Below are 144,179 nucleotides of genomic sequence, written 5' to 3' on the forward strand. Positions count from 1 at the left end.
TTTAATCTTTAGGTGTTTTTAATTCTGACTTGTTTCTTTACGTGAAGGGAATAAGATTGGGACGGAGATTTGAGCTAGGCATGTAGTCACGGAGACAGAAAACCTTCACTGAGTTAAGATTTTTAAAGAGCCACTATAGTCACCAAAACAATGTTAGCTTAACATAGTTTTTGTGTATAGATCATGCCTCTGCAGTCTCACTGCTCAATTATCTGCCATTTAGGAGTTAAAACACTTTTGTGTCTGTTTATCCAGCTCTAGTCACACCTCCCCTGGCAGTGGTTCACACAGCCTGCATGGAAAAAATGCTTACATTTTAGTCAGATGTTAACTTACTTTAGACTTTTTTTGCATATCCTGCTCTGTAAATTGAACTTTAATCACAAGAGACTCCTGCAAAGTCTAACAGATTATTAACAGTGCAGGAGATAATAAAATCTAAATTAAATAGACTGTGCAATAAAGGAAGTTTAAACATCCGGTCTTTCTTTACAGGAAGTGCTTATGAAGCCTAATAAGTCACATGCAGGGAGGTGTGATTAGGGCTGCATAAGAAAAGTAATTTAACTCATAAATGACAGAGAGCTGAGCAATGAGACTGCATAGGCATGACCTATACACCAAAATTGCTTTATAAGCTAAAGTTGTTTTGGTGACTATAATGTCCCCATGAATTTGGGTATTATGGAAGAACGAGGAATACAATTTATCTGAAAATCACTCAGAACACTCTTCCTCCACTTTCTCACAAAATCGACAATACCTCCTTATTGAACAAAACCAAAAAAATAAAAATAAACTTGATAGCATTGTGTGCTACGAACTTTGTAAGCCTTAAAGGAAAACTAAAGAATTAGGAATACAAATGTCTGTATAGAGCCCTGGTAGCCATTTAGGTCCTCGACCTTCACCTGTAGGAAGTAATAAAGGAAGTTCATTTACCTTTTCTCCCTCGCAAAACGGTCTCTGCGCTGCTGTCCCCACTCCTTGGCTGAGATCATCTAAATCAGTGATCTTGGACAATACAATGATTTACCACAAGAGACTGGTGTGCATGTATGACAAAACACAGCGCTCTACCAATCAGATGGTCGCTATGAGACCATCTGATTGAAATAGCAGTGTTTTACCGTGCTTTTTCATTGGAAGTGCCTCTAGGCGATTTATACTGCAGGATTAAAATGGGGGGGAATACATGACACTCGGACAATGAGATGAAGTGGTCTTGGTGTCTACAGTGTCCTTTTTTGTGTGGTGACAATTTCTACACAACCATTGGATTTCATCATACACAAATTAAAGAATGCAACATACATCTTCGGGGGGGGGGGGGGGAAATCTATTGCTCCACTAGAGGTTTATGGACTGGGTTGGTTGACTTGGGTTGGAGGTAGTTTGCCGAGCTATCACACACTACAGGCAATCCCATGTAAGGATACCAAATTAGGGAGCGATCTACTAAACAGCCGAAACTGCAAAATTAAGAAAACGCCCTTTTTATGAATTTGGCTGTTTCAGTTGCTTAGTAGATAAGTCCATAATTTGCTATCCTGGATCAGAAATAATTTGTTTCAATTTGTTCCAAAATTGTTAATTTTTGAAAATTAATTTTCGTTTGTGACGAATTCGGAAACCGGAAGGTCCCAAATTTGCCGAATGTGTAAGAACTTGATACATAATGATTTGCTATCTGTTTCTTTGAAAGAATCATGGGAGTTGTAGTTCAGCAACATCTGGGGGGCCGCAGGTTGGACAGCCCTGACCTAGACTAAAGTGTGTTCTCGCATCATGAAATCATGAGTAAATGTCAATCAGCTCAAAAATTCACTCAAGGATGGTTTTCGTCCTAAATCGAGCATTGGTATTAGTGATGCTTCTGGGCCACCCCCACAGAGCAAAGGTAAGCCAAGAGATTTGCTGAAAAGCGATATTAACCGGTATGTGTATATATAAATATATATTACAAAAAATAATAAATTTTAATTAATAATAATACACACAGAGTCAGAACAGTATACATTCACTTTAAACATTTATATTTCATTATTAATTACAGTTGATTTACCATTTAAGTGGTCAAACATTTACATTCTCCTGACTCTTTGAAGATTCTACCTAATGTTTTTCTAGATGAGAGAAATCTGGATTGAGAGCTCTACTGACACCTGCTGGTTAAGTGGTATTAAAACCTCAAATAAACTACCTTAACAAAGTTTCATAATCTTTTATTTCCATAAATAAATGGTTTATGTGTACATAGATGTAACTGGAAAATCTCAGGTTTTGATCCAGAGTTTCAGGATAATTACTGCAATAAACAAGTTAATGAGAAGATCTCAGTATTACTGAGTGAATGGGCAGAATGTTAGGGTGAATGGGCAGGTAATTAATATTTAAGGGTGAATGGGCAGATTCTCAACAGCTCCCGGTGGAATGTTCACATTGCCAATATATGAATAAATATTTCAGTGTTTTGTTTTTTGGGCAGATTCTCAGTATCTATCAGTGAATGGGCAGATTCTAAGCATTGTATTTTTTTTTAGGCAGATTCTGTGTCTCAGTGTCAAAAGGCAGATTTGCAGTTATATTGGCAGATTTTCCATTTCTGAAGGGGGAATGGGCCAGTTATCTGTTTGAATCACTCCTAACTTTGGGGATATTAAATATTGGTGGACTGGAGGTGATGAATCCATAGTGTAAATGTTATACTAAGGTAAAAAAATACCCCAGAACAAATTGGGAAAAAAATAAGCTTCAAAGTCTCCTACAATGCACTGTTTATTGGGTCTACCCGCAGCTCCACATATCTCATAAACGAGAAATTCCAATCGAATTGCTTTGTAAAGTGATAGCAGCCCTAGTTGTAGTAAAGTTATAGCACTATATGGTGTAAGTTTGCATTTAAACTGTTTATTAAATAGGGCTATGTTCTGCTATCCAAAATGGATTGCCATATTTTTTTAAATGCAGGTCACAGAGTAAATATACAGCCGCAAGCAGGTTCAGTGGAAAGATCAAAGATCTCCCAGCGCAAAAACCCAGTGCGGGCTTCTATGGCGGGATCGGAGTTTAGAAGACTCTAGTCTGCACATCTGCTGGGTGCACATCAGACTGAGAGTGTTCCTCCCGTGAGCCCTGGCCTTTCCGAGCCTTTCCGAGGGAAAGCTACGATAGTACACAGTGCTGGAAGAAGAGCATATATTTAGTCTCAGTGTCATGTACAGTGTGACTCCTGAAAGCTATGTGTTATATCAGTTTCCTATTCAGTCTGCACACAGCAGAGGTGCAGTCTAGAGTCCCTCACCACCAGACTGCCAAGGATTATCATAACACCCATACCTGGCTAAAGCGGAGAAGCAGGGAGGTGGGAACAAACTGAAATTAAATACAAAGTTGTTTTCCTAGCACTATAGTGACCTATACTTCCCCCCTGCCTCACACCCCACCTCCCACCTCCATGGCTTGTTCAGACTCCGCCTCCGCTTCTTCTCTGCCGACGTTAGGCGGCGGGTGAACCTAATGCGAGGCTAGGACTTCCCCCATAAGAAAGCATTGTATAATGCCTTCTTTTGGGGTTTTCTTATAGGGTTTTGGTTGACAACGGATCCGTTGCGTGACGACTTCCAGTGACAGGCGATAAAGTCACCTAACCAACCAGAAGTCGCTCTAGTGGGTGGAGTTGACCAAGGTAATTATTGCTGTTTATCAAAAATTGCAATAATTTCAATTGCAGAGTTAAGGGTCCTGGGACACTGCACCCAGACCATGTCAATGAGCTGAAGTGGTCTAGATGCCTATAGTGTCCCTTTAAAGAAAAATAATACTAATTTAAATAAATTAACTTTTCCTCTCTGCCCATCTAAATGCACACAACTTCTTATACACACACTATAGCCACAAACTCACTACATCCCCTGTACACACACACAACATTCTGTATATAACCTATCTGTGGGAACATTTGGCCTTACTTCATTAAACATCCTATCGACCAACTGCCTTACAAAAACTACTAAACATTTAAAGCACATTTCTGCATCCAGTATGATTGCATGACTCCCCTAAATGATCTTCAAAATCATATTAAGGCCTGACCAATCCCTGAATAACTAAAGGATCGCTTAATGTAAAAAAGTGGGTTAACAAACATTCTTGGGCAACATTCTAAGACGAGAGATCACACTGTGCAGCACTGAAACAGGAAGCACCTTGCGTGGCCATCTGAGTGACTGCAGGTGTTCCTAGACTGTAATGTAAACAATGCCTTTTCTCTGTAAAGGCAGTGTTTACATTAAAAAGCCTGCAGGGACAGACTAAAGACACCAGAACAACTAAAATAAGCTGTAGTTGTCCTGGTGACTATAGTGTCCCTTTAAGTTTGGTTAAGCTTTTTTCACTCTATCGGCTGAAGTCATAACATTTGGTTCTAGTGTGTGTGTAAGTATAGAAAAAACATCTTCTTCCATAAACCCCACATTCTCTGAGCAAAGGGAACAAGGGGAGGTTACAATTCTCTCAGTGTGATAGGGAGGGTCCAGCTGGCTGTGTACTGTCATCCAGGGACGTGTTAACCATGAGATTGGCTAAACACTGACTACTGAACGTACTGTAAGGATGAAGATGTCTGGACGGGCAGTGGAGCTATTTGTCACCGTGTGGGTTATACTTTCTCCTGTATGGGCTGTGGTAAGTACTGAGCTCTGATAAAGTGGCAGTACTCCAATAAATATTGAATATGTATTAGTATTTTAACAATGTGGAGGTTAGTAAAGGCATAGGTAATAGAAAAGACTTTGGCGGTTGGCATAATGGTATTTTTGATCTGTAGAGGAGGTAGTAGCTGTGATAGAATTGTGTGGTCGGTGCAATAATCTGCAATAGTTCTGTGTTTGAAGACTACAGTGTAGGCTGGGGTAGTTCTGTACAGCTCAGTACAGGTATAAGGGCAGAATGCGGGCTGGGGTAATTCTTTGTGACTCAGGCTGGGGTAGTTCCTTGCAGCTCAGTACATGTATAAGGGCAGAATGCAGGCTGGGGTAATTATGTGCGACTCAGGCTGGGGTAGTTTTGTATGGCTCAGTACAGGTATAAGAGCAGAATACAGGTTGGGGTAGTTCCATGCGGCTCATTACAGGTATAAAGGCAGAATGCGGGCTTGGGTAATTCTGTACGACTCAGGCTGGGGTAGTTTTGTATGGCTCAGTACAGGTATAAGAGCAGAATACAGGTTGGGGTAGTTCCATGCGGCTCAGTAGAGGTATAAGGGCAGAATTCAGGCTGGGGTAGTTCCGTGTGGCTCAGTAGAGGTATAAGGGCAGAATGCAAGCTGGGGTAGTTCCGTGCGGCTCAGTACAGGTATAAGGGCAGAATGCAAGCTGGGGTAGTTCCGTGTGGCTCAGTACAGATATAAGGGCAGAATGTAGGCTGGGGTAGTTCCGTGCGGCTCAGTACAGGTGTAAGGGCAGAATGCAAGCTGGGGTAGTTCCGTGTGGCTCAGTACAGGTATAAGGGCAGAATGCAGTCTGGGGTATACTTGAATAACCACAGTGAAGTGATAAATATTTACCCGATAGGCGCTGATTGCAAACTGTGACATTTATCTGTACAGTAAATATAGTAACCTCTTCAAAAAGATTTTTGATGTTTCCATCTGTCGATGATCTTTCCACTGTATTGACTATTTGTCAGGAGAAATGGGGTAAAGTTCTTAACTATGTCAAAACTGCACATTGTAAGAGTTAGAGAGTTATTCACTAGAGTGGGGATTTTCTCAGGAAATTAAAGTAAATTCAAAATATATATATATTTAATTCTTTATTTAAAGGTTGACAACCAGATAGACACATAGATGAGTAAAGTATGTCATACGTGCATACAACAAGAGGTTGTGGCGTATCACATTTACAGTTCAGAAGCATAATCAAGAGTGTGTTAGATTAACAAAATGAATTTAAAATTTGAGACCAAACTTGAAACATAGCTGAGTTGGAGCATTCTTCCAATTTGGCGTATTTTGGATGAAAAGCGGAAATTCACTTTGAATTCCTGACAATTCGTGCTTGGGATATTATCCCACACACAGCCTGTGAATCCATGATTTCTCACAATGTATTCCCCTCCCTAGTGTTTACCCATACGTTTGCTCACACAAGTCCTGTATTGTTTCTCCTGTCTTATTTTTTTTTAGACTCTGTCTCTCTTACAGGCGTTTGCACAACTTAACCCATTTTCTGCCACTAGCATTTAAAAGTTATGCCTGTGGATATCATGCATTCGTTGTTCCAAAATGACCTGGAGGAAGGAAGGGGTGGTTCTAGCAGAATGGTGTCAGAAGTGGCATCCACTTGTTGAACACAATTTGTCTGTAGCAGATTGAAAGGAACTCAGAGTTTGGCTGAGAAATGGATATAAAATTATGAGAAATGAGTGCCGTAGTGGCTGCTAGACGCCGTACCGTGGCGTAAGTCCAAGTTTTCTCAGCATAGTCCCTAACTAGCATATAATATATGTATATATATATCACCAAATTATGTGTTTGTTTTTTTTTTACTTTTTTTCCATCTACAAATGATGTAGCCTATTCCACTGATGGCTACTCTTACCACCCCAGGTGTTTTAGAATTACAATTTCACACAAGGCTTACTAAGCATCACAGGGAATGTAGTTTAGAACTATTTTGAAAGATAGATCCAAACTTGATAGCCACGAGCATATATATATAGACTTGAAAATGATGCATCATAAGCCAACTTAAATTTTTAAATTTTTGGTAATTTCATTAAACCAAAAAATATATACCGTATTTGTTACAGAAATCTTCTAATTCTTTCATTAAATTTGGCAAAATGACATCTGCAATTTAAAGAAGTGATAGAATGTGAATAAATATATATAATCTCATTAAAAACAACACAATGGTTTAATTACTCATTTATAATTATATATGTATAAAATGGTAATATTCATATTACTACTTTAGGCAAACATTACTGTAATCTGGGAGAGAATGCTCACAAATTATACCACTCTTTGTTTCGAAATCGTAGGTCGACTCTGATGATGTCATTACCCTGGATGAACAAATATATATGGTGACACAAGCACAGCGTAACTGCCAGATGGGCATCAAAGCTCAGATATTTGGAAAACAACATGACCTTCTGAATGGTTAGTACTGTCCCATTACTGTTCCATAGGAAGGACTTCCCTCGACATCATGTCTTCTGTGATCTACAACTGAAGCTTTCATTATTGCTGATCATGATAATGATATTTCTAAGAGATTGAATCTTGGATGAATCTTGCCGTTTTTGGGTACATTCAGAGGATGAATAGAAAAATGATACATGTTCCTAGTAACATGATATTCCAAGCACGGATGCCAACCCTTAACAAGTCCACCTTCGTGGAGAGAAGGGAGAAGATATGGTTGGATCTTTCGATATGGATATGGTTGGGGTAGTAATCAGAAGTTAAAAGGATAGACAAAGATGTCTATTTAAACCTTCTCTCCCCAATAAACAATAATCTGGGTTGTATATATGGAAACTTTAGAAGACATGGATATTGCAGCTCTACTTAAAGAGTTACACTAAGCAACAAAACAACTTTAGCTTAATGAAGTGGTTTTGGTGTAAAGATCATGTCCCTGCTGATTTTATCTACCATTTAGGAGTTGCGTGGCTTTGTTTATGCAGTCCTATCCACACCTTGCCTGGCTGTGACTCCTACAGCTTCCATGAAAATGGTCTGGTTTTCAATCAGATCTTTCTGCACAGTGTGTTTACTTAAGAAGTTATTGTCTCCTGCTCTTTTTTTTTTTTAAATTCTTTATTTTTGTGTGCATGAGTTTAACATAGATTTTCTCCAATGCCACAACAGCGTTGGCAAGAAATATTAATAAAACAAGACATTTCTGTTACATGGCATTTGAATATACAGCACAATTTTTTGTAAGTAATAGCAGGCATAACAGTGTACATAAAACAAGAAGAGAAGAATTATGCTATACAGGCTAGATCAAACGTTATATAAAGGCAGTTCATGCTGTTTATGTATGGCTGGGTGGCTGCTTTAACCGCTAGGGACAGTGGATCACCCTGCAGGCCCTTATAACCACGCTTGGGTATGGCTGATGAGGGTGGCTGAGCGTGATTAGGTGGATCTCGTTGGTGCTCTACCCGTGCTGAGTATGTTTGGGCCAGTGGGGTACATATACCAAAGTCCGCTTATGTCTCTGCTTGGCCATTATCCCATATGAGCTTACCGTGGTCCTGCTGGTAGCCGGCTGTCGGTGTGCTTCACGGCTCTGTCCGGGCTGGCTGGGATGTGTGCTGTGTCAGTCCAGAATAGGTATGTGATACCTTGCTTGGGATACCGGTTCCCCTTCTCTTCAGGAGGGGAGGTTCTCACCCGAAGCACTCCGTCTGCCATTACTGTCTGCTTGCTGCTTGCCTGTTAGGGCACTTATATCTTGTGTCAGGAGGCCTTATGGTTGACAGTGTACATAGGGGTAAACCGTCCCCTCTCTTTATCTCCAGCGCACATGGCATCCGCCATTTTGGTTGATGTGCCCGGTCCGCCGATCAAGGTGTTGTCACTGGGCTTTAGTTGTTTTATAGTAGTCTGGGCCACAGGGTGAGGACCGGGATGACCCCCACCGGTCCAGAGGGGGGGGGAACAGGGCCAGCTGCACGCCGATCTGGGCCTCCGGCTGGGCACTATCAGGCGGGATAGCGGAGCAGCGGCCGTCTGCCCCACTCACCGCCGGGGAAGGCCCCAACTGTGGCAGCGAACCTTTTCCCCTCCAGGGGACTTAACTTGGAGAGCCAGCCTCTCCCTGGATCCAGTGCCTCCTTGCACAGAGGTCCAGTGCTGCCGGGTTTCTTCCTGGGTCGGGGATTGTAGGTTACAGGCTTAAATCTTATTAGTTTGCAGGAGCTCAGCTTTGCTGCGGCCGGCCGGCCAGCTCGGCGGTCCGGCCCCGCCCCGTCTCCTGCTCTTTTAATTGAACTTTATTCATACACAGGAGCCTTCTGCAGGCTATTAACAGAGCAGGAGATAAAACTTTCTAAATTAAACACGCTGTGCAATAAAAGAAGCTTAAAGGGACACTATAGGCATGAAGACCACGTTTTCTTATTGAAGTGGTCTGGGTGCACTGTCTGGCACTGTCCCTGTCCTCTTAACCCTGCAAACTAAAACATTGCACTAGAGGTGCTTCCTGCTGTTTCACGGAGTTAACACCATAAAACGATGCTGGACGTCCCCGTGCTTTGCATGATAATGCCCAGCATCCTCTAAATACTCATAGTAAAGTATTGAGTCAATGCTTTCCTATGGAGTGGGTCTAATGTGTGCTTTACTTGCCATTCATGCGCCTCAAGGTCCCCCTTGCGATAACGTCGGAGAAGACAGAGCCAGCGCAGAGGGACCTCGGCACTGGAATAAGGTATGCTAAAAAAGTGTTTTTTTAACCCTTTCATTGCTCCGGTGGGGTATGTGGGGCAGAGGGACATTATAATATTAGGAATGCAGCTCTGTATTCCCAACACTATTGTGCTCCTTTAAGGAAGAAAAAAAAAATATATATATATATATATATATATTTATTTTTATAGGTAGGGGCATGATCTATACACAAAAACTAATTCATTTAGCTAAAGCTGCTGTTTTGTTTAGCTTTGTTTTTTGTAATTAGAGTGTCTCTTTAAGCCATGTTACTGTAGCGGGGAAAAGTGTTCAAATTTCTAACTCCTAAATCTTTCACACTATATCACATGTGACCAACTGATTGATTGAAGTTGAAAATTCTCAACGGAAAGTCTTATTTGCTAAAGATAAACAGTTGCTCTTCATCTCAAAGAAACCCTTTCAGTTTTGTCTCTATATGTAGAGTCAATGATAAACTTTAGTCTTCTGCTGAACACATTCAGAATTGCTGTAGGGTGCTAGATTAAAAATCGTAGGCCATACTTGCCTGAAAACCAAACAAATCACAAGATGATCTACTTGATAATAGACTTTCGAAATAAATAAACCTTCTTCTTCATTATGTGAAGTGTCTACCAGTCTGTAACATTGTTTCTTTTAGGATTGGGATGTCCTCCGGAGTGGGACGGCCTAATATGTTGGCCTCGAGGGGCCCCAAATCAACTGGTTTCTGTCCCTTGTCCAAAGCATATCTATGATTTCAATCACCAAGGTAACTCCCTGAATATTTCCTCTGTTTTAGGTCTGGTAACTTCTCAGTGTTGGTCCATATCGTTCCTGCTTTTAGTATCTGCTGAAGAGTCCCACCTAGTTCCAACAGATCCTCCTTTGATTGTGTAAGGAAACCATGACCATTGTTGAGGGTATCTGGTACCCTACTCACCACTTATCCAATACTGTCAGCATGTTTTACCTAGAGGTTCTGTGGACTGCATTGGTGAATGAGTGGAATTTTGAACCACAGCTGTCGAGTCACCTTGTGTATTCATGATTTTTCATAGTTACATCTACAGCTCCAGCCCTGTTCCAGACATGCACCTCGAGGAAGACACGCCCCCAACCGTGGCATACTGCTCTCTCTTCTGGCGTTGTCCCTGCTGACCCTAAACATGCCACTGTAGTACCTATCCTGAAAAAAACATCTCTTGACCTGTCCTCCCCCTCTAACTATCGTCCTATATCCCTGCTCCCTATTTCCCAAAACCTCTGGAAAGACTTGTCTTTGCCTGTGTGTCTCACCTCCTCAATTCCAACTCTCTCCTTGACCCTCTTCAATCTAGCTTCCGCCCTCTCCACTCTACTCAGACTGACTAACGACCTAATCGAAGCTAAATCCACAGGCCACTACTCTGTACTAATTCTTCTTGACCTCTCTGCTGCCTTTGACACCGTTGATCATGCTCTCCTTCTTCAAACTCTTCAATCACTCGGTCTCGGTGACTCTGCCCTGACGTGGTTTCCCTCTTACCTCTCCCAACTCAACATTCAGCGTCTCATTTCTAATAACACCTCCTCCCCTCGTCCTGTCTCAGTTGGAGTCCCCAAAGGCCTTCTTTTTTCTCTTTATACTGCCTCTCTTGGTAAACTTATTACCTCTTTTGGATTCCACTACCACCTGTACTCTGATGACACCCAGATATATCTCTACTCCCCGAACCTCTCCCCTGCTGTCCTGCAACGTGTCACTGCTTGCCTATCTTCCATCTCTGACTGGATGTCCTCCTGTTTTCTAAAACTCAGTCTCTCTAAAACTGAGCTCCTTGTCTTTCCTCCTCCTAATACTGGTCCTCCTCTTTCGCTCTCCCTTCAAGTTAGTGGTATCCACTTAAGTCCATCCTTGCAAGCGCGCTGTCTTGGCGTCATACTTGACTCTGGCTTCACCTTTGAGCCTCACATCCAGTATGTTGCCAAACCCTGAAGATTCCATCTTAAGAACATAGCCCGCATCCGCCCCTTTCTTACACAAGATGCTACCAAGGAGCTTGTCCATGCTCTAGTAATTTCCCGCATGGATTACTGTAACCCTCTCCTAATTGGTCTTCCCAAAAGCCGTATTGCCCCGCTACAGTCTGTAATGAATGCTGCCGTCAGACTGATTTTCCTCTCTAGTCGGTCCTCTCACACCTCACCCCTCTGTCAGTCCTTACGTTGGCTTCCTGTATCCTATAGGAGTCAATTCAAAGTGCTAACCCATACCTATAAAGCACTGAACAATTCTAGCCCCTCTTATATCTCATCACAGATCCATAGGTATGCCCCTTCTCGGTCTCTCCGCTCTGCCCGTGACCTTATCCTGTCCACTGCTCGCACCCGTACGGCCAACCCACGCTTGCAGGACTTCTCGCGGGCGGCTCCCTTCCTATGGAATAGACTACCTACCGCCATCAGACACTACCCTAGTCTTAAATCATTTAAGAAATGCCTTAAAACCCATCTCTTTAGGAATGCTTATGGCCTCCCAGACTAACCTCTACCTCACATACCTGTCTCTTGCATTTTCCTAAATGGCAGCACTCTACTCTCTCCTCCAGCTCTGCTTCACTCCCATCTTATTTGACTGCTATTCCCTGTCCTAATGTGTTTTACACCCCACCTCCTGTAGACTGTAAGCTCGTTTGAGCAGGGTCCTGTTCAACCTATCGTTCCTGTAAGTTTTCTTGTAATCGTCCTATTTATAGTTAAATCCCCCTTCTCATAATATTGTAAAGCGCTAAGGAATCTGTTGGTGCTATATAAATGTCAAGAATAATAATAATACATTGCTGAAAAGAGACTTGTGTCCATAAAGTTCAGCTCAAAGTTCTCCTATTTGATTTTTGCTGTTGATCCAAAAGAAGGTTTTTTTGTATTTACCCAATGGCTGTTTAATTTTGTAACTATAAACATTTAATTTAGAGGTTTCTACCTTATCTTAGATAAGGTCATTAGTGACATGCAGATCTTGCTTGGACTACAGGTAGCATATGCCTTCATATTAAGTAAAATGTATATATTTTTTAAATTGTCTAAATCAAGGTTACATGGAGCATCTTAGATGTTGGATTGCAATCTTTAAAATCGCAAGCTTGCTGACAGGGGCGGATCCAGAGCTAAGCTTGATCTCGGGAGGGATGCCCCGTTACTCCCCTCCCCCTGGATTTGTCACTGCTTGCTGAGTACTGCAGCAGTTTTGGTTCAGAAACATTTGGAGAGTCAAAGTCAAGCACTCCCGGCTTAAAGTTTTTTGCTGGGATTTCCTTAAAAATTTATTATTGTGCATTGACTGGGAGTGCTAGAGCAAATATGGCCATTTTCTCCATATTAAGGAATTTAGGAGATTCCTTAAATATCTAGAATGTGAGTGTAAGCCATGACTTATTATCATTTCAGGCCTTGCCTATCGGAGATGTGGGGAATCAGGAACCTGGATTCAGGTGCCAGAACTTAATCGAGCATGGGCCAACTATAGTGAGTGCTTGATGTTCACCAGTCCAGGGAAAAAGCTCCAAGACAAGGTAGTGAAACATTATTGGTTTTCTTAAAATTCTGTTAAATGGACAATCACCTGGTTCTTTGGTTCTTCATGTGGTCAATAAGTTTGTTTTATCCTACTTTTGTATAGCACAAAGAATATTCTACAGAGTGCAAGCTCATGGGATCAGACACTTCTCTATCATCAATCTAAAGCTCCCCTGTGTCCAGCTAAAAACAACTAGTGCTAAAACTGGTTATCGTAGAACAAATTAGGCTATACTAAATATTTCTGGTGATGCCATCTACAAATTGTTCTATCAAGCACCATCTTGTCTTCGCTGCAAACTCTCCAATGGTTCTATATTGTACACATATACACATTAATTCATATCTACTCATTGTTTGATATTGGGTCACCATGTCCAAATTTTGTGCTCATGACTTTATAGCAACGGTTATTTGAAAGATGATCATTTCCGTTTTTGTATCTATTGCTCTTAATAAATCACCATTATTAATTTGTTGTCCCCATGGCTATACTAACTTAGATTTTGTTTCTGCAGAACGTCTTCGACCGTCTCCGCGTGATCTACACTGTGGGATACTCCGCCTCCCTGGCCGCGTTAATGTTGGCGCTCATCATTCTCTGCTACTTCAAGTGAGACAATAAATCATGTTTAATTACGTTTACTGAAGGGGATATGTTATGTAGCTACCAACAAGGCTTTTTCATGGGATAGACTTTTAAAATCATAGTATAGCAAGCTGCCAGAACCCTTTTCCCTTGGTATAAGACAATCAGACGTAAATATTGAGAATTCAAAGAATGGACATGGAGAATTCAAACATCTTTTGCCAAAATAGTTTCATTGGAAAAATTCGGCAGCTCTGTTACCAATGTTTTATATTGTCACTTTGTCACTTCCAGAGGATATCATATCCCTAAAATAACAGTATACTTTAATAAACCTCTTCTCTTCTCTTCTCTTAAGTAAATCGCCTGCATATAAAGTTTATAGGAGCACTATAGTGTTAGGAATTCAGGCATTTATTCCTAACACTTTAGTGTCCCATTCACTGTTTAAGTGATCAGCCCCCCCTGTGTGTATTAAAAAGGTAAGATTTTCTTATCATTACTCCCCCTGTGTCCCAGTCTCTGTTCTACAGCCCCGCCTACCTGGCTGAGATCATCCGTCCTGATGATCTCAGCCAGTCCAGTGCTTCCCCACAGAGAAACTTTGGGAGTCTAGTGTGCATGCGTGACCACTCTATGCACTGCACCAGTCAGCATCTCCTCATAGAGAGGCATTGGTTCAATGCTTCTCTATGTTGGACTTTCAGCGTCTCCATGCAGAGTGTCTAGATACAAAATGTAGGTCCTTTTAATGATTTTATCGTCCATGTGTAGTTCCACTCCTTGATATTCTTTATTTATGTCAACTGATGCTCAACACATTTCAGGATTATTCATTGGGTGTGAATTGTGGCCTAAATTTAAAATTTCACTTTTAATTTCTTATCAACTCAAACTTAAGTGAATAAACCTGGAAATCTTACTCTCGATATAATTTTACTAGTCCATGTTTGCCCTGAATCTTTGATTTGGTTTCTTGCCGCAGACGTCTCCACTGCACCCGAAATTACATCCACATCCACCTTTTCACCTCTTTCGTTTGCCGGGCGGGAAGCATCTTCTTGAAAGATGCCGTTCTGTATTCCGGTGACGACAAAGTAATATCGGAGAACGCAAAGGATGGAACGGAGCTTACAAAGGCCACAGAGATGCAGTGGGTGAGTCAGTAAATGGCACTCCATATGCAGTTCACTACATTTCCCAAGATGCTTAGCTTCTTAGCTTAGATGCATCTCTCCCCATGTCTCCCGGCACAGGTTGGCTGCAAAGTGACGGTTACACTGTTCCTATATTTCTTGGCCACAAATCATTACTGGATTCTAGTGGAAGGTCTCTATCTGCACAGCCTTATGTTCATGGCCTTCCTGTCCGACCGCAGCTACTTCTGGGCTCTGACCATCATCGGATGGGGTAAGTGAGTCACTCATTGTCACATATTGCCGTGATGTCTTCTTCTGTGTGCCCACCAGGGGGCGTTCTGTGTTGAGTGGGTTTTGGGAGCCGAAGCCCCAGATCTGTTTAGCTGATCGAGGGGCAGCAGAATGCTAGTGTATCTTTTTTCTTGTTACATCAGACAGCTGATTATTAAAATAGCCACCTGATATAACAAAAATAAAAACCCAAAACAAAACTAGTATTAGTGCTAGCTTACTCAAATGTATTAATGGAGAGAAGACGATGCCCCCTAGGTGACATTCAGAAGGGGGATGCTTGGCACAGGGGCTTCACTGTACTGCTTCTCCATCAATTAAAGGAACATGATAGCGTTAGGGATACAAATCTGTATTCACACTTCCACGGAGGAAATATAAATGCACATATAACCCTGTAATCACAGAGAGGACCATACACAGAGTGAAAACTTTAATCAAGATTCAAAGAATTGGGTACTAAATAGATTTGAAAGCTTGCACAAACCTAGAAAACCCTCGACGACGGACAGTATGCATAAAAATATAAGAGTTATTGGCACCTTTGATCGTCATTGGGATCCAGCTAAACAAATTCTTAAGAGAATTGACTGTGAGAAGTGATGACAAAGCCATCTTGCCCTTCCCTTTCCCTCAATGACTTTCAAAAGACTGAAGAATCTTAAAGATTTTTTGGTTCACAGCCATCTGGAACCCACATGGTCACCTTCCATTTGGCTGCAAAGTTTAAAGGGAACATGCACTGTAAAGCCTGTAATTCTATTTATCCGTCTAAATCGACAATTAGCACTCAAACGAAAGGAACCTATATAACTGATAGCTTTGTAAACTGCAGCTCAACCAATATTGTGTATCTAATCACGTGCCAATGTGAAGTGCAATATATAGGGAAAACATCCCAACAGTGACAAATCTTGCAACATATTAATTCTATCTCTAACCCTAACGTTTCCACATGTCTCGAGACATGCAACTTACTTGCTTAGTGGGAATAGTGGCAGGTGCCCTTGAAGGAGTTACCTGTTCTCATGTATAGTTGAAATGTTCTTAACATTTACAGACCTTGTTCCGTATGTAACAAAAAAATGAAGTTTAAAAAAAAAAAAAAAAAAAAGCAAATTTAGTTTATTATTTATATTTGATCGTGTATTGCTAGCTATCTGGATAGTTACAAAAGGTAAGATCTTCATGGATTAACTCTGAGGGAGCCGTAAGTGGCAGAGACCTAACAGTGGGTCCAGTTAAAACTTATGGGTCTGTGTACCTTGTATGTGTTACGCGCCTCGGCCTCTACATGGTTGTCTCCCTCTCTGATTATCAGGGCAACATCGTAATATAATAGATATTCAAATATAAACATATACTGGCATAAAAGAGTGTTAGGAGTAATCAGGTTATACCTGCTAACTGGGGCAGTGTTGCTGAATGGCGCTGTTGTGCGGGCTCGGTGCGCTGGACCAAGGGAGGACTCTTAGTGAGCCTATAGATAGGGTTCATGTGATATAGCGTGGTCAGCGCCAGTTAAGTGACATGATACTCGCGGCTAGTGTTCTGCAGTTTAAGTGATGGGCGGGTACCGTTCTCAACTGGGATAGCGCGTCCGTCTGAGCCATGGTGTGATTGTCGGCTTGAGCCCAGCTATGGGCAGCGGGCGCGAAATAGTGTGCCTTGGTATGGTATTTGGGGGGGTACGGGGCATCTCGAAGTGTGTTGCTATGTGTTCTTACCCCCCCCCCCCTCGCATCTGCATGACCAACTTCATATAAAATGCTAGGTATACATATATGATTAACTAAACAAAAAAAAAAAAAAAAAAAGAATAAATTGTATCTGATATTATGGTCTCTCAGTGTTCTGGTGACCGGTTGGAAACGGCGCCGTTCTGCCAGTATTGCAAATGGTAGGTCTTCAAATATTTTAATCTGGCAGTTGTCCACGGTCACTGAGGCTTGGCTTCTGGATCGGGTGAGAATGGCCGTCTTGACCGCGATGTGTCTTGTCACCACTATTGTATCTCGTGGTGCGTCAGCTGGGGCGGTGGGAGCTTTCCGAACTCTGAATGCTGTTATCAGTGGGGGCGCTTTGTTGTCCCCCCGCACGCCCAGAGCCTTGGCAACCTTATCAGTGAAGTCCATTAGGGCCTCTGGGTTCACAGTCTCTGGTTGTAGCGGAGAGCCGATCTTGCACAGCTATTCTCCACTAGAGATTCCAGTGAGGCTCAGGAACAAGGTGATGTTAAGTCCACAGGCAAGGTTTCCAGCAGGTAAAGTAATACAGCAGTATCCCCATCGCAATCCCAATAACTGGACGACACACAGTTTCAGGAGTAGTCTGACAAGCTTTATTCCACAGTTCCTTATAAAGCCCTCTCCCATGCAAGGGAGGAGGTTCTATCACTTAAGACATTATCCAATCTCTAAGTAGTAACCTCCCACAGATCTCCTCCCCTCCTCTAGCATCATAATCCCCTTATTGTGTACACAGTTTTCCCCGAGTTTTGGATGTACCCTAAATACTTGGGGTACATCCACAAATCCAACATCCCCAGATAGCTCTATTCTGGGGGACCAACATACTTAAAAATTAGCCCATTCGGATGAATGGTTCGTGAGATATGGGGTTCCAAAGATTTGACCGACCGCAAGGGTAAAGTATCCGAAAACAGTTCCATGCATTTTGGCCCTGCGGTCGGTCACAAACAAGGGAATGAAAACAGGCGAATTGCCTGTGTTATAGAGCCTGGAGAGGGTTTGAATGAATTCCCTTGTTTATGGGGCTCTTTCTACCGAACGGCGGGTCATTCGGTAGTTTCCATACGAATTTCTGGAAGTATGGAGGTCTCAGCGGTGTTTGCCTAGTCAAGTGTCCGATTTTAGTTCCAGACACTCGACGGCAAAACACCGCTGTTCGGTAGTTTAAGATGGCCGCCGCCACGTGTTTGTTTCCCGAATGGCGGCCACCCAGAGGACAAAGACCACACTGCACTGATTGCCAATTACCTGTTTGCAACATTGTTGCAAACGGTAATTGGAGGCACACTCATTCCTGGGTGGTCTGGTTGTTCGGTAGTTTCATTCCCTTGTTTTATTTGAATGATTCTACCGAACAACTAGAGGAATACAATTCTTTACATACATTTAACTGTCATTATACCCGGATACCATGCTTTCTATACATGTACATACACATTAAACCAGCCATATGACCAAATACACTTATTCTCATACATGTCGTGGGACAGCCCGGTACCAATCCGCTACACTGGTATCCCTTGCATCCGCACATTTCTCTTGCAGTGCCGGGCCTCGAGAGCGGTGACTGTCCTGGTCAGGCTCCGGACCTGTTGGGCCATAGTTTCCAGCTGTGCTTGGGTCCCAAGTTGCCGGCTGTCCCTGTCTCCTTCTCTGGTTTCCACTTCGTCTATACGGCGACTTAGTGCGCTGACCTCTGCCTGCACTCCAGTTAGGTCTGTTTTCCACACCGCTCGGAGGTCCAGTAACAGCCTCTTAATGTCCCCTTTAGTGGCTGGGGATGTGTCGGCGTCCGAGTCCGCTATGCGCCTGTGAGGCCGCGGATCCGTCTTCCCCATCGGAGCCCTCTCGTGGTCTGCTGGGGGCCATCTTGGATTGGGCCTGAGGCCTCGGTCCGTCGAAGGATCTTCGGATGTCAGGTTGGTAAAGGCTTTCCGAGTAGGCTGATTTTCGGTTTTTGCACCCCATCTTGATTGTGGAGGTATTAGGCACAATTTGGCTCCTGTTTTTGGCCGTTTTCGTGGCTTTTTGTCAGTAAATATAGTCTATGGAGCAGGAGCTCTGCATACACGCATCTGGTCGGTTGCTCCGCTGGCCACGCCCCCCCTGATTGCTCTCTTTTAAAACTTTGCTCCACTTCTCGGTTATGATTACATAAATAAAGTTTTTAAACTTTGACTCCTAAAGGCTTAAATAAGGAGTTCAATTTTACTCGATATATATATATTAAAAACCACATTATCCATTCTAATAGTATTTTTTCAGTCAATCTCTAAGTTACTATTTCCAGGTCTTTGTTAAGACCTTATTGACAACGATTAATATATTGTTGGGTTTTTTTGTGAACACTTAATTGTTGACGTAATTCACGTCTTATTAATACTATTTTAATCACTTAAATTTAAACTAATTCAACAGAGGAATTCGGGTTGAGTTTTTTAAAGGACCACTATAGGCACCCAGACCACTTCAGCTCAGTGAAGTGGTCTGGGTGCCAGGTCCCCCTAGTTGTAACCCTTCAGAGATACTGATATGTTTACTGTTGGGTTAATCCAGCCTCTAGTGGCTGTCTCCGTGACCAACAGCACCTCCTAGTATAGTATTAGTCTGTTTATGTTAAAAGTACTGCTGTCCTTAAATTTGCATTAAATCACTTGATTCACAGAATTCAGATTCTATGAACTAAGAACTGTTCAGAGGTAAATTTTCAATCGTAATGAAACTCTGTATGGAGTCACCATTTTGATAATCTGCCTTTTCTTGGTGATCGGCAGATTATATTTTAAGCAAATATTATGTGTAAAGAGATTAAAAATATTGGTTGGATTATGTGCAAATAGTACTTTATTCCTACATTTAATTAAATTATTTGATTTACAGAATGACAGTTTAAGTGAATTTATCATTAGAACTTTGGAAGAATTGCTTGTGGCAATTTTCGAATCGAAAGAGGTTCTTAAAGAAATCACCGGTTAGGTGAGCTGCCTTTTTTGAGAGATCGGCAGTATGTAGTTTAAACTAATTTAGGTCAACCTATTAATAGGAGGAGTGACATTTCGTCAAAATGACCTATCCAATAACTCCACCTGTTAAATGACGTGGGACTTCTTTATTGGTATCCTTGAAACTCGATACCGATTGAACGGTTTACTTTATTTTTTTTTTTATAAATTCTTTATTTTTCTTGTGCATATTCAAGAACATACATTTAGTCTTGCAGCGCCCCAACAGCATCTGCAGGCTTATCATGAACATTAACTTATTCTGTCATATGGTTGGCTAGCATAGCTTTAAAATGTTGTAACATGAGAAACAGACAACTAGAAACTGTTCTATAACGTATAGATTATGCATTAAGGAATTCCATTTATGAATTGCAAGATAAGGACCATTAGTTACATGCTTAATTTACACGCATCTTAGAGTAAAGTGTTAGACATTTGCTAGTAGGGATCCGACTAATTCTCACCGAGCCGGTTAATCTATGAGTTTCGCTGGATTGCTTATACATGTATAGTGGCGATATAGTACGTCTCAATTCTATAGCTAGTCTCCGTATAGTGCATAGGGGAATCGCGTGTAGTAGTGTTGGTGTAATGATATTGACTTGGTATATTTACATCTTATCAGCAAGTACATAAAATAAAATAAAGTTAGTCAATGGGCTAAGCCTCCCGCCTTTGGGGCTAAGAATATTAGTGCACATTTTCGTATGTAGGACTAGGCAGTAGTAATGATGTGATCGCCCATGCCAGTGGTGGCTGTGGGTGCCATGGCTAGGGTGGTTTTAGAGGGTTGCACTGGCGGTGGCATAAGGCTGGTACCCTGCGGCTGTGCGTTTTGTAGAACGCTAGATACGTGGGTGAGGACCAGAAGTGTGAGAGCCGTCTGCTTGGGGATTGCTTATGTGTCAGAGGATATGTGCCGTGTTAGGGCTGGGCTCTTAAGACTATGGAGAAGGTCTATGTGAGATAGAAAAGATTGGGTCAAGGGGAGCATGCGCTCCATCGATTGCTATGCCTCTTGACCCTGAGGCATTGGGGGGGGGGGGGGGGGGCATGGGCAGTGTGCAGTTGCACTGCCTTAAAGGCACAGGGCAGTGCGTGCCATGTCTAAGAATAAACAAAAAAAGACAGGTGAGACATAACTTGGTGTAGTGGGCAGAACATACAATCATTAAACATTAACATAATAATATAGCAAGATTTGGAGGTCTCTGAGTTAGTCAGTCCAGGGTTCACGTCGCGGGTCCTGGGTGCGGAGAGTCCGCCCTTGTGGCATTGTTAGAGAGTCCCAGTGTGGACAGCAAGGCCGGTCCTTCTTCCACGTTGGTAATTTTGTAGTGTTGTTCGTCTTTGGTCACCCATAGCGCTCTGGGGGTCGCCCATCTGTAAACTAGACCCGCTGCTTGCAGGGTGGTGGTCACGGGCTGCATGCTCTTGCGCCAAGATAATGTGTCTCTGCTTAAGTCCTGGAAGAATGTAATTTGGTGTGTTTCAAAGTCATAGGGCGCTTTCCCTTTCATGGCTGTTATCAGGGCTATTTTGTCCGTCAAGGTTTGGCATCGTAGAATTATATCTCGTGGGGCTGACTTAGGTGCCCTTAGGGGTTTAGCTATGCGGTATACGCCGTCAAACGTAAAGTGTTTTGACAGCCTGTTGGGGATGAGCGAGGCCACTAGGCGCCTTACGAAGTGGGGTAGTTCCTCCAATGGCACCTTTTCTGACACCCCCCTGATCTTGACGTTCTTTCTTCTACCCCTGTCGTCTAAGATGCTGACTTGCCTGGAGACGTTATCCTGTATTGTCTGCATCTGGGTAACTGTGTCTTTAAGTGAGTTTAGTGCCTGGCTCAGGTCTGTCACCTCTTGTGCTGTGGCCTGTGTTCGGGCTGATACTGCCTGTACCTCTGCTGCTAACCCTTTCAGGTCTGCTTGCCACATTAATTGTAGGTTACCTTGTAGTCCTGCCAGCATGGACTGGATGTCATTTTTAGTCGCTGGGGCTAGTCCATCAGCTGCCTGTGCTTTTATGTTGCCTGTGTCTGCCCCTGCAGTGCTGTGTTCTGAGCCTTCTTCCTCAGATCTTACAGGTGAGGCTGCTGTGATCGCGCGGGCCTGTGCGGGTGGAGGGTGTTGCAGCATGCTGTCTATGCTCCGGTTAGGCGTGGAGGTACTTGCTGCCGGTTTGTTGGACCTCCGACCCATCTCTTCAGTTGTGTGGGAGTCTGCCTCTATTAGTTGTGGGCTCTGTCCGAGCCACGCTGTCAGCTCCCGGGTGAGGTACTGGTCGCGTGTGCGGTAGGCCCCTTGGCTCTTAACGCGGCGTTTCGTGCCCGGCTGCTGAAAGAACGGCATCTGCGTGTTCAGCAGGGTGTTAGGAAGCTGTTCCGGGCGGTTGTTTTAGGCGATGGGCTGCGGGTGTGCCGGTTTTTCCCCGTTTTTTGCGCCGGCCGTGTGGAGCTTTTGCAAATGGCGACTGCCTCGCTGTGCCGCTAGCTCCGCCCCCCACGGTTTACTTTATTTAAACACCTCTGTCATACTGATCGGTTCCATACTGATCGGTTATATATGCATTTATATTCCACGTAGGAAAGCATTGAATACATTCTTCCCTATGGGGCTTCCTTGTCACTTGACCAAGTTTTACTTTGTCTGGTCAATAGAAGCCACTAAAGGTGGACTTAACCCTGCAATGTAAATATTGCGATTTCTATAAAAAAAGAGGACAGGGACACTGCACCAAAACCACTTCACTGAGATCAAGTGGTCTGGCTGCCATGCCCATGTCATGTAAAACATTGCAAGGTTAAGCACACCTATTCCAGACAGCCGCCAGGGGCGTTTTTGCTGCACGTAACCGAGTAAAACTTGGCGAAGTGATTTTGCAGCTCATAGGAAAGCACTGAATTCTGTGCTTTCCTATGACAAATCCGTGCATGCGCATCATCCTTTCTGAGCATCATTGGACTGAACCAGCGATGGAGAAAGTGTCACAGGAGGCAGAGAGGTGAGCATCACCAGGGGCGCTGGATAAATGTAAGTTAAAAAAGCTATTTCAAAAATACTTTTACAGCAAATGGGGGGTGGATGATGCAAGCCCTAATTAGGGACAGAGACGCTCTAGCGTTAGTAATACAGGTATGTTTTCCTAATGCTGTAGTGCTCCTTTAAGCAGTGTGGCTAGATAGAATTACATTGAATACCCGGTAATGCAGCATATTCTTGTTTCCGGCTATATTTTTATTTGACATATTGGCTCGCATAATTGGCAGGGTTTGTGTAGTGAGGTGGGCATATGGCTTCTATGGTGGAGTTTCTGGTTAGGAGTCGTTTTGCTTTGGGCTCAAGCTCCAGGTGATTCCGAAAGCTAAGAACGCCCCCTGGTGTTTACTTAAACATATTTATTTCCAATAAGGTACAAAAACGTATTGAATACATAACATTTGGACCAAGCTTAGCGATCCTCCCACTAGACCAATAAGAATTCACCAAACGATGTAGGACACCTTGGTCTCTGGGAAAGCTGGACACAGAAGCACATTCTGTGACCATTACTGTTATGCCAATTCATATAGCCTTCCATTGCTGATCATACCCACAGGTTCTGACCACAATGTCATACAACGTTAGTTTTTCCAAAAGTCTGTATTGTTTATGTGTTTGGCATGATATATCTGCTGTGAATGTAATTATTCCTACTTTTCACACACAGGTCTGCCAGCTGTGTTCGTATCTGTGTGGGCAAGTGTGAGAGTGTCTCTGGCAGATACGCAGTATGTACAACACTCTATAATATACCTTTATAATGTAGCTGACAAATCATTTTGGGATCTGTATTAAAGGAACACTGTACGCTCCATAACGGCTTAATCTCATTGAAGTGGTTATAGTGTCTGGAGTCCCCTGGTGCCATTGTTCCATTTAGCATAAATACATTTTTAATGCTAAACAAGAGTGCACAGCAGCACATCCCCTCTGCGCTGCTTGGGTTAATGGGAAAGTATTCGCCTGAGCAGTAATGGGCGGCTGTTATTGGCTGAGAGCATCAGCTGACCACAGGCCACCTATCAAAGCATCAATGCTGGTATGAATACAAGGAAGTGTAAACTCTGACTTAGCCACACCTCCAGTATGGGTGGAGCTAGAGGTAGCCAAAGACCCTCATTCCGTGTTAACTTGCTCGAAAATGGTTTAACACAATTGTACGTACACTGCCAGGGTACTCCAGACATTATAACCAATTAATTGTGATGAAAGGGTTATAGTACCTATAGAAAAAATTAATTGACTAAATGTAATTACAGGGGATGCAGAACAGAGCTGTCCCCTAGCAACTCCCCGCACTAACTATACTTATACCAGGGTTTAACATTTTACCAAATATTTTTTTCTTCACATTCAGGTGCTGGGATCTTAGTGCGGGCCACATGAAATTAATTTATCAGATGCCCATCCTGGCCGCCAATCTGGTATGTGAACACGTGACATTTCACAATGTGAGTGTGCATATGTCATAGGCGTGTGAGCAAAATTGGAAAAATAAATTCACTAACCCATCACAGTGTAAATATACTAATGGTTAAATGAAGTTGTAGCGAATTACTCTAGATGTATGAGTTAATTCAAGTTGAAGCGTAACGGCGCACACTGGTATTTAAAGAGCGTATCTAAATCTGAAAATTAAACTTTGGGTTGGTTAATTGCAACAAACACACTGCACGTTCTGTCCAGAGTGTCTTCTTTAAATCTACCTAAAACTTTTTAACTTTGGTTTTTATTTTCTATTTTGCCCTGTTAAAGGAACACTTAAAGCGCTGTAGTGGTTATGGTGCGAGGAGTGCGCTCGCACTCCCCACTGTTTGCAGGCTGCAGAACTTAGCTCATTTCTTCATACAAGAGGAGAGGCGGCGAGTGGTGCCCAGCAGACTGTATGATACAGTGGTTATGGTGCTTGTAGTGCGTCCTTAATATACTCATGTGATAAAATTCTCACTTCTCCACATTTTCCAGTTTTGCGAAGATTTTTCTGACCAGTAACATTTTGCTCTTGAAGGTGAATTTTTTCCTGTTTCTGAACATTGTCAGAGTTTTGGCCTCCAAGCTATGGAAAACAAACACTGGGAAATTAGATCCGTGCCAGCAATATGGGTAAGTCACTGGCGTGCAGAGACCACCGCAGGCCAAAGTTGATTCGATATAGTGTTAGTGGTAAACACAGCAGTCTAATGTCATTGCATGCAGGTACACTGGAACTACTTCGACCCAATTAATATAATCCTTTACCACTGACATTAACAGAGGAGAGCAAAATGTGAATACATCTCTCCACCGTTCCAAAATAATATTATGTTACCAGCCTACTATGGAAATCCAGACTTGGACTTGTCCCTTTTTAATATCTGTCCCTGCCTGTAATACTACTGTATTTACCATCGCCCAATTAAATGCCAAAATGGGTTACTTGTTGTAGGTTAAATACTGGCTCCGTAATATAGAGAGGCGTACTAAAATTGGAGCGAACAGAAGAAATAGATTTAATGGTGACTGCTCCACTTTTAGTTCTTTGTCCTGGAATTCAATAAATAGGGGTATTCAATAAAGTGAGAATTGCTGGGACTCGAGTTATTTTTCAATATAAGAATTGGCCTCCAGTGGTGACTTATCCATAGCGGCACTTGGGGCCCAGATAATTGTGAATTAAAGAATAGTCAGTGGTAAAAGTGTAGGACTAGACATTTCTAGGGACCACTTCTAGCTTTCTATAAGCTTTTTACTTGATCTTTAAAAGATGCAAATTTGCATTTTCACATATCTGGTAGCCAGCCACTCGAGGTGGAGTTAACCCTGCAAAGTAATTATTGCAGTGTCTCAATAAGGGGACAGGGGAACTGCACGCAGACCACTTCAATGAGATTAAAGGACCACTATAGACACCCAGACCACTTCAGCTCAATGAGATTAAATGGTCTGGGTGCCTATCGTGTCCCTTTAAGTCAAGTGTCTTATTTTCACTTTGTAAAGGTTCATGGAGTTGAAAACGCAGTGGTGGTGTTCATTAGGTCAGGAGTGCAGAACTTGCAGTTAAATAGGTCAAGAGATGGAGTTTATGGAGGAGGAGGGGTTACAGTTCACAAAGGCTAGCTTATAGTCTTGTAATGTTGTATGTTGTTGCCATAGGAACCCCCTGCCCATATCTGCAAATTTTGCCACCAACAAAAGTAACCTTTTTCACACTCGTTTATATATACCAGTGTTGTTGATATTCCAAGTTTTTTTTTTTTATAGGAAGCTCCTGAAGTCCACACTGGTCCTTATGCCTCTTTTCGGGGTGCATTACGTGCTGTTCATGGCCATGCCTTATACGGAGGTTCAGGGGCTCCTTTGGCAGATACAAATGCATTACGAGATGTTCTTCAACTCCTCCCAGGTATACAACAGCAACAGAACCACAGACGCAATGGATGATTGTGCACACCCCAATTCTATCTTATTGTACGGTTTCATACGATAGCTTGGCTCATTGCTGCTGTAGTGGGCTTATGTTATTTACAATCTAATCACAGGGCAGATTATTTATTATATTCATATTTTATAGTGAAAGCAACACGCTTAGTATCTGCTCCTAAATAGATCACCAAAGTGAAAGGGCTGTCAGACACGTCCTCCTTTGCTTGTTATACCAATGTTCTAAACTGGGTGCTAAATTGTATCTCTGACCCTTTGTCGTATGGATGAGGATTCCTGTGATTCTCAGACCAGGGAGGGAATTTCTTTTGCTTTTTCAAACATATCGTTTCCTTTATTCTTCATTATGAAACCACCTACTGCTCAACACATCTGAGGATATGTTATATCTTTGTGAATAGTACGGGCAGAAAATAATTATATTTCAAGACAGTTACATACAAAAAGGGGATGGAGAGTGTACAGCAATAGAGAGCCACCGTAGCTGTATCCAGTACTTAAGGATTCTTTAATCCTGCACTATAGATTAATCCCTTAAGGACACATGACATGTGTGACATGTCATGATTCCCTTTTATTCCAGAAGTTTGGTCCTTAAGGGGTTAAAGTAGTCTGTCTATATGTGCCCCGTTTCAAAGTATTGGGGGGTGTATATGTGTTCCTAGTTTAGAGAACACAATTACCATTGAACCTAAAATAAAAGGCTGTAATACATGGACAGTGTACATCGTTAGGAGTCCTAATTATTTTAAGAAATGTCACCCAGGAGATAATGGAAACATAGCTCTAAACCTGAACATTTCTATTTCCCCAGGGATTCTTTGTGGCGATAATCTACTGCTTCTGCAATGGGGAGGTGAGTGATAAAACGTAGGATAAACTCAAAGCTGCTATTTTCATGTCCAATACACACACCTCCCTCTGCGGAGCTACAAGCTCAGTAATAGTATTGCATAATAGTCCTGGCTACTTGCTGCCACTTCACATGTCTAACCCCCCTTCTTCAGCACAGGATGGTATGTATTCAATATAACACTAAACTGCAGTGAGTTGAAAGTTGAAAAATTCTATAGTAGTCTATCTCTACTCTCCAGCACAGAATATGACTGCTGTAAGAATTGTACCAGCCGGGGAGGCTGCCGAGTATTTCTGCCAGTTCACATTTGTTACTTTGGTATGTTAGTACAGACATATGTAACTGTGCTAGGTCTCCTGCTACTGCATTACTGCCATTTAACATCTTTTTCACACCTCTGTGCTAATTATGTAGCTATAGCTATCTAGCAGCACATAGCTATTACCCTGCGATCTAACAGATCATGGCACTGCTGCCTAACACCTATTGTCCAATCTATCAAAAGAACATCTTAGAAACCCTTCAAGCTGCCTCACAGTTGTTGTCAGCTCTCTACAGCACATTCAGCTAAAAAAAAAAAACCTGCCTAAAGAGCATACATTTTGTTATCCGGCTCTCCTTGTAGGTACAGGCTGAAGTTCGCAAGTTCTGGTTTCGTAGGAGCTTGTCCGTGGACCTCAAACAGAAATCCCGTGTCACCAGTACAGGGGGCAGTTGTCACTATGGCGCCGTTTTATCTCACACCACAAACAGCGTTTGTCTGAGCATGGCGGCCAGAGGAAGACAGCTGTCAGCGCCAATCCATTCTACATCCTACCTTCCGGCCTACATCACTAGCAGTCCTCCTACTGACAGCACTCCACAGCATGCAGGCATTAGTAGGGAAGGGCTTGAAACCCACACACCAACATGAGGCGCAACGTGCCAGGCTTAAACACTGCGTAAAGGACAGATGGATGGTATAAGAAGACAAACGTTAATGTCAGAACTCTGGAATTCAATGGAGCAGAGCACTTAAGAGGGAGATCTTAAATACAGGACAAAAAGCATTTCTGAAATGGAAAGAAAAAAAACCAAAAACATTCTGTTGCATATTCTCTATAGATTCTGAACTTAAAATGTCTTTTTTCAGACCCCTAAAGTACTGTAGCTTATCGAAGTACTTTAAGTGTAAAGAATGTGTCTGCTTTTTGATTTTGCATAAAGTGCTGATTGCAATAGAATTTGGCACTTTTATAAACGAACCTTGTTACACCCCCTGACGGTTTGGTTAGCTCAGTGGTGCTAAACTCAAGAGGCAGCAATTGCAAAGACTTCTCATTGAACTGCATTGGAAAGTCTGTGATTGGACAGCCACAAAAGGTCTGGGCGGGGTTAAAAGGGGAGGGATTGCAAAGGTTTCATATAAGAGAACTGCAGCTTTTCGCAAGCTGTTTTAATTATAACCCCAATTAAAAAGTGCATAAATAAATCCATGTTTTTACTGGGGGTATAGCTACAAAACTGTTATTTTATTTTATATTTAGGTAGTGGAATGTTACATTAAAGTTCCATTTTTAGAACCAGATAGCAGGTATTCCTTTTTACTAAGCAAACTAACCTGCGCATCACATCCTCCCTGTTTACTATTTTTAATCTTTATGATGCAAGTCAGGACTTAATGATTAAACCAGGAGACTTAGCTGGGAGGCGGATGTTTTGCTTGACGGTTCAGTAAAGTCTGCTACTGTAAAGTGTAAGTAGTTTCATGAAGAGAAAATAAATGCCTTGGCTTTCAAAAACACTGCCACTATCGCCGGGGCTACACTCCGATACCGTCTTCAGACCAGACAATGTAAATCACACCACCGAAGTGTGTGACCCCCTAACCTTGGCTACCAGCCGAATAACCCCAGACGTTTTGTGTTTGATCTGGATAACTCTCTCTCGTTAACAGAGTGATGTTAAGCGTTTTGTCTTATGTAAATAAAAATACAAGCAAACCCTGTTCAATAATGCATGCAAACTTTAACCCCTTAAGGACCAAACTTCTGGAATAAAAGGGAATCATGACATGTCAGGTGTCCTTAACCCCTTAAGGACACATGACATGTGTGACATGTCATGATTCCCTTTTATTCCAGAAGTTTGGTCCTTAAGGGGTTAAAGGAACACAACACCCACTACAGTGCATTTAAGAACGATTTGATTCCTTACTTGGGGTCCACAAGACACAGTTGCTCTCTTCTCTTTACTACAGCTCAAAGAGAGCGAGGAGGCCCCTGCTTAGGTTTTGTTAGCTCGCCTGAGCCAAGCCAGCAGTGCAGGGTCAGCTGATCACTTTCAGCCAATGAGCAAAGCCCTGCAGAGGCAAACCCCAGGTAAAAAGCTAAGCCGTTCTAAAAGTGGTTTAATTATGTACATTGTGGGGGAAACAAGGGCACTATAATCACTACAGAACCTTGGAGTGGGCCTTTAATTTAAGAATGAGATGGGTAAATGTGCCTGCAAAATTTAAGAGACAAGCAAATGTCAAAAGGACAAAGCAAATATGGAAATAGGCGTGAGAGTGGATGAGGGAGGAGAAAATCAGGTAACACACAGCAACAACCCTAGAGTGTGCGGCTACGAAAATCTAGAATTCTCTCTCCCTTTTGTAGATCTGGATAAGGGCTGTTATGGGGGAATGAAACAGTAGCAGAACTCAGCCTTGGTTTGAAACATTTCGATCCCTGCTTGGAATTACGCTTTTGACATTTTATAAGGCCTTTGTTGGCAAAACAAAGAAAGTAAATCCATACACACTGTGCAAGAAGTTTTAAACTGGTAACACGACAAGAGACAACATCAAAACATGTTTCTTTAATGAGAAGCTCTGTCTATGAAATGAACAAGTTCTCACATGAGGGAGGGGAGGGGGGATAAAACTTGCTATGTACAGAAACATTTTCTAACACGCACATACACACAATATGGAGAGAATGTCCAGGGAACAGCTGAAACTGAATAGCCCACATTGCAGGTTTCCAAGTGACTGCAGCATAAAACACTTAATGCAAAGCAATGAATGGATGTATTTTGCTGTACATGTAGAAGCACACAGATCTACTTGACCCCCACCCTCAAATCTGCGCAAGATAAGGACCAGTCCAGAGTGAAATTATGTTCTCTCAAATTAAAAACAGAAGTGTCAGGGATGGTGTCACCTCCAACAGTAAATACAAAAAAAAAAAAAAAAAGCAAACAAAATTAATCAAACAGAATTGAGTAAATTATGGCAAACCCACGATAAGATGTCCGGGCTAACTTAACTGTCCCATCGACTCTTCTTGCGCTTGGGAGGTTCTGGTATTGCAAAGCTTTCACTCTTTCCCTCTCTTTTCGATTCTCCGTCATCTCTGGGACTGTCTCTCCGTCCTTCATCTCTGGGACTCTCTCTACGTCCTTCATCTCTGGGACTCTCTCTACGTCCTTCATCTCTGGGACTCTCTCTACGTCCTTCATCTCTGGGACTCTCTCTACGTCCTTCATCTCTGGGACTCTCTCTACGTCCTTCATCTCTGGGACTCTCTCTACGTCCTTCATCTCTGGGACTCTCTCTACGTCCTTCATCTCTGGGACTCTCTCTACGTCCTTCATCTCTGAGACTCTCTCTACGTCCTTCTCCACTGTCTCTTCTGCCACTTCCACCTTCCCTAGAGCTGTCCCTCCTACCATCTCCACTTTCCCGAGAGCCTTCTCTTTTCCCCTCTCCTCCATTATAGCTCTCCCCATGCCGCCCACTGCTGGAGTGCCTATGTCCACCATGCCTATGTGCCTCCCGGTCTCCATGCCGACCTCTACTATCACTAGACCTCTCCCGTTCACTTCCTTCGCGACTTCCACTTGCCCCTTCGCCGGCACTATACCCACTTGTTGCAAGTAAGTTTGAGCTTCCTATGGAGGGGTAAGACATCGGGATGCTACTGAGGGTTCCACTGCTCGTAAATCCTGGCATGGTCCTGGGGGTGGGCGGTGGAGATGCTTCAGCGGGAGGTGCTAGAGGCTGTGGGTGCACATTCGGTATAGAGCTTAAGCTACCCGCACTGGTCCATGCTCCAGAATTAATTGTAGAAGTCCCAGTTTTCTGAGTGCTCAAACTGGCTGCTACAAAATGATTCTTGTACTGTGACTACAAAGGAGTAAAACAAAAAAATATATATATATTATTAAAATTGGGTCATAGTGCATATACTGCAGGGTCTGACCTCCTGTACAATTTTATAACAATTATACACCACTGCCCTCCCAAAAACTTGCATACAAGGGAAATGTGTTTTGTATTGCAGGGTAATGTCCTATACAGTAGAGATGCTTGGCATAACTGTGCTTGTTCACAGACAGACATTGTATTCAGGTGGCTTTCTAAAAAACACTAAAACCCTGAACTTTTATTATTTACACACATATATATGTAAAGAATTGCTTTTTGCTTTAAGCATGTCTAAAAAAGGGGCATTCTATAATCTGTAAAACTTATATGTCCATTATTTCCATAAAATTATACGTTTACATGGTTTCTGTTTTGGCTATCCAACAAACTTGTTTTATCTCTAGTATGTGCCAACTCTATCCCACGTTTGAAGTAAATGTTAGGCCAATAGTTTCTAAATGAAAAGAACTCAATAGTGAACGGGTTGGTGCAGTGAATGGCTTTTTGCAACTTTCTTAGTAAATTATGTTTTTTTTTTTTATCAACTTGTGTTTATGAAACCAACTTGCTTTTTAATGTTTGATGTTCATAGCAAATTGTCAGCTAACAATGCAACAGTTCCTGTATATTTTTTATTACCCATTCTTTCTTAATACCACAATAAATAAATAAGAACTTTTTTCCTGAGTATATCTCCCTATTTGCTAGTGTGGAGAGAGCAAAATAGGGAGCAGACATGTCATCTTGCCTCTCAAAAAACAAAAACAGACGAGTGACAATATATTATCCCTAAAGTCAGGACCCAAAATTGGGGTCACCCTGCAATTTCAGTGGTTCCCCAACATACAGGGTCTTTATAGAGCCACATACTAACAGGAACCCCCCCTGTAAATCTTGCCTTGACCTAATGCTTAAGCACTCTGAAGGTCTAATAATCAACCCCTTACCTGAAACGCTGCCTTCATAGCAGACAGTCGATCACCCATTGCTCCCCCAGTAGGTTTAAATGCTTCATAGTTACTCATCACATTTCCTCCAGTAGCACGTTCCTAAGACAGAAGATATAGACGGTAGAAATTCCAGGGTTTAGCCATCATGGGTACATATCAAAGATCCACTCTCCCAAATACAGAACCTAAAAGATCAGTTCTAGGAGTAAAAGTATCATAAATTCCTCACCGAAGTCTCTGCACCTAGACCAGGTCTCTCTCGATAACCCAAGCCACCTCCACCAATGTTCAATTTCTTCCCCTTTCCAGCTTTGAAGCGAGATTTACGGAACCAGGAATTCTAGAGAAATGAAGAAGTAATACCATTAAGTGCTATCTGCAAAATACAAAGACCCCATAAAGTGTTCTCAGCGTATCTCTAATGGCCAGCCAACCTCTAACTAGGCGACCCTAGCCTTTTACCAATAGGACTAAAAGTCCTCCATTTCCCTAAAGTCACTATTACTCCCCAGTGTCACTATTAGCACTCTCACTATAGGATTACTATTGAAAGGTTGTAATACGCGGATAATGCATATATTGAGCCGTATTTAAAGTTTGTGTCTGGTGTCAGGGAGAGGGGACCGGCTCTCCCTGCAGATATCTTACACAAGCCTCTGATAATTAATGCCTGGAGTGCTGGCAAGGTAGACGGTCTCAGCACACTCCTGAGACAGATAAAGTAGGAGGGAGGGTGCGGAACAACACGCGATACTGAAAGCCTGAAGCTATCGACTCCCGGACAGTGCAGCACATTCTGCACTCGCATGGATTTCATTTAAACTCGCAAACTGCGAGGAGAGGATGCAAGTGGATATTTTGAGCCCTGAAATAGCGGTTGTGGTGCTTAGTGTGTTCCTTTAAGATAAGAATATTTCCTTTTTGGATGAGGAGAGCCCATGACTTTGGACATATTGGATAAATTCCCTCCCAGCCTTAAGAGGAAGAAATTCCCGAAATACAACACTTCCGTACACCTATACCTCTCAATCCCCTGCTTCAGTTCTGTTTCTGACCCTCATAGAGGACTCAAAGCGCAGACAGAAACAAGACTGCTTTTTCATAAGCCTGAAGTTAAGGATGTGTTTCCCATTTATAATTGTAAAGTTGCGGAATATGTTGGAGCTATGTAAATGATGATGATAATAATAGGGACTCTATGGGCACCAAAAACACTTCATCCCATTGAAGTGGTCTGAGTGTAGTGTCCCTTTAAGCCTACAATATAAAACATTGCAAGGTTAAGACAGCCACTCAAGGCACTTCCACGATTCACTTGAAATTTTACTCCGTGAAACGTGCACACGCTTAACACGAGGACATCCAGTGTCTTGAAAATCCCCATAGAAAAGCATTAAGGCGGCACACATTGGAGGAGGAGGAGACTGAGACAGGACTTTGTTTTTAACCATTGCATGACTGGAGAGGGGGGGTGGGTCATGAATGTCCCGTGGTGTTAATCCCATTCTGTATGGTTGGACGTGAGCTCCAGGTTTATCCTCGCTGAGCACACTCAGAGGAACCTCGGGTAACTGCTAAATTAAGTGTCAGGGTGCACCTTTGGCCAGGCCACCCTTGTATCCCGAAATCACCATATGCTCTTAATGAGTGACCCCACTTATTCTTCCAATTTCTCCAGTCTGTAATAGAAAAAATTTGTAATCGTCAAACCATAACTACTCTTAAAATGTATACCTGCATGGCCAAATCCATCAGCTCCTTGGACACATACTGGTTAGCGCCTTCGAGGTTCCTCACTAAGTCACCAGCAAAATTGCTGTCCTTTGGAGTTAAAAGTGTGTAGGCAACACCTTTCTCACCCGCTCTTCCTGTACGACCAATACGGTGAGTGTGCGTGTCAATATCCCGTGCCACGTCATAGTTGACCACAGTCTTGATAGATGGAATGTCCAGACCACGGGCTGTTGGAGGAGGGAGAGGGATTATAACCACACACTTGATGTGAGCAGGTGTGGTCAGATCTAGTGCAAATCTACCAAGAGTGGAGAGTGGAAAATGACGTCATTAGGTAATAAAATTAAAAGTTCTGTAAATCACGATGATGCACCAGAAATAGAGCTCTGATAACCATCGCCAGTAAGATAGCTTTATGGATTAAGCTCCAGGACCTACAAACAGCAAAAGAGATTCCTAATTGGAGAATGATTAAATGTATGCTGTATGCACCATAACCATTTCATCTCACTGAATTGGTTTCAGTGCTTGAATTCCTCTGACACGGTCACACCATTTTCAAGCACTGTAGCACTGAATGAGGGGCCCTGGCCATCCACAACTTGGCCCTCACTTTAGATAGGACTATGGCAGAGATAACACACTTCCTTCTAACCAATTCATAAAAACAATGGGATGTGTGATAGGCTTAAAGCGGTCACATTAAACGCTCAGCCAATCAGAGCCACCCACTGCTGCGCTGGCTAATGATCCTTCAATCAGCAAAGAGGGGATGGGCTGCAAGGGACTCTAGTTTACCATTAAAACATTAAAAACTGTTTTAACTCGGAACAGAAAGACCGTGCCAGGGAATTCCAGACACAATAAGCACTTCAATTAGATGAAGCAGTTACAGTGCCTACAGTATCCTTTAACCCCTTAAGGACGAAACTTCTGGAATAAAAGGGAATCACGACATGTCACATATGTCATGTGTCCTTAAGGGGTTAAAGTTGGGCAACAACAATCTACAGACGCCAGGATGTAACTGAAATTTAATGAGTAATAAATATACATTTCTTGATAAATAATTTGAAATAATTATGTTTTCTTTCGCATATCTACAAGCATGATAGATCCCTTTCTTTATTCAAAGAGAGCATTTTGCATATTTACAATGTTGGAGTGTACCTACCTGCTACGTCAGTAGCTACCAGTATAGGGATGTTTTTTTTCTTGTAGTCCGTGATAACTTTGTTCCTCTCGCTCTGGTCCATATCTCCATGAAGAAGGCCAAGTTGGTGGTCCTCCACTTTTAAATTAGCAGCAAGTTCCTCTGCATTGGCTTTTTTTGTGACAAAGAGAAGGACACTTCCAGTAGAGGTGAACTCAACCAGCCTACGTGTAAGCCAAGCCCACTTATCGGGTCCTGCTGGCAATATCTCCACCACTTGAGTGATGTCTTCATTGGCCTGAATATTCGTGTGAAAGAGAAGTCAAGAGTAAGTGTGGATAGTGGAAAATGGCCCAAAGAGATCAAGCTTGCTTGGTAAGAACATTAAGTTTCCCAAAGAACAGTTTTAGAGCCGGTTACCTCCCCAATATCTCCTTGAACGACACGGATCGGATCTATCAGAATATCTCTGGCCAGCTTCTCAATCTTCTTGCGGAAGGTGGCACTGAATAGGAGAGCTGTACAGGAGAAACAATAGCTAAGAATCTTAACAAGTGAAGTTTGGTTAGATCGCCCGAATTTTGGGAAGAAATAAAAGGTTGATCATGAAATTAAGTCTGTTCAAAGCTTCAACTTACTCTGTCGATCAGGCCGTACATGGCTTGCTACAGATCGAACCTGGTATTCTGCAGAAGAGAAAAAAAAAGTGTGAGATTTGTATGCGAAATGTGATAAAACACAATGTTACAAGCTCCAGTAAGTAGATTAATTCTGATTGAACCCAGCTTAATGTGGTGACATTGCCGTTAACCCTTTCCTGAACACTTTAGGTTTAGTAGAGTGGACGAACCTCTCATGTCATATCTTGGTAAAGTATATTAATAAAATATTAATAAGTGCATAGAATTATTACCACACTTAAAATGGACATTAAATGTGCAGTCATTGAACGGTGTAAGACCATCTTATTTAAGATGGAGCTTAAACTGGCAAATATTGCCCTCACCAAAGCTGGTAGCCAAGGGTCACCTTCTTGGGGACAGTTTTATTAATGACCAAGGGAACTTTGTGGCAGCCTTCACGGCTCTGGATTAGGCCCAGTGCTCTATGTGGTGGGCGTTCCACAACCATGTCTCTCCTAGGGCCGGGAGACCTGGAGCAGTGTGGCCAGCCGCAGTTTTACAGACTTGAGACGTTCAGGCCAACTACATTTGTTATCTAAAATATTGCCAATGAAGCACGACTGTTTACATTTGAGAACGGGGTAATGCACAAGACATTCAATAATTGCATTGAGGTTTCTGCTCTAGTGTAGGAACAATTCTTTACAAAGATTCAGGAAGGTGACCGTTTCCCACCCAACATCTGCCCAATGAAAGCAATTTACCAAAGCCCATGTCAAACATGCGATCAGCTTCATCAAACACCAGGTACGTGACCCGCTGGAGATTTGTTGCCTTCTTCTTCACATGGTCAATAAGACGGCCCTGCAGGAGCAGAAAGATGATCAAATAAAAACAGACCAATGCCCATTTACATGCTGCTTAGCCACCCCTTACTCAATGCCCATTTACATGCTGCTTAGCCACCCCTTACTCAATGCCTATTTACATGCTGCTTAGCCACCCCTTACTCAATGCCCATTTACATGCTGCTTGGCCACCCCTTACTCAATGCCCATTTACATGCTGCTTAGCCACCCCTTACTCAATGCCCATTTACATGCTGCTTAGCCACCCCTTACTCAATGCCCATTTACATGCTGCTTAGCCACCCCTTACTCAATGCCTATTTACATGCTGCTTGGCCACCCCTTACTCAATGCCCATTAGACAGCAGATTGAAGTTTGGATGTGTTTATACTCACCGGTGTGCAGACTACAATCTCCGTTCCTTCCTGCAGAGCCTTTGCCTGCTCCCACATGCTGCCACCGCCATACACCGCAACAGAGCGCAGGTTATATGCCTTCCCAAACCGTTTGCATTCGTTGTGGATCTAAAACACATTATGTAGGCCAAAACAAGTTACACAGAGCAGATAGAAGCCAACTGGCTCATCTAACAAATAAACAAACATTCTCAATCGGAAAACAAAGGCTTCATGGTCTCGTTTTCCTACTCATGGCAGCGATGTGACTACACTAAGCAACATTCAACTCCTTTACAAAATTAGTCTAAATCACCTCTGCTGGAAAACAATTCAATGAGTTCATTAATATTTTATAAATGTCAAACTGTGGCCGATCCGCACGAAGACAAAGGAAAAAAAATAATAATAATAATAATATGCATGCAATGAATTTCACTCGTGCTTAAACCGTGCACACACTTTTTTTTTTATGCAGAAATGCAATGAGAGGCCCAGGATGGTCTGACATCGCAGCCAGTTCCTGTTTTAAGTATCCGTGCAGGAGACCAAGACCCTTTGGAGAGCATTTAATGCTTCGAGAATGCCATGTATTCTGTGATCAATATATGTACACGGCAGAGATATAGTAATGAACTCTGTGCCAATTACCTATTTCTATACACATACATGCACTAAACCATTCTTGTCCAAAAATACTCCCATTAATTACAGACATTTGCAGCACTTTACAAGGGAAAGTCATCTCTGGTTGGATTTTGCACATTGTTTTTGAACAAGTTTAATAAGATAAGCATGCAGTTATACCTGTTGACACAGCTCACGTGTGGGACATACAATGACGGCAATCGGTCCATCACCAGGCTGCAGTTCCTTTTGGTCCATAATGTGTACCAGCATCGGCCAGATATACGCTGCTGTTTTACCACTTCCAGTTTTTGCAATGCCAATCATGTCACGTCCACTCAATGCCACTGGAATTCCCTATAAAATGTGGGGGGAAAAAAACAACAAGGCGATGCAAAATATAGCAAAAAAAAAAGACAAAAAAAAAAAGGTAAAAAAAAAAGCCTTACTCACCTGACACTGGATGGGGGTTGGTTGAGTGTACTCTGACTTCCGAATTTGATGCATCAATTGTTCATCAAATCCAAAGTGAGCAAAGCTGCTGCCAGTACGTGGTGGAGCTGCCCCAGAGACCTGTAGAGAGTTTATATTACAATGAGGCACACAGGTACTTTGCATTTTCTGATGACATTCCTCTGTAAACAAGACAATTTAGCTTGTAAAGTTGATCACCCAAATCACCCCTCCCCTGGCAACAGGTCAGACCCTTTATTTACCCTCAGATTCAGTTTGTGGCGCAGTTCCACGATCTGCTGTGGAGTCTGGGAGGTGATTTCCTCGTGTTCCTCATAAAAGTTCTTCTCAAAAGGAGGATACTCGATCTGTGCAAGAAACAGAAGATTCAGCACATAACAGAATAAAACCTACACGGGCACAGTAGATGCCCCTTAGAGTTGCACTTTATAACTTGCTCTCACCAAGGTGTGGTCAATTGGAGGCAGAGGGTCAATAACACGCTTGGTTGTAGGAGCAATGGGATTGCCATCACTATCGTATTCAAGATTGTCTTCCTCCTCTTCTGGGATAAGTCCAGCTGTCGGATTCTCGGCCATGTATCTGAAATAGGCTTCCTGCGGAGGAACACATGAAGGATTGTGATGGGACACGCGATGCAGTACAAGCAGTAAAACCCAGTGTTATACAAACCACACACCAAATTAAGTTTCTAGCCTAACAACATTTCAAAGCATGAATAATGAAAGGGTTAAATGATAATGAAGCCCTTTGATTTCAAGCACAACCGCAATAAAATTCAAAATGCATACCAAGTAATCTTATGGTGGGTGTTTAGGATCCCCTTTCACCTGTTATTTAAACCCAAAGGGTGCTGCTTAACAATGAAAAATAACATGAAAGGAAAAAAATTAATAAAACGTAATATTCACTCACCCTCCTCTATCCAAACACTTTTCAGAGAACACACAGCAGAAACAGGGGGTGCTAGTGCTCCCCCATCTCTTTTAATCCATTCACTAAAAACTCAAACACATATACTGCATCCTCCTTCTGACCATAAAGCCCACAGCATGGAACCTCCTCCAGTGCCCATGGCAGCAACCAGGAAGGTGGCTAGTTCTCAACCAATTAGCATTCTCTCATAGAGCTCTATCTGAGAATTTAGGAGAGGGCACATTTTATATTACAGATGGGTGCAAGCTCTGTCATTTCTCAAATAAATAGAACAAGAAAGGCTTGAGAATTCACAAACACCAAGAGGCTTCTCATTCAGTTGAAAAAAGATGAATAAGAAGTGATCGTGAAAGTGAATGAAACCAAAATCTTTCGAATTATCTGCAATAGATTGTGTTTTTTTACGTCGTTGCCCACCCTCCCCCTCCTTAATTTTATGGGTGCATGAGGAAAAAAAAAAAAAAAAATGAATGGAGGAGAAAACCAAAAAAAGTGCCTTTCTGTTTCTCTCATTAGTACGATGTACTGATTCAGGTTTAAAAAATATGAATTTCCAACATTTCTTATCGAAAACACTTATCTTCGTACACCTGGTGTACTCGGTCATTTGGTACCAAAGAACATGAAATTATTTTGGATTCTTGCAATTTGTCTTCCAGTTTCCTTCTATATGTATGCGAAGCAGCAACAAGGTATGTACCAAAATTAAGAAAAATTAAAGTAATAGGCTCCCACTAGGTGGCGCCTTGTACAGGTCTTATACCAAAATGGTGAGCTAATCACCAGCCTGCACAGACTACAGAGTGGGGCTTTAGAAACAGTGTGGTCCATGTGTGACTCATAGGAAAATACTCTGTTTAAGGATAAAGACAGAAACAAAACCTACCTGATCATCTTCTTCCTCAATGTCGTCTCGAATACCCCTGCAAGAAAAAGAGGAGAAAAAAAAAACTTCCCTGCACGCAGTTCGGAAACCCAACCATTTCATGTGATAACGACAGCCTGTTTTTTGTGCCAGAGTGTCAAGCTATAGACATTTTAAAACCAGTCTTCTGCACTCCCTCCACATACCCGGTGCTTAGCTGGACCTGAGGTTGTCTGTGCCTCGGTCAATATTAGAAAAAAACAAGATGGGCAGTATGCCAGTGTCTATAGCTCGATAAAGACCTCAGTGGAGGTGAAATGTTTCAGTATTCTCCAATAAACCTGCCTGATTTACACACCTTGAGAGCCTGGACCATCTTGTTTTGTTTAAGCTATAGACATTGGCATGCTGCCCAAGTGGTAGCTTTTGGAGTCTTTGAGTAATCTACACAAATGATACGCAATAACTATTTAATGGAAAACATGGCACCGTAAGTACAGCAAGGTCAGCAGAGCATCGCTGATGAAAACTTCATTTCCCAGATAAGCCAACAGATTCTGTTTCCAACAAAAAAAAAAAAGGATTTTGGGTAGAGACATGCATATACACTGGAAGACTCTTACCCAAAATTCTTAGATGTAATAAAATCACAGCAAACAGTAGGAGTGGAAAAACAGATCTGCAAACTTGACTGGCATGTGAGAATCTGTTAATATATGCAAAACTTGAAAATGCATCTTAAAAAGGAAAACTTTTTAAATTTTATTTATTTTTTTAGTTAGATGTCCTTTACTCATTAAGATTACTGGCCGACTCTTAAATTAAACTTATATTTATTCCAGCACAAAGACAGACTCCCCATTGCAGCCAGATCCTCCCACTGTGAGGTTACTATGTCTGATTACTTTTGTCTCATAAAAAATTATTTAAAAAAAAAAAAAAAAAAAAAAATGGAACGCACACTTAAAGATGAAGTGATTCTGGTGCTTAGACATGGACATCTGGATTGTTACATGGGCATGCATTACACGCTCTCAGAGCTTGTATGTTACACAAAGGAGAGACCATGTGATAAATCATGTGTTTAATACATACACAGCACTTGTTACATATAGGTATACAGGCCAGTCCTACAAGTGTGATGTGGAAACTATGGCACATTTGGCTGAGTGACGAGACATATAGCTGGCATGCCAAGGTTTAACCATCTCTCTACTGGGAACAGCAGATAATTGATAAATAACAGAACTGACAAAGATGAAGACAGATCTGTAACAATGATCCATTGCTTTAGGGACACCCTAGTTCCCTAAGGCATTCCAGCTTCAGGAAGTGTTTTAGGGGTTAAATGCTGTTTTAAGACAAATTGTCCACTTTTAAAAATCTCTATAGAATCACCATTTGGCTGTCAAGGTGACAGTCAGGAATGCGTCCAGCTTCACTTCCTGCCTACAGTTCAAATAGAAGGTGCTCATAGAAAATCAATGACAGCCTGCGCCATATGTCCCAATGCCATGAGAAGCATCTAATTGGATACAAGTCATCAGTACTAATGACGTCATAGAAAGATAAACAGGGCTGCAGTGAGGAGACTTTCCCGGTGCTGGAATATAGTATTTTTTAACTCTTAAATTCATGGTAGTGGAGACAGTAATCTAGACACGTTAAGGAGCACATTCAATAAAAAAAAATCAATTGTACAAATGTGTTCATTTAACCCTTCTTACACACAGCATGGGAACCAGTAATTCTGGCTGCGCAAGCGGAATTCTCTTCCACACAGACGTACCTGGCATTCTTCTTCTCTTTGTCTCGCTCCTCGAGTCGTCTCATATCTCTGGCTGCCTGATCCTAAACAAAAAAAAAAACAATATTAGGCCTTTTTGGATTGTCTGAGGTGTCTTTACTTCCGAGATCATTGATAGCAGGGAAGCATCTTACCTCCACTTCAGCCATAAAGGCCTCGAGTGGATCTTCTTCGCTGTCCGATTCGCCCTTGGAGTGAAGCTGCTGCCTGGTGGGGGAATTCTCAGCAGGGATGTATGGCAGGTCAACATTACTGGAGTCTTCCTCCTCATCATCAAAGTACCTGTATGGAGAATGGACAGGACTCAGGATGGGGAACTGAACAAGCTCCATACAGACCATTAACAAAATGAATAGTTTACCACCACATTGGGGTACGAGCCAAGGTTCTCTGCAACCAGTGAAGTGCGTCACGAAGCTTGTGTCAAGAATAGGAGATCTAATTTTAAATGTCAAGAGTGTCCAACCTTGGCCCACCTTCTACAAATAAAACCACACACTCTGCCACTATACTTACTGCTAAAAAAACTAAGGAAAGCATATGTAGGAAAATACTGAATAAAGTTTTAAAATTTATTTCCAAGTGAATGGCACAATTATTTTTTTAGGACAGACTTAAATCTAAACTGTGCACCAGCAACACAACGTGAGATAGTTAAAAGTGTCTTAAAGGTCCATTAGCACACTAACATTTCCAAGTGCCTTAGTAATGCACATACTACCGACACCGTACCGACAGCTGGGATAAAAAACAACAACAACAAACAAACCTGCTAGCACAATGTATAGTTCAAATATTAGGTACAAACTAATAAGCAGAAGTTGTTTGGGGCATGACCGGTATCCTTTAAATTGACACCGAGTAGCATAAACAGTAAAGTTTGCTGTAGTAGTTATTGTGCCCAGGGCTGCCAGTGTTAAGAATTACAAAACAAAAAAATGTTACTAAACAAAAAACTGTTTTAACAGTCGAGTGCCCTTGCGGTGCCCATAAAGCCCTGTTGTACAGTGATTTAATGTATAGGTTCTGCACTGCCTCGGAAAATCTTGACTGTGTCAATCGCTTCTTGGTCTACTCAGAGTTTACTGCAGAAGCTGCAAACGTATGACAACTGCAGGAACTTCTCCAATAATATATATCGAAAAAAAAAAGAATAGGAAAGTGTCAGCTCCAATTTGGAGAATCCATCTAGAAAGTTCTCAGGTCTGATGATCCAGACTGCACAGTAAGAAATTCTTACGCATTCTCCTCGTCGAAGTTAGCCCGCTTGGAACCAATCTTGTAGAAAGATGGCATCTGGGAGCTTCCACCAGCTCCAAAGCCAGAGGACGTTGCCCGAACGAAAGCGCTGTGGGACGTCTGAGGTAACTTTGGCTCCTCCTTTTTACCGGTAGCGATGGCAAAACCACCGAAGCCGAAGCCCCGCTTCCCTCCTCCCGGTCCACCTTTATTCCAGTTCATGGTTGCACTAATGAGAGAAAAACAAACAGTTGTTAGTGAGAAAGAATTTAAAGTAAACATTCACACTGGAGTAAAGAAAAGGCAGTGTTAACATTGCCCCTGGGGACACCTCCAAGTGGCCACTGGAGGTGCTTCCTGGCTCAGTGCTGCACAGTAAGCAGCTCTGCCGTTCAGAGCCTCCATGCTCTGCATGGGGACGCTGAATTTTCCTCATAGAGATGCATAGATTCAATTCATCTCTATGAGGAGGCGCTGATTGGCCAAAACAGTGTTTGGCCCCGCTCCCTTGCTGAATTAGGCCAACCCAATGCGTTCCCATGGGGTTCCTTTTAAATGGGGTTGAGGGGGCAAGCAACCTAAATGGTGGGTTTATCACTATAGGGTCAGGAATAAATGGTTGTGTTCCTGACCCTATAGTGTTGTTTTAAGGCCAAAGTAGCAAAACAGAAAGTATAGTTGACATAGGAAATGTTATCAGTTTAATTTAGCGAAAAATCCTGCAAATGTGAAACCATTTGACTGTTAATTTATTTTAGTTTGTTTATATCTTCTGCTTTGTTTTGGGTCTGCCTAATATAACCATGATGAGATTGTATTTCTCTCTCTCTCTGAATACTGATGTAGTTTATAATTCAAGTCCTTTCAAATAGTTTTGAGGTGACAATTCTCCTCTAAGGCAAGTTTATTTTTTCATTACAAGTTCACTGTATGCAACCAGAGATTATACCTTGTAGCAACATTTCATAAACTACACCCATTGCATAACCATACATGCCATACAACGCCATAGATATAAATAATACCAAAATCTGCCATGACTGATTTATATCCATAGATATTTGGTAGCTTTTCAACTTTAATTATAAAAAAAAAGTCAAAATGAAAGGCACACATGGTCTTGAAAAGAAATAGTTAAAGAGACACTCCAAACACCTAAAGCACTTTAGAATGCTGAAACGCAGCAGAGAAAAGGCAGTGTTTATTTTTATTGCTCCCTAGGAACATCTCTAGTGGCCAGTCCTCAGATGACCACTAGAGGAGCTTCCTGGGTCCGTGCACAACTGATGTTCAGTGTCTCCACCCTCTGCATGGAGACGCTGAACTTTCCCCGTAGAGGTGCACTGATTCAATGCAGCTCTATGAGGAGATGCTGATTGGCCAAGCCAGCGTTTGGTCCTGCCCCGCCTCCATGACGATCTCAGCCAATCCAAAGCTTTTCCAATGGGAAAACATTGAATTGTCTGAGAACATCAATTCTGAGGATGTCAGGCAAGGAGGCGGTTCAGGGACGGGACCAGCACAGGCAGACCCACGCAGCATTGGAAATTAGGTAAGTATGTTTCCCTTTTAAGAAGGGGGAAGGGGAACCACCTAAATGGTGGATTTAACACTGTAGGATCAGGATTACATGTCTGTGTTCCTGACCCTATAGTGTTTATTTAAAGTAAGTTAACATCTGAGTGAAAATAATAACTTTTTTTATATGCAGTCTGTGTCTGTCACAGCCCGGTGAGGTGTGGCTAGAACTGCATAAACAGAAACTAAAATAAATTTAAAGGGATACTGTAGTGCCAGGAATAGAAAGATGTATTCCTGGCACTACCGATCCCCTTGCCTCCTCCTGGGCCTCGAGTCTAAGCATCCCCTCCTAAGTCCCACGACGAGCAGGGTCAAATGCGCATGCACAGCATTTTATTTTGTGTATTACTTAGCTTTTTTTTACTCGTAATGAAGTCTTGAGTACTAGACCAAACGCGTAGAGTATATTTATAACTTATTGTTTTGTATATTTGTTGTTTTTACCCACAACACCTGTGAGGACCCCTATACTCCATACCATAGAGACTAGGACCGGGGAATGCAGAGTTTTATTGATGGGCCTTTGATCTTCTTGTATGCTGTAAGTGTAACCATTAAAGCGTGTGATTTTATTTCATATCATCGCCGTCCTATGTTTTTTTTTTTTTTTATATCTTCCTACATGCATTACTGGATATCTGAACAATGCTGGATCTGTGGGATTTTACACATTACTGATGATCCTGAATTTTCTGCTAAACTGTGAGTGTAACTTTGAAATTGGGGTTTATTACGACTAATGTTATCACCCTAAGAGTTTTCCTTTCTCTATTTATGCTCTTAGGTATATCTTGTTTTTTCAATAAGATAAAGTTGTTCTACTGACTGTAGTGCCCCTTTTTATGCTTCCAAGCTAAAATTGAGTGCATAAAAAAAGCAATATCTGAAATATTTATCAAATGCTGTAAGGTTTAAAGGTAGTTTCTATTTCAATCCTTGATGTAGGTTAGAGACGTTTAACCAACGCTGCAAGGACATTCCTGTCAAATATTTATTACAGTTGCAGTGATTTACACAAAAAAAAACATCACCTGCTGGAACAAGCTAGCAGAGACAGGGAACATGTATTTTGTTTAAAGAAACTACCCATGTCTCCAGCACTACATACACCACTAAATCCTGTTTACTGATCATTAAGACATTTTCTGGTCCCCATCGGCATACCGCATTTACTCGAATCTAATGCACACCTTTTTTTGGAAAATAAAGTTTCCAAAATTTGAATGCGCTTTCCAATTGATGGCACATTACATTCGGGGCAAAATTCGCCGAATTGACACAGGCAGATTTCATTCTGGCGAATTCACACAGGCAAATTTCGTTCCCGAAATAGGGCTTAAGAAAGAATAGCTTAACATGTAACACTAAAATTCAAATACCATCAGTGTTCCTATGGTATATAGCAAGAAATATTTTCATTGTAGCACAATGTTGTATAGAAGTATCTTCATGTATAAACGCACATTACATTCGCCAGCAAAAACATTTTCAGCTTCCAGGTTTCAAAAATTGAGGTGCGCATTAGATTCTAGTAAATACGGTATTTGCAGAAAACAATTAAAATGTATCATTGAGAATCACTGTTAATTTCCACCCATTACCTTAAGCCGGACTTCAAGGATTTTGCCTTTATGTTTAAATGAGATGATATTATTGCAAATTCAAATGCGCACTAAAACTATTTTAAAAAAATTACGATGCCTGTTATACATAATATTATTACCCACAAAGTGTTTACATCTTGCTCTTTAAGCCCACATTGACTACCCTCCTAGAGTGATTATAATGCTCAAGCCAAATCCAACCTCCCATTCAACAGAATCAAAAGAATACTTCAACACAACACATATGGAGTATCCCCAAAATAAGCACCCTAAACATGATAATCCCAGACCCCATCACATAACATCTTGCACAACTAGGGTTGCCAGATCTATAGCCAAGTGTACATTTCCATTCAAAACACACCGGTTGGTGGTGGTGATGGTCCAACAATTCTGCTGTAATGTAATTTTTTTTTTTTTTTTTATGCTGGAATAAATTATCAATTTTTTATGGGAAAAGTGCTTCCCTGTAATATGAAGACTTCATATCCTGCTGGGAGAAGCCAAACTTAACAATGAATTCAGCATTTTAATTATAGGGCAGCACTTTTCATGTTCTGCCCCACCAAAATGAATCTGGTTATTCACGTATGTTTGTTAATACGCCTATTGTACAGCGCTGCAGAATTTGTTAGTTTTATAAATAATAATTATACTAACATTCTATAAATCCCCTCCATATACCATATTTCTATCACCAAAACAAACCCCTCCCCTTACAACATTCACCCCACTCCATGAAACTCCCTTCATCAAAGTATAATCTACTACCCCTGTCTATCTTAGCCCCTGCTCAGATATCACATCAACACTAAATGCCCACATCAGCCTGGAGACACCCAACTAACTGCCCCTTGCGCCCGGGGGACACCCAACTAACTGCCCCTTGCGCCCGGGGGACACCCAACTAACTGCCCCTTGCGCCCGGGGGACACCCAACTAACTGCCCCTTGCGCCCGGGGGACACCCAACTAACTGCCCCTTGCGCCCGGGGGACACCCAACTAACTGCCCCTTGCGCCCGGGGGACACCCAACTAACTGCCCCTTGCGCCCGGGGGACACCCAACTAACTGCCCCTTGCGCCCGGGGGACACCCAACTAACTGCCCCTTGCGCCCGGGGGACACCCAACTAACTGCCCCTTGCGCCCGGGGGACACCCAACTAACTGCCCCTTGCGCCCGGGGGACACCCAACTAACTGCCCCTTGCGCCCGGGGGACACCCAACTAACTGCCCCTTGCGCCCTGGGCCGACTCACTGGCTGCCCCCCATCTACCCCCTCTGCCCAGTGTGTTCCTCAGTGACTGCTCACTAGCCACCCTCCATCCAGGTGATGCTCTCCCCCCTCACACCCACCGATTCTCGGTCCCCGGTCTCTCTCTCCGAGCAGCGATCCCGAGCTCAGCGCCGAGTTACCACGTCATCAGCCAGCGCGCGCGTCGCTCTGAACCAACGTCGTGGGAGGTGTCTCTGGTCACGTGACTCTCCCCGCGCCTCGCTACTAGTGTCACGTGACTGTGCCCCAGCACTGACAACAATAACAATAAACGTCACTCACACAGAGCACAGCGACTGCCGGCTCTATAGGCTATTCAGGGAGCTCTCACCAAACCAGGAAGTGATTCAGCCAATCATGAGCCTCAGTCACATCCAGCCAAAACACAGCTCTGGGCTACACTGTATTTAATGTAAATTCTGCGCTGTGTTTATTTTATAATTTATATTGTACGCTCGGCTCATACTAATTAATTTAATCCCCTTGGTGGGGTACGCGTGCGCGCATGTTCGCTGTCCCAAGTTTGTTCGCCCCTCTAGCATGTAAGCTCATTGAGCAGGGCCCTCAACCCCTCTGTTCCTGTGCGTCAAACTTGTCTTGGTTACAATCACGTGTCTGCTAGTCCACCCATTGTAAAACACTGCGGAATTTGCTGGCGCTATATAAATAATAAAATAATAATAATGCACAGCCCGAGACACACTTGTACTTCGACAGCAAACTCTGCATGGTCTTCGAAGTTAGAGGCTGGCCTTAGAGGCTTACACTCAGCCTGGCGTGCTTGACACCAGGCTGATGCATCCCTTCAGAGGACGTTCCCACCCATTATGGACATCACCAATGACGCAAGTTGTATTACTGGCATCATCACGCCCCAACTGTCCCAAATCACATACCTCTCAATATTGCGAGGTATGATCTCACTTTCTATAACGCCATTGAGATTATTCAATACACAGTACTTTTTGAGAGCACAAAGAAAAAGCTGGGATTTGTAGTTCTAAACCATATACTGTATATATATATATTTTTTTTCACCATAACGAAGATTGATTTAAAAAAAAAAAAAAATCTGTTGCGAGATATCACTTCTCATGTACTACCCAACAGCATTAGTCAATTATACATGTCTTGGAAACAAAATGGTTGATCAGGCAAATCTAACAACTAATCTCTTCAGTTAGTAACCAAAAGAGTTGAAAAAGAAAATCCGTAACTGAATAACTTGAAGTAGAGATTGCAGCTTTAAACTGATATTGAGAAAATCGTCAATCGTCCCATATCATAGCACTACATACCTCCTAAAGTGAGGCGGCAGCAATCCAGAAAGCTGGGGTCATGTCTGATACAAGGGTCTCTTCAATGCTGACACACTGATTAACTGACTGTGTTTAATTTCACATGTTCAAAAGAAGCAATAACATAGGGATATAACAAGTGAGCCAGAATCGGGTCTGACAAGTCAGAGTCTGGCCTGCTGGAAGCTGTGAGACAATCACAGAGTTATTCGATAAACACCCGATTTTGTCAGAATAGGCAAAATTCAGGGAATATGACCAAATTCCGTCTGCATTGGCAATTCCCATATTTACTAAAACCAGAGGGCAAATTTTTTTTTTTTTTTAAAAAGCCTCAATGGCACAAGTGTTAAATATTTGGCAGCTGGCCAGTGCTTGCTACTCAGCTGCCACGTTACAAATGTAAAATAAATAAATAAAAGCTTATTGGAGTCAGTATAATCCCCATATTACTGTAGTTGAGGTGGTTTCTCATTGCTGCTCATTTGCTAGAAAAGTCCCATTCCATGAGGGTGGGGCCTATGAAACCTGTGCCCCCCACCAGTGGGGGCTACTTTAAATATTAATGGGGGAAACCTAGTGTCCCCCCCACAGCCCTCAACCACGAGTGACTGGTGTGGGTCCCATGATCCTCCCCGGCCCCTACCCATGAGCGACATCTCCCGAGACTTGACTGTCAAGAGTACTCTGATTGGCTGAGAGCTCTTGGTCATATTGCAACACGTGTGCAATAGTTGTCATAGCGTGGGAATGCCTATACAAGAGCTTTCCCTGCTATCAGAGCTCATTCTGCGTCGAGCCATCCATGGGTAAAATGGATCTTTTTTATTACGTACGTTTTTGATTTATTTATTTTTTGCAATCGGGTTTTTATTTTTTTTAAATTAATGTTGTTGGGGATTATGGATTTTAATTTGGCTTTTTTTGTGCGGCTGAAGCTAAGAATTAGAAGAAAGAAAACTTCTGATAGTAGGTATGTATAATTAATCATTGCTTTGTTTTACAGTTAGATTTATTGGCAGATGTTGGATCTGGATCCAGAGGAATGATCCAGCTATATCCTTGGTTGGGAATGTACCACCTATGGAATTGAGATTGAGCAAAAAAACTTTTTTTGCTCCCCCTTTGTGAGTACCTTTTATTTATTTTTATGTATGATTTGATACCAGTGAGCACTATTTACTGTTTCATTTCTTTTCATACACATCTACATCGGTGACCCACTGCTTTCAAGTTTGGAGACTTGACACAAACCCATATCATAGCACTACATACCTCCTAGGATCAGATCCAACATCTACCAAGGCCCTACAGGATTACCATATCCATAGGAAGGGATTGTTCCACCCAGGTGTTTTTATACTGCGTTCACCGACTTTCAGAAGATACTACACCATATTGTGTTCAATCTTTTTCTCTCCACATATCCACTTACCACCACCTGGATTTGAGACTATCCACGTGGCAAAATATACAGTTCAGTATAGTAGAGACTCTGGTTTGAGTGGTTTTAGCTGCCTACCTATACTCTTGTTAGGGCTAGAAATCCTATATTTGTTTTAAAGTGCTTTAGTTTCTGCAATTCATCACTGTGTCACTCTTTAAGCTAGAGGCTTATAAACATCCCAGACCATACATCTCTGCCAAAATAGTCACAAAACACGTAAAGGCATCTGTTGGTCTCCATGGTTATCCTTCCTATGTCTGATTTTATATAAAGATTGTGATGGAAGCTCTGGTGCCACAGACTTTTGGAGAGGCTTGAATGCCAGCCTCTTGGGTACCTACAAAAGGGCTATTGTCATTGTGGGAAGGGATATGAGGCCTCGGACACTTACTGTGCTTCCTAGCTGGACCTAAGGACCCTGGGGATCACCTGAACGGGAAATACCCTAAAACACTCGGACTATGCCGTTCCAGTAAACCTTAAAGCTGGTATCAATCGGACCCCCAACCTCCAAATAGAGAGCTATTTGTAGAGGAGGTCAGGGAGGCATCGGAGGATACCTGGGACTTGAGAGCGCTTTCCTCCCAGAGGTCCAGGAATCTCTCTTTGGAGAGCAGGACAATGCCACCACATGCCTGGAACTCCTCACCGGACTGGAAAATTGCCAAGTCCCAGTAAAACTTTAACATGCTGTAATTCAGGCGCAGATTCTCCGACCAGGGCACCATTTGAACAGCAAGGGCGCTCAGTGATGAGCTTTCCAGAGATATATATTGTGTGGTGGCACAATCCAGGAAAAGGGGGTTCTGATGGACATTTTGTGTGCGGTGCCTCTGGACTTATTTCCTCCAGGTCAGGAAACCGATTTTGTTAGCAATCAGATGCATGAAATGGTAAGCATCGATGCTCACCAGGAAGTAAAATTTCCTCTCTATTATGCGAGACATTTAAGGTGTTTGGGTGCCAGGAATTATTTTTTCTTCTAAACTGCCCAAAACAGTTTAAGGAAAAAGAAGAAAAAATATGCAGGACTGTGCCAATAGCCTCCTAAAACCTCTTTAAGCTGTTGTGATTATGATACTTGAAGTGTCCCTTTAAATACTCACTAAAAACACACCCTCTATCCAGAAATGTTTTACCTCTTTACAACCCACTACAGAAATTCCTAAATCTGACTAATATCTGTTTCCAGTATCTACTAAGTATTCCATCTCCAGTTATTTATATTTTGCACAATCTGACCACTTTCCACGTAGTTCCTCAAAAGTCACAAAGAACAAAATCTTCAGGATCACTTAGGCATTTTATTTTCTTAAAAAACACGCGTTACTTTATTACCTCCCAATCAATTATTACCTCTCAATCAACGAGATATTAGAGTCTCATACAGGGTTCACTGGAAGAAACACAAATTCAGAAATATTTCAGCAATTTTATTTCAATATTTTTTTGCCAGTTAAAAATCAGAAGGGTGGAAGTACTAGCTGCCAAACATCCCGGGAGGCATTAAGACTCTACCCAGGTATCAGAAAGGGGGAAAGTGTATGCAGTCAACCACAATCTGCTAATTCAACATGATAGCATTCACATCTACAAACATTAACAGAAAGCAGCAACCGGATGCCAGGTTCCTGAGTATGCCATCGCAGTCCAGCTTTCCTTTATTGCTAAGCATTCATGTTTTATCATTTGTGTGCAAATTAGTGATTTGAACGGAGAATTCTTTTTTTTAAATAGCCGTAGGATCCATTAGAACCATTTGCGACTGCATTTAAGATACAGTAGTAAGATGACTAGTAAATTATGACTAATCTTTAATTCCTGCTCTATTTAAATTGCCTATTTAAAGAGACATTGCGTTTAAACTGTTTCCTATGAGCTTTTTATTGAACCATGGCAGCATGGATTTATAAATTAGCTCCTCCATTCACAGGAAAGAGGACGGGATGTAAAACTTCGAAATTAGAAAATTTCCATACTCGAATACTTGAATACATACTATTATGTAGCACTATATTGCAGTAGAGTATGATTGAGGAACCTAATAACTGGAAGTCTAGAGGACAAGAATTCTTAATTAAAGGGGCACTATAGACACCCAGACCATTTCACCTCAATGCACCCTCCCCCTTAACCCGAAAGCTCGGCAAAACGGAAATGGTTTAATTGCAGGGATTAAATGACTCCAGTTGCTGTCACTCAGACAGCCACTAGAGGTGCTTTTGACAAAATACGAGAGTAAAACTCTGCTATTTCAATCAGATGGTCTGAGCATGGCATTTTGCTGGGCATTTACGCAATGCTATCTTATGGGAAAAGCTTTGACTTGTCTGAGATCATCAATGATTTCAGCCAAGGAGGCATGACAGCAGTGCGTAAGCAGACTACCCGTTTTTTACTCCCCACAGGTGGGGCCGAAGACCTCATACACATTTGTATTCCTAACACTATTATGTCCCTTTAAATAGGAAATTTAATAAAATTCGAGCAGAAGGGCAAGCAATAAAATAATCTAATGGCAATTACAGTAGTGCAACGTGTTCCTCCAGTACTGAAAATGATCGCAATAACACGTGTGAAAAGTTATCTATGCAAAATTTCCTTACAGCATCCTTGTGATTTTATTATATATTTATCCTCAGCTGTGTATTCACTAAACACCAGAATATACTGTACACCACGAGAGTTATTCACTTAAGTATGATTTCATAGGAATTCAAAGTGATATTTTTACATTTAGCCAAACTGGAAAAGTTAACCAAGCCCCAGCAATGTTTTTGGTTTAGATATGTTAACTTAATATTGCTTTTCTAATTAGTGTAGGTGTTCTAGGCCCCTACAGACACATCTGATTTATACGCTGTAATAATGATAATAAATATTCCCGAGCTTGAAAAGGGTTCAGGTGATATTAAGATACATATAATCTGTTATCTGTACTATAGAGCCTTGCTGCCATGCTCAAATACTTTAGATATTCTTTATTGAAAATATTTCCTTAAAATAATATTTAACAGTTTTATTCCAAGACTGGATTTCTCAAGAGTCACTTGCAAAGTGCAAGAAACTATACTGTGAGAGAGAAAAAAAAAAAAATAGTTAATACATCTTAAGTTTGTTGTTGAACCTTGAAAAACGGTTTTGACAGCCACTAAAGACAAATTATTAATTTGAGAAGAGAAAAAAAAAAAAAAGAATTTCTCTGCTAACATAAGTTTCAGCTGAGAGATTGCTAGGTATGTTTATTTTTCTTTTGACTGCTCATATGATCTTATTGTATATACAGTATAGGAGAGACAGATGGCTTCTAAAAGAAGCCTTCTTTTAAAAAACAAAAACAAAAAAAAACACAAAATCTCAATTATGGAATATAGGAAATGCATAGACTAGGCTTCCCCCAAACTCCGGCCCTCCAGATGTTGCTGAACTACAACTCCCATGTTTCTATGAATGACATCAATAGGCTGAGAATCATGGGAGTTGTAGTTCAGCAACATCTGGAGGGCGGAGTTTGAGGAAGCCTGGCATAGACATACATTTATTTATAAATTTATAATTTAGTCATCATTGTGGTAATCACCTTGCCAATGGCAGATGTAATCCTCAACCGAAATATCTTTTTTAATGTATATTAGTTGATAGCGATTGAGCCAGGCAAATTCTTATATTAAATTTGTTTACCTATGTGCTAAACATGCCATCTGGTTTGTTTTTGTGCACAATAGGTCCACTCCAGCCATCTAGAAAAATCAGAAAACAGCTTTTGTTTTTTTTAAGTAGACGTGGCTTTTTAAAAATTCCTACAAGCATTTTAAAAATGTATTTCTCTCTATAAAATATTAACAATGTTGCAACTCTTTAAAACTCTGAGTGGCATGACTGACAGTGTTTCACAGCAATCTGAAACTTTTGACAAACTCTCAATAACTTATTTTTTTATATAATTAAATATGTATATATTTAGGTATCTAAAATCTCAAACAGGTGAACGTGCTATTTAACTGCAAAACAAAAAAAACTTTAAAACCTTCATTTTTTGGAGAGAAAAAAAACAAACCTCAAAATGTTCTGATCATTTAAGTCCAGGAGCAATTACAACTCCCAATATTTTGCCGGGAGGTGCAGTACAAAAAAAATCTACAAAACCGAAACAGCCAACCCCAGCTGTATATACATTAATACTTTGCATTATCCATAGCAGAATTTAGAAGGGCATAAAACCTCCCAAATATCTATATATTCTGACAAATTTTTAGCCTAACGAGGGAGGAGGGTTAATGCTGTTAAATGGAGCAGATTTACATACTATATGACAATTATTAGAAACTTTCCATTCTGAAAGCTGCTATATAATTATATTTCCTGAAATCTTTTAACGAACAAACTTCTCCTTCCGAGGTTCCAAGCCAGCATTTCCAGATACTGTACCAGAGAGAGAGAGAAGATGTTCAGAGCCGATGACACTAGCTCACCAAAAACATGCATCTTCTGAACCCTCGCGCAGCCACAGGCGTAGTGAGAGCTGTACTACAAAATGACAGAAGGGTAACGAATAGGTATTCACTGGAGACGACGTGGCAGTTAATTGTATATGTTTCTGTGTATTCAGCAGCAGTCTTCCGATGCCAATTTTATTCGCCTTAATTTCTAGCCCAATTAAACAGATCGGGAACATATTACATGGCCTTCACTTTGATCTGCTTCATCTTCATCTGCTTTTTCTCAATTTTCTTCTGTTCCCGGCGCTGAGCAGCTTCCTGGAGAGATGGAACATAAGAAGGAAACACAATGTATTTGGGACCAGACAAACGTTTGTAAATTAATATTCAGTTAAATTGTGTCACACTTCCCTGATGTGTAGCAAGGGGATAGTAAAATGTCATACATTGTGCTTTAAAAAGGCAGTCTACGCACCATAACCACTACATCTCACTGTATGCATCTGGGTGCAATAATCCAGTTCTGGGTTAAACCATTTTCATGATTAATGTCTGCTATAATTCGTTTGCAGTGATGGTCTAAGGCCATCGGCTAACGCGGCAAGCCTATCAGTGCCATCCAAATATGGCCACATCTGATACTGCTAATGCAGAAACATAACTTTCACGTATACATGATGATGTGCACGTGTCAAGCCACAGATGACTCAGGGACTGCCAGTGTTGGTAAAACCACACCAAAAAAATTTTTTAATCTGACCTGGAACCAGGGAATGATGTCACAGTTGTTAATGAGCGGACAGTTTATTGGAAACAAACCCGGGGTTAGAGAACAGTTCCAGTTTTTTATGGCTCCAGTCCTATTTCAGTTTCTGAACTTTATATAACACAACGCACTCACCTCAAGCCTGCGCTGCTTGTCAGGATCCTCCTCATTCATGATACGTTCCTTCTCAGCCCGTTTCTTCTCTTCGCGTCGGCTCTGAGCGGCTTCTTGGCGCTGCACATGGGTGAGCTTCAGAAAGTTCTCCTCCACTCGTGCCCGGTTCTTATCGGCCTTCTGTTTGCCCTAAAGCAGATGACAGCCATGTGAGTAATGGAGGGAAATAAAGAATGAACGCCTATGCACGATCACACCTAAAGCCTGAGCAGCGTCTCGGATTCCTGCAAAGACACGCTACACTGACACTGCTAGGTGGACTGTTGTAACAAGTATGTTGGTGGGGCTAAATATGTTTTTTTTTTTTTATGATAAAGGCAGCGATCACAATTTTTTACAAATAAAATATAGGCTAGAACTATATTAACCCCTTAAGGGCACATGACATGTGTGACACGTCATGATTCCCTTTTATTCCAGAAGTTTGGTCCTTAAGGGGTTAAATTGCACTGTTGCATGTAGCACTGTCAAGTCTTAATACGGTGTAAAAAACAAACAGATATTACATTTTGTAGTGCTCCTTTCTTCATCTATACAGTCTATTTTCTCAAACTTGCTAGTAACATGATAATGGACAGCCATGTGAAATATAAACTACAAATAGTACAGCTGCACCCTAAGCATTATGGGATGCCAAGCAGATATCCACTCACATATATCTTGGCAAAATACAATAAAGTGAGATTATGGAATACCCTCCAGTTTGATTGGTGGTGCATAATCTTATTCCACGGCCAATTCACGTTTCTTTATTAAAAAATATACACCTATCTGTAGTGGCTAATAAGAGCTACATAATTGGAGGAGGACAAGATTTCCTAAAACCTGTATATAGACACTCTGTATAGTACATGCACTCACCTCTCTGTTCAGCCGGAATTTCTTCACCTTGTCAATGCTGTAAATGACCATATTCATCAATGGTACAAGGGCTTCCATGTCTTTTACGGATGCGTTTCCGTTGCCAGGCACTGAGAGAAAAAAAAAAAAAAGATTATCTCATGCAAATGAATAAATGAATGCCGACTGGATGCAAACAAAATGTATGGCGATTCATATTCCATTAACATTGCTCTCAATTTACCATTTAATGTAAACAGGAGTGTTCTCTTGGTTTCTGGGAGTTTCAGTGGCTGCCCCTCCCTGGGGGAAAAAACAAAAACAACAACATACGTTAGCAGATTGTTACAGTTTAACCCCTTCAAGATGATGATTTAGCAGATTCTTTGTTAGTATACCAGCCCTGACAAGGCACTGGCTCTGACAGAGTTTAAGACCCAAGTATAGCACTACTGGACATACATTACTTCGGAAAATCAAGCGAAATATAAATAAATTCTACTTTCGTGGCCTGAACTGGACATTTTGATGAACCGTCGTCAAAATTCCTTGCCTGTATGAAACTTTACAATTTGTGGACAAATACTGAAAGTTTTGTCTGTGAGATGAGTGTCCACTGAAGTATATGAAAACTTGTTACCACTGGCAAATTCAAACAAAAGTCAATCACACGGGATTCTACAATTTAATGGATGCAAGGAACCATGGATGATATAACTGAATGGGCTTGCATCACATGTGCCTTCTCAGTGAGAAGAGGTGGCATCAGTTAATTTAACAAAAATGTGCCAGATGTTTAGTAATCATCATTAAAAGAAAAAAATTAAATTTCTATTGCCAGTTTCATTAACATCATTATCGCAAACATTTGTGTTATGTAAAGCAATACGTACTCTTGCATAATCTTTGGACCAGAGAATTGGTCCGAAAAGTGAATGGATTCAATCTTATCAGCATAATGTGCTAGAAAATGAACCATCTGTAAACAAAACAAAAAAACAAGTGGGTTTTCATTAAGGTGAGGAAGACAACGTGATAGAGTAATTGTTATTGCTTTTTCTTCTTTTCTTACCTTAGTGTCCAAAATACCATCTGTCACCTCCCCCATCTCAGACAGGATGGCAAGTGACTCGGGAAGACCCAGTTTGGCTGCAGACTTGGGCTTATCACCACAGAACTCGCTCTGCTCAGAGAATTAAAAGTTGAAGTTGTTTCATACAGGATACCACCAGGAGCAAACAGTTTTACGAGACACACATATATAGATATAGGCTTTAAAATGTTGTGACGATTACAGCAGCAAATGTCACCTATATATCTAGCAGGATAATCTAATGATCGAGCTTTTTACCAATACTGCTACAATTTATAACAATATCAGTGATGTAAAATTGGGCGTTACAGTGACACTGCACACTAACGCAAACATGTGCAGGAAATCTCTTTGTAGCAACTTTGCAGAAGCTCAACGCTTTCTTACACCGCTTTGTATAACGCGCAAAGTCGCAACGAAGAGACTTAACATTAGGTCTACTCTGAATAGGTAAATTCATTGTACAAAGAGGTGTTGACCTATTCAAGTAAATCAATATCTAAAAAATAAAAATAAATTACATAATTTTTGATATGATGTATTTTACACTAATTTTACCCCATGGGAACGGTTTATCCTTATTAATTTGAGAAATAAATAAATATATCAACAACATACCAAGTCCTGCATTTCCTTCTGCAGCCGAGTCAGGGTCTTCCGAGTCCCAACAGCAAAAACGTATGTATCCATATCCTCGTCATTCATGGTCACTTTTATTTGCTAAAAGTGGAAACAAAGAGAGAACGTACAGTTACACGGTGTTAATGTCATGGTTATTACAGGGAACCAGACAGTGCTGAGCTAAGGGGCATGCAATCTGTTACCACCACCATGTGAAGCACTGGATCAAACAGGACATCACTACGGGACAAGTATTAACATACCACTTGATCACACGCTGGACGCATCATACGAGCCAACACATTGAGCAGATCCTGGCGCTTCAAAAACTGTGGAGAAGGTTTGAAAAAAAAAATATATATTTAACAATCTTTGTAATATGTTCAAAAGAAACAATATGCACTTTGAGTTGTAAAAATGTGTAGCTGGTCTCTTTTAGAAAGTCCTATAAAATGCCACAAACCTATTTGGCTTTCACTTTATTAGAAGAAATAAAATAATAAAAAATGCACCTTGTGTATATAGAAATAACATCATAACCACTATAGGTCATTGTGGAGGATATTGTGCAAAGATTCTTTGGAAGCCTCCCTTCAGTTTTTGTCAATAAAGTGATCGGACACAAATTGGGGACTCTCCTTGTGACCGAAGAAACGGTGTCACGGACTTTAAGAGAGGCTTGAATGCCGGCCTCCTGCCCACAAACTATGGGCCTGGTCCCAAGAGCCTCTGAAAGGGGCTATTGTCATTGTGGGGAGTGGTATGAGACGCTTACTGTGCTTCCCAGCTGAACTTGGGGATCACCTGGACTCATTTTACACATCGAGAGTCTGACCGGGAGATACCCTGAAACTGTGCTTTAGATCGGGACTGTGCTGAGATCTGGCCAAAATGAAACAGAGTGCTATTTGGAGGGGAGGTTGGGGAGGTTGGGGAGGCATCGGAGGATACCTGGGGATTGAGAGCGCTCTCATCCCTAGAGGTCCCGGAACCCCTTTAAGACCAGGACTAAGCCGCTGCACACTGCCGCTGTATATAAATAGCTGTGTGCTATGCAATAAAGATCATTCTACCCCTTGCATTCAGACTTGTCTAATGCGTGGGGGGAAAAGCTGTAGTTTCTGCTTTACAGAAGAGAAGGTCTCCTGAGCTATAATTATTGCATCCTGGTCTTGTGAAAGAGGTCCTCAGACACCCCAGTCAAGCTTCGGTGACTGGATCTGAAGTGCTCCAGAGACACTGGTAGCAGCTAGGAATCTGACCTGGCAGGGGTACTCACTTGGGAGTACAGGAGATTGTTTGGATAATGTATCAGTGAGCAGATTTTCGTGAGCACATGACTAATCCAGCTCGCAGCCTGCTGCCAATGGCTAGACGAATAATGCAAAAGTTCACTTCCACATTGTCATACCCACAACAGAGGGCCTGGAAGAATCCCCTTTGGTTTTGTCAATAGTGGTTTAACACAATATTTGTTGCGGTGTCCAAAGACAGTTTGCATAATCAAGCAGTGGTCATGGTAATGCTCCTGTCACCATACCTTTAGCTGAATAAGCATGCCTTCACAACACAGCCTTCCCGAACACCAAAGATTGTAAATGTGTTCATTCTCCTGGTTCAGCTTCCCGGTGCTAACCGCATCCTTGTTGGTCCCATCATCTCCTGCCATGAGAATTTCAGAAACCGGTAACTCCAATCAGTACAAACATTTGTTTCCTAATCTCGCACGACGTGTATATATTTTGATTAATATATAATACATATTATCGAAATGCAAAGAGTCCTACAGGACTTATCATATACCCACCCAAGGTTAATGAGAGCAATAATAAGTTAGCAGAAATACACATATATTAATCTATGCTTTCTTATGTTGCACACCAGCTGCTTACTGACCTACTTGTCATCTTCAAACTATTTTTTTAACGAAACTTTGCATTTTTAAAATCATCAAATTTAAATGTTTCCTTACTTATGGCTGTCATAAAATTATATTTTTGAAAAAGATTAGGAGTTTCATCTAACCAAGCAAGAGAACATTTAAGTTCGGTCCAGTTGCTGCAAAATTTGACCTTTCACTTAAATTAGAACAGGTTGTGACGACCTGACAGCTTTACAGATGTTGGATAACTATAACTCCGTGACCAGACTTCGACTGAACAAAAGTTGGAAGAAACATAGATTGTAGTTTACCAAACACTAGAAAACTAATCTCCTGATCGATTGCCTTGTTCTACATTCTACACTAATATTCCATGTTCTGGAACCTAGTTAACTTACAAACTAGTGTAGATTCTATCATTTGCTGGCTCTAAAACTCACCTACAAGGGAGAAGTTGCTCTCCAGCAGTTCGCGGTGAGAGTTGAACCATGCATGTGCCAGGCGACTGTTCTTGTTTTTTCCGATAATATAGTTCATGATGTACGCGAGGAGTCCAGTTACCATTAGTATCTCCATGTAGTAACTCTCCCAGCTATTCTGTAGGTGGGCAGGCACCTGAAAGAGTGCAGCACAAACAACATGTAAGCAAAAGCACTAATTGGATGAGACTTCTCTAGTGAACACAGTATTAAAAATGAATTTAACAGTGTTACCAATAATGGTTTAAAAGGACACTATAGTCACCAGAACAACTACAGCTTAATGTAGTAGTTCTGGTAAGTATAATAGATCCCTCCAGGCATTTTAATGCAAACACTGTCTTTTCAGAGAAAAGGCAGTGTTTACATTGCCCCTAGGGACACCTCCAAGTGGCCACTCCTCAGATGGCCACTGGATGGGACTTCTTGGCTCAGGGCTGCACAGTAAGCAGCCCTGCCGTTTAGCGCTGAATTTTCCTCATACAGATGCATTGATTCAATGCATCTCTATGAGGAGGTGCTCATTGGCCAAAACAGTGTTTGGCCCCGCCCCCTTGTCAATTTTTGCATGGGAAAGCATTGGATTGGCTAAAAACCGGCAATTCTGATGTCACCAAGTTGGCGGGGCCAGCGCCAGCAGAACCATGGAGAGCTGAAAATAAGGTGAGTTTTAACCCACTCTGAGGGGGTAAGTGGGGACAAGCCATCTAAATGGTGGGTTTTGCACAATAGGGTCAGAAATACAGGTTTGTGTTCCTGACCCTATAGTGATCCTTTAACATTCCATTTACTGGAAATAAATTTGAAGGTACCTATAATTTTGATTTTTTTTTTCACATATAAAGATTAAAGCATGTGCAATATTCCATACTTTTTCACATATAAAGATAAAAGGCATGTGCAATATTCCATACTGCATTAAAAGATGATACATTGTACACATACGAGGGTTATCTCCAATCTAAAAAGAATAACAGTTTCCTGTTGTACGGTAGGCGTGTAATTATTTAAGTTTCATGTAGTGTACATACATCAACAATAGTGATGGGTTCCTTCATCTTGTTGGGACTTCCGGGCTCCATCTTATCGTCATAACCTTCAAACTCTTCATCATCATAGGGTTCGTTATCTGCATCACCTTCCTGAAACAAATGAATTGTACAGTTAGCAACTCCCCAAATCATTTACAGTGTTTCACTCAGCAGGAACAAATTATCTTATGGTTTGTTTGGATTAATTCTCTAAATAGTGAGCATTAGAAATAAAGTGTTATGTTCCAACACTGAGGTGTGTCACTGTATTGTACTAAAAACAGAATTGCATAATTTAGGCTAAAGTTGCCATGCCGTGAGGCCATGAGCACTGACTACATTGCTTTATTTTTTATTTTTTCTATAAATAACTGTACTACTGTGGAACCAAGATACATCGGCCCGACTAGATCATCACCTGTCCTTCTGTGTCATCTTCAAATTCTTCTTGTCCCTCTAGCTCTACGGTGGCCTCTTCATCATCTTCCTCCTCCTCCTCCTCCACTGCATGTTGCTGTTGCTCGGGTGTATGGTGGTGGGGGGGTCGAGCAGTTGGCGCTTCATCACCAACATCTTCAAACTCTGCAAAGTCATTGTCGTCATACTCTGCTACATCGTCGCTGTCATCAAACTCCTGGAACTTGGCCCTGGAACCCGAGGCCAGCAGCAGGAGGACGGTGAGGAAGAGGTGGGGAGTGAACAACATTCTTACAGCACTGCAGGAAGATAACGAGAAATTAGAGGATCATAGGATACTTGGCATTTATGAAAGAAAATGAAGATGGGTGCGGTAGTAATTATCCGGGTGGTTTAATTTAAATCACTAGTCCGCAAGACTAGATTTAAATCTTGATTTCTTAATTTCAAAACTGATTTTTGCTTGTTGTTATAATCTTTAATATTTGCAATCAGATAACTACTTCATATTTAGAATATTTTTTTCAGATTAGTTTAACAATTATTAGAGCTGATTTTGTTATATACCATTAGAAATACAGAGATAATGATGAAATTATTGCCAGCTGCATTTTTTCTAGTTTAGTTGGTTGATAACTCATGTTTGGAAAACAACTTATGTTAAAAAGTGTTCATTGTGTGTATATAGATTTGCAAAATCACAATGGGCTTAACCCCTTAAGGACACAACTTCTGGAATAAAAGGGAATCATGACGGAATATATCCATCATCTGTCCTTAAGGGGTTAAAGGAAAACTATAGGGTCAGGAACACAAACATGTATTCCTTACCCTATATTGTTAAAACCACCATCTAACTCCCTGACCCCCTCTTGCATCCCTAAATATAGTAAAATCTTACTTTTATACAAGTCTGTAATCATCAAAAGTGGTGGTCTGAGCCAATCACAATGCTTCTTTCACTGTCAAGGAGGCAGATCGGGGCAGAGCCAGCACACGTTAAAGACAGCCCTGGCCAATAAGCATATCCTCTTAGAGAGGAATTTAATCAATGCATCTCTATGAGGAAAGTTCAGTGTCTGCATGCAGAGGGAGAAGATACTAAAGAGTAGTGCTGCACACTAGGCAGGACTGCCCAGGAAGCATCTCTAGCAGCCATCTGAGGAGTGGCAGGTGGACTTATCACTAGGCTGTAATGTAAACACTGCATTTTCTCTGAAAAGACAGTGTTTACAGCAAAAAGCCTGAAGGTAATGATTCTACTCAACAGAACAAATTCAATAAACTGCAATTGTTCTGGTGATAATAGTGTCTCTTTAAGGTCTGAACTTTGTATATTTATTGATCACATTTTAGATGTGAACAAAAGAATGCACGTTATCTCTCAGACAAAAGTTTATTTAACTTGGACTAATGGAATTAATTTACCAAAAATGGAAATATTGCATGAATATACGTCATGCTACACAACTAATCCCTGCAACTGACAGGTGGAGACTAAACACTAGAATTATTAAAATGTTAATCCCCATTCACTAATAATCTTCTTATGAGAAAATCTGTACTATTCCTAGCTAGACTCTTATCCTGATCTGCATAGTACTAAATATTGTCCAAGTGCTAGACACAATAAACAGGCAAAAAAATGTTGTCCTAGTGAACTTGATGGTTGCTTTACTGTGTCCCATATAGCACAACCAGGGCAGTGTATTTTTATCATGGTAATCAAAGCACTGTGTTACCAAGAGCAGAAAATCACTAAAATCTCAACCTCTGCTTTAAAGGGACACTATAGGCACCCAGACCACTTCAGCTCATTGAAGTGGTCTGGGAGCAGTGTCCCTATTGCCGTTAGTGTTGCAATGTAAAACATTACAGCTTTAGAGAAACTGCGATGTTTACATTGCCGCACTAAGACAGCTACTATAGGGGCTTCCGGAATCTTACAGGACCTTAGTTCGCTTAACTTAACACACACTGTATGAGGACATTCAACATCAGAGAAATCAGATTAAATTCTTTCCTATTGGGCGGGCCTAATTCACTCACTGATATTGATATTGAAATTGCATTGGAAAAGGTGAAGCACAACAATGCGCATGTATGGCCCTCCTCCCAAGAAAGCATTGCTTCTATGCTTTCCAATGGGGTTTTCACCGACACTGAATGCCCTAATGCACAGCGTGAGCACGTCCAGCGTGATTTAGGGGAATCTAGGGAAGTGCCTCTAGTGGCTTTCTTAGTCCCCCACTTAGTCCTCCAAGGTAATTAATGCAGTTTCTCAAAAACTGCAATGATTTACATTACAGGACTAAGTGGGATAGGGACATTGCGCCCAGACCACTTCAATCTGATAAAGAGGTTTGGATGACAATAGTGTCCCATTAATAACCACAGGGATAAATTAGTTTGTTCTATCCCATTGTCATGACTGAATGTACAATGGTGATCAAATGAAACATTTATGTTCTTACCAAGTTTTGTATTTTTGATATGTGCCAAATTAAAAGACAAATATAGAAATATACATTATTGCTGTTCAGCACCATGACATATATATATCGCTCTTGGTGCTGTGAGATATATAAATACAAACAGGCAGGGACGGCCTTAGGGGTGTGCGAGCTGTGCGAGCTGTGCGACCGCACAGGGCGCCATGCCAACAGGGGCGCCGGGCAACCGACACAGCTCGCACAACCAGGTCCTGCCCTATCTCAGGGCGCCCTGGTGGGTGAAAGATTGCGCCCTGGCCGGCCCTTACAGAGTGCGCTCTGCTTTGGTATTGGCCGGTGAGGTTATTGAGGACCTCCCTCACCAGCCCGTTGTTTGGATGATGGGAGCGAGCAGTGAGCATTTTGATTCTGCCCTCCTCTCATGAGCTCGGCATTCGGAGTGTTATCGCGGGAACACTCTCATACTATCAACGCGGAGCTCGCGAGAGGAGGGCTCCTGTTCTGCAAGGTGCAGAACTTCAAGAGCTGGCAGAGAACGCTGGACCACCAGGTAATCGGTATTCTCCCATCCCTGCCCAAAGGTATGCAAGAGGGAGGGGGGCAGAAGAGGGGAATCAATATTAATTAATTTAAGAAACAAATCCTAAAATTGCTCTCCCACCTCCTAATTTAAAGCTTCATGTCACCCCCTACTACCCACAAATCATCGCTATCCCACCCTTACTGTGTTAACTACACACACACACTACATAATCTACTCTCACACAACGCCCCCTATAAACACACTATGTTCTCTACACACATACACACTAGATAACTCACAAACACTACAAAATGTACAGACACACTATGCTCCCTATACATCCACACTACGGAACTTGCACCCATACACACTACATTCCCTATACACACGCTATGTTCCCTAAACACATAAACACTACATCCCCTTTACACACACACACTATGTTCCTGAAACACATACACAATACATACTGTATACACACACTACATCCCCTTTACACACACACACTACATAACCTACACACATACACACTACATCCCCTATACACACACACCATAATGGCATGGCAACTTCAGGGAGACAGGACACTCTTGTTAGAAATTTGTTTTTACTCCTAATGCAAATCTATAATCTGTGGGAGGAATTCTTCTAGCCCATATATATATATATAATTTTCTGCTCTTTAAAAATACCAGAAATTGTGTGTACATAATAAGTACAATTTAACATGATTTCTGAGAGTAATATTTAAATATACATGTATATTAATATGGGTGTATTATTATTATTTGTGTTATAACGCCTATAACATTTACAAATCTATTAATATACGTGTATATGCATGATATGCCCAGAAATCACATTAATACGTAACACCTATGTAATGGAGGCTTAGCACTTTTTACAAGATGGACGAGGGCATGTGACCATGGAGGGGCGCTGTGAATATTTTTCGCACAGGGCGCCTAAAGGCCTAAAGCCGGCCCTGCACACAGGGCTCCTAATTTCCACTTGCCACTGAGTGAATAGTTAGCCCTGGCGAGTTGAAATTCTCTCCTTGATGGAATACTATAGCTTGCAGTGGTGAGTACATTTTAAGATCTGGCTAGTAGCACATGACTGCAAAATTTAAGGTGTGTATATATATAAAAAGATACGGAATATGCTGGCGCTATATAAATACCAGTAATAGTAATAATATAGATGTATAAATGATCCACACTCGGTATTCTCCCTCTCATGGGAGATGTATGGCAAGTTCCAGCGTACCTACTGTAGCCGGACTGGCCCGGTGTGCCTACTGTAGCCGGACTGGTCCGGTGTGCCTACTGTAGCCGGACTGGCCCGGTGTGCCTACTGTAGCCGGACTGGCCCGGTGTGCCTACTGTAGCCGGACTGGCCCGGTGTGCCTACTGTAGCCGGACTGGCCCGGTGTGCCTACTGTAGCCGGACTGGCCCGGTGTGCCTACTGTAGCCGGACTGGCCCGGTGTGCCTACTGTAGCCGGACTGGCCCGGTGTGCCTACTGTAGCCGGACTGGCCCGGTGTGCCTACTGTAGCCGGACTGGCCCGGTGTGCCTACTGTAGCCGGACTGGCCCGGTGTGCCTACTGAAGCCGGACTGGCCCGGTGTGCCAACTGTAGCCGGACTGGCTCGGTGTGCCAACTGTAGCAGGACTGGACCGGTGTGCCTACTGTACCCGGACTGGCCCAGTGTGCCTACTGTAACCGGACTGGCCCAGTGTGCCTACTGTAACCGGACTGGCCCAGTGTGCCTACTGTAACCGGACTGGCCTGGTGTGCCTACTGTAACCGGACTGGCCTGGTGTGCCTACTGTAACCGGACTGGCTTGGTGTGCGTTATAACACTGAAGCCTGGGGAACAGGTAACATTTGACCCTCATGAAATGCATGGAAGCTTTTTATACAGCAGCTGACAGTTCACCCTTTGGCCTCCACTACACAAAGAGTGTGTGTTTATATATATCTCCCAGCACTGTACAGCAATAGTATATACACATACTACTCTCACTAGCAGTACTGTATATCATAGCATCATACAGCCTGATATACAGCACTAGGACATAATAATAACAATGTGTATATTTATTAACCGGCAGGAATACAGCGACCCCTTACGGTGTGTTATTCTAGTATATTGTATCATTATCATTCCCTCTCCGGTATATAATAATAATTATTAATAATGAGACACTAACACCGTGTGTAATCCCAGACCCAGTATTATATTATTACTGTGTGTCCATCCGCCTGTCTGTCGGTGCTCTCACCTCTCCTGCCCCTCACTATATTATATTATTATTGTTATCTCGGTGTGTCTGCCCGGTGTTCTCACCTCTCCTTCCCCCAGTATATTATATTATTATTATTCGCTCGGTGTGTCTCTCATCTCTCCTGCCCCTCACTATATTATAATCTCGGTGTGTCTGCCCGGTGTTCTCACCTCTCCTTCCCCCAGTATATTATATTATTATTATTCGCTTGGTGTGTGTCTGCCTGGTGCTCTCCCCTTCCCTGCTCCCCTGTATATTATATTATATTACATTATCTATTATTATTATTATTGCCATTTATATAGCGCCAACAGATTCTGTAGCGCTTTACAATATTATGAGGGGGGATTTAACCATAAATTATTATGATATAATTTAATATTATTATCTCAGTGTGTCTCTGCCCAGTGCTCTTACCTCCCCTCCCCCCCAGTATAATATTATTATTGTTATTATTGTATTATATTATTATTATAATTATTATGATATTGTTACTATGTGTCGGTGTGTCTCTCACCTCTCCTGCTCCCCAGGCCGCACCGGATGTGACGTGTCCTGACCCCGAGCACACCCTCCGGGAGGTCACTGCTAGCCCCGCCCTCCACGGAGGCACTTCCGGGAACAACCGGAAACTGCGGGATCGGCTCGCGCACCGAGGGGGGTGTGTATTCACTGTGACACAACCAGAGAAAGAGAGAGATAGACTGTCATTATAATAAATATATATAGAGAGAGATAGGGGAGGGATATGGGGGAGAGAGAGAGAGACTGTCATTATAATAAATATATAGAGAGAGAGATAGGGAGAGATATGGGGGAGAGATAGGGGAGGGATATGGGGGAGAGAGAGAGAGACTGTCATTATAATAAATATATAGAGAGAGAGATAGGGAGAGATATGGGGGAGAGATAGGGGAGGGATATGGGGGAGAGAGAGAGAGACTGTCATTATAATAAATATATAGAGAGAGAGATAGGGAGAGATATGGGGGAGAGATAGGGGAGGGATATGGGGGAGAGAGAGAGAGACTGTCATTATAATAAATATATAGAGAGAGAGATAGGGAGATAGAGGGGGATAGATGAAGAGATAGGGGGAGATATAGGGAGAGAGAGAGATATGGGGGAGATATGGGGAGAGAGAGATATGGGGGAGAGATATAGAGAGAGAGAGAGATAGGGGGGGAGAGATATAGAGAGAGATATGGGGGGAGAGATATAGAGAGAGAGAGATAGGGGGAGAGATATGGGGGTAGAGATATAGAGGGAGAGATATGGGGGTAGAGATATAGAGGGAGAGATATGGGGGTAGAGATATAGAGAGAGAGATGTGGGGGGAGAGATATAGAGAGAGAGATATGGGGGGAGAGATATAGAGAGAGAGATATGGGGGGAGAGATATAGAGAGAGAGATATGGGGGGAGAGATATAGAGAGAGAGATATGGGGGGAGAGATATAGAGAGAGAGATATGGGGGGAGAGATATAGAGAGAGAGATATGGGGGAGAGATATAGAGAGAGATATGGGGGAGAGATATAGAGAGAGATATGGGGGGAGAGATATATAGAGAGACAGATATGGGGGTGTATTGAATGTGACAGATATGGGGGAGATATAGTGGGTGTATTGAATGTGACAGATATGGGGGAGATATAGGGAGTGTATAGAATGTGACAGATATGGGGGAGATATAGGGGGTGTATTGAATGTGACAGATATGGGGAGATATAGGGGGTGTATTGAATGTGACAGATATGGGGGAGATATAGGGGGTGTATTGAATGTGACAGATATGGGGGAGATATAGGGGGTGTATTGAATGTGACAGATATGGGGAGATATAGGGGGTGTATTGAATGTGACAGATATGGGGAGATATAGGGGGTGTATTGAATGTGACAGATATGGGGGAGATATAGGGGGTGTATTGAATGTGACAGATATGGGGAGATATAGGGGGTGTATTGAATGTGACAGATATGGGGGAGATATAGGGAGTGTATTGAATGTGACAGATATGGGGGAGATATAGGGGGTGTATTGAATGTGACAGATATGGGGGAGATATAGGGGGTGTATTGAATGTGACAGATATGGGGGAGATATAGGGGGTGTATTGAATGTGACAGATATGGGGGAGATATAGGGAGTGTATTGAATGTGACAGATATGGGGGAGATATAGGGAGTGTATTGAATGTGACAGATATGGGGAGATATAGGGGGTGTATTGAATGTGACAGATATGGGGGAGATATAGGGGGTGTATTGAATGTGACAGATATGGGGGAGATATAGGGGGTGTATTGAATGTGACAGATATGGGGAGATATAGGGGGTGTATTGAATGTGACAGATATGGGGAGATATAGTGGGTGTATTGAATGTGACAGATATGGGGGAGATATAGTGGGTGTGTATTGAATGTGATAGACAGAGGGGTATAGAGGCTGCGTATTGAATGTGACACAGACATATAGAGGTTATAGGGGCTGTGGTTTGAATGTGACACCCAGAGTCCGGCATGGGGTGGGGTTTATGGGGTTTGTGTAGTGAATGTGACACAAATAGTCATGCTTTGGGGGACATAGGGTGTGTGTATTGAACTGTATTTACAACTGCATATTTGTATGTGCAGCTGTATAATGTGTGTGTATATCTGTGTGTACAACTATGCATTTTTATTCCCTTAATCACTATTCTGTATGATGATCAGTTTAGTAAGCCAAGGGAGAGGGATATAACAATTTCAATAACTAGAATGTAAAGTTCAGAGAGAGCAATTGCAGCATATTGAACCTAAAACAAACTCTCTACCATAATCTTATGTTATAGTTGAAATGCAACAGTGTGTCAAGGATTGTCACTATGCAATTGTTTGAAAATTCCACTTTTTTTCTTTTTGTTGAAATGTAGACTCTACCGAACAGTTCTACTTTAAGAGGACCCCATGTCTTTTCTTGTAAGTAATTCATTTGGAACACCGAGTACTATTTAGAATGACATGAATATGTACCAAGTGTTAAATTAGCACAATAGAAATCACTAAACGCCCGATTTGTTTTTAGGCTGATTGCAATGCTCAGTTCTCATGCATTCGGTTGTTGAACGACCTCTGTGGTTTAACAACTGACTAGTATCCAGTTTGAGATGAATGGATCCCTGCTATTTGCGTATAGTACTCATTGCTGCAGCGAGATTTATGTCATAATAGTTCAACCAAACTACAGCCAATTAGTAAGTTAAAGGGACGTTCTAGGCACCAGATCCATTACAACTGTAGTTGTTTTGGGGTAACGAGTTTGTCCCTGCAAACAGAGCAGAGTAAATGCAGCCTTTTCTGAGAAATTGCTATATTGACTTTGCTGCCTAACACCATTTCTAGTGGATGCCACTCAAACAGCCACTAGAGGGGCCTCTTGTGGTCCTACAAGCTCTGAGCAGTGTGGAGATGTCAAGTGCTCCCCACAGAGATGGATTGAGATGTGATTTTTGCAGCAATGCGGGGGGGGGGGGGGGGGGGTTGAATCTAGCTTGATATTATAACACTCTGGCGTTTGTATTCCTAATGTTAGATTTTTACTCAAAGTACCTGCTGCAAGGGAAAAGGATGCAGCTAATGTAAGATCCAGGTTTGGGGGTGTAGTGTTGGGACAGCTTTATGTGCAGCTCCCCTTGTTAGTGGAATTGGAGCAACTGAGTGAAGACAGTTTGGTTGCAATTTGGCTTTTTTTTTTTTTTTTTAAATTCTTTATTTATTCCAGTGCAAAACATCACAAGCAATACATGCACAGTAATACAGAAATTCCAAACATAAAGCAAGTATATTGATACCGTTACATGAAATACCAACAAGAGGAGTGAACTAGCATGAATTTCCAGGTCACCCTGTCTCGTATCCCCATAAGCATGCCCAACTCCCGTTCACCACAGAAATCAAAAACCCCACAGGAGCTTGGATGTTCCGCCTGGCTTTTTTGTTATTATATAAAACAGTAATCGGTTAACCGATGAATAAGGTCGGCCGCACCTCCATCGCAAATTTGAGGAAAGAAGCATCTCGATAGAGTTTAGCACCCCAGCGTACTACCTTTCCTGTAGCATTAGCGTCACTCAAAAATAGTTCCGCTACGTGCGGCTCAGCCGTAAGAAGATTAAGAGACAGGAGAAAAGAGAAAGATGAAAGGTAGAGCCCGAGAGGTCGGGGCCTTAGAGAATGGGAGAGAGAGAGAAGGAGGAGGGGGGGGGGGGGGGAGGGGGGGGTATCCGAGGAGTGAAGCCCCTCACGAAGCCTCGTGAGGGGTATGATGCCCGCTCACCACTATCTCATACAGGATTAATTAGTTCTTCTCCCTGTAGGTCGTATCTAGTCCGCCTAAAAAACCGCCTAACACAGAGGTCCCCTAGTAACATCTAGACGCCCCAATCAGTCCCTACCGTCTTAATCGCTGACAGTGCAATCTATCCAGGGGCCCCAAAGTTTGTCAAATTTCTTCGTTGTCCCCCTCACCCGAGCTGTCAACTTGTCCATCAGAAAGGTGTCTTTTATTTTTTGTATCACCGTCGCTATCGTAGGGGTCTCCCCCTGTAGCCATACCTGCGCCAGAGCTCTCCTAGCCGACAGATTTATCTTTTGGACAAGGGCCTGTTCCATTTTCGTCCAACCATCCATGGATCTAGACAGTAGGAACACCCACGGGTCTAGCCTCACTTCCCTGCCTAAAATTTCCCTCAGTAAAGCAGCTACTCGTTTCCAATAGGCTTGCGCCTCCAGGCACTCCCACCACATGTGGATATACGTGCCCTTGTGACCGCAACCTCTCCAACAGAGGTCCGTCGGGTTTTTGCCCATCCGGTGCAGCGTTACTGGGGTTGTGTACCACCTGAATAACGTCTTATAGGATTGTTCCTGCAGCGAGACGCACACCGACGATTTTGCCGCGGCCTCCCATATCTCTTGCCATTCTATTCCTTCCAATACCTCGTTAAGATCTGCCTCCCACCTATGTATGTATGTGATGTCACCCCATTCTAGCGTACTTGTGCTCAAGTGGGAATACAAGCACGAGATCAGGCCCGTAGGGAACTGTTCCCTCTTACACATTTTTTCAAAGAATGTTAATTGCATCGTTGCAGCCGCCTTGATCCTGAAACCCCGGGCAAAATCTCTGAGCTGCAAGTACCGGAAGTAATCAAAGGGACGCAGAGGAGCTCTGCTCTGTAGTGCATCGAATGTGATGAAGGTGCCGTTTTCAAAGAGGTCGCACAACCGCTGTAATCCTGAGTTTTCTATACCCTTGAAATCTCGAGGGCACATGCCCGGTATAAACTTTTTATTTCGCAAAAATGGGGTCATGGGTGATGGTACAGAAGCCAGTCTGTATTTAAGTACTGCAGCGTCCCAGACCCTAAGGGAAGTGTGAATCGCTGCGCAATCCACTCGATCTGCTGGTCTATGTTCCTTAGGAATCCACATAAGAAATTGTGGTCTATCTGGGCCCATCATGGTGGATTCCAGATCCACCCACCTCCGCTCCCCTGGGGGGGAGTGCCACAGTGCAATCTGAGTCAATTGAGCCGCCACATAATAAAAATATAAGTTCGGGAGACCAAGGCCTCCCCTGTCTTTTGCCCTATACAGGACGTTGCGGGAAACCCTTTGCCTTTTATTCTGCCAGATAAACCTTCCTATGGCCTGTTGAAGCGGTCCCAAGGCGGATTTACTCAAGTGGACTGGCAGAGCCTGGAACAAAAAAAGTATCCTAGGCAGCACATTCATTTTTACTGAATGCAATCTTCCGATCCACGAGATCGGCTTGTCTACCCATGTCTCCATGTCAGCTATCAACTGTCTAATCAGTGGGATATAATTTTGCCTATGGAGTTGAGAGGGGTCCGCTGTCAACCAAATGCCCAGGTATTTAATCTGGTCCTTCTCTATCCGTAGGTGATAGGTCCTCCCTATAGACGCTGCGTCTTCGTCCGTCATACCTAAGGGGATCGCGCTCGATTTATGCAGGTTGACCTTATATCCCGACACCTCCCCGTATGCTTCCAGCATCCTAGTCAGTGCCTCCATGGAGGCCTCCGGTTCTGTTAACGTCAACAAGACGTCATCTGCGAAACCCGAAACAACGTATTGTGTGTCTCCCACCAAGATACCCTTAACATCAGGAGCTTCTCGTATGGCCTGCATGAGGGGCTCCAGCGAGAGCACGAATAGCAGCGGTGAAAGAGGGCAACCCTGCCTCGTACCATTGCTCAGGTGGAACGGTTCGACTCGCGCTCCCGAAATTGGAATCTGTGCCCTAACGTTGGAGTACATAGCTTGAATAGTTGTAATAAACGGGGCCGGCACGCCATAGTGTCGCAACACCTCAAATAAGTAAGGCCATTTCACTCTATCGAATGCCTTTTCGGCATCTAGGGACAACAGTAGTGTCGGGGTGCCCTTCGTGACCTGCCTCCCTATGAGATCTATATTGCGTCTCGTGTTCTCGAAAAGTTGTCTCCCAGGTATAAAGCCCACCTGATCCGGGTGAATCATACCCGTAAGGAGTGGGCCTAATCTGCCCGCAAGCACCTTTGCCAAGATCTTTGAGTCGTGGTTGATCAAGGAAATAGGGCGAAAGTTCTCCGGGACCGAGTCGTCCCTTCCAGGTTTGGGCAATAGAACGATATTCGCCAAGGACATATCTCTATCAGGCGTCCCCCCATCCATCAACTCATTAAACCAGGGTTCCAAGTGAGGGAGGAGTTCTTCCCGGAAGGTTTTATAGTAGCTCCCCGAAAAGCCATCAGGTCCAGGTGCTTTGTTGCTTTTCAAGGCGGATATTGCCGCGTCTATCTCCTCTCCCGTGATACGGCTTCCCAGTACATTCGAAACCGCTGCTTCTAGTTTAGGGAGTCGTAATCCAGATAGGAAATTCTGAATCCCTTCTAGTTCCCGGCCCGTGTCCGTGGCGCCTTCCGAAGAGTGGTTATAAAGTTTAGCGTAAAAATCTGAGAACACCGTGGCTATGTCTGTGGGGTTTGTCTGGTAGATACCCGCTTCATTCTTGATCCTCGTAATGTGTGTGCTCCTTTGCCGTGGTCGAAGGGATCTAGCTAGCAAGGTATCCATCTTGTTCGCCTTCTCATAGAAGGTGCGCTTGGCCCATATCATAGCCCTTGCGGTATCATCCAGGAGCGTTTCTCTAATCGAGATCCTTATGTTCTGCAATGATGTCAAATTGGCAGGCGTAGGGTCCGATTTGTGTCTGTTTTCCGCCGTTCTCAATGCTTCCAGTAATGTGGCCAATCGTTGAAATTTACGTCGCTTCCTCAACGTCGCTTCTCTGATCAGTACACCCCTAATGACCGTCTTATGGGCTGCCCACACCGTAGCCTTCGTAACTCCTGACTCCGCTTCCCTTTCAAAGTAGTCCCTGAGTTCCGAACGAATAATCTCTACAATAGCTGGATCTTGGAGTAGAGACGTATTCAACCGCCACGACCAAGGGGACGCCGCGCTTAGCCTGTCTAGGGTTAGGGAGATATCTGCGTGATCCGACCAGGTTATGGACCCCACCCTGGACTCTGATACCCTGGGAACAGTTAGTGAGTTTACAAGAAACAGGTCTATCCTTGAATACGTGTCGTGAGGTGGCGAGTAGAACGTATAGTCAGTATCGTCTGGATGTTGAGCCCTCCATATATCCAGCAAATCAGTGTGTTGTATAAAAGTGTGTAACAATTTATCTTGCCCTCCCCGTTTATGCGATCTCGGAGCTCCCCTACAGGGCCCCCTGTCCATTGCTGGGGATGGAGCCGCGTTAAAATCCCCCCCTACGATGACCATACCATGTGGCAGCGAGTTGACCACGCGGGTCATCTCTGTCCAGAATTCCCTGGACTGCTCGTTAGGGGCGTAGAGATTGAGAACATGGATAGTGTGAGAGTGTAAGGACCCTGATACTAAAACATAGCGTCCGCTCGGATCCGTACTGACCTTGCTAACCCTGAGCGGGCATCTATGATGTATAAGAATAGCTACCCCGTTCCTCTTATTGAGTGCTCTGGCCTCAAACGAGGTTCGAAATGTATGATCTTTAAGGGCAAACTTAGCTGATTTCGGCAGGTGCGTCTCCTGCAGGAAGGCTATATCCGGGTTCATGCGCTTCAGTTCCCGAAACATGAGACGTCGCTTTTTAGGGGCATTTAGACCCTTAACATTAAGGGACATTAGTTTCACAGGCATAACTCATCTTGTGGAATATCGCTATTGTGGAGCCTACCGACACTACCATCTGTGGCCAAGATACTGAGGGCGTTCCTCGATTCCCCCCCCAGAGGAGAGATATGATGGGAAAGGGCAGAGTGGAGAGGGAATAGAAAAAGTAAAGAGAAGAAGAAGGAAGAACAACATAACATATTGTACAAAAGTCGCCTGGTCTTACCTGAAGCCAGGCTTATCCGGGGTATATGTCCCGTCATCCCCATAACTAAGAAAAGGTTCTGGGATGCTCGGGACATGGACCAGCCAATAATGGCACTACTTGAGTGCCAACTGAAGTTAAATATAGGAAAAAACACTGCAGACCCTGCATAACCCTTAACGGCAGGGAGGGCAAACAAAACCGAGTAAATGAGCCAGAGTATCTAATATCTTATGCTCCAATATGCATAACCAGAGGAGACATAGTTGAGAAGGTATTAATCGTAATTGAACAAATGTATTTCTTTTTGTTGTTTTATTTTGTATTTTTTTTTTTTTTCCCCTTTATTTTTTTTTTTTTTTTTTAACTATTATTCTTGTTTTTTTTTTTTCCTAATATAAGATATATAGTTTTTTTTTTTTTTTTTTGCTAAGTAGAAGTCGTACACACCAATAAAGCAAGCCTAATATAAGGCAATGAATAAACGAATAACCCGGTGCTGAGAGAGTGCTGCAAAAGAAATAAACGAATGAGTACATAGGTATAGTGCAAGAATAAACTCGGGCGGATGGCCGCCGGTGCGGAGGGGCGTCCCCCAAGGTGAGACTACGTTCCCAAGCCAGGGATAGGAGGGGCCAGGAGCAGGGAGGGGAAGGTCACTCTACCCCATACTACCTAGGGGGATCCCGGCGCCATCTCGTGGCTCCGGCCCAGACACCACCCTCCCCCACCCATACGGGGACGAGAGAGCGAGCCCACGCTTCCATGCCCCCTGTAGGGCCTAACCATCTAAGCCAACCATAGCAATTACACCTCAAAAAACTAGGGCCCTATTGCCTACCCGGCTCCCCACGGTTCCGTCCCCCACCCGTGCAAACATAATACAACGCAATACAATTGCGCAAAAAAGTACATAGCGACATACATAACAGTAGCCAGACATCATCCCCCCACCTCCCTCCTTGCGGCCGTGGGTTATATAAAAACAGTAGCCCGGGAGAGAGAAAAAAAAAAGAAAAAGGGAGGGGGGGGGGGGGACAACATCGTCTAAAGGCATGATAGTTCCGTAGTCTACTTTGAGATGCTGGCTAGGAGGCAAATGACCCCCAGTCCCGATCCTCTCCGATCCCCGCACCCCAACATGAGAAAACAGAAATATAAAAATAAACGGTGAATCTGACCACCCCGGCGTGCAGCCCATAAAGAAAAAACATAGGGGGCACGCATAATCAATGAAGGGGCGTCATGTCTCAGCAACCCTAACCCACCCAATAAGGGGAATAGGTGCTCCACGAACCCACCCGGGCCCGAGGGCCTTCTCAGGGACCCTCACGGGAGCTCCCCAACCATGCCCCCACTGGGTGAGCCCCAATGGAAATTAGGCTCCAAAAACCCGCCATACCATCCGCATCTTAAGAGCCCCCCCTCCGGAGTGGAGAGACAAAAAACCCGATCTCCTCTCCGCCAACCACCGCCGGATCCGGGTCGGCCTACCACACCGGGACTCACTCACCCGCCGTGTCCCACTCACCGGGGAGGGGACGCAGCTCCTCTACGGCAGGAGGAAGCTCCGACAGCTCGATCTGGTCTCGGATATCCAGGCTCCTCAGAAACGCCGCCGGGTCTCCGTCCGCGTACAAGGTTTTGGTGCGACCATCCCGGAACGCCAACAAACGGAATGGAAAGCCCCAAGCGTATTTCACTCCATGCCTCTGTAGGAGCCCCGTCACAGGGCGCCACAGCCTTCTTTTTTGGAGTGTGGCCGGTGTCAGGTCTTGAAACAGGGTGAGTTCTACCCCGCCATACCTGATTGGGCCCTCTCTACTCCTCTTCAGCAGGGCTTCTTTCGTCTGGTAGAAGAGAAACTTAATAATCACGTCCCTCGGGCGGTTGTCAGTCGCTCTTCTTGCCCTGAGAGCTCTGTGCGCTCTCTCGATATGCCACTGATTATCCGGCATGTCCGGCAGCAAAGGCTTCAGGATCTTAGTGACCACTTCCAGCAGCGGGCCCTCACCTTCCTGTTCGGGTAGACCCCGAAGCCTGATGTTGTTCCGCCTGGACCTGTTCCCCAGGTCGTCCAGGGCAGATTCCGCCGCGGTCAATCTGGAAGACAGCTGGTTAATCTGAGCCGTAGCGGCATTGTGGGCCACGACCGTGGACTCCACACGCTGCTCCAGCACCGCCGTCCTCGCTCCCAAGGCCTGAATTTCGGCCTTGACCTCGTGTGTGTTTCTGGTGATTTCCGCAGCTAAGTAACCGCGAACCTCCGCCAGTTTTGCTAGGATTTGCGCAGTATTAGCTTCCGACACTTCCGAGGCCGCCGCCGCTCCCGGGCTAGAGGGTGATCTCGGAGCCATCGGGCTTTCCCGTCCGCCATCTTGGGCTTGCGATCGCATGGCGCGGGAGGCCGCAAACAGATCAATCACCGTGGCTCCGTGTTCCGATGGCTTTTTGGACTGTTTCTTCGGTGCCCGCCTGTCCATAATGGCTCCCCCGGTTATTTTCTCGTCCAGGTCAGTGTTTTTAGCGCTATTGTAAGCTTATGGCATCGTGGTCCTAACGGAGCTTCAGGAGGACACGTCCATCTTGCTCCGGCTTCAGACCACGCCCCCCTGCAATTTGGCTTTTTGTGAATAGCCTAATCACTCATGTTCTAGGGAGATTCAGCCAATTTAACCCCTTAATGACCAAACTTCTGGAATAAAAGGGAATCATGACACGTCAGACATGTCATGTGTCCTTAAGGGGTTAAACAGACAACCGAATGGAAATGCAAGTGCAGTTTAAATAACCAAACTTGCCGTTTGTGAATTATCGAATGGTTTAAAACAGCTGCATTCTGACAACTGAATAGCATTCAGCTGCCGGTCAGTTGCCATTTGGTGTTAGATCGTCAACAGAGTTTTATTTATATTTATTTTCTTTAACCAAGAAGTACTAGTAACAGAGTTCTCCAGCCACATACTCGCCTATTTCAATATTTTACCCAACAAGTAACATTATTTGTCTGGAATGTCCCCAGTCAGCTTTTTCTCTTATTTTTTATTTTTTTTATTGCAGCGCTGGGTGTCAGACAGGATCCTGGTTGATGGATTGAGAGAGTTAGAATTCTTTGGAGGTAAGTATTCTCCTTTAATTCTGTGTTTGGTTAAAGATGAATGCAGCTAAGTGCAAACTATGAATTCCTTTCACGGTAATCGTTTTAATAGCTGTTTCTCTATTTTCATTGAGTTGTCGAATCTTGAGACTTGCTAGAATTCAAGATATTTTATTAATATGAGTAAATCATTTCAAAGTCCAAAGTCCATTGTATTGCTGTGCAAAAACCAAACCTGTATTAAGACCGTTAAATTGATAATGCAATGTAAATGTGTGATATTAATAATCTTACACCAAGCTCAGCGGATCCTCCTCTCCCTTCCTCCAGACCCGCATTTGGGGGACTCTCGAAAGAAAGTAAGTGTGTCCCTCCATTTTGTTTACACCATCCATTTGTATGCGTTGCATGGAGGTCTCAGTGTAATAGGAGGCACTTTGGTGTGGGCCAACCCTGAAGAAGGCTTTGGTAAAACATCATGGTAGTTGAGTTAAACCACTTAGGCTTTAGTCTTTAACATTAATAGAAGCGTTTCTCAAACAGAGAACTGGCTGTGCTAAATGTTCCCTTTCAGCTTTTTTTGTGAACTTTCTGAGCACGGATATAGGTAATTGTACTTCGCATCAGGTTTTATTTTGGTTTTCACTTTATTTCGTTTTTCATCCAGCTGTTCAATCAACGATCATAAAAAATATGTTTGGCTAACATTACATTCCCTGAATAAAAGAGTTTGTAGATTGTGAGGTCGTTACAAGGTGTCCACCTCCATACCGAAATACCGTGACCCCTCCTCGGTCATAAATAAACTCACTATGGTCTGGTTCAGGCTTCCTCAAACTCCGGCCCTCCAGATGTTGATGAACGAAAACTCCCGTGATTCTATGAACGAAATAAAAAAGGCTGAGAATCATGGGAGTTGTATTTCAGCAACATCTGGAGGGCTTGAGTTTGGTGAAGCCTGGTCTGGTTAGATGAAAATAATGTGTTTGAAATATTGCTTTTAGACAAATTGTTATGCAAGGAAAATGTAAAGTGCCTGAGCTACTTTAAAGGGGGCACTCTGAGCAGCATGTCCAAAAAGCAACACACCCGACAGTTCTGCATAAAGGGCTTTATGTCCCTAAACAAGCTAAAGTTTTTTCTTTTAACGCTTTATGCCACGGGACCTATAACTAATGCACTTTTGAAAGAGCATAAAATTACACTTATACATTGGGCTTGCAAATGCATAGATTGGGAGGAAAAACATTTGAAATTAGGTCTTACTCTCACCTGTCAATCAATTTTTAGACTCCATGCTGAAGAATTGATTAAAAAGGAAAAGCAGATGATAACTCTCACAGGCGGTCCTTCTACCCTCCACACATAGCAACCAGAGTGCATGTGCTGTGGTTGTTATAGTAACTTCCTAGTCAACGCCGCTGGCTAGGGAGTATAGAAATTGACTGATGTCCCTCAATGCAGATGCTAGTGACGATGCATGTTGGTGTCAAAGTGGAGGCTTTTTCTGCTTAGGGAATTCCACCAGGCAGGGGCAAATCAACAAAGACTGTGGGAAGAATGAGGACAGGCTTTACCAAAAGGGCTGAAGACATGACGGCCCTGGATTGAAGGTAAGGTGAGTCTATCTCATTGAATACTTTATGTATACCTGTGATATATGATGTATTCAATGTATTCAATTTAAAAAAAAAAAAACGCAAGGTTAACTTTAAATATTTTTCACATGTTTTTGTCAGTGCCAGATAGCTCACTAAAACACGCTTACAGGGAACATTGGTTTGTGTTCTGTTATATTACTGAAAGCCACTTTCACTGTTTGCAAATGCTGAATACAATTCCAAACTAAGTTGGGGTTTACCACCATAAAAATCCCTTTCCTGCCTCTATCCTTTTCAGACACGAGTTACATTGTTTACCACATCATTTAGCAATGTTCTGAAAAGGTATCTTTTGTAATAACCAAACTTGCATAAAGTGAGGTATGCATTTAACCCCTTAAGGACCAAACTTCTGGAATAAAAGGGAATCATGACCTGTTACACATGTCATGTGTCCTTAAGGGGTTAAAGGTGGCAATCTTGATCTCTGTACACTTCCATTTCATTATACTCACAGAATATCCCCCCCCCCCCCCCCCCCCCTGTTAATTACAATAGTAGTGTTTAAATTGTCCACGTTCTAGTGTACAGTATAAATAAGACTGACTGTATTAGTCAGTCATTTTCTTTTTCTAATTTCTTTCTTTTACAGCAAACCCATCCAGACATTCACAACAACTAAAGTGGGGAAACGTTGTATACATGGAGTGTAGTGGGGGATATAGCTGACTTTGATCTGTGGATAGCTGTGTTTGTAGTTGGGAAAACACAACCCATCATTCACAACTAGAACAAGTTATTTTATTTACATATGCAATAGTTTTAAGTGAAAAACACTGATTATTATTATTTCCATCAGTCTCTAATGTACTAAACATTTTGCGCTCCTAGAAGAGGGGGGGGGGGGTCTGTTTTCACTTGATGTTAAATGATTACAGATACACAAACCAAAAGGGCCAGTGGCAGGAAATGCTCCCGTTTTTCCATCTGTAAAGACCCCCAACTTAGTTCTGGTATTTTTAACATGTACATCGAGATTTTACAAAGACATATTCCTTCATTCTGCATTAGTTTGCAGTGATGACGTTTTGCGTGCAGTAGCCATCTTTGTAACTGCATGATACTGTGTTATTCCCTCTGCATGTTTTACAGATATCGTTAGATTTAGCAATATGTTATGGCGGGCTTGCTGGGATATGTTTATGGAACCCACATACAAGCGCTTCCTGTACTGTCTAATGTCAGGTGTGGGCAGCAGTGACTACTACAACAACATTTTTATTGATGTTTATGGGAGTTATAGACTGCCTACTCCTGTGTATTGCCATTTAACTCATTTCAGTCCCATGAAAACTACTCACAGTGTTTTGTACCTGTAGAGAGAGTGGTGGCATGATTTTTATTTACTTATTTTTACAGTGGCGAGGTGGTTGTGCGGAAGAGACAGTCCTCTGTGTGTGATTGTGTATAGTATCAGGATTGTCTCTGTTACGGATGTGGAATTGTTTGTTTGTCTGCCTGTAACTGATATTTTATAGTAAAAGAAAAAAAAAAGTCCTTGATCTTTCACTAAATACTAAACCGTAAGCTTGTAAAGCTGTTTAAATATGTGCACACATAAGAAATTAAATGTGCATAGATAAAAACATCTTAAAGGGGCATTCTGATAAGAGCACCACAGCTCATTGTAGTGACTCATGGTGCAGTTAGTGTTTGGGTTCAGTCCTTCTGGCGTCAGTCATTTTGTTTTTTTTGTGTCAATCATATTTATTGGGAGAAAAAGGGGGGGATCAGCATCCGGGGCCCGGTTGGGATCGCTCCCCTCCCGGAGTTGTTTTTTTCCTTTTTTCCTTCTTGGGCCTGATCTTGAACTTGGGTGTCTCAAGCAACCCCTCTGGAGACGTAAAGCCTCCACGGGTACCAGGTCAAGGCGCACTTATCCAAGCGCTCTCGCAGGGAGGCTGTCAGCGTTTCCATGTCATAGATATTCTCGACTTTATCTATCCATTGCCTAAGAGTGGGGATTGTCTGGCCTCTCCAATGCAGGGGTATGAGAGCTTTTGCTGCATTCAGCAGGTGAATGGTCAGGGAGTTTTTGTATGCCTGCGTGGGGGTAGCTGTGTGATGTAATAACATCGGCAGGGGTTGTAGGGGGAGGTCGTCCCCGGTGATCTCTTTGATCTTTGCATTGATCATCTGCCAGTACGAAGTTATACGGGGACATGACCACCATATGTGTATGCTAGTGCCCAGCATTGTGCCGCATCTCCAGCACTCGCCCGTGCTAGTCTCGTGAATGTAAACAAATTCACAAAGTGATCTGTGCTAAACAGGCGCTTAAAACAATTTCCAAAAAAGTGCTCTTAGTGCAGCAGCTCACACACAAAAATAGGAACCCTCCAATCCTATTGAAATACAGTGAAACAAGTGCACTATATACATAAACAATACATAAACAATATGTAACAGTGACAGAGTCTCGTGAATGTGTCTGAGGGAGTCTGGCATTCTATACCAGCGAGTTAACAGTTTGTAGCTGGTTTCCTGGAACTTCGAGCTTATGGAGCATTTATGAGTCTTGGTCCGTTAGTTGTGTCCCTGTCTCCCTTTCCCATTTGTTTGTATAGCCTAATGGGTTATCTCCTGTCCTCTGGAGCATTGCATACAGGTATGAAACCTCATGGTCTATATGTCGTCTGTCCGTACACAGCCTTTCGAAATCTGAGAGTTGCCTTTGGAGAAGCTCTCTTCCCAGGAGTTTGGCATAGTACGTCTTAACTTGGTGATAGTGGAAGTTATCCAGGTGGGTGGGTTGCCGATCCGGCATCAAATCGCCCAGTGTTCGGAGCGTTCCTCCGGAGCACCACTGGTGCATATAGATCCAATCTGTCCTCTGGAAGTTTTTAAGGGCAACCGGGTGGAGTCCTCCTGCCAAACCAGGATTGTGTGTGATGGGTGTAAGCGGGTTTGGAGAGGTGGTGAGCTGTTGAGCATATCGCTGTCCGCACCAGACTCTAAGGGTGGCGTCTATCATCGGGTTCCTGGTGTGGAGGTCCGAGAAAGTGGAGCCACCAAGCCAGAGCCTTGAAGGGATCGTACCGTGTGTCTGTTGAAGTTCCATGGTTACCCATCGTTTAGGGCTGGGGCGAGCGTGCCAGTCCACTATTCTGTGTAAATGTGTGGCTCGGTAGTATGAGATCACCGATGGCAGACCCACCCCTCCGGCCGTCTTTGGTCGTTCCAGGGTCGACCTACGGATGCGCGTCTGTCTGTGATTCCAAACAAACCTGCGGACGGCCGTAGTTACTGAGTTGAAAAACGTCTGGGGGATCCTCGAAGGCAATGTCGCGAAGAGGTACAGCAGCCTTGGTAGTATGTTCATTTTGACCGCATTGATGCGGCCGAACCAGGTGATGTACCGTTGCGACCATCGCTGGAGGTCTTGTTATATGGCTGTGAGGAGAGGGAGAAAATTCAGTCGGTAGATCTGTGCCAGGTGCCCAGGTATCGTATTTTCGTTGCACACCATGAGAAGGCGAACTGGGAGCTAAGCTGGCGGACGTGCTCCTTGTTCTGCATTAATGGCATAGCTTCGGATTTTTCCAGGTTAAGTTTCAGGTTGGATACTTTGCGGTATGTTTGGAAAGCCTGTAGTAGGTTGGGCACCGAGATCATGGGTTGTTCCAGAAAGAAGAGCATGTCGTCCGCTTAGGCTGCCACTCTGTGTTCTTCGGATCCTACGCACACCCCCGTTATACCCCCGTCCTGTCTGACCGCCTCCAGGAATGGTTCTAGAGAGAGGGCGAACAGGAGAGGGGACAGCCCTGGCGTGTTCCATTACATATCGGGAAAGATTGCGGATCCATTACATATCGTTAATGCGAATCCTTGCCGTCGGTGTAGTATGCAGCGCTGACACCCATGATCGTATGTGAGGACCAAAGCCCATGTGCCGTAGTGTTTCGTCCAGATAAACCCAGTCCACTCTGTCGAACGCCTTTTCGGCGTCTGTTGAGAGGAGGACTGTGTCACGTCCTGTGGACCTCGCGCAGTGTATAACGTTTAGTGCCCGTATCGTGTCGTCCCTAGCCTCTCTGCCTGGGATAAAGCCGACCTGGTCCGGGTGTATAAGATCCGGTAAGATCCGAGCCACCCGCCGGGAGAGAACTTTGGTGAATAATTTCAGGTCGGCGTTCAGCAGCGATATTGGTCTGTAACTCGCACAGTTAGATGGATCCTTACCTTCTTTGGGGATGACCGTAACTATTGCTGCCAGGGAGTCCGTGGGGAAGCGCCCTCCCTCTTGTATAGAGTTTAGGCCTGCTAACAGTCGGGGCAAAAGGACATCTCGGAATGATCTTCGGTAAGTTAGGGGGAGGCCGTCTGGGCCCGGGGCTCGGTGTGGTTTAGAACGCTTCATCGCCGCGGCTAGTTCCTCTAGAGTCAGGGGTTATCAAGGTCCTCTGCGAGCTCCGGTGTGAGTTTGCGGGTCACATGTTGTGTCAGGTAGTCTGTGACTCTTCTGCGGTGGGTCTGGGCTCCTGCCTCTTGCGTGGACGTAGATTGGTTGTAAAGGTCCATGTAATACGCCCGGAATGCTGCCATAATGCCTTCAAGCATTCTGGTGTTCTGTCCGTGTCGTGTGTTTATCTGGTGGATGTGTTGGTTCCTGCATTTCTCCCTGAGCACCTGGACCAGGAGTCGGCCGCTCTTGTTAGAGTGCTCGTAGAAGAACCTGGCAGATTTCCGTAGGGTGTGTAATAGTCCATGGGAGAGGTGGTCCCTGAGTGCCCTGCGTGCTTCTGTAAGTCGTAGGTATGTATCGTCATCTAAGGTCCGTTTGTGGGCGTCCTCCAGTTCCGCTATCTGTTTCGTTAGGTCAATGATGTGACGAGCCCTATGCTTCTTGTGTTGTGTGCTAATAAATATGAAGTGTCCTCTAATAACGCATTTATGGGCCTCCCACAGCGTCAGTGGGGACATGTCAGGGTCATCGTTGGTTTCAAAGTATTCTGTAACGGTCTGTAGGGCTGTAGTACGTGCCTCTGGCTCTGTCAGCAGGTTTTCATTAAGTTTCCATTGACGCTCAGAGGGTTTAAATAGCGGGGAGCTCATAACTACTGTATTTGGGGCATGGTCGGACTGGCTTATGATCCCTATGGTTGCGTCATGGAGAAGAGCCAGGCTTTCTTGGGGCATGAATATATAATCTATTCTACTGTATTGTTTATGTACTGACGAGTAATAGGTAAAGTCCTTATCATCTGGGTGGGCCGCCCGCCAGTAGTCCCCCAGCCCCAGTCTGCTCAGGACTCGCCACGTCGAGCGCAGGCAGTGCACAGGGACCGTGCTGGCGTCCCGTGAGGAGTCAACGCGCGGGTTTATGGGGACATTCAGGTCTCCTGCCATTATCAAAAGGCCGGCCCTAAATTTTTCCAGTTTGGCTAGTGTCTTGGTGAGGAAGGTGTGTTGTCTACGATTGGGGCTGTAAATACATGCGAAGGTGTAGATGTGGTTAGCAATGGAGCCTTTAAGGAAGATGTACTTCCCTCCTGGGTCTGATAGCGTTTCTATGTGTTGGAACGGGACGGAGCGTGAGAATAGAATCGCCACGCCTATTTTCTTAGTGTCTGGGTGATTCGCATAGTACCCCTGTGGGAAGCGGCTATTCTTAACTTTCGGTGTATCCGGGCCCCTGAAGTGCGTTTCCTGCAAGAGCGCTATAGACACCCTTTCCGCCGAGAGCTGGTGTAATAATTGGGAGCGTTTCTCGGGGAGGTTAAGACCTCTCACATTGTTAGACCAAATTTTTAGTTGAGCCGGGGTGAATCGCCCCATGTTTTCCCGGAACGAGCTTCCCACCCGGGCCCTGTTGGATAAGAAAGGGGAGATGCGCCGACAGGTGGTGTGGATTAAGGGGAAGAAAAAGATAAAGAAGGAAAAAAAGGGGGGGGGGGATTGGGTAGGTTCTAGTCGTAAGAAATGGGGGGGGGGTTAAAAGGTGCAACGTTGAGCCTCGCTCGGATGGAGTCGTTCGGGAGATGCTCTGCAGCGTTCTCACCGAACTCCGACCAGAATGTACAGCGTAGGTCTGTTGCGTGGGGTGCGAGGAAGGTCACCTACGGTGTCTGTCGCACGAACGTGTGGTGAGTCATAGCGTCGGGGTGAGTATCGTCCTGGTAACATTTCAAGTCTGTGTGTGCAGTCTCCCTGAATTGCGTTTTTGTCCTACCTCCGTCCTGGGCCTGTCTCTTGTGGTATATGGTTGGTCTCTCCTGTCCATCCGGCCAGTTGTCGGTCACTTGCCATTTGAATCTTGGCCCCGTGGATTGCGGTCTTTGTCACCCCTCTCCCGGAGAGTGTGTAGTCTTGTCCTTTCGGTTCAACTGTCTCCTTGTTTTGTGCGGATTTGGAGTTAGATAACATACATAATAACCTGTAAATAACAGCTTTCAACATAACATTTAACAGCCTATTTGGCTAAAAACTTTAATGGGTGAGTGCAGGTGTTTCCTTTCGGAGCTCCCCGGTGCGCGGTCGCCCCACCCCCTGCCGTACCCCCCTTCATCGGGGTTCAGGGCGGCGGACGGGGACCACATGGTCGTTAAGGGTGTGACGGGCGCGCAGCCTATCCACCCCTCCCCCCCTGGTTGTCATTTTGTTTTTTAATCGTTTTACAATAAGTGAAAACTGTGCAAAATCCATCCATTGAGATAATTAGCAATTACACTTACACGTCATCTGTCTAATTCTGGAGAATAAGAAGTCATGGTTTAGGAGCTGAGAAAATGAATGCAAAGACTGCTTGCACTGTAACCCTACAAGAGGCTCTTGTGTTTACGATGCTTAGTGTTCTTTATATAAGCAAAAACATGTTGGCAATTGCCCTGCCTTATAAAAAACAATAAACTCCACTCCAATTTGAGAAGCTGCTGCACTTGGACACCAGGAAAAGCCTGGACTGTTGCTGAGCCTTTGGACTTTGTGTCCGTGACATGTATGATAGGACAATGGATTCCTCCTTTATTAATTAACCAGTCCACTGCTGCTTCAGCTGCCAACGTACAAAACTAATATGGCTTCAAGCTGATATTTGGACATTCTGCACACGTGGGAACTTCATTCTGCTGTCATATGAAATGTTCGTTTTCCTAGTTTCTTGATTTTCAAGATTTTTGTAAGATTAATGGAAAATGAGGAGTCAGTCTTCTAACTTTGTTGTTTTTTAAAGGTCTTTTGAATAATATTGTAAAACACTCAATGGCTTCAAAGTCTGCGTATACTAAAATTAATTTTGTAACGGAGATCCCCTGCCCCCATGAATCTCCATCCTTGTCACAGCCTTATCCTAACATGATATAATTAAATGATGGTGGAGTCTTACTTTGGAACGTTATACACTCTGCACCTTTATAGTGATACCCGACTAATACAGTATCTTTAAACTGTCAGCTTCACTTAAATGGACTTATTGGTGTAAGAGGTGTAAAAAGAGCAAGTTCACTGGATTTAAAAAGCTTTCTGTTCTAATAATTCCATTGTTCACAATCCCTGGACCAGAGGACACATGTAGTGATGATTTAGAATACTGAGCGTTTTGGTGAGTGTGCTGTGTTAGGATTTGATAAGTATGTGTGACTTTGTATATGGCTAGGATGTGATTTAGGCTCAAAGTAGCCATCTAATAGCCATTACCACCATCAACAACATGTAATAATAGTTTATGATAGTTCTATATGTTCTTACGCCATTTTTCTGTGCCATGGTCTGTTGCACTATTTCGATGTGTACCCTGCATGTTTTCCTGAATCTTTAGCATCTGTATACATTTGTATTTGCCTGTATATCTTTGTGTGTACTTATAATGAGACTAAACCAGCTGGGAAATCAGCATTATCATTAATTCTTTTCTAGTTTATTTTAAAATAGTCTGTCACTTGCACATCACGTGATATAATTGTGCATTATAAGCCTTGATGAAATGTTTATTAAGAAAATCAAATATAGGGAGAAAAGGCTTAAATATATTTCCTAAATTTACATATTTTTATAACTTTGTACTTCGTTCTTGCTTGTTACTGGCACATCCAATAATTAAATAATGTAATAATAATATGAAGTATTTTACCAGGAAGCAGTGATTATTGGCTTGCCTAGTTTTGTAATATATGCTGAAGTGCAGATATTTCAGTTTACTTTAAAAATAAATTTTGACGTTGTTAAAGGAACACTATAGTCACCTAAATTACTTTAGCTAAATAAAGCAGTTTTAGTGTATAGATCATTCCCCTGCAATTTCACTGCTCAATTCACTGTCATTTAGGAGTTAAATCACTTTGTTTCTGTTTATGCAGCCCTAGCCACACCTCCCCTGGCTCTGATTGACAGAGCCTGCATGAAAAAAAAAACTGGTTTCACTTTCAAACAGATGTAATTTACCTTAAATAATTGTATCTCAATCTCTAAATTGAACTTTAATCACATACAGGAGGCTCTTGCAGGGTCTAGCAAGCTATTAACATAGCAGGGGATAAGAAAATCTTAATTAAACAGAACTTGCAATAAAGAAAGCCTAAATAGGGCTCTCTTTACAGGAAGTGTTTATGGAAGGCTGTGCAAGTCACATGCAGGGAGGTGTGACTAGGGTTCATAAACAAAGGGATTTAACTCCTAAATGGCAGAGGATTGAGCAGTGAGGCTGCAGGGGCATGTTCTATACACCAAAACTGCTTCATTAAGCTAAAGTTGTTCAGGTGACTATAGTGTCCCTTTAAGTTCTGGAAATATTCTGCTGCCCAAAATATAATGTTCTCACTGACTTCTATATAAGGTGTAAAAGTGAAATAACACAGGTACATAATTGTAATATGTAAGCTGGTCAGTCATCCTCTTACTACCTAGTGTGAAACCACAAATCCATCCCACAGTCTCATACGCTTTCTCTCTCTCTCTCTCCCTCACTAACTGGGCCATCAGACTGATGAAGCTGCTAGTTCCGAATCCGTAGCGTCTTGTCGCAGTCCGGACAGTATGGGGATCTATGCTCCAGACAGCGATTGTTATGAAGTTCTCACTGTCATAGGTGGGTTTGACATTGTTATCCGTACAATCTAAGCCAGATGGCTGTGAATGTTGTAGTAGAGGAGGTAAAGCGTCACCGATTCTTTTCTAGCACCGACAGATAGCATCATGCGGAGGAAAATGTAGAGGAATAGTTCAAAGAGACTGATGAGTTTGTTGAATGTATGTAGGACATTCTACATTATTTGAATTATAGGATTCTTATTGGGTGAACACACAGAGCCACCAATCGGAATACAATTTTGATTTCAAGAAAAAAAATACTCCTTTTAAGTAATATTATTTTTAGTTATGTTATATACAGTAAAGAAATACACCACACCATTCTGCATTTGCTGCTAATCTTCTTCTTCCCAGATTCTGAAGTTGGACCAGCTCAGACCAGAAAGTGACTCGGCCAATCATGATCTTCACTTAATGGAACACTGCAAGCACAATAACGGTTATAGTGAGCTGCAGTAATCATGGTGCTTGGAGAGCCCCTGTTTCTATATCACTGCTGAGCTTATTCTGTAAGCCGTGCTATAGTGTTCCAAAATGTGAAGCTAAAATTTGACATTGTGTGCAGTGTTTTTTTTTTTTTTTTTTAAACATATTTAATTTGAGTAAAAAGGCATTCAGTGACCACAAAAGGCCAGGGATTGACTGAGTGACGTGTTCGTTCCTGGATTGGTCAGGTGTAACTAGAGGTGCCAAAATAGACCTTTAAATAAGAGTTGTGGTATTTGGCCATTATCTTTATGGACTAACAAAGGAATGTCAAATATAAGTATGAAAAACAGGGGAATTACAGACGGTTCTCCTGCTTTGTGCCATAGTCTATAACCTTTGATATGTACAGTGTATTCATCACTTTTTTCCCCCCACTAAGGGAAAGGTTTTGAGGAGCTGATGACGGTGAATTTAGCACGTTACAAACCTTCTGGAGAGTATGTTTGTATCAGGAGGGTGAATATGGAGTCCTGCACCAATGACATGGTATCTTTCCTACAGGTAAAATAATGACTTGTCTTTTGTACGACATGTTATCAGAGGAGAGCATAAAGAAAGAGTGGAAGGAGATAGTAGATACAGAGATGTTTTTACCTACCTTATTGGCCAAAATAGGAGACACTAAGGGTTCCAAGTAATAATACATTGTAGTCAAAACTAGCTGAACTGGAGAATGTTAGCCTAAAATATATTACCACGGTCAGTTCCCAGTTTAGAAACCCTGCGAGTGTCTACTTTAATTGTATTTATTTTACAAACCTTACACACATATAGAGTCATACCAAAGCATGGTGTGCAATATTATTTATGTTGAACCCGTAGAAGGTAAAGTCATTCACCACTCAGTGTAGGATATTGCATCTTACTGGTGTGGGTACTCAACATCCTGTTTTGTGATTCTGTCTTTTTCCCTCAGACTGAACTTCATGTGTCCAAGTTGTTCAACCATCCCAATATCCTTCCCTACAGAGCTACCTTCATAGCAGATAATGAGCTTTGGGTCGTGACCCCCTTTATGGCATATGGTAAGGGGGACTGTGATCTTGAATTGAGCTAAAGGTAATATGATAGCAGGTTGTGATTAGATAAACCAGCCCTCGTCTAATATGAAAGTAACTGGGATTTGAGTAGTTAATCATATTGGAGAAGCTCACAGCTTCTCAAAGTTTGGCAGCTTTAAAGTTGCAGTGAGCGGCTTGATTGGCACCCATATTATCTGGTAACAACAACTTGTTTTCTCGTGAGGAGGCCGTAGAGATGAGTTTTACATAATAGTCCTGAAAGCAGAATGTTTGGGTTTTTCCGGCAGGTTCAGCCAAAGATCTAATTTCTACACATTTCACTGATGGAATGAATGAGCTGGCCATCGCTTACATCCTTTTGGGGGTCCTGAAAGCGTTGAACTACATTCATCATATGGGATATGTGCACAGGTAAAACAGAAAAAGAACTGATTTCCTGTCCCTTAACTCTCTTCTGTCTGTCTGTTGGGGACGCTAGTATGTTTCATTGATTTGTTGTTGTTTTTTTATCAGCGTACAATTCTAGTAATTCCATTTGTTCTTATTTGCAGGAGTGTGAAGGCAAGTCACATTCTGATTTCAGTGGATGGGAAGGTTTATCTTTCTGGCCTACGGAGTATCCTCAGTATGATAAATCATGGACAGCGTGTTAAAGTGGTTCATGACTTCCCCAAGCACAGTGCCCGAGTGCTCCCCTGGCTTAGCCCTGAGGTCTTACAGCAGGTAAAGAATGAAACATGCTCCATAGTGTCAAACCGGGAATTTTGGCTAATCAATATTAAAGTGGATCTGTCACCCTCTCCCCGCAGCAAAAAATAATTTCATAAAATCTTTACGAAATGCTTATAAAGACTGTGTTGGAATTTCTCTGAAATTTCAACCCATTCAAACAATATTATAGGGACTACTTTGTCATATTTATTTTTTAACTACGCTTGACAAAATGGTGGAGCTGGTGATGTCTGAGGGAAAGCATGCTCTGTCTATGGAGGATTTCACAGTCTCACGGGATTCTTCATAGACATCTGTTTTGTACTCTCGCGCACTGACATCGGTTCCTGGCAGATGAAGCAACAGGAGCCAAGGAGGACCTCACAGAAGCAGATGGCAGCAACTGCAACAAACAGGCTTAGGTAAGTACAAACTACCTGGTGTGGTGTATCACCAAATTAATATATATATTACACAAGGTTCGTCTACATTAAAAGGTATTTATTTAGAAGGCAACAACACAATACTATAAATGTATCACAAACACACAGCCCAGACCCACAGAGCAACAACCCTTTTAAATCTATCTATCTATATAGTAATCCCCTTCCCCACACGTTTGATCTCACCCACGGCTAGGCCTTCACATCTAGTAATGGCTCACTGCTGCAAGTCCAACATCACATCCACCAAGGAAGAAAAGGAAGCAATAGACTGATTTCCTGCCTGGCCTTATGTTATATGCCCTTAGTTGAGATGATGTTTTTACATCACATCCTGTTCATGCATCACTTCCTTTCGCAATTATGGGAGGGAAGGAAAGATTCTTAGCCCTCCCACCTTGTCTTTGTTTAAGGAAGTCCTGAAAGGAAGATAAATGATCATGCAAGGAAGACAAGTTACCACACTTGGGGCCACTGGAAAGTAAGTAGAGTAATCACCACCTGGGGTCAATGCGAAAAATGCAAAGACCCCAGAAGGTGACAGAGCCACTTTAAGAATAACTTTGTCACACTGATGTGTGTTGTTCTTTTTCATCTAAAACAGAACCTTCAGGGATATGACGCCAAATCTGATATATACAGTGTGGGGATCACAGCATGTGAGCTTGCCAATGGCCATGTGCCATTTAAAGACATGCCAGCCACACAGGTACTATGTACTCATTATTAAATCTACATTGATGTCTTTACACCACTTGTAAGTCTCTGTCACTGCTTACCCTTTTCTGCTCCACCTCAGATGCTCCTGGAGAAGTTGAACGGTACAGTTCCTTGTTTGCTTGACACTGCTACCATTCCTGCATCCGAACTAACTATGAAAACCTCACGCTCAGGAGCCGACTCTGGCATAGGAGAGGGGACCTCCTGTCGTCCATCTAATGGGGAGCCGTCAATGCACCCTTATAACCGAAGCTTCTCCTCTCACTTTCATAACTTGGTAGAGCAATGTCTGCAGAGGAACCCTGATCTCAGGTGAGAGGTGCTAGGAGCAGGTAAGACTCCTCTGGTAAAGCTCTGTATGTCTTGAGTGCCTGGCGCGACCCATACAGTGTGTACATATACATAGCATTATTTTAAGGATGCACAAATTTACCCTTCTATTTATTTCAATAAGCTGGATCTGTGAATCAAAACTGGTGACTTTTGGACCATTGGCCAAGCCCAGCTAGATCTTAAACATCAAAATCTATCGTTTATTAATCTAAAATATTGGATGTGGTCAATGTAAAGGAATATTTAGAGCAATCTAAGAAGAATCTGTAGAATTTTGCAGTTCTGTTTGGTTCAGTTGTACATGGATAAAATTGTCTATAAGCTACAAATGCTTAGTAACCTATTCATCATGGAAGACTGCGTTGTAACACATAATATGCATGGCTTATTCTTCCAGCTGAATTTGCAGATAATAATGCTGTTTCGTTGATTTCTAATCTAAATATGGGAAGCTTTTGTTTCCAGCTCCAGACTGGATGGATCACTTGGTTTTACCAAAGATTCTTAAGGTGTAATTTATTTTAATTATATCACTTTAAACTCTGCTTATAATAACAAATAAAATATACATTTAAAAAACAAAAATGGTGTAAATCTGGAGAATATCTCCCCACAATGGCCAAATTCATGTGAACATGTAAAATAAAGGGTTTGGTGTAAATGTCCGTGTCACTGTAATAGATCTGTATGGATTTTCTTCTATAAAGACATTGTTTAGTGCTTGAGTAGTCCAATTTGTCCTCCTTAACTCAGGAGGCTGTGATGGCAGGAGTCATTGAAAACCTGAATAATCTGGGCAAGACATATAATGGGCAAAATAACCAAAAATATATATATTTTTTTTTTGGGGGGGGGGGGGGGTAGTTGGGTGTATTATGTGTATAGACGGCACACAAAGATATAGATATATAGATAAAATCTGGGAGTATATAAGGAGCCAGTGTAATGCCTGACACAGAGGCGGGATGTTTGGCAGCAGCATTTATTAAGTATAATGCTGCTCTTCACCCCCTTCTCTAAGACCTCGGACTTTCGAGGCACTTCCTCTATTCTTTCTTTCTCTTTCAACTCTTAGCTCCTTATTTTTCTGGCCCGATCGCACATGTTGGAAATACAAGTGGGTAACGATAGAATCGTGGGAAAGATGATACGCTCCTGTACTAAGCACTGTCGTATTATCCCTATTATTCTTTTTGAACATTATAAACATTAAAACCCAGGCGGGATATCCAAGCTTACATGGAGATGCAACGTCATTGCACCTAGCAGTCTCTGGTTCCGGGATTTGGGTGACCCTGCCTGTTAACTCATTTTGCTACTGTAACATGTCATGATCACAGTGTACATGCTTGTTTATTCAAAATCCTATGTTGCTGTATGTGTAGTGCTTGTGATGTCTTGTACTGGAATAAATAAAGAATAAAAAAAAAAGGATAATGCTGTTGCCATCTCCCACCGTGAAAAGCATGTACGTTTTATCAGGAGAGCAGATTATAACCATGTTTTAAGATGGAAGCGGCAGGATTAAAAAGAAAAAATCCTCTGTATTAGGATCCTCAATTGAAATAACGTATTTTGCTAAAATTCTACTTATTCTTTCTATTATAATGGTTGATAGCTCTAGTCAAAGCACCAGCTTACATCCAACTGTTTCTCCCATTCCACGTACACTGGTATATTCTACATCATGACTCCTTTCTCTCTTACAGGCCAAACGCTGGCACCCTCCTCAATCATTCCTTCTTCAAACAGGTGAGGATCCCATGACTTGGATGACAGACTATGACCAATGTGAAATTTATAGATGCTCCTTTTATGAAATAAAAGAAAAAAACACTAAAAAATGGGGCTCTACCTAGATTTATAATGCAGAATTTACACTTCCACATTATCTTCACCTTTGTCCAACCTGAGCGACAGTGATTGGCTGGGACAGGTTAGATCGGTACTTCAGCCAATCACTGCTAGTCGTGGTGATTGTTTTTTTTTTTTTGTCAGACTAATCATAAATCGTTTAGGAAAATAATACAGAGGCTTGTTTTCATTGACTCTTGGCACTGTTAATCAATACATGAAAAATTTTATTGACAAATGCTAAATTTGGCTACTTTTCCAGTCACGTATTTTGGCTTAATATGTGCATACCCTCATTTTACATTTGCAGCAGAAAACAATATAGTGATACTGTTCTGATGGTTGTGAGTGAAATAAAGATACCAGAATTTTTTAGATGTTTTTTTTACGGCTGAATGTGAAGCAGCAATTTAGACACCGTAACAGCCTCATTACAATGAAGTTGTTATGATGCAAAACAATCCTGGCTTTGTCTTACCATAACAGATTAAAGCAACACTGAACGGTTTATCCCCAAAGTCTGGAAGTCGTCGACCGATCAGTGACCCTCCACTTCCTCTGAAAGTCCAAAGCTTAAATCTGGAAGACCTCGGACAGAACACGGCTAATAGATTGAGAGCGTCAACTGTCGCTCTCAACCTATCACTAGCTTCCCATTCAGAAAAGGAAGTGTCTGGTCCAAAGCTTCTTGGCGGTGTTTTCAGGAAGCCTCAGACCTTCAGAGGTAGTGGAGGGGCCGAGCATAGCTTGAGAGATTAAGTTGTTCTTCAATATAACATTCTCTGGTAATACCTATCGCCTCAATTAACAATCCTTTTCATGGTGTCACTTGCAGATAAGGCGCAGGGCATGTGAAGCCCTCCCGGAGCTCCTGCGGCCTGTTTCACCAATCACCAACTTCGAGGGAGCACAATGTTCGGATCCCCAGGGCATGGCAGGAGTGGTATCCAGCTTGGAGCAGCTTGATGTGGAGGACTGGGACTTTTAAGGGATCGAGGGCCATTGAAAGCCTGTTCATGTTTACACTGCACAGACCCCAGGGGTTTGCACTTCGGATTGGAGTGGGTGGAGGGGTGCATGAAATGAAACTTTTCAACACCACAAGTCTTAGAAATCATTGCACCGTGCCTAGCGATGGGGTTAACCGTTGATGTGGCAGCACTTGACTATATTTTGTAAAGTGTCCCCCCCTCTTAACCTCACACTTTTCATCTCCTATATGTTCAAAGTGGACCGGTTACCAAAAATCACTTTATATTAAGTGTATAAAGACTGTCTGACAAGGTTTTTTCACTCAACTGAGAATCCAAAGTAAATGTTAACTTTAAAGCCAAAATATCCGAACTGGAGAGATTCCAAGTCAGCTATGCATCCAGTTCGGCTACTTTGGCCTTAAATTTACAATTCACTTTGAATTGTTACTTTAATTGTTAATCCTGTGAGTGTTGTATTTTTTTTATCAGCGGTTTAAGTTACTTTACTCATAAATTTCAGACTTTTATAAAAAAAAAAAAAAAAACTTTTTTCCCACCACTCTCCTTCAGGACCGATCTAATTCACCGCTCACAAAACAAAAGTGATGACCAATCAGTCGGAATCAATGACAGATTTCAGACAGTAAAAGGCAGGTAGCTTGCGTTTCACATTAACCCGCTCTGACTGCTGAATCATTTGTTTTTCCCCCAGCATCGACATGTCAAGTTTTGGTTAATGTTATTTTATTTCCTTTTAGCACTTAATGAGTTTCCACTGTTCTTTAGCGGTTAGGCCTGTTTAACCAATGGGGTTTCTAGCCTTCATTCCAGCATTAAAATCAGGTCAACGTTTATGACGGTCATTTTTGCACACTTTCTCAATGTCTTGTTTTCATTGTGCTGTAGTCAAGATCTGTCTTAACTCTTTCAGGACTGGGCATATCTCACATCCAACTTAAAGGGATTTTTTTTTTCTTTATCTTTCTACTTACCTATTTATTATCTCTTATTTACTTGCTACTCTTGTCATTAGACATTAATATGAGGCTCTTGAGACTTATTAACATCAATCATTTCTGCTTCCGTGCCCATAGTAATTGGATGCATTTTCGTAATAAGAGTTGCCATTTTTCTTATTCGTAACTTTTTATAAAAAATCAAAAAAATAATCTTTTTACTGTACATTAAAATAGGCAGTGTGGCAACACTAAAGTAAGCTAAGATCAATATACAATCCAGTTACAACACTGTTTTTGTCTCTGGAATTTTTTGCTTTTCTGGATTGGAGATTTCTCTTTTCTCATGAGACAAAAATTACAGAGTAGTTGGAACCAAAGAGGAAAAGGATGGATCCAGTCCATCCGAGAATGCATCAAATCCCCTCATACCTAGGGAAGGATGGCTTGCCTAGGAGAAACCCAATATACACCCAACTCTCCAGGTCTAGTATGTTAATCCATGCATTCACTCTTCATACATTAGTATGTCTTGAAATAGGTGTGTTCATACTTCCAAATGGGGATGTTTGAAGTGTCCTTTTATGGCATTTGGTATGATAAATTATTCGTAGGTCCTGCTTTTTTCCCATTGGTAATGTTTAACACAATGGAATCAGAGAGATTACGATATATAAACAAGACGCTGTTACACACTTCCTGTTGCCAAAATAAATAAACTTTAGATGTTTCACCTATTCCTTTTGCTATTTTTTTTGCTACTGCGAGGAGAGTCAGGCTTATAGCTTACCTTCATAATAAACCATATGTATGGTGATGGCAAGTCTTAAAGGAACATTCCATTTAATGTAACTATTTGGTAGATATACCCCCATAGAAGACATGCATGTTTTCTTTGGGGATATATGAACAAACTGCTTCTAAAACTGCAAACCCTTCCCTCAAGGAAATGACCAATTAAATTGAGAAGTTTGTGCTGGAGCTATAAGCACTAACGATAATGACTTTCTTATGCTTATCGACAGACTTGAGATTGACTTTGGTCCCAATTGAAATTCAGTCGAATTCTGATATGTTTGGTGTTGTTTCGAATTTCTGAATCGAAATGTACCCAAATTCCACAGTGTAATAGAGGATCATTTTGGTCAATTTGGAGTTTACAATTCGACCATTTTAAGTATACTTCTCAATGCTGTATAACACAGCATATCTGCTACTTCCTTTAGTTCTGTGGAAAACACCCCCCCTCCTCCCCCGTCTTAAGGAACACTTATTGAAATTGTCTTTTTTTTTGGGACAGTTTATAAAAGTGTCAGACAACAAATCCATTTTTACTTCAAACAATGTAGATGGATAATAAGACTCCTCCGCGTCCTCAACAATATACAGGAATGCACAAAATATCTACAGGAAAATAAAATCTCAAAGTCGTATTGTTCATACACCAAGAATATGAAGAGTTGTGATTTATGCCCTTGATTGTAGGCTTATCATACTCAGATGATTCCAGCAGAATGAATGGGCATGTGGGAGAGAAAAACACATAATAGTGTAATATTGTTAAATGCCACTTACAGAATGTCCAGAAATAATATGCTCAGTAGATCGGAGATGGTGATTCTCCACTGTGAATTAAGTAGATCGCCACCTCTTGTTTCTGCATTTATTCTGCTTCCAGATGGAGGTCTATGGTTTCTTTTTCACCAACCTCTTCCTTATCACAAAACCAGTGAAGAAAGCTTCTGGCACAGTTCTTTCAGAGGTTCTTGGCACATCTTATTCCTATAGTATTCCTTCTTGTTGAGTAGGAGTCAGGTTTTGTCCCTCGTTACTCCCATTCATAGTCCTCTGGCTACCTCCACAGCCATTTTTTTTTTTATTTACTAATATTACACTGTTGTGTGTTTCTCTCCCACATGCCATTCATTCTGCTGGAAACCTCAAACTCTGAGTAGGATATGCCTACAATCAAGGGAATGTTTGAGTGCACAAATAACAACTCTTCAGATTCTTGGTGTATGAACAATACTACTCTGAGTATTTTATTTTCCTGGAGATAATGTGTAGTCTACAAATCCACAAAGCATTGCAGCAGGCCTAAGTAGTTTGTGTTACAAACAAAACAAGGTGTACAGTGCTAGAGCTTCAAATTACATACGTAGAAGGAAAGGGTGATTTCCAAAAATATGTATCTTAATGGGTCACTATAGTCACCAGAACTACAGCTTATTGAATTTGTTCTGGTGAGTAGAATCAATACCTTCAGTCTTTTTGCTGTAAATACGGTCTTTTCAGAGAAAATGCAGTGTTTACATTACAGCCTAGTGGTAACTCACTGGCCACTCCTCAGATGGCTGTTAGAGATCCTTCCTGGGTCATGGCTGCCTAAAATGCATCCAAACCTTCAGTGTCTCCTCCCTCTGCATGCAGACACTGGACTTTCCTCATAGAGATTCATTTGATTCAATTCATATATATGAGGATATGCTGATTGGCCAGGGCTGTGTTTGAATGATGCAGGCTCTGCCCCTGATCTGCCTCTTTGTCAGTCTCAGCCAATCCTATGGGGAAGCACTGTGATTGGATCAGGCGACCACTTCTGATGATGTTAGCAGACTGCTTGTTTTTCTGAGTCTAACAGCATGCAGAGTTACAGCTTCAGGCTTGAATACAGTAAGTTTTTTTTACTATATTTATGGAGGCGCGGGGGGGGGGGGGGGGGCTGTGGTTTTAACACTAAAGGGTCAGGAATACGTTTGTGTTCCTGATCCTTTAAAGGAAAAAACTAAATAGTACAGTGTATTAAGAAATAGTGCAGATAATTAGTGTTCCTTTGGCACGATTTGTTAATATGCAGCACTATTATTTTGTTTAGTTTTTTTCCCCTTTAAGATAAATATTTTTGGAAAATCACCCTCTACGTATGTCATTTGAAGCTCCATCGCTGTTCACCTTTGTTTTGTATTTATTTGTATTCCACAAGGGAGGGGGAACTCCTTGTTATTGAACTGCGGCTATTATACCAGATAGAGAATGCTTATTTTGTTTATAGTGAAGTACTTTGTATTCCTGACTTTATAGCGTTCCTTTAATGTACAAACATGTATACCTGACCTCAGTGTTAAAAACACTGTCTCCCCTAAATATAGTAAAATCTTACTTTTATTCCAGTCTGCTGGTGCTGGCTCTGCCCCTGATCGGTCTCCTTGACTGACAGAATTTATAAACTCATTTAATCACATAGGAAATCATTGGATTGGTGGATATTGTCAATTCTTATAGTCTCAGCCAAGGAGCCAGGCCAGAACAGAACAGAGCCAAACACCACCGTGGCCAATCAGCATCTCTTCATTGAGTTGCATTGAATCAATGCATCTCTATGGGGAAAGTTCAGTGTCTCCATGCAAAGGGTGGAGACACTGAATGTCAGCAATGCCCCAGGAAGCTGCTGTAATAGCCATGTGAGGAGTGGACACTGGAGGTGTCCCTAGGCTCTAATGTAAACATTGCATTTTCTCTGAAAAGACTGTTTACTGCAAAAAGCCTGAATGGATTATACTCACCAGAACAACTCAATTAAGCTGTAGTTGTTCTGGTGACTATAGTGTCCCTTTAATGCATAAATTTACAGGGTCTTTTTAAGCTTTTAAATGTGAGATCATTGTTTAAACATACATTAAATACATAAGTTATTCTCAGTCAGTTCAAGTTTGTTGTTTTTTGTAGAAACCTTTAATTCATTACAAAAACACTATATACAAGAAATATCTGCTGAGTTACTCTGTCTCTTCAGTGGAATGTTCCGCCTCTTCGGCTGCCTTGTGCTTCTCTAGTTTGGCAGCTAAATCTAGATGGTAAGAAAAAAAAAAGGGGGGAGGAGGGGAGGGGATAATGCTTGGTTACAAAAGGTTACATTGGAGGCAGAGAGTGCCTTAATGATGTCAGGAGACCAATAGTAAATAGAGGGGGTACTGGTACTACCTGGCTTAAAGGCTGCAGAGGGGTAGAATGGGAAAAAGGATTTCTGAAATGCCTGCAGTCCCAGCATTAGCCACTATCGGTCTGCCAATTCTTCATGAACTCACCTTTAGCAGGATTAAAGACGCCATTGGTCTGTGTGTTACACACATAGCAACGCTGGGATTTCCGGTAGTGCTGGAGGGCACATCTTTCACAGAAATAGTGCTTACACCTGAAATTGGAAAACCGTAAAAGGCTAGTGTGGGTCTGGTGAAAGGTGGTATCACGGGGTAAAGCGAAAAACATTCTAATACAGAAATGTTTGTGCTAAACTCGAGAATAGGACTCTTTCAGGGTCATTCAAAGTGAATTTCAAATTTTAGGCCCTAAGAACCAAAACGGGACTTTTTGTTTTCTTCGTATATGCTATTTTTGGCCTAAAATGTAAAATTCACTTGGAATTTGACAGTTCACACTTTAGCACGACATTTCGTGATGCTCCAAGTGAATCTCACAAATCAATTTAATATCTCATGCTTACCCGGGCACCTACACAGAATTTTGGCTAAAAAAATAAAAATAAAATGAACCAGTGATCTGTGGACAACCTTTCCAAAACTATATTTGTGATGACTTAGTTCTCTTCTTGTGTTTATTAAAATTGTTGTACTGCTAAATATCTTTATTGCTCACACAAAGTCTGAGTAACATATTTGCTCCGTCAAGCCACGTTTAACAGGAAAAGAAAATACATATAATTTCCTGTGATAGTGTCTCTAAATCCTGTGGCAACATGACAGTCATACCAATTACAATTTAATGAGCTCTGTGTCTTTTGCTTCACTGTTTATAGGCTCCACTGTATACATTTTGGCCAACCAGGGGACAACTACAGTAGAAAGGACTGTGTACAAAGTCTGGAAAGTCAGTTACAGCACACAACGTTAATTAACGCAATACAATCCAGCACATCCTGGTTCCCATTATTTGCCAGCATGTCATTAAAGGGTTAACATATTCAGAGCAAACCGGGGCATTTGTGCAGTAGATACGGCCAACCTACTTGGTAACTACGGGTTGTTTAAAGGATTCTCTGCAGATGAAGCATTTAAAAGGCAGATCTTCGTCACCGCTGCTGACCTCATAATTCTCCTCATCTGGAAAAGAAGTCATGGCAGATATCTGGGTTAAGGCACAAAAATCTCGTCAACTACAAAAATGTATAAGGGTGACACAGCTATGAATTACATAATGTGAGGAGTATACATACACTTTTTTTTTTTTTTAGTTAGTTAGGTGATCTTTACAGATGAAACACTATGATCCTCCTTATGGTTTTCCATATCGTTTTATGTCAAGGTAGTGTTGGTATGTTCAACACTAATCTTCTCAAGGAGGATAATTCGTTTAGATTATTTGAGAATTCTATTAAGGTCTCCAGTTATTATGCAACCAAAACTAAACAATGCTCAGTCAGACACAGGCAATCAATTTCTGGTAGGTTTAAATGCTCTGCTGCCAGAGTAGAAGATCCACCTGTCTTATTACCCCAGATTTATAAGCTACTTGATCTAAATTTGAACTCCACTTATTAGGCCGACTGTACTGCACTATATCCAGATTGGTTTCATTAGTAAAGAATGTTCCCATGCATAGATCTCACTCATTGAGTAAATCAGACATATTTATCGATCAGTTGTCCAATGTAAATAATCTACCGTTCGCTCCGTAACGTCCTTCTTCAAGTTCCCGTTCCAGCTGCCAGCCATGTTTGTAATCTGAGCGGTCATGGAGAAACTTGCAGCTATCTGAAGGAAGACAGGAGACAATATATGTGAAACATGAACAAATAAGCAGACATAGAATAAAGTAAAGGTAAAGTGTTTAGGGAAAGGGATGAGGTGCAGAAGAGAAAGGGCTGCATTCCAGTCTTGCCTCCAAATCCACAAAATCCGGTCTCTTTGTAATCCTTGCAGATGTCAGGCTGGTAATCCCACCGAACTGTGGCTCTCAGGTGTTCAGGAGCACGAATTGGTCCCTTCCTATGATTTAAAGATGCTTGTTACTTAAAGAAATGCATAGGTCATAAGTCATTTAAATTTCACAGCAAAATGTATGGGTAGCTAGTACCCTGAATGTGCTGTAGGGTATGTGGGGAACAGAGGGGCAGAGTTGTAATGCACAAGGCCAGGCAGAGAAGCATGTACATTTAGCTCAAAACACTAGAGACTCATAAAATCATGTTTGCAAAACATGAGGAGAAATGAGGCGAGGGATATTCACATTATAAAACTGCAAATATGAGTATGGTATGGGGGATTTGAATAAGGACTAATTCTAAAAGTAGAGAAAGGAGCAGAAATATCGAATTGGTTGCCTCAGAATTATTCCTTATAGATAACCTACAATGCACCCTCAAATCCGTTTTCTTTACAGTTCAAGGAAGAGATGGTGGCATTTTTACTACATCTTAAAAATAGGGGCAGTTAGTGGAAAAGAAAGTGGTTTTCTACCTCACCATGCCTGAGGAAGCGTTTCCCAAAGACGTATCTTTTGGTTTAATAAACTTCTGGTAATTGTGCATGCCCCGATATATCTTATCGTCTTCCCTTCCTTTCAACTCCTGCAGGAGAAAAAGGGAAATAAAACGTTTAGTGAAAAGTACATAAAGAGAACAGTGTCCTATGACATCTCACACATGGCGAAAGGATGAGATAAGGTCACCTCCTGTACTTTCTGGCTCCTCTCAAATATGGCCTGGGCATCCTTGTCTTTTTCCGTATCAAGTTCATAAGTGGCAGTGGCTCCCATATCGTCTGGCCCCACTGGTTTCTGAAATACAAAGCAAATCAAACACATCAGTTTAAGGAATCAATCTTTGCAGAAGCACTGTTTTCCATACAGTACATAATTATTCCCTACTAGTAAATATTTTACTGAACTAAGGTTAGCCAACAAATAGCTCTCCAGAAATGGTGGTTCATGCATGCAGCTGGCTCATTGTACACTCTGTTCCACAAAAGTGAGAGTTACCTGTGCTACATAAATATCTAAGAGTAATAAGGTGCATATTACTTAAACAGAGAATTGCGTGTAAATTTAACTCTTATGATAAAGCAGGGGTGCCCAAATAGCAGATCTGTAGATGTTGCAGAACTACAACTCCCATGCTGCTTTGCCTGCATTTAGAATGACAAAGCATCGTGGAGGCTGTAGTTTTGAAACATCCGGGGATCTACCTTTTGGGCACCCGTGTCCTAAAGTATCTTACCGCAGATCTGCTAGATTTGTAGGACACATTGATGGATTTTGTTGACACATCTTCTTCATCACTACTACTTGCTCTATAATCAGCCGCTTCCTTCAAACTGGACTTAGTCTGGTAAAGAAAGAAACAAATACAATACATATAGTTAGCGATCGAATGAGAAAGACAAAGATAAATAAATGTATGGTGGGTTACTGGAAGCAGTGGCAGATGAGTGTTTCAAAGTACAGACTCCGTGCAGCTTATCAAAGTAAGAAACACAGCAGAATTGTAACACGTTTACTAGGTCTCTAGAGAAGAATAAGACTATATGATTTAACCCCCTTTACCATATGGTGGCAAAGAAAGCAGAGATTGTATTGTCCGCACATCTCTGAACAACAGAACCTCATTAATTGTAATGCCAAGAGAGCTGTGGAGCTTGCAATCTATCTGTCCAGCAACAGAGAGAAAACTAAACATGTCACGTACTTTCTGGACCATCGGGTTGACGGATTCCTTCTTTTTTCTTCTGACTACAGATTCTCCTTCATCCTCCTCACTGCTTCCTGTAGATACAAGAGCACAGATCCAATTATACTACTGACCAATAGATTTCAGAAGTAATGAAGGGAAATCGTTTTATGTCTATATTAGAAATACAGTGGATCTAGTGATAAAGAAATGTTATTATTTTCCAAGCACTAGTCTTCACAGACCTACTCACTGGAACATAACTCTCTAACTGTACCATCAAGGCAGAGCTGATGGTGTCCATACACACTAAAAGCATAATAATAAAGCCAATAACATTCCTGATTAACAGGGCAAACAACCTTAATTTAAAGGAGCACTCCAATTAAAATATATAAACAAAAACATTTATATATGTAATTATAATATATATAATGTAAAGATGTGCCGCTCGCTGTTTTGCACAAAAGTGTATGTAGTCTTACAGAATCTATAAGGTTATAGAAGATCCATATCCTACTGTGTGGTCTGAAATAATTCTTTCCCTCTGGCCTACTGGCGATAGCTAACCATCTCCGCTATAAATGTTACACAGCACGTTCTTATTTTTCTAACACCCTTTTAACCCAACATGTTTAGGTCTTTCTTCCTCTGTATTCCTTTTATTTGTATTCCATGTTTGATCCTTACACGCCCCGCCATTCTTGCTCGCGCTCTCTCTCACTGTTAATCTCTTTATCTCGCGTTCCCCTTTCTTCCTCTCTCTAGTCCTTTTATTTTAAATCCCCCTTTTTACACCACATTGTTTCTCCTTTCTTCCCATCTATTCCTTTTATTGTTAATCCGTGTTACCCCCACATCTCCAAACTCTTTAATCCTCTATTACCATTTACCCCACATACTTCCCCTTTCCGTCGCTCTACTCCTGAGGTTTGTTTTTTTAGAATTTTTTTTTTTTTTTTTTTACAACCCCCGCTTACTTCCTCTCTAGTCTTGTTATTTATAATTCCCCTTTGAACCCTACACGTGTACCCATTCCTTCCTCTTTTATTCTTTTATTGTTATTTTTTTTTTTTACCCCACGTCTCCCCTCTCTATTCCTCCTATTTTTAATCCATTTTTTACTCCACAAGCTTGCACCCCTTTCTTTCAATTTCCATGATCCCTATTATTTTGATTCATTTTTTTTAAATCAAACAAACAGTCTCCCCCCCTCGCTCTTTCTATTCCTATTAGAATCCCCCTTCCTACCTCCCCCCACCCCCAGGTTCTCCCCCCTTGCTCTCTCTATTTCTGTTATTAGAATCCCCCTTCTTACCTCCCCCACCCCAGGTTCTCCCCCCTTGCTCTCTATTCCTGTTATTAGAATCCCCCTTCTTACCTCCTCCCCACCCCCCAGGTTCTCCCCCCCTTGCTTTCTATTCCGGTTATTAGAATCCCCCTTCTTACACACACACACACACACACCCCCCCCCCCCCCCCCCGCTCTCTCTATTCCTTTTATTAATCATTTCCTGGTTCTCACCCCTTTCTTGCTCTCTCCGTTTCCGTCCGGCGAACTTCCTCGTGCTTTTCTTAAAGAGAAAGCTACAAACCGGGGTGTTAGTATCTGAACCTTGCTGGGCTCCTGGGGGCCCAGAATCCGCCATGTTTACACCGGGCTAACGGCGCGCTGACGTCATCAATGTCCGCCCTGCTAAAAATCCTGCAGTCTATGTCTATGGTAGCTGATTAGGAGAGATCGACACCTGGTGGTGGGAGATATATATGCAGCTCTGCAGAACAGGGATAGCTGTAGGACAGACACATTGTATCAGCTGAGGGGCTAATACTCTGTTGTGGTGGAATCTCAGTAAAAATAAATTTAGTAGGCCGAGATTACCACGTGGCATGTGTACGTGCATATGCTGACGTATCGATCAGTTGGTTGCACGAGGCAAGATACGATCAGTAGTGTACGGAGCATGTGCAAGAATACAGGATGTAGTATTCCCCCTCCTCCATTGTGCTGGACAAGCCATGCGGTCAAACAGGAAGTTAATTCTTATTTGTGTTGATTGGTCAAGAGAATGTGCGGGTGGAGCTTAATATGGGAGGAGTTATGTGCCTATATAAGGAGCCTGCACTATTGTCCGGGGCTCAGAACTTGCTGTATTTTGGTGACGCTAGTCCCTCTGAGTCCCGATCGGTGATCCAATAAAGAATCTCTTCCTTCCTGAAGAAACCTGTGTCCATCTCTCTGTGCTTCGCTTCCGTCAGTTTCTCCGGTATCATTTGGTGCATTGGCCGGGAAGCTCATCGTTCAACGGTAGCTGAGAGGCAGAGGCGTGAGACGGTCTATCTTTGCCCACGTTCTCTACGGCTGCACCCCTGAACTTCTGCGTGGACCTCCCTTCGTCTCGGCGCCACTGGTCTGTTGTCCAGGAGATCATCGGCCTCTACGTGAGAAGTGCTGGGGTGTCCCCGTCGATGAGTGTGAACTCAGGTTCAGGAACGAGGAGGTAAGACAACTGCTGTTTTAGACGGCAGAACCCACTAGGGGTATACCGATTGTGCGGTAGGCCCAAAGGGGTTTGAATCTGTGTATCTGCCCCCTCTGTCGGAGGGAAGGAGCGAAGGCGCACCGCTCGATCGAACGCTCTTTAGTCAGACCGTTTGATTTTGTTAGTCAGGCGGGGTCCTGGTGTAAATAGCCCTAGCCGGACACCGGTGTCTTGTCTAGACTAGCGTTCTAGGGTGTATATTACGTTCGCTAGGTCGGAGGGACCGGGAGACTAAGCGGCGCCTGTGTAAATTCGGTTCGCTAGCTCTCAACCTATCTGGGCTAAGTGGGAAGGCGTGTAAATTTGGAACCCACTAGACTTTTGATAGTGCGACTAAGAGGCGCCTGTGTAAATTCGGTTCTCTAGCTCGCTATATGTGGTGATTGGGCAGTGTGGCTAACCAAAACGGGTGTATATAGTTTTAGGTAGTCCATTCAAGGTACTGGCCAATAGTTTAGTTGGGAATTGTAAATGTGTTAAAGATTGTTTAGTAAAGTGTATATCTTGTTAGATAGCGCGAGCTCAGCCGTCTAGCGAGAGTGTTAATAGTGTGTTGCTGTATTATAGTGCACGGTACCATAACCCTGTATATTTACTGACACTGTATATAAGTACTAATCATTGTCGTCCATTGCATGTTTAACACCATAACCACTAATAATTGTATTGTGACCTTAACTTGTGCTTTGACCTATGCTAACCGTACTGTAACCGCTATTTGTAAAAGACGATGTTACTGGGGTGTGTTATAGACGGGTAATTCGTATATAGAGAATTATAGCGTGGGTGACTGTATAGTTACGCCAAAGGGCATAATATTGATTATCTAGTGACTGGTGTAACAGCTGTGTGTGTACGGGAATTCCCTGAGTGTTTATTGTGTTATTGTGTACGTTTCACTTGGTAACCGTACCACGTGGTGCTGTTGCCAGAAGAAACGGGTGTGACTGTTGAATAGTACGCGTGTATAGTATTCGTTGTCGACGACGTTCCATTGTTAAGTATGGGTGCGTCGCAGTCAACGATTCCGGATCCCTTAGGTTGTATGGTGAAGAATTTTAAAAAGGGATTCAAAACTTGTGATTTTGGGGTTAAAATGTCTCCTGTACGTTTGGTCACTTTGTGTACTAGGGAGTGGCCTACTTTGGTTGCGGCATGGCCGCCACGTGGCAGTTTGGATCCAACTCTGGTACAGCGCTTACACGTGGCTGTATCAGGTAGGCCTGAACTTTACGGCCAGTTTCCTTATATTGATTGTTGGAGACAGGCCGTAAATGACTCGCCAAAATGGCTCCAGACATGCCACGAGGAGCAGTGTCGCCTCATGGTAGCTAGGACTTGTTCGTCCACTAGGACTGGTGTTAGGCCCATTTTGGACACGCCCCCTGAGTCCGAGATCCCTTTGCCGCCCCCTTACTTTCCGTTAAGAGGAAGTGACGCAAATGCAGGAAGTCCTGCAGCCCTCCCCTCATTACCCCCATCCACTTCCGCTTCCTCCTCCAGTACAGGATCCACCCCCCCTCGTACTAAATCTCCCCTTCCGGAATCAGAACCAACCCCCATTAAAAACGAATATCCTGATTTGGCGCCACTTCAGACTTCCGGTCAAGCTTCATCTAGCTCGGCTCGAAGTGTTTTATTTACAACCTTTTCCCAAAACCAAGCTCCCATATCCCCATACCCTATTTCTCCCTGACTGGAACCTATGACTGACGCCCCTCCACGTAGCCCCATACAGACCCGACAGTTGACCGGTGCCCAACAATTAAAACACTATCAGATGCCTCTTCGTCTGAATCCTGGGTCAGCCTATATCGATGCCGCAGGCCAAATGGCACATGCTGACCCAGTCTTTGTATATGTCCCATTCACGACAACCGATCTCTTAAATTGGAAGACCCACAATTCCTCGTATACTGAGAAACCACAAGCTATGACTGATCTGTTCACCTCAATAGTACAGACACATAACCCGACATGGGCTGATTGCCAGCAGTTATTAATGACTTTATTCAACAATGAGGAAAGGACAAGAATTAATCAAGCGGCCATTAAAGCACTATAGGATAAAGCCCGTACTTTAAACCAAGCCAATCCATCAGCATGGGCCGCAACACATTATCCCAACACCGATCCCGATTGGAATGTAAATGGTGCTGATATGGTTCAACTCAGAGCCTATAGAGACGCTATAATTGCTGGCATGAAAGCCGGAGGAAAGAAAGCCATTAACATGTCGAAGACAGTTGAGGTGATTCAGAAAAGCGATGAAGCGCCCAGTGTCTTTTATGACCGATTATTGGAGGCATACCGCTTGTATACCCCCTTTAATCCGGAAGACGCAGACAATTCCCGAATGGTGAACTCCGCCTTTGTCAGCCAAGCTTACGGAGATATTAAGCGCAAGCTACAAAAGTTAGAAGGGTTTGCAGGTATGTCAATCACCCAACTAATGGAGGTAGCGAATAAGGTTTATATGAATAGGGAAACAGAAAGTAAGAAAGAGGAAGAGCGCAAGATGCGTAGAAAGGCTGATATGCTAGCGGTAGCGATCGCAGGCGTAGATAGACGGGGCCCAGATAGAGGCGATAGTAGATGGAATAGGGAGCCTTTGAGTAGGAATCAATGCGCGTATTGCAAGGAAGAAGGGCATTGGAGGAACGAATGTCCGCAAAGAGAGCAGTACGAGAGAGACCTACCCAGGGCAGGCTACGGAAACTTTAGAGGCAGAGCGAGAGGTAGAGGAGGCCCCGGAGGGAGTAATGGTAATAGAGGGAATAATGGGAACAGAGGAAGTGTTAGGGAAGACAGGTATATTCCAGCAGCGCAAAGGTCCCGCGATAGAGAAGGTAGGGACTTTGTAGGATTGGCTGACACGGTCATGGAGGACTATTGATACCGACCGGGCTCCATCCCCCTTGGTCGAGCGGAGCCTATGGTCGATGTATCAATAGGGGGAAAAAGGAGTGCGTTCATGATCGACACTGGTGCTGAACATTCAGTGGTGACTAATCTAGTTGCTCCTCCATCTGGAAGGACTATTACTGTGATAGGAGCAACTGGAAGAAGTGCTGAAAAACCGGTTCTTAAAAGTCGACTCTGTACATTGGGAGGCCACGTAATAAAACATCAATTCCTTTATATGCCTGAATGTCCAGTCCAATTGCTGGGACGTGATATGCTATCTAAGTTACAAGCGCAGATTACGTTCCTACCAAATGGAACAACATCTTTAAAGTTTAATGGACCTTCAGGTATCATGACATTATCCGTACCAAAGGAAGAAGAGTGGCGACTTTATACAGCGTTGACTAGCCAAAACCCTAGGAGTGATGAGACATTATTTAACATACCAGGAGTTTGGGCAGAGAACAACCCACCAGGACTGGCCCGCAATATTCCACCTATAAAAATTGAACTAAAACTTGGGGTTTATCCAGTGAGCCTAAGACAATACCACATCCCGCAGAAGGCTAAGAAGAACATCCAATCCTATCTGGATAAGTTCATACGGTATGGTATCCTAAAATTCTGTACTTCCCCCTGGAACACCCCATTGCTGCCTGTTCAAAAGCCCGGTACAGATGAGTATCGACCTGTGCAGGACTTGAGAGCAGTCAATGATGCGGTTGTTAGTATACATCCAGTTGTACCCAATCCATATAACCTGCTTGCTTTAATTCCGGGCGGGGCTACTTACTTTACAGTCTTAGACCTCAAAGATGCCTTCTTTTGCCTCCGAATTGCCGCAGAAAGTCAATGTATTTTCGCTTTCCAATGGGAGAACGCTGTAACGGGCTCAAAACGCCAAATGACTTGGACAAGACTGCCCCAAGGGTTTAAAAATTCACCTACCCTATTTGGTTCAGCCCTAAGTCAAGATCTACTGGATTTCGAGTCCATCCCAGGAGAGTGTGTATTGTTACAATATGTAGATGACTTGTTGATAGCAGCAGTTACAAAAGAGATCTGTCAGCAAGCAACGCACGATCTACTACACATTCTATGGAAGGCAGGATACAAGGTGTCTAGAAAGAAGGCTCAGTTGTGTTTGCCAACTGTCAAATATCTGGGATTCCATATCTCTGAAGGTCAAAGAATTATGGGGCCAGAGAGAAAAGAAGCTGTCTGCCAAATACCAATACCCAAGAATAGAAGACAAGTGCGAGAATTCTTGGGGGCAGCAGGCTTCTGTAGGATATGGATTCCCAGCTACGCGATACTGGCAAAACCTCTGTACGCAGCTATCAAAGGTACAGAGCACGACCCCTTCTTATGGACCCAAGAACAGCAAACGGCATTTGAAGATGTGAAGAAGGCTTTGATGAGTGCCCCAGCATTAGGTCTACCTGATCACACACGACCATTCTACTTATATGTACACGAGCAAAGAAGAATGGCTGTGGGAGTATTGACACAGTACTTGGGATCATGGCAAAGACCTGTTGCCTACATGTCTAAGCAATTGGATGCAGTGGCCAGCGGACTTCCACCTTGTCTAAGAGCCGTAGCTGCAGCCGCCCTGCTAGTAGCTGAAGCCGATAAACTCACTCTGGGTCAAGAACTTTATGTACGAGTCCCACATGCAGTACAGACGTTGTTGGATTACAAAGGAAATCATTGGTTTAGTAACAGCCGTATGACCAAGTATCAAGCAATGTTGTGTGAAAACCCCAGAGTGCATTTAGAGACTGTAAACACCTTAAATCCAGCTACCCTTTTGCCACAACCTACTGAAAGTCAACATGATTGTTTGGAAGTAATGGATGAAGTATTCTCAAGTAGACCAGATCTTCGTGATTTTCCCATCCAGAACCCCGATGTTCAATATTATACCGACGGCAGTAGTTATGTGAAAGAAGGGATCCGCTATGCAGGATATGCAGTGACAACAATAGACAAGGTGATAGAAGCTCGGCCACTGGCGAAAGGAACATCAGCACAAAAGGCAGAATTGATAGCACTGACACGAGTGTTACAATTGGCTGAAGGTTTAAGAGTGAACATCTACACGGACTCCAAATATGCGTTTTTAACCACTCATGCCCATGGAGCTTTGTATAAAGAAAGAGGACTACTGAATTCAGAAGGCAAAGAAATCAAATACGCAGCTGAAATCCTACAACTATTGGAAGCAGTGTGGGAACCGAAAGAAGTCGGTATTATACATTGTCGAGCGCATCTGAGAGGAGATGGTGATGTAACCAAGGGAAATCGGATGGCAGATAGTGCAGCCAAGCGTGCTGCTGAATCAGGAAGACAGGAGTATGTGGGGCATATAGCTGCTCTTATACCAACTCCACTGTCCCAATGGACTCCAGTTTATACAGCTCAAGAAGAGGAGTGGTTAAAGACTGAACCAGGAAAGTATTTGGAGAACAAGTGGTATCAGCTAGAAGATGGAAGAATAGTCATACCAGCATCACTAGCGGTAGAAATTGTCCAAAATTATCATAACGGGACACATTCTGGGAGAGACAGTACAGAAGAATCTCTCAGAAAACATTTCTACATACCAAGATTGTCCAACTTGACTCAGGCCATTGTACGAAGATGTGTAACGTGTGCTAAAAATAATGCAAGACAAGGACCAGTAAAGCCACCAGGAGTCCAGTTTATGGGGGGACTCCCCATGTCCGATTTACAAATTGACTTTACAGTGATGCCTAAATCGGGTGGACATCGTTACCTGCTGGTAATTGTGTGCACCTATTCAGGCTGGGTAGAAGCATGTCCTACTCGTACAGAGAAAGCAGGAGAAGTTGTAAGATTCCTGCTACGAGAAATAATACCCCGATATGGACTACCCTGTTCTATAGGATCGGACAATGGTCCAGCTTTTGTTCATCAGTGCCTACAACAACTGACTCATATGCTTGGTATAAAGTGGAGGCTTCATACTGCATATAGACCCCAGAGCTCTGGCAAGGTAGAGAGAATGAATAGAACTATTAAGAACCAGTTGGCTAAAATGTGTCAGGAAACCCAACTTAAGTGGAACGTTCTCTTACCCATAGCTCTATTGCGAATCCGCAGTACCCCTACCAGAAGGATGGGCCTCTCTCCTTTTGAAATCATGTATGGGCGACCACCTCCCGTACTTGGTAACTTAAGGGGGGATTTGAGTCAGTTGGGAGAAGGAATTACCCGGCAGCAGGTTGTAGAGTTGGGTAAGACTATGGAGGAGGTACAGAAATGGGTACAAGATAGATTACCTGTGAATATTTATCCCCCTGTTCATAGTTATCATCCAGGAGATCAAGTGTGGATTAAAGAGTGGAATAATGTACCGTTAGGGCCCAAGTGGAGAGGTCCTTATGTTGTTCTTTTGTCTACCCCTACAGCGATAAAAGTAGCCGAAGTGACTCCGTGGATACATCACTCCAGGGTTAAACCAGCAGCAGTCGATTCTTGGCAAGTTACAGCAGATCCAGAGAATCCCTGCAAGATCCGGTTAAAACGCACTACTCAGTCGGAGTAACGAGGAACTATTGTGGATTACAAATTTTATTATTTTTGGGATTTGGTGCGTGAGTGAGAAGGCCATAATAAAGCCTGTCCGCCCACCGACGTATAGTTTATAAGCCAGGGAAAGTCTCGAAGGGACTCCTGTGAAGACGAGCAGAACTCCATTCCCTGCAGCCCTTACATCCTGGAAGCTGAGGTGCCTTCGCACGGACGAAGACTGAGGATGACGGCGAAAGATGTGTTTTTGATAGTGTTTATTTATGTGTGTTTTTATATTCAGGAAGGTAGAGGTACCGACACTCCTAGCTGTGAGGTATGCATTAAGACTACGAGAACAGGTAACCATATTTCCCAAACCCTAATTTGGCATTCACAATACGAGTGTAAAGGAGATGTATCGAGATGTAGATACCTAAATATAGACTATAGTGTGTGCCATTTAGGAGTAGGAGAACCTAAGTGCTTCAGTCCGGAGTATCAACCTCGTACAATTTGGTTGACTCTCAGGAATGGAGATCCTCAGGGGACCCTAATTAATAAGACGGTGTTAGAATCCGTACATTCTTCGGGTGTTCTGCTATTTGATGCGTGTAAAGCGATATCGAGTGGTAGAAAGCCGTGGAATGTATGTGGGGATCTTAGATGGGAGAGGACGTATGGGTCTAGTGATAAATATATTTGTCCCAGTAGTAAAAATAAATATGTAAGTCCTAGATGCCCAAATAAAGACTATAACTTTTGCCCATATTGGTCTTGTGTGGGGTGGGCGACTTGGGGACAGACAGTAGACAAAGACATGATAGTGACTAAGTTGCCGACTAGCCCATATTGTAAGTCTATGGAATGTAATCCCATCCATATACTTATAAATAACCCCGATAAGTTCTTAGACAAATATGGCAATTTATTTGGGTTTCAAATATACGGGACGGGTTTAGATCCTGGGACAGTATTGTTTATAGGGATAGAGACTGATACGGTATCCTCCCAAACTCATCAAGTATACCATTCCTTCTATGAAGAGATGAGTATAGATAATAAGATCCCCCATAATGCTAAAAACCTGTTTATTGATTTAGCCGAAAGTATTGCCGGTAGTCTTAATGTTACCAACTGCTATGTGTATGGAGGTACTAACATGGGAGACCAATGGCCTTGGGAAGCAAAGGAGGTAATGTCCGGTTCTGAGGCAGTTGACCAACTAATATCTACACAAGCCGATTATCATATGAGTGTTAGAGGTAAATCTGAGTGGAGATTAAAGACCTCCATCATAGGTTATGTTTGCATAGCAAGGAAAGGAATAATGTATAATACTTCTGTAGGAGAATTAACTTGTCTAGGGCAAAAAGCTTATGATGATGATACAAAGAATACAACTTGGTGGTCGGCTTCAAATGTCTCAGAACCATCTAACCCGTTTGCTAGATACGCCAATTTAAAGGATGTGTGGTTTGATTTATCCATCACATCTACCTGGAGAGCCCCAGCAAATTTGTACTGGATCTGTGGTAAGAAAGCCTATTCGGAGTTGCCACAGGACTGGGAAGGGGCATGTGTGTTGGGTATGCTCAAACCATCCTTCTTCTTGTTACCGATTGAAACAGGTGAGACTTTAGGTGTTAAAGTGTATGATGTGAATCATAGGAAGAAAAGGGGACCCATAGAGATAGGCGCCTGGGAAGATGATGAATGGCCTCCCCAGCGTATCATAGATTATTATGGGCCAGCCACGTGGGCTGAGGATGGTACCTTTGGTTACAGAACCCCTATTTATATGCTCAACCGAATTATAAGATTACAGGCGGTGGTTGAGATTATCACCAACGAGACATCACAAGCGCTCAATCTTCTAGCGAAGCATAACACCAGGATGAGGACAGCAGTCTACCAAAATAGATTAGCCTTGGATTACCTTTTGGCAGTAGAGGGAGGTGTATGTGGGAAGTTTAACCTGAGCAATTGCTGTCTTCAAATAGATGACGAAGGGCAAGCAATAGCTGAGCTTACTAGCCATATGGTTAAACTAGCGCATGTGCCTACTCAGGTATGGAAAGGGTATAATCCAAGTAGTTGGTTTGGTAGCTGGTATGAGTGGTTTGGAGGGCTTAAGGCAGTGGTAGGTGGAGTCCTACTGATTTTAATGTTGTGTCTACTCCTGCCGTGTCTTATACCCTTAGTAGTTAGGTCTGTGCAAAGCCTGATAGAAAATATAGCAGAGAGGAAGGCTGCTGCACAGATAATGGCGATTTATAAGTATAAGGCTCTAGATCAGGGAGAACCAATGCAGGAAGATGAGTGTTAAAAGATTCACATCATAAGATAAGTCTGGTCTGGTTCAAGGTAACTTGCGGTGTATGCAAACCAAGGTTAAGTGATGCCTCAAGTAATTGTGAAATATCAAGAGGCATCAAAGGGGGGAATGTGGTGGAATCTCAGTAAAAATAAATTTAGTAGGCCGAGATTACCACGTGGCATGTGTACGTGCATATGCTGACGTATCGATCAGTTGGTTGCACGAGGCAAGATACGATCAGTAGTGTACGGAGCATGTGCAAGAATACAGGATGTAGTATTCCCCCTCCTCCATTGTGCTGGACAAGCCATGCGGTCAAACAGGAAGTTAATTCTTATTTGTGTTGATTGGTCAAGAGAATGTGCGGGTGGAGCTTAATATGGGAGGAGTTATGTGCCTATATAAGGAGCCTGCACTATTGTCCGGGGCTCAGAACTTGCTGTATTTTGGTGACGCTAGTCCCTCTGAGTCCCGATCGGTGATCCAATAAAGAATCTCTTCCTTCCTGAAGAAACCTGTGTCCATCTCTCTGTGCTTCGCTTCCGTCAGTTTCTCCGGTATCACTGTAATAGGTAATACAACAATTAACATTTCAGGCCAAAATAGCCGAACTGGAAAAATCACCATATCAGCTTCATGGTCGACGCTAGTATAAGACGCACAGGCGGCCTTCTTCGGGCGCACCGACCTCAGGGCACAATCCTGGTGACCAGTGATAGGAGGTGCACTGCCGGACTATCTAGCGTGGACTCGCAGTCCGTGGCAGAGAAACATAGAATGTGACGGCAGATAAGAACCATTCGGCCCATCTAGTCTGCCCAATTTTCTAAATACTTTCATTAGTATCTGGCCTTATCTTATAGTTAGGTAGCCTTATGCCTATCCCACGCATGCTTAAACTCCTTTATTGTGTTAACCTCTACCACTTCAGCTGGAAGCCTATTCCATGCATCCACTACCCTTTCAGTAAAGTAATACTTCCTGATCTTATTTTTAAACCTTTGCCCCTCTAATTTAAGACTATGTCCTCTTGTTATGGTAGTTTTTCTTCTTTTAAATATAGTCTCCTTGTTTACTGTGTTGATTCCCTGTATTATTATTATTATTATTATATTATTTATAGAGCGCCGTCAAATTCCGCAGCACTTTACAATGGGTGGACGAACAGACATGTAGTTGTAACCGGATAAGTTGGACACACAGGAACAGAGGGGTTGAGGGCCCTGCTCAATGAGCTTACATGCTAGAAGGGGTGGGGTAAAGTGATACAAAAGGTAAGGATAGTATTAGACTAGTGACAGTTGCAGAATAGGAATCAGTTGGGAGCTATTAAGAGTTTAATTGATACGCTTTTATAAAGAAGTGGGTTTTTAATGATTTTTTGAAGGAGTGGAGACTGGGTGAGCATCTAACGGAGGAGGGAAGCGAGTTCCACAGGAACGGTGCAGCCCTCGAGAAGTCTTGAAGGCGAGCATCAGAGGTGGGAGTACGGACAGAGGATAGACGTAAGTCTTCAGCAGATCGTAAGGGCCTAGACGGGACATACTTGTGTATAAGGGAGGATAGATAGGTGGGAGCAGCATTATGTAGACATTTGAAAGCAAGAACCAGAATTTTAAATTGAGCCCTATATTTTATAGGAAGCCAATGTAGGGACTGACAGAAGGGTGAGGCATGGGAGGTGTGGGCGGACAGGAAGATGAGCCTCGCTGCCGCATTCATTATGGACTGTAGCGCAAGTTGGGAGCATGTAAGACCACTGAGAAGCGGATTACAGCAGTCAAGGCGAGAAAGTACAGTGGAATGGACCAACACCTTAGTCGCATCTGGCGTTAAGTAGGGGCGGATGCGCGCAATGTTTTTGAGATGGAAATGACAGGATTTGGCGATAGAGTGAACATGAGGCTTGAAGGAGAGGTCGGAGTCAAAGAGAACACCTAGGCAGCGAGCCTGCGTGGTGGAGCTGATGGTAGCACCATTGACTTGGAGGGAGACAGACACAGGAGTAACAACACTTGAGGGAGGAAAGACCAGAATTTCAGTTTTGGTCAAGTTTAGTTTAAGGAAGTGGGCAGCCATCCAGTTAGAAACAGCAGAGAGGCAGTCAGAGACACTAGTCAAGAGGGACGGGGAGAGATCAGGAGAGGACAGGTAGATTTGCGTGTCATCCACATAGAAATCATATTGGAAGCCAAAGGAGCTAATGAGTTTACCAATGGAGGCAGTATAGATGGAGAACAGTAGGGGACCAAGGACTGAACCTTGAGGGACACCAACAGAGAGGAGTTGGGGAGAAGAAGCAGAGCCAGAGAAAGAAACACTGAAAGAGCGCTGGGAGAGGTAGGAGGAGCACCAGGAGAGAGCAATATTTTGTAGACCGATATTGCGGAGGATGAGAAGAAGCTGTTGATGATCAACAGTGTCAAAAGCCGCAGACAGGTCAAGGAGAATTAGGATAGAGTAGTGACCACGAGATTTTGCAGCGAGTAGATCAATGGATACTTTGGTCAGTGCCGTTTCCACAGAGTGCTTAGCGCGGAAACCAGACTGAAGCGGGTCTAGCAGAGAGTTTGATTCGAGGAAGTCTGTCAATCTCGCATACACAATTCTTTCAAGGTACTTGGATGCAAAAGGCAGTAGCGAGATAGGACAATAGTTGGATGGGGAGTTAGGGCAAAGATTGGGCTTCTTTAGAATTAGGGTTACAGTTGCATGTTTGAAGGGCGATGGAAATATACCAGAGGAGAGAGAGAGATTGAGAATTTTAGTGAGAGGTGGAGGAAGAGAAGAAGACAGAGTACGGATGAGATGCAAGGGAATTGGATCTAGGGAGCAAGTGGTGGGGCGGGAGGACTGGAGCAGAGCAGAAACCTCTTCCAATGTAGCGGGTGCGAATGAACATAGAACAGCAGAGGGAGTGAAGTTAGGGGAAGTATTGCAAGGGGGAGGAGAAAGATGAGAGATCTCTTCTCTGATTTATGTATTTAAATGTTTCTATCATATCCCCCCTCGTCTTTCCTCCAAGCTATACATGTTAAGATCCTTTAACCTTTCCTGGTAAGTTTTATCCTGCAATCCATGAACCAGTTTAGTAGCCCTTCTCTGAATTAGAGGCTGTTCCTTTTTTCTTTCCGGTCTGACAGGGAGCAGCTCACTGTGACTGAAAGGGAATGACCAGCAAGCGGTTTACTATCAGACCGGGTAGAGGATAAAAAATGGTCCTTTACTGCAGGCTGCAATGCAACGCTACAGGAAGCTGCAAGAGACATAGGGTGGTAAGAGACACACAGGGTGGTAATGGACACAAATGGGGCAGTAAGAGGCGGGGGGGAGACACAAAAGGTAGTAACAGACACAAAAGTGGCTTGAGGGACACAAAAAGGGGATTTTAAGAATCACAAAGGGTGGAGTTAGACACAAGGGGGATAAAGGGGTAAACAATACTCATAAGGTGAAAGAGAGACACAAAAAGGAGGTTAATTATATGAAAGAGGGGGTTAAAAGACATACAGGGCTACAGACGAGGACACATTTTGGGGGGCAGCTTGTGTTGACAAAAATCCTTGCATCGGCCCTGATCAGCTGTGTTTTTACTTTGGCAATTTTTTCACCTAAAATTTACTTTGAATTCCTGACAGTTGACACTTGTAGCAAAATTAATTCCGAGTGGCATATTTAAAGGCATAAATAGGCAAATATAAGGATGGCGGAGATGCAGGATTTTCCCAAATCAGCCATTTTTGCTAAACTGGTTCTCTACAATATACTGTTTATTTTATTTATTTATTCTTGTTTATCCAAATGGTTACATGACAGTATGTATGCGGGTTTTTTGAGGGTTTTTTTTATTGGCTACAAAATACTGTTTAGTGAACAGACCAATCCCCATTCTCCCCATCTCGATTGTTGGGAGGTATGGAATACCTCCCAAGTGTCCTGATGTAAGAGGGACAGTGCCTATTTTGGACACAAATCCCTCTGTCCATCTTTTCTATCCTAATGTACCTTTTTTGCTAGAGTACCAGATATCCACAGCAATAATATTTTCAGTAATGTGTCTGTAAACTACAATTAATGTGTTTAGGTTATAGTACAAGGTGATCATCCCATCCCATTGCTTTCCAGGGACATGTTAAAGGAGATTTAAGTTTTGTTCATACTTTTACGTCTACTTTTTGGCAAATATTTGGTGCAATTAAATCTACCAGATTTTCGTTTTTTCCATTTGTTTCTTCTTTTGCACCATCACTTGAAAATACACTTTTTTATGAAGTAGATGTATGTTTGTGTGTACCGTATTTGTGGTGCATTTGTATGCAGTGTTAGCATTTGACTGCACAGTTGTATTTTTATATACTTTCTGTGTGTGTTTGAATGTAAGTTTGTTCTTAAGTGGAGCGTGAAGGAGCCTGCTCCGATCACGTTTCAACGGGTGCAGGACTCAAAGTGTAACTCCCCCTAAAAGAGCATAATCACTCTTCCTGGCTCTTCCCGTTGTCACTTCCATTCCCAGCAGAGCGCTCTCAATTTCCATCCCTGTTCTATGGGACCAGGCGCTAATCTCCGGAAACTCTCAAGGCGCCTGCCCAGTGCAACTTACGATCGTCCCTGCTCAGTTACCAAGTTGCCCAGGAGAGCGCTAATTGGAGAGGAGATGGGGAAGATGAAGAACCATCAATGCACACTGAGAGCCAGTAGGAAGTTCCCTTCTCCGAAGTCAGGAGGACTCTTTACCAGAGACTGTTCACGGCGGCAGCCTGGAACTCTTTGTGCCGGATCGGGAAATAGCCACAGCCCAGCTAATTACTCAAGCTTGGTATATCAGATTTTGCGTATAGGGATAAGCTCTGTCCAGGGATATATAATTTGTTGATCTACTGTTGGGAAAACATATGTTTTGAGGTTGCTATTGTAAGGCACCAATGCTGTCTGTAGTTAATAAAAATCACTCACAGTTAATTGAGTTATTTCCCTTGACACAGCAGCACCAGGGAGGGATCCTGTTGTCACCGTTGATGACCCCCTGTTCTGTTTGTCCCTATAAATATGTGCCTGTTCCCAATAAAGTGTGTGTTTTACCCTTCACCAAGTGCTGTCTGGTGTTTGAGAAAAATGTTATAATCACGTCAGCACTTTGTTTTCCGATGAGAGGGAACTTTAACAGAGGTACTCAGCCGGAGTACTGGTACTCCAAAAATGGAGTATGTGTGTGTAATTGCAAGGGTATATATGTATGTAGAGTTGTGTGAATGCAGGGACGTATTTACATATGAGCACACAAATGCACAGACACACTCACACACAGATACACTCAAAGGGGTACATTAATATACCAAAAGAGATTCTCACACTGTACACACACAGACAGATACACACACAGAAATAAAGAAAACATATTTTAGTCACCCTCCCGTTTCCATACATATTGGGTGCAGAAGGGAGGCTTTGTGTTATCCAATCCTGGTCTCTGTGTTATCCAATCCTTATCCACTCATTTAACCTATGTCTTCCTGTTATAATAATGATAATGTTATTTGTGTTAAGTGGTTACCACGTACACAGAACAGGGCACGAAACTCATTTTTATTTTGCCAGGACAGGAATCCAAAGCATGGGACTATCCCGGGAAAAATGGGACAGTTGGCAACTGTGGCTAGAGCAACATGCGCAGTGTATACACTAAAGGCAGCCTCAGTATGGCTTATATTAGCTTATTGGGCAATTCCAGGCATCATAATCTATTCATTGACCTTTCAGTCTTTAGATACAAAGCCCTAATATTACCATCTATGATGATATTGTTTTTCATCCTTAAAATTAATTGCCTCAGATGTTAAAAATCTTTAGAGTATCTATCCAGTTGGCTCTGCCCCTTCTCTGCTTTTCCCTGTGATATGTATTGAGATGACCAACAGATGTCGCTGTTACAATATTAAGAGGGCACGTCAGAGCCAGAAAAAACGTTATATATGCAGCCTAATTCAAACTCTTAAAGGTACAGGCCAAGCACCATGACCACTACAGGCCGCTGTAGTGGTAGGAGAGACCTGGTGCCATCACACAGTAGGTCTGAAAAATTTATCTGTAATCTCCAGGTGCCCGTTCCTCATCATGACTCTTCTACAGAATAAAGCAAGACTCCACCAGCACGGCCTGCTTAAATCGGCACTGTCACCGTCTGGGATCTTTGCAGAATTACCTGAATCTGTCCATCGTGGGCGCCGCCATCATCTTTCGTCTGCTCCTCTTCACCAGGAGCCGATGTCACTGCTGTACTCTCGCGCATGCACCAGAGTACAGCATTAAGGTATTTGGAGGATGCAGCAAGACCATGGGATAGTCCGTAGACTCGGCCAGCTCCCTGCAGCCAATTCCAACTCAGTCAAAATGAGTATGCCATAAAGATTCAGCTGTATGAAATACTCATTTTTCACGCCTGGGTGACAGTGTTGCTTTAACTCTGTAGAGGTAACAGGATTCTGCTGCAGGATAAAACTGGAAGTGAGGCTGCGGGCACCTAGCAGGGACCCAGGTAAGTTGTCAAAAACAGTTTAACTACTTACGGTAGTCACTCCTAGCACCATAAATACTACAGTGCGTTGTAGTGGTTATGGTTCATAGAATGTTCCTTTAAAGAGGCAAGAATTACTTTTTTTGTTGTTGCAATAAGCCCTTTACTAGCTCATTATTCTAGGAGGACTGACACCTTCCATTTATTTATGCTCTGAGCTGGATAGCAGCCTATGACCATTGCCTAGGATAGAGTCCTAACGACACAGTGTCCCTCTCTGTCCATGTGAAATGTTGGGAGATATGTAATTCATAGTCTGCAGGATTGGTCCTTAATTGATGACTTAATTTTCATTCAGCAGCATTTGAAGTCTACACAGAGCAGGAATAACCATAAGGCAACGCTAGTTGCCCCCTAGGGCCCGGGTGTTATACAGGAACCCCAGAACCATGCGTTTTCTGGGGCCCTATTGACAATCCCTATGTGAATAATGAAGGGGAGCATGCTTGCACACTTTCTGGGGCCCCGTGGGAACTTGATCCTTCTCTGATTCTACGTAATGCTGGCCAGCCAGCGCTTCCCATCTGCTGTCCATCAATGTTTATAAGTGACGTGTCCAGGAAACATGGCGGATCTCGCAATCCTAGCCGGGAAGCAGCGCCATCATTGCTGATGGTAATATAGTCCTCACGTGGAAGACTGCGTCCTAATTTACCCAGAGAACCATAGATACGTTTTGCCGAGACTGGAACTGGAAATGACAGCATCTTACATATGGGATCCATCCACGTGGCTGTTGGATCTGTTTATCATCTGCTTGTCATCTTAAGCGTATGTTTTAATAATGCTTTGTGTACACTGAACATTGCATTATTGTACGTCTTATCGTGTATATTACGTGTAACCTTACGCTTCCCCTATCTGACACTTCTCGAGGCAAGTGGGGGGTCATGCAGGCCAGATCAGGTTCCTATCTGGAGTTCTGAGCATCTAACTTTACATAGTCAAATGTGTTATTCAAATGCTCTCCGATAGAGTTTCAGAATGTTGTCTTTGGCACTGGATGCTGGCAAGCAGGGGTGCAATCAGCTACGGAATCAGAGACAGATAAATACATTTATTGGATGACAGTCTATTAATAGTTCATGGGTTTTATGTTAATTGCAAGAAAGCTGCTCCCATCTGCCTACAAAAAGCACAGCAGCATCTACCGCTTGTTAAACAGTTACATATACAACTAAAGCAGGGGTTTTAAAACTACAGCTTCCAATGATGCTTTGTCATTCTAAAAGGCATGCAAAGCATCATGGGAGTTGTCGTTCTACAACACATGGGGATCTACCCTTTAGGCACCCCTGAGCTAAGGGGTTATTCCAAGCATCATAACCACTTCAGAGATTTGAAGTGGTTATGGTGCCTGGAGTCTGTATGTGCAGGTTTACGCTTTGACATAGAGATTTTTTTCCAGTTTTATGTAATATTTGTAATTTCCTGTTAATTTCTAAAAGTAGATCCCCAGATGTTGCAGTACTGCACCTCGCTTGATATCTCGCCAGCCTTTAGAGTGTCTGAACTTCATCAAAGTTGTATTTCTGAAACATCTGGGGTCTACATTTACACCAATGATTTAGGGAATAACCCAAATACACCAAATGTTACAGATTTGAAAGGCAATTGAAGGAACACTAATGTTTAAAATATATATATATTATTGTTGCCTCACTCCTAATTGGAAAAAAAAATCGTCATAAAAGGTTTTCAATGACGAAGCGCCCTTTGAGTTTGTCAGTCTCACAGTCACTTTAACCCCTTAAGGGCACATGACATGTGTGACATGTCATGATTCCCTTTTATTCCAGAAGTTTGGTCCTTATGGGGTTAAGAGTGGTTTTAAACAAATATACACATTCAATTTGCATTGTCTAAAAAAAGAGACAGGGCCAACGCACCAAAACCACTTCATCTTGACGAAGTGGTTGTGGTGCTTAGTAAATCCCTTTAATTGGGCAATCTAGGCAAAAAACTCTCTCTGCATCTCCAGCCCATTCCAAAATCTCATGTAGACCAACAAAATGTAATAGGTGATAATGAGATAATCTCTTTGATACCTTTTTTTTTTTTTTTATTGTAAATTGCCAACAAGTCCCACACAACTATATTCTGTGCCCTTTTCAAGTGATACAAACTCAGCGGATATGCGACTGCTTAATAGCCACGTCCTTCAGTTATCTCTGCTTAGTGAAAGTCTACCAGCAATATTTCAATTATTAATTTCTTAATGTACAACCCGATCTCCTGCAAGTGTCAGTCCACAAGACAGGAAGAACGTCTCCTTTTATACCGCGTGTCCTGGAAGGCCCTCTTTGCTGACAGATGAAATCTATTCCCCGTGTATCATATACTCTACAATAATACGCACATCAATCATGTTCTAGGCCGGAGGGATGGATTCAGCAAACAGGGAATCTGGGGAAATTGAAACGCTTAGGCCAACCAAATTAGGCAAGATGGAAAACATCGCCTACTCGGCTACTTTCCCAGCTTGGCTAGTTCAGCCTAAAACACACTATGTGCTTGTCAGTTCTTCATAAATCAACGTTTAGTGAATAAACCCCAGAAAAAGGGGCTGTTCACTTGCTGTGGCCGTGAAAGAGGAATTCAAATTAAATTTCAAATTTTGGACCTAAATAGCTCATCTGGAAGCATAGCTGACTTGAAGAATTTTTCTGCTCACTAGTGGTTTAAAGAAATAGTTTTGGCACCATAACAACGTCATCAAAATTAAGTTGTTATGGTGCCAGGAGATCCATGGTGCTATCTTACCTTTAGGGGTTAAAGTACCTTTTTCAAATTTTGGACCTAAATAGCTCATCTGGAAGCATAGCTGACTTGAAGAATTTTTCTGCTCACTAGTGGTTTAAAGAAATCGTTTTGGCACCATAACAACTTCATGAAAATGAAGTTGTTATGGTGCCAGGAGATCCATGGTGCTATCTTACCTTTAGGGGTTAAAGTACCTTTTGTTTAGCCATTTTTTTATGAATGAGAAGCTACTGATCTGCTTATAGCATCACCTGACTGCTGTTAGCCAATCAGCGGCACCCCTGCCCGGCGTCTCTCCCATGTTTCCATTCGCGGATATAGAGCGGGCAGAAACAAACTGCGCTGGACAGGAGACTCTGGAGTTAAACCATGCGTTAAAGGTTTAACCCCTAAAGGTAAGCCAGCACCAGGGACCTCCTGCCACCATAACAACTTAATTTCAATGAAGTTGTTATGGTGCCAGTGTCCCTTTAAATTCTACTTGCCAATGGCTAGTGGCGAGTTGAAATTTTGATATATTTATAAAATCAATATAGTATATATTTCATTACAGGTTTGTAGATTGCAGAACACGTACAGTATTTATATCCCTCCCCCCTCCCCCCCATCCGCTGCCTGTTTACTGAATAAAAGGTTATTATATCTGGGCACGGTTTTAGGAGACTCCTATCTGTGGTGTAATTTGTAGAAAGTGAAAGATCTCTCAACCACAGTTTAATCTTCCTGCCCTGCTGTAAAGGGAGAGTTTCTCATGAAAAGTTACATGCATTCCTTAAAGAGACAGTGACTGCTTTAATTTAAAATTGCAACAAGAAACAATATATATATAACGAATTTCTAATGAATGCCTCAAGGAGTGGCGCAAGAAACGTTCATTACTGGTGCTTCAAGGTGTGTTTAAATGGGTGTAACAGAGTGTTTAACAGAGCTGCACAGCAATAATACTCCCAGTAATGTGTCTGTGAGTATAACAGAGCTCCACAGCAATAATACTCCCAGTAATGTGTCTGAGTGTATAACAGAGCTCCGCAGCAATAATACTCCCAGTAATGTGTCTGGGTGTATAACAGAGCTCCACAGCAGTAATACTCCCAGTAATGTGTCTGAGTGTATAACAGAGCTCCACAGCAATAATACTCCCAGTAATGTGTCTGAGTGTATAACAGAGCTCCACAGCAATAATACTCCCAGTAATGTGTCTGAGTGTATAACAGAGCTCCGCAGCAATAATACTCCCAGTAATGTGTCTGGGTGTATAACAGAGCTCCACAGCAATAATACACCCAGTAATGTGTCTGAGAGTATAACAGAGCTCCACAGCAATAATACTCCCAGTAATGTGTCTGAGAGTATAACAGAGCTCCACAGCAATAATACTCCCAGTAATGTCTGAGTGTATAACAGAGCTCCACAGCAATAATACACCCAGTAATGTGTCTGAGAGTATAACAGAGCTCCACAGTAATAATACTCCCAGTAATGTCTGAGTGTATAACAGAGCTCCACAGCAATAATACACCCAGTAATGTGTCTGAGATTATAACAGAGCTCCACAGCAATAATACTCCCAGTAATGTGTCTGAGTGTATAACAGAGCTCCACAGCAATAATACTGCCAGTAATGTGTCTGTGTGTATAACAGAGCTCCACAGCAATAATACTCCCAGTAATGTGTCTGAGTGTATAACAGAGCTCCACAGCAATAATACTCCCAGTAATGTATCTGAGTGTATAACAGAGCTCCACAGCAATAATACTCCCAGTAATGTGTCTGAGTGTATAACAGAGCTCCACAGCAATAATACTCCCAGTAATGTGTCTGAGAGTATAACAGAGCTCCACAGCAATAATACTCCCAGTAATGTGTCTGTGTGTATAACAGAGCTCCACAGCAATAATACTCCCAGTAATGTGTCTGAGTGTATAACAGAGCTCCACAGCAATAATACTCCCAGTAATGTGTCTGAGTGTATAACAGAGCTCCACAGCAATAATACTTCCAGTAATGTATCTGAGTGTATAACAGAGCTCCACAGCAATAATACTCCCAGTAATGTGTCTGAGTGTATAACAGAGCTCCACAGCAATAATACTCCCAGTAATGTGTCTGAGTGTATAACAGAGCTCCACAGCAATAATACTCCCAGTAATGTGTCTGAGTGTATAACAGAGCTCCACAGCAATAATACTCCCAGTAATGTATCAAAAAGTAAATTTCTACCCTTGTTGGTGGGTCCAACTAGTGGAACCCCTCACCACTGGTAGAAATACACCTAGATGGACACTCCAGAGGTGTCCTGGGGCATAACCCCTATTCAGGAGATAGAAAGAGAAAATTACTTAGACCATCTGGATGAAGTACCCAGGTGTCTGAAGTAAGTACTGGAATGAGAAAATTGGGATCTTCCAAATTATTTGATGATATGAATGTAAAAAGTCATATAGCAAGCATTACCAAATTGGTGGTCAAATGCCCGAATTGGGTAGAAAATCTGGCCTTAGTGGCACACCTCAAAGTATCCTAGTCAGTGGAGTACTCATAGATTAGCCACAAGAATAGCTACAGATAATAGACTTTAATCATGGTAGGTCAATTCTGATAGCTATAGACAGGCCCGGACTGGCCATCGGGCACACCGGGCAAATGCCCAGTGGGCCGCGGTGGCCATGGGCCGAGGCCGGCAGGGAGATCACAGGATCTCCTATGCCGGTCTTTGCAGGGCCGGCACTATCCGAGCGCCGGCCCTGCAGTAGGCCATGGCGGGCCGGTGGGGAGATCAGAGATCTCCCTCACCGGCCCACATACAGTATCCTGCGGCCGCCGGCTGGGGAGAGAGTGAGGGAGCCAGGAGAGGACCCGGCGGAGCTCCTACTTACAGCTCCGTCGGGTTCCTCTCGCGAGATTCGGAGCGTTGCCATGGCACGCTCCGGGTCTCGCGAGAGTGAACTCTAGCCTCACAGGCTAGAGTTCACGCACCACTGGACCACCAGGGATGGATGCCAGCAGCAGGATTCCCCCCTCCCAGGCATAATGTAAGCAGGGAGGGGGGGATATAATCACACATTTGTCAGGATTTAAATTATCTTATGTCATCTTAATGCATTTTAGTCAAAAACACAAACATATAATTTATTATTACAGTGGTTATTGTGCTATGTATGTTACCTTTTCCTCCAGCATGATTTTGGACATGTACAAAGCAGGTGAGTGATCAGACACTCCATCTTTGAATTACTTAAATGTTCACTATAAGAACTATAGGCTACTAGCATGACACATGAGGATGGAGAGGCTGTTCATGCACTCATAGCATTGTATTTCTAGTCTTTACTGCTATGCCATTAGTATTTTGGTAGAACAGAAAAAGTGGTCACACACACACACACACCCTGCACCCCTAACACTCATAGCACACACACACACACACACACACACTGCACTCATAGCATTGTATTTCTAGTCTTTACTGCTATGCCATTAGTATTTTGGTAGAACAGAAAAAGTGGTCACACACTCACAGCACACACACACACACACACTGCACCCATAACACTCACAGCACACACACACACACACACTGCACCCCTAACACTCACAGCACACACACACACACACTGCACCCCTAACACTCACAGCACACACACACACACACTGCACCCCTAACACTCACAGCACACACACACACACACTGCACCCCTAACACTCATAGCACACACACACACACCGCACCCCTAACACTCACAGCACACACACACACACACTGCACCCCTAACACTCACAGCACACACACACACACACTGCACCCCTAACACTCACAGCACACACACACACACACACACACACACTGCACCCCTAACACTCACAGCACCCCTAACACTCACAGCACACACACACACACACTGCACCCCTAATACTCACAGCACACACACACACTGCACCCCTGACACTCACAGCACACACACACACACACTGCACCCCTGACACTCACAGCACACAAACACACACACTGCACCCCTAACACTCACAGCATACACACACACACTGCACTCCTAACACTCACAGCACACACACACTGCACCCCTGACACTCACAGCACACACACACACTGCACCCCTAACACTCACAGCACACACACACACACACACACTGCACCCCTAACACTCACAGCACACACACACACTGCACCCCTGACACTCACAGCACCCTCACTCACACACACTGCACCCCTGACACACACAGCTTCCTCACATGCAGACACTGCACCCTCACACACAGCTTCCTCACACGCACATAGCACCCTGATGCAAACACAGCACCCGCTCACACAATGCACACACACACTGCACCCATCACACACACAGCACCCTTACCCACATAGCACCCTTACGCAAACACAGCACCCATCACTCACACACACACACACACTACACCCCTCACACACACTGCACTCCTCTCGCACACACACTACACCCCTTACACACATCCTCACACACACTGCACAATATGCTTTCCTAGCATTTTTGTCTCCTGGTATCCCAACTATGGAGACACCAGAGACAAATTTCAAGCAAACACAGTGCAAGCATGTTATTAAATTTGCTTGCGCTGTGCATAACAAATACAGGGTCTTTTTCTCATGCCAGAGCCCTTCAGCAGAGCTCTGCGCATGGTCTACCCTGGAAGAGCATTGAACCAACATGCTCACTTTGTGATGGGGCGTGCTTGTCATTTTTTTAGTGGGCCGCTGTAATTAAAAAATGCCCGGGCCGAATTTTCTTCCCAGTCCGGCCCTGGCTACAGACTATAGATAGACTTAGCTAAAAAAGCTAAGTAAAGTATTGACTAGGATCACTGGTCCTTAGGCTGGGAGTATTCTTGATTAAGACTGCTCTAGAGGCCACAAATGACATATGTGGAAATATCAAAATGAAGCCAAAAGAGATTAAAATAGTCTAACAAATTATTCACAAGACAAACCTGCAATCATCTCCATATCAGAGGGTTAAATAACCGTAATGAGATCAAAATGTAATACTTAGGACTCACAGTATATCTTACCCATATCTTGAGAAAAAAGGGGGTGATTAAAGCTTGCAGGACTATAAGTATAGGTCTTGTGGTATAGTTAACTACTCCCATCCATCAAGTCCAGTGTAATGAGGTGAAAAATTAGAAAGTGAAAATTATAGTGATCTAATGTGTAGAACCATACTTAGATTGTTGGTTACCTACACATAGTGACAGTGCCCTAGTGAGAAAATAAGTGAGAGAAAGAAGAAACCCGACGCGCGTTTCGGTGCTTTCAGTGATGCACCTTCGTCAGGGGCTGGAGGGAGACTGACCTCTGGTCTCCATTTAAATGTGTGCTGGTAGCTGCTAATACCTGTTGAACCAATCAGAGGCAGGCATGTGACATCATTTGGGCGCCAAAATATCGAGCGTTCATATGCTAATGAGCCCTTCAGATTCGGCCAATCAGATGAACTTGCCGTCTGACGTCAGCGGCTTAGTTTATTAACTGTTGTAGTGCCGAAAAAACGTCAGTGACAAGTGAATGACTACTGACCTTAGGGGCTACACATATAGTAAACCGTAACATAACACAAACAAACTTATGCCGATATTCTCCATGAAGGCAATAAGTATGTTGCTTCATTGGAGTGGCATAGCGATCTCTGAGTCATTTTTAATAATAATAGCTGAATACCAAGAACTATGTAGCTAGTTGATACAATGTAACTTTGTATTGATTTGCTACTTATACCAGTAATGCTGTGGAGTTGTAACGCTGTTGCGGCTAGAAGGCATTGCCGGCGATATTAGGAACTCAGATTGACGGTCCTATGTAATCAAGTATCTATGAAATAAAATCCAAATTTATGCCGAATGCACTGATTGACCAATAGTGTAACTAGAGAATGAGAAATAAAATAATCTAATTTCTGCGCTTAATAGGTTGCCGTCAAACCGCGGCAATTAAATCTATGTCAGAAATGTCATCTCTAACTTATAAGCAGTAATATCAGGTATCAAGAGTGAGAGGTTCCACTAGTTGGACCCACCAACAAGGGTAGAGATTTACTTTTTGATATATTACTAATAAGGTTTCAATACCTTTACACCTATAGCGTAGCTTAAGATATGGCTGGATTCTTATCCGACAAAGCAAGTAGAAAGGCATGGTATACAGATATCGATTCGGTCTTCTCAGAAGGACAATTAACAGAGAATATTACACATACCAATATTCACTCAACCTTCAATCACCTAACATATTTATTTAAACAACAAATAAGAGCAGGGTGGGAAGTTGCCTCACTTGAAAAATATCTCAACAAAGAGTTAATTCCAAGGGGACTCAGAGTCCAGAATATACCTGGACCCCACATAGAGGAAACTGAGTTCATTAAGGAGTGGGAGGAAGCAGCAGGCATTTGTTCCCGTAAATTTATGGACATCTTATGCAGGTGTGAAAAACAGAGACTAGAAAACATCAATAAAGAAGTTGATGAGGAAATAGATAAAATTCAAACTTTTAAAAAAGAAACTAACATTGAATAACTTGAAATCAAATTAAAAAAACAACTTGACAGGTTCCAAACCCCTATTAAAACACGCAAACATTCTTTTTTTAGCAAGGGGAAATTTAGAAGAAAAACCCAAACAAGAAGCAGCTCAACACAGAGATACAAACAGAGGAAAGCATACTAACCTGTCTTCTCATCAGCTCACTACTCTTGAAACCCAGATATTTAAAAGAGGATTATCCTTTGTCCCCACACCTAAATTTGATAGACTTTGTTGGACAAAAGACATTCATCTATTTGCTAGAAAACTAGCTCTTCACAAATTTCACCGTATTCAAAAGACTAAAAGAGCAGGCAGACTAGGTCTGGAAATTCAAGATATGAATTTGCTGGACAATCTAGTTGACCTACTCAACAGTAATGACCCAGTGGTTATGAAGACGGCTCCTTTCACTAATTTAAAACCTAAAAGCAAATTTACTCCCTATATTCCAGAGTTCAAACATATAGATCTCTTCGTAGAACTAACCTGTAAGGAATTAGAGACTATGGGGGAAGAGATCCAGTCCACAAACAATCTGAGCTTTCAAGAAAGGAAGGCACTCGACATCCTTAAAAAGAACGAGTCCATCATCATTAAACCATCTAATAAAGGGGGAAACCTGGTCGTAATGGATAGGACAAACTACGTGCAAATGGTACATAGAATCATAGATGACGTGAACACCTATGAAGTCTTAACTTCCGATCCAACAAACAAGTATTTTCTTGAATTGAAAAATATTCTAGACCAAACTCTCCAAAAGAATCTAATAACAACGGATGAATACAAATTTATGTGGAACAAAAAACCAACTATAGCAACCTTTTACTCCCTGCCCAAGAGGCAATACTATCTGGGAGACCAATAGTCTCAGGTAGGAACAATCTTTCACAAAACTGCGGTGTCTATGTAGAATACATCTTACGAGACATCGTTAATACTCTCCCTTCCTACCTTAGGGACACAAAACAGACCCTGAACGTCTTGACAGACATGACACTACCTCCCGATGCAAAACTATGTAGTGTAGATGTAGAAGGACTATACAGTTCCATCCCGCACAACATAGGCATCAAAAATGTACAATGGTTTCTCCAAACTAGGGATATGTCATTTAACAACCATAATGACTTTGTGTTGCAACTTCTACGGTTTATACTCACGCATAATTATTTCTTGTTTGAGGGCACCTACTACCACCAGGTGAGAGGGATCACTATGGGGACAACTTGTGCCCCATCATATGCAAACCTCCACCTGGGTTGGTGGGAACACAACATAGTTTTCAGCGCAGAGTTTTCTAAGTACCACAAGCACATCAAATTGTGGAAACGTTACATTGATGACGTGCTGATTGTATGGACTGGATCGTCTGAATTTTTTAACAGCTTCGTTGAAGCTCTTAATATTAATAACATCAACCTCAGACTAACTCATGAAATAGGTGGACAAAAACTACACTTCCTTGATGTCACTTTAGAAATTACGCTGGATAACTATCTGTCCACCACCCTTTTTAGGAAACCCACAGCTACTAACAATTTGTTGAATTGGGAGAGCTATCATCCCACCTCTCTGAAGAAAGGAATACCCATGGGTCAGTACCTTCGAGTTAGAAGAAATTGCTCCACATTAGAAGAGTTTAAATTGAAAGCTCAAACTCTGAGGTCGCAATTCAAAAAGAAAGGGTATTCTAATAGATGCCTTAAGACAGCATACCAGAGGGCACTCCTAACTGAAAGAGAGTCCCTCCTTATTGAGAACCCCACTAAGGACACAACACAGAATCTCATCAGATGCATTGGCACCTTTGACTCTGGATGGGATCCTGTGAAACAAATTCTCGAAAGGTACTGGCCACTAATATACCAAGACCAACATCTTAAAGAAGTCCTCACTACCCATGTTTCACTTACAGCTAGAAGAGGCCGTAATCTTAAAGACATCCTTGTACCAAGTCACCTCCCACTACAAACAGGTCCGACCACATGGCTAAAATCTCCAACAGTAGTCACCTACCAGTGTGGTCGATGCAAGGCATGCAAGTATATCAGAAGGCACTCAAAAACTTTTTCCAATTCAACTAATACTGAGACACATTCAGTTAAAACCTTCTTTAACTGCCAAACTTCTGGAATAGTCTACCTTCTGACATGCAGCTGCGGCCTAAAATACGTGGGGAAGACATTTAGACCCTTCACAAACCGTATTCTGGAACACATTAATTCAGTGAATCCTTCCAGACAAATTGACACAGTGATTTCTCGTCACCTTAAAATGAAACATGGAGGGTCGGCACAGGATGTACGTTTTAGTGGTATAGAGAAAATTAAACTAGGCCCAAGAAAAGGAGACATAGATACCAAACTTTTACAAAGAGAAAGTTATTGGATCTATACACTCAAAACATTATCTCCTTCAGGGCTTAATGAAGGCTTTTCATACACGTCCTTCATCTCTGACTAACAACTATCTGTACCTTATGAATACCATGCCTCTTTCCTGAATTGTAGGATTACAATTCCACTAACTTTTAATAAGCATTTACGCTAGCCACATTACTGTAAATATTGTAAATATGTACATAGTCTCTAGCAAAGTTTAGATATAATTGTGCTATACGCAGTAGCTGCTGTATCTGTTCCTTTAACAATACCAATTGATCATCATAATACATACACTGGACGTCATTTTATTACCTGATTTACTAATTCTAAGATTTAATAATTAGAACTCAGGCAGTCCCATTAAGCACACTTTAAAATACAACCATCATAACACTTGGTCAATCAGTGCATTCGGCATAAATTTGGATTTTATATCATAGATACTTGATTACATAGGACCGTCAATCTGAGTCCCTAATATCGCCGGCAATGCCTTCTAGCCGCAGCAGCGTTGCAACTCCACAGCATTACTGGTATAAGTAGCAAATCAATACAAAGTTACATTGTATCAACTAGCTACATCGTTCTTGGTATTCAGCTATTATTATTAAAAATGACTCCGAGATCGCTATGCCACTCCAATGAAGCAACATACTTATTGCCTTCATGGAGAATATCGGCATAAGTTTGTTTGTGTTATGTTACGGTTTACTATATGTGTAGCCCCTAAGGTCAGTAGTCATTCACTTGTCACTGACGTTTTTTCGGCACTACAACAGTTAATAAACTAAGCCGCTGACGTCAGACGGCAAGTTCATCTGATTGGCCGAATCTGAAGGGCTCATTAGCATATGAACGCTCGATATTTTGGCGCCCAAATTATGTCACATGCCTGCCTCTGATTGGTTCAACAGGTTTTAGCAGCTACCAGCACACATTGAAATGGAGACCAGAGGTCAGTCTCCCTACAGCCCCTGACGAAGGTGCATCACTGAAAGCACCGAAACGCGCGTCGGGTTTCTTCTTTCTCTCACTTATTTTCTCACTAGGGCACTGTCACTATGTGTAGGTAACCAACAATCGAAGTATGGTTCTACACATTAGATCACTACAATTTCACTTTATAATTTTTCACCTCATTACACTGGACTTGATGGATGGGAGTAGTTAACTATACCACAAGACCTATACTTATAGTCCTGCAAGCTTTAATCACCCCCTTTTTTCTCAAGATATGGGTAAGATATACTGTGAGTCTCAAGTATTACTTTTTGATCTCATTACGGTTATCTAACCCTCTGATATGGAGATGATTGCAGGTTTGTCTTGTGAATAATTTGTTAGACTATTTTAATCTCTTTTGGCTTCATTTTGATATTTCCACATATGTCATTTGTGGCCTCTAGAGCAGTCTTAATCAAGAATACTCCCAGCCTAAGGACCAGTGATCCTAGTCAATACTTTACTTAGCTTTTTTAGCTAAGTCTATCTATAGTATGTAGCTATCAGAATTGACCTACCATGATTAAAGTCTATTATCTGTAGCTATTCTTGTGACTAATCTATGAGTACTCCACTGACTAGGATACTTTGAGGTGTGCCACTAAGGCTAGATTTTCTACCCAATTCGGGCATTTGACCACCAATTTGGTAATGCTTGCTATATGACTTTTTTTTTTTTTTTTTTAATTCTTTATTTTTATTGTGCCTTGTGTGACAATACATACAAGCTCTTGGTGCCCCAACAGCATTCCTCGAGCACATTTTCTGGCATAACAGATGAAGCACTATGATTATTTGCACATTTTTATAGGTTAAAGTAATGTAGATTAGATCAGGTTGTTCGTTAAAGCGATACACAGTAGCAAAAATCGTGAGTACAAGAAGTGGATTGACATGACTGCCTCATTTAGTGGCATGCTGAGTTGGTACTCAAGAACATTTGAGTGCATAACAGAGCTCCACAGCAATAATACTCCCAGTAATGTATCTGAGTGTATAACAGAGCCCCACAGCAATAATACTCCCAGTAATGTGTCTGAGTGTATAACAGAGCTCCAGAGCAATAATACTCCCAGTAATGTGTCTGAGTGTATAACAGAGCCCCACAGCAATAATACTCCCAGTAATGTGTCTGAGTGTATAACAGAGCTCCACAGCAATAATACTGCCAGTAATGTGTCTGATTGTATAACAGAGCCCCACAGCAATAATACTCCCAGTAATGTGTCTATGTGTATAACAGAGCTCCACAGCAATAATACTCCCAGTAATGTGTCTGAGTGTATAACAGAGCCCCACAGCAATAATACTCCCAGTAATGTGTCTGCGTGTATAACAGAGCCCCACAGCAATAATACTCCCAGTAATGTGTCTGAGTGTATAACAGAGCTCCACAGCAATAATACTCCCAGTAATGTGTCTGAGTTTATAACAGAGCTCCACAGTAATAATACTCCCAGTAATGTGTCTGAGTGTATAACAGAGCCCCACAGCAATAATACTCCCAGTAATGTGTCTGAGTTTATAACAGAGCTCCACAGCAATAATACCCCCAGTAATGTGTCTGAGTGTATAACAGAGCCCCACAGCAATAATACTCCCAGTAATGTGTCTGAGTTTATAACAGAGCTCCACAGCAATAATACTCCCAGTAATGTGTCTGAGTGTATAACAGAGCCCCACAGCAATAATACTCCCAGTAATGTGTCTGAGTTTATAACAGAGCTCCACAGCAATAATACTCCCAGTAATGTGTCTGAGTGTATAACAGAGCTCCACAGCAATAATACTCCCAGCAATGTGTCTGAGTGTATAACAGAGCCCCACAGCAATAATACTCCCAGTAATGTATCTGAGTGTATAACAGAGCCCCACAGCAATAATACTCCCAGTAATGTGTCTGAGTGTATAACTGAGCTCCACAGTAATAATACTCCCAGTAATGTGTCTGAGTATATAACAGAGCTACACAGCAATAATACTCCCAGTAATGTGTCTGAGTGTATAACAGAGCTCCACAGTAATAATACTCCCAGTAATGTGTCTGAGTGTATAACAGAGCCCCACAGCAATAATACTCCCAGTAATGTGTCTGAGTTTATAACAGAGCTCCACAGCAATAATACTCCCAGTAATGTGTCTGAGTGTATAACAGAGCCCCACAGCAATAATACTCCCAGTAATGTGTCTGAGTTTATAACAGAGCTCCACAGCAATAATACTCCCAGTAATGTGTCTGAGTGTATAACAGAGCTCCACAGCAATAATACTCCCAGCAATGTGTCTGAGTGTATAACAGAGCCCCACAGCAATAATACTCCCAGTAATGTGTCTGAGTTTATAACAGAGCTCCACAGCAATAATACTCCCAGTAATGTGTCTGAGTGCATAACAGAGCTCCACAGCAATAATACTCCCAGTAATGTATCTGAGTGTATAACAGAGCCCCACAGCAATAATACTCCCAGTAATGTGTCTGAGTGTATAACAGAGCTCCAGAGCAATAATACTCCCAGTAATGTGTCTGAGTGTATAACAGAGCTCCACAGCAATAATACTCCCAGTAATGTATCTGAGTGTATAACAGAGCCCCACAGCAATAATACTCCCAGTAATGTGTCTGAGTGTATCACTGAGCTCCACAGTAATAATACTCCCAGTAATGTGTCTGAGTGTATAACAGAGCCCCACAGCAATAATACTCCCAGTAATGTGTCTGAGTGTAGAACAGAGCCCCACAGCAATAATACTCCCAGTAATGTGTCTGAGTGTATAACAGAGTTCCACGGCAATAATACTCCCAGTAATGTGTCTGAGTGTATAACAGAGCTCCACGGCAATAATACTCCCAGTAATGTGTCTGAGTGTATAACAGAGCTCCACAGCAATAATACTCCCAGTAATGTGTCTGAGTGTATAACAGAGCTCCACGGCAATAATACTCCCAGTAATGTGTCTGAGGGTATAACAGAGCCCCACAGCAATAATACTCCCAGTAATGTGTCTGAGTGTATAACTGAGCTCCACAGTAATAATTCTCCCAGTAATGTGTCTGAGTATATAACAGAGCTACACAGTAATAATACTCCGGGTAATGTGTCTGAGTGTATAACAGAGCTCCACAGCAATAATACTCCCAGTAATGTGTCTGAGTGTATAACAGAGCCCCACAGCAATAATACTCCCAGTAATGTGTCTGAGTGTATAACAGAGCTCCACAGCAATAATACTCCCAGTAATGTGTCTGAGTGTATTTATTTATTTATTTATTTATTATTGCCATTTATATAGCGCCAACAGATTCCGTAGCGCTTTACAATATTATGAGAGGGGGATTTAACTATAAATAGGACAGTTACAAATAAATATAACAGAGCTCCACAGCAATAATACTCCCAGTAAGGTGTCTGAGTGTATAACAGAGCCCCACAGCAATAATACTCCCAGTAATGTGTCTGAGTGTATAACAGAGCTCCACAGCAATAATACTCCCAGTAATGTGTCTGAGTGTATAATAGAGCTCCACAGCAATAATACTCCCAGTAATGTGTCTGAGTGTATAACAGAGCCCCACAGCAATAATACTCCCAGTAATGTGTCTGAGTGTATAACTGAGCTCCACAGCAATAATACTCCCAGTAATGTGTCTGAGTGTATAACAGAGCTCCACAGCAATAACACTCCCAGTAATGTGTCTGAGTGTATAACAGAGCTCCACAGCAATAACACTCCCAGTAATGTGTCTGAGTGTATAACAGAGCTTCACAGCAATAACACTCCCAGTAATGTGTCTGAGTGTATAACTGAGCTCCACAGCAATAATACTCCGAGTAATGTGTCTGAGTGTATAACAGAGCTCCACAGCAATAACACTCCCAGTAATGTGTCTGAGTGTATAACAGAGCTCCACAGTAATAATACTCCCAGTAATGTGTCCGAGTGTATAACAGAGCTCCACAGCAATAATACTCCCAGTAATGTGTCCGAGTGTATAACAGAGCTTCACAGCAATAATACTCCCAGTAATGTGTCTGAGTGTATAACAGAGCTCCACAGCAATAACACTCCCAGTAATGTGTCTGAGTGTATAACAGAGCTCCACAGCAATAATACTCCCAGTAATGTGTCTGTGTGTATAACAGAGCTCCATGGCAATAATACTCCCAGTAATGTGTCTGAGTGTATAACAGAGCTCCACGGCAATAATACTCCCAGTAATGTGTCTGAGTGTATAACAGAGCCCCACAGCAATAATACTCCCAGTAATGTGTCTGAGTGTATAACAGAGCTCCACAGCAATAATACTCCCAGTAATGTGTCTGAGTGTATAATAGAGCTCCACAGCAATAATACTCCCAGTAATGTGTCTGAGTGTATAACAGAGCCCCACAGCAATAATACTCCCAGTAATGTGTCTGAGTGTATAACTGAGCTCCACAGCAATAATACTCCCAGTAATGTGTCTGAGTGTATAACAGAGCTCCACAGCAATAACACTCCCAGTAATGTGTCTGAGTGTATAACAGAGCTTCACAGCAATAACACTCCCAGTAATGTGTCTGAGTGTATAACTGAGCTCCACAGCAATAATACTCCCAGTAATGTGTCTGAGTGTATAACAGAGCTCCACAGCAATAACACTCCCAGTAATGTGTCTGAGTGTATAACAGAGCTCCACAGCAATAACACTCCCAGTAATGTGTCTGAGTGTATAACAGAGCTCCACAGTAATAATACTCCCAGTAATGTGTCCGAGTGTATAACAGAGCTCCACAGCAATAATACTCCCAGTAATGTGTCCGAGTGTATAACAGAGCTTCACAGCAATAATACTCCCAGTAATGTGTCTGAGTGTATAACAGAGCTCCACAGCAATAACACCCCCAGTAATATGTCTGAGTGTATAACAGAGCTCCACAGCAATAATACTCCCAGTAATGTGTCTGAGTGTATAACAGAGCTCCACAGCAATAATACTCCCAGTAATGTGTCTGAGTGTATAACAGAGCTCCACAGCAATAACACTCCCAGTAATGTGTCTGTGTGTATAACAGAGCTCCATGGCAATAATACTCCCAGTAATATGTCTGAGTGTATAACAGAGCCCCACAGCAATAATACTCCCAGTAATGTGTCTGGGTGTATAACAGAGCTCCGCAGCAATAATACCCCCAGTAATGTGTCTGAGTGTATAACAGAGCTCCACAGCAATAATACTCCCAGTAATGTGTCTGAGTGTATAACAGAGCTCCACAGCAATAATACCCCCAGTAATGTGTCTGAGTGTATAACAGAGCCCCACAGCAATAATACTCCCAGTAATGTGTCTGAGTTTATAACAGAGCTCCACAGCAATAATACCCCCAGTAATGTGTCTTTAAACTACAATAAATGTGTTTAGAAATCAGTCTGTGTAAATAAGATACATTGCTCTTGCTATAAATTACATTTTAGTTGCATAAAATGTATTAGTAAGTCTCATAAAATTTGTCAGAACAGCCCCGCCCCTGGCCACATCCCCACTCACACCCCTAGAATTAAAGTGCCCCCTCATTGTCTTTTTAAAATGTTGGGAGTGATTTCTATAGGAATAAAAGTACTTTGTGGGGACCTGTAACGACTGGTTTTTGCTGGTCTTGTTTAAGTTACATTTCAAAGAACAGTCCGCCTGCCCATTAATCCACTGAGTACAATGGCAGCGTCAAAAACCTGATGACATTTGTGGACATGCTGCATTTTGCCACTAGAATGTAAAGCGAATGTCTGTCCAACATACAGTAAGTATAGTTACACCGTGCATACGAGAACGGCAATGTTTATACTGCAGAGTTAAGACTGCCTCTAGTGGCTGTCTATCAGAATGCCACTGGAGGCACTTCCTGCAATTTCATTGAGTTTAACTCCTTGTGGTGTGTATGAGGTTTGTATGTCCAGTGTCGTCAAATCCCCCATAGGAAAACATTGGTTCAATGCTTTCCTATTGGGAAGGCCTCAGGCATGCACGGCTGATGTTGCAAAGGCGGAGACACAGCGAGCGCTGAGGGACTTCGGCACTGGAATTGGGTAAAAAGTTAAAGTGTTTTAACCCTTTATTTGCCATGTGGGGGTTATGGGCAAGGAAGGGGGGCAGCGGATACTGTAGTGTTAGGAAAACAGCTTTGTATTTCTAACAATACAGTGCTTGTGAAGGGAAATATCCTGCGCTGGAGACACAGGGTTCCAGGTATGTTGTTGCGGTGTGTGGGAGTCACGGTGGCCCCCTGACGGTGAGGTCCTATGGGGTTAGGTTTAAATTTGAGAGGGGGGGGGGAGCATGAAAGATACACACAGAACTCCCTTTCTCCGTTTCCAAGTCCCCTCTTATGTATGAGGAGCACAGGGTGACTTGGAAACTCTGTCTCGCCTGCCTAAACCAGACTTCCACAGACTGATCGGCTATGAGGGCTCCATGTGCCTGACTGTTACAAACATGGAAACCGTGTGGCACAACCCACGGAAACTGTAATCGGATGTAGCTCAGACCCGCTGCGACGGATCACGGCGCTATTTTGCCAGATAGGGCGCTCGGGGACGAGCTGTCCACACGTGTGGGGTTTGTTAATGTAATAATGTGTGTTGAGGGTTATTCAGTTAAGGCACCGTGTTGTCTGGAAGCTAATGAGATTACCGGTAATTGATCTCGCTATCTCCCAGACAGAGCGGTGCCCTGGAGGGAACCTATTGTCACTGTTAATGACCTCCTCTTGTGTTTGTCCCTATAAATATGTGTGATATGTGACAATAAAGGTGTGTGTGCTTTAACCTTCACCAAGTGTCGACTGGTGTTTGGGGAAAGGACTACAATCACTTCAGCTCTGTATTCTCCAGCGAGAGGGAGCTTTTAGCATAGATACTCAGCCTAAGTACTGGATCCCTGTTACAGTGTTCCTTTATTTCATGAGCTGAGGGCATTATCTGCTTAGGAAACACTGTCTCTCCGTCAGTGGGAATGGAGGTGCAGGGCAGTGTCCAGCGGACCCCAAGTGAGAAGTGAAAAAAAAAAAATGGTGTGACCACTTACAATGGGGGGGAAGGGGCTCCAGGGCACTCCTGACACTATAACCACTACAGTGCGCTGTACTGCTTATGGTCCCTGGAGTTTTCCCTTGTTTGGAATAGAAATTGTTAGTGGTAAACGGTTTAGAGAAGTTCTACTTTTTTTTCCCATTTCATTATTGTCATTTTGTGTCTGCATTCCTTTTAATGCTGAATGTCCCGTTGGAGACGGGCTTTTTTCTGTCTAGCCTAGTCTCTTCTTGCTGTCTAAGGAGTGACCTGGTGCTCACACAAACCACAATGACACGTGAGTGAGTTGCTACACAGAGGAAGACATACTATCAGACGGACAGATCAGTTTAAAGTCTTAATACCTTGCGACAGCAGTAAAACTCAAAGGCAAACAGCTTCCTCATATAATGATTTGAATATGATTGTTATCGAGGATACTAAGCCTTTAGAAAGGCCAACATATTGCCTCTCATTGTCTGGAGTAAACCTGGTCTTGATGTTTTTTTTAGAAGTATTTGCATATATTATGTGAGATCAGGGAAGTGTGTGAGATGATATATATACATACTGTGTTTTTTCAAAAAATTGCAGAAATGTCCCTTTAACCCCTTAAGGACCAAACTTCTGGAATAAAAGGGAATCATGACATGTCACACATGTCATGTGTCCTTAAGGGGTTAAATAAGTGGGAGATGGATGATCTGGTTGTAAAGATTCCAAAGTGACATGAAATTTAAAGGACTAAAATATATTCATGGACTGATTCAGAATTTGATGTAGGCAATGCAGGTGAAATTGTGAAGCCGTTTTTCTTTTATTTTTCTGCATTTCATTTTCCTAGAATTCTGTCACACCATAGCCATTCTCTTTTTTTTCTTCTTCCCATAAACCATTTGTACATGATCTTTATACCTACCTACCTATGGTGACCGGAGTTCATAACTAAAAAAAAAAAAAAAAAAAAAAAAAAAAAAGGCATTATTTTCTGTTATTTGAAGTATAAACTTTATACACTATTCAGTGAATTGTGTTAATTAAAAAATAAAAGTATCAAACGTTGGGCAGTAACGGAGTTAGAATTTAAAAAAAAAAAATAATAATATTTGCAAACCTTGGCTATTTCAGCCTACTTTTTGCAATTCCATAACTCGATACCAAATACCCTCCGACCCGCTTCACCCAGACTCCTCCCCACCAGTTTCTTATTCATTGTACCTGTCCTTTGTAAAATTATCCCCAAATCTTGGGATGTACAGTCCCAATACCCAGCAAACCTACAAAAGCACAAAGTGAGTTTACTATCATGTTAATCCTGTCTGGCTTAGCATAGTGGGAATGGTACATCCAGAAAATGTAAGCCACAGGCTGACTGGGCATCAATGGATATATACTCTCCTGTAGGCTAGCTGGGCTTAATGGGAGTTGTACTCCCAAACAACTGCACCAGGCTGACAGAATTCAAGGAAATATATAGTTTACAAACCTTTCCCATAACTCTCAGCCAGTCTATGGCTACGTAAGGCCTAGCAAGCCTCCTGTAGGTATTTGGGAACCTAATGTTCCCCTGGGCCCTAGCTTAGCATCATGGGTAGTGTAGTTCCCAAACATTTGCAGTGCCAATATTAGCTACTACTGCTAAATGCAAATGCAATCAAATTACGAGGAGAAATCTTATTACAATGTTCATCTTTGGAGTACATTGCCAATTTTCAATTTTCTTTATTTAAACATCTTCCTGGCAAGATGTAATCCCTCTGCGTCCCATTAGACTTTATCTCAGGCCTCTCCATAACAGCAGCTCCGTGGGGAGCGAGAGGGTTACTAGATCCCTCCAAAGGTTCATCCGAGAACACACGCTACCCTCGGGGGCTTGAAAAAAAAAAAACAGCAAGAGGAGACACGCAATCACAATGTTCCCCCAACCCAGCCTTTTACGTCACTGTCTGATTGTCGTTCTTTTTTTTCTTCTCTTTGCAATTTTGTGCCGATCATTTATTTTCACAGATCTTTTTCAGCTCTAATCTCA

At 42.6% G+C, this 144,179-nt stretch overlaps 5 protein-coding genes across 5 annotated transcripts; 2 read left to right on the forward strand and 3 right to left on the reverse strand.

Annotated features, from left to right (window-relative positions):
- The first annotated feature begins 4,603 nt into the window (after positions 1-4,603).
- LOC134615045 (parathyroid hormone/parathyroid hormone-related peptide receptor-like) lies at positions 4,604-28,302 on the forward strand. Its single transcript, XM_063459406.1, has 13 exons — positions 4,604-4,686; positions 7,048-7,168; positions 10,095-10,205; positions 12,863-12,987; positions 13,510-13,604; positions 14,566-14,737; positions 14,837-14,990; positions 23,475-23,535; positions 24,165-24,231; positions 24,816-24,910; positions 26,048-26,189; positions 27,042-27,083; positions 27,709-28,302. Exons 1-13 carry the CDS (start codon positions 4,615-4,617, stop codon positions 27,994-27,996), a joined length of 1,545 nt encoding a protein of 514 aa, XP_063315476.1. The 5' UTR covers positions 4,604-4,614; the 3' UTR covers positions 27,997-28,302.
- Positions 28,303-29,909: 1,607 nt separating this feature from the next.
- Positions 29,910-47,515, reverse strand: DDX42 (DEAD-box helicase 42). Its single transcript, XM_063459410.1, has 19 exons — positions 47,449-47,515; positions 42,908-43,135; positions 41,802-41,949; positions 41,650-41,711; positions 39,882-39,918; positions 38,503-38,655; positions 38,302-38,406; positions 38,039-38,158; positions 37,766-37,942; positions 36,959-37,087; positions 36,479-36,578; positions 35,730-35,777; positions 35,512-35,609; positions 35,113-35,389; positions 33,939-34,165; positions 32,434-32,544; positions 32,202-32,303; positions 30,786-31,233; positions 29,910-30,752 (listed from the first exon to the last, which is right to left on the reverse strand). The coding sequence occupies exons 2-19, from the start codon at positions 43,126-43,128 to the stop codon at positions 30,370-30,372; spliced, it is 2,946 nt and encodes a 981-aa protein (XP_063315480.1). The 5' UTR covers positions 43,129-43,135; positions 47,449-47,515; the 3' UTR covers positions 29,910-30,369.
- Positions 47,516-51,531: 4,016 nt separating this feature from the next.
- CCDC47 (coiled-coil domain containing 47) lies at positions 51,532-67,697 on the reverse strand. The gene is made up of 13 exons (XM_063459411.1): positions 67,641-67,697; positions 61,857-62,154; positions 61,439-61,549; positions 60,369-60,543; positions 59,587-59,708; positions 58,310-58,375; positions 58,044-58,145; positions 57,405-57,515; positions 57,226-57,311; positions 56,577-56,635; positions 56,354-56,463; positions 55,454-55,621; positions 51,532-54,870 (listed from the first exon to the last, which is right to left on the reverse strand). Exons 2-13 carry the CDS (start codon positions 62,142-62,144, stop codon positions 54,790-54,792), a joined length of 1,479 nt encoding a protein of 492 aa, XP_063315481.1. The 5' UTR covers positions 62,145-62,154; positions 67,641-67,697; the 3' UTR covers positions 51,532-54,789.
- Positions 67,698-69,839: 2,142 nt separating this feature from the next.
- Positions 69,840-97,561, forward strand: STRADA (STE20 related adaptor alpha). The gene is given in 13 exon segments (XM_063459412.1): positions 69,840-70,085; positions 78,601-78,658; positions 78,938-78,996; positions 89,215-89,320; positions 90,191-90,312; positions 90,728-90,836; positions 91,121-91,244; positions 91,385-91,556; positions 92,592-92,696; positions 92,787-93,019; positions 94,750-94,792; positions 95,730-95,818; positions 95,820-97,561. Coding segments are annotated over 13 exon segments (1,458 nt in total). The 5' UTR covers positions 69,840-70,073; the 3' UTR covers positions 96,046-97,561.
- Positions 97,562-100,533: 2,972 nt separating this feature from the next.
- RNF113A (ring finger protein 113A) lies at positions 100,534-106,194 on the reverse strand. The gene is made up of 10 exons (XM_063425595.1): positions 106,031-106,194; positions 104,524-104,600; positions 104,056-104,163; positions 103,509-103,616; positions 103,298-103,407; positions 102,720-102,826; positions 102,503-102,592; positions 101,848-101,941; positions 100,910-101,016; positions 100,534-100,671 (listed from the first exon to the last, which is right to left on the reverse strand). The coding sequence occupies exons 1-10, from the start codon at positions 106,152-106,154 to the stop codon at positions 100,601-100,603; spliced, it is 996 nt and encodes a 331-aa protein (XP_063281665.1). The 5' UTR covers positions 106,155-106,194; the 3' UTR covers positions 100,534-100,600.
- Between the last annotated feature and the right edge of the window lie 37,985 nt (positions 106,195-144,179).

Source organism: Pelobates fuscus, chromosome 6, assembly GCF_036172605.1.
Source record: "Pelobates fuscus isolate aPelFus1 chromosome 6, aPelFus1.pri, whole genome shotgun sequence".
Lineage (NCBI taxonomy): Eukaryota > Metazoa > Chordata > Amphibia > Anura > Pelobatidae > Pelobates > Pelobates fuscus.

Bases quoted from the DNA above. Each gene is read 5' to 3' on its own strand.
- RNF113A (XM_063425595.1), bottom strand. From the start codon at position 106,154: ATGGCGGATTCTGGGCCCCCAGGAGCCCAGCAAGGTTCAGATACTAAC. The intron at 104,164-104,523 runs GTACGTGACATG...TTTCTTTACCAG, and splicing joins TCAACCCGATGGTCCAGAAA to ACTAAGTCCAGTTTGAAGGA. The intron at 101,942-102,502 runs GTAGATTATTTA...CTTCTTTTCCAG, and splicing joins AGGACGTTACGGAGCGAACG to ATGAGGAGAATTATGAGGTC.
- LOC134615045 (XM_063459406.1), top strand. From the start codon at position 4,615: ATGAAGATGTCTGGACGGGCAGTGGAGCTATTTGTCACCGTGTGGGTT. The intron at 12,988-13,509 runs GTAGTGAAACAT...TTGTTTCTGCAG, and splicing joins GGAAAAAGCTCCAAGACAAG to AACGTCTTCGACCGTCTCCG. The intron at 14,738-14,836 runs GTGAGTCAGTAA...CTCCCGGCACAG, and splicing joins AGGCCACAGAGATGCAGTGG to GTTGGCTGCAAAGTGACGGT.
- CCDC47 (XM_063459411.1), bottom strand. From the start codon at position 62,144: ATGTTGTTCACTCCCCACCTCTTCCTCACCGTCCTCCTGCTGCTGGCC. The intron at 57,312-57,404 runs GTAAGAAAAGAA...TTTTGTTTACAG, and splicing joins ATGGTATTTTGGACACTAAG to ATGGTTCATTTTCTAGCACA. The intron at 54,871-55,453 runs GTGAGTGCGTTG...CCATCTCTCCAG, and splicing joins ACAAGCAGCGCAGGCTTGAG to GAAGCTGCTCAGCGCCGGGA.
- DDX42 (XM_063459410.1), bottom strand. From the start codon at position 43,128: ATGAACTGGAATAAAGGTGGACCGGGAGGAGGGAAGCGGGGCTTCGGC. The intron at 38,159-38,301 runs GTAAATAAAGGG...AACTCTCTACAG, and splicing joins GCCACAAACTGAATCTGAGG to GTCTCTGGGGCAGCTCCACC. The intron at 37,943-38,038 runs GTGAGTAAGGCT...CACATTTTATAG, and splicing joins CAACCCCCATCCAGTGTCAG to GGAATTCCAGTGGCATTGAG.